Source organism: Tinamus guttatus, unplaced genomic scaffold, assembly GCF_059628265.1.
Source record: "Tinamus guttatus ecotype Peru unplaced genomic scaffold, ASM5962826v1 Tinamus_guttatus_pri_ptg000408l, whole genome shotgun sequence".
NCBI lineage: Eukaryota > Metazoa > Chordata > Aves > Tinamiformes > Tinamidae > Tinamus > Tinamus guttatus.
In genome coordinates, this window is record NW_028288942.1 from 786,201 (window position 1) to 927,876 (window position 141,676).

General features: G+C 41.3%; 3 protein-coding genes across 5 annotated transcripts; 1 reads left to right on the forward strand and 2 right to left on the reverse strand.

The window, feature by feature from the left end:
- Positions 1-17,311: 17,311 nt before the first annotated feature.
- Positions 17,312-18,598, reverse strand: AICDA (activation induced cytidine deaminase). 2 transcript variants are annotated; one of them, XM_088531317.1, is made up of 5 exons: positions 18,455-18,598; positions 17,967-18,237; positions 17,843-17,844; positions 17,670-17,753; positions 17,312-17,365 (listed from the first exon to the last, which is right to left on the reverse strand). In XM_088531317.1, exons 1-5 carry the CDS (start codon positions 18,593-18,595, stop codon positions 17,312-17,314), a joined length of 552 nt encoding a protein of 183 aa, XP_088387443.1. In that variant the 5' UTR covers positions 18,596-18,598. The 2 variants fall into 2 exon arrangements, with proteins under 2 accessions (XP_088387443.1, XP_010225977.2); XM_010227675.2 differs by lacking the exon at positions 17,843-17,844 and having other exon boundaries at positions 17,670-17,785.
- Positions 18,599-32,901: 14,303 nt separating this feature from the next.
- On the reverse strand, positions 32,902-42,986 carry MFAP5 (microfibril associated protein 5). The gene is made up of 9 exons (XM_010227674.2): positions 42,544-42,986; positions 42,081-42,143; positions 39,321-39,368; positions 38,124-38,159; positions 36,729-36,764; positions 35,965-36,000; positions 35,197-35,284; positions 34,682-34,755; positions 32,902-34,100 (listed from the first exon to the last, which is right to left on the reverse strand). The coding sequence occupies exons 2-9, from the start codon at positions 42,139-42,141 to the stop codon at positions 33,979-33,981; spliced, it is 501 nt and encodes a 166-aa protein (XP_010225976.2). The 5' UTR covers positions 42,142-42,143; positions 42,544-42,986; the 3' UTR covers positions 32,902-33,978.
- Positions 42,987-59,776: 16,790 nt separating this feature from the next.
- RIMKLB (ribosomal modification protein rimK like family member B) lies at positions 59,777-102,588 on the forward strand. Of its 2 annotated transcripts, XM_088531337.1 has the most exons (7): positions 59,777-59,800; positions 61,078-61,605; positions 67,705-67,924; positions 96,239-96,469; positions 98,182-98,268; positions 100,301-100,504; positions 101,377-102,588. In XM_088531337.1, exons 3-7 carry the CDS (start codon positions 67,750-67,752, stop codon positions 101,838-101,840), a joined length of 1,161 nt encoding a protein of 386 aa, XP_088387463.1. In that variant the 5' UTR covers positions 59,777-59,800; positions 61,078-61,605; positions 67,705-67,749; the 3' UTR covers positions 101,841-102,588. The 2 variants fall into 2 exon arrangements, with proteins under 2 accessions (XP_088387463.1, XP_010225973.1); XM_010227671.2 differs by lacking the exon at positions 59,777-59,800 and having other exon boundaries at positions 61,060-61,605.
- Positions 102,589-141,676: the final 39,088 nt, after the last annotated feature.

Below are 141,676 nucleotides of genomic sequence, written 5' to 3' on the forward strand. Positions count from 1 at the left end.
ACCTCAGGCTGTCATGAGCATGCAACCAACTGCCATAGAGCCTGGCCCACAGCTGTGCAAGTCCTTGCCCTTATGGCTCCTCTTGGGTGACCTGCTTGGCTTTGGATTCTGATCTCCCCGCAGTGCCAAATCCCAGTCTAATTACATTCTTCTGAGTAAACATCTGAGTGTTTGTTCCTGAGTGGGGCCTCCCTGTACCTCCCATGTGTCCAGGAAAACAATTTCAGCTCAGATCTAGGTCTTCAGTCCCAGTTTGAGCTACGTTCTAGTTGTGCTTGTATCACAGCTATGCCTGTATCTAGCCGTGAGTCCTGTTTATGTAGACACTGACCTACAGATTGACTTCCTGCCTTGAATGTGGTCTTGTCTGATCAGTATAGACGTGATCACTGGACTGGGTCTGACCTTGATTACCATCACAGGACCTGATCCTGAGCTAAGTCTTCATGGCTTCGTCTTGGACTGCCTCATCACCATAGACTTGCCTGAAGATCTGCATCTTAGTTGACACTGTGTGCCATCCCCATGCCTGCCCTCCTTGCCTTCACAGCAGACAGTATCTCTGGAAGAACTGGTCAGTTTACCAAGTTCTGTTTGTCTGTAACATTATGCCCAAGTATTTGTTTTTTAAGCCATTCCATCCAAATTACACTTGCCTATCAACCTGGGGCTAAACTGTAGGCAAGAACTGACCTTTTATTAAGTTAAATTCAGTGGCAGACTTATATAATGGAGGTAAAAAAGGAACAGGGAAATTAAATGCAGTACATTATGGTGCATCTAGTGTAACAGAAAAAAAATAAGATACTAAATGAGACATGATAGGCCAAAGCTCGGTGATGCAGCTAAGCAATAACTTAGAAACCAGAACTTTTGTCTACCTTGAATGGCAGAAACAAAAGCCAAGTCACAAGCACTCTTGTCGCTGCCGCAGCTGAGTAGAGCACTGATGTTTTACAGAGTACAGCACATGCATATGAGGCTGGGGAGAAGATTTGGGAATTGAATGGCCATATTTTGTACTTGGATGCAGTTTCCATGTACAAAGAAACAGAAGGGACTGAAGCTGTGCTAGTTCCTTATGCACTGTAGCCTCTCCTGTTCCATACTTGAAGCATGTGATATTTTTATTTCCTGTGGGCTGAATATGAGTTTAAATTCACTCATTCAGATATTATGGATATTTAGAGCTATACATAGTTACATGTAACATATGTATACAGATATATATACACACACATATACATATATACACATACACATATACACAGGCATATGTCTGACCTCAGAAAGAGGTCAGAGTGAGAGACTCAGCGGAACCCCTTTCCCCTCCCCCCCCCCAAAAAAATTGAAGAGACCATTTGTTCTAAATGATAATTCCACCACACAATTGATTGGTCTCATTTCTCTAAACAGTAGGAGCTGTTGAGAAACATTTCTCCATCTTCCTTGTCCTAAAGAATATCCTTTCAGCAGATTTGCTGCCTGTATAGATGCATACTCTATTGAATTTAGAAACATCCTGGAGGGTAATGGATCCTTACAGCAGGGTATATTATTTCCCAGAACAGTCCTCTGTCACAGGTCAACATTTAGGAAGGAGCATTACAAGCTTCTTCACATCTGCCTGAAGTTTAACTACTGCTATGTTTGCTGGAGTGAAAATCAGGAAGGTAGCGTTGTCAAAGATGCTCATTATATTTTGGGTGCTTGCCTATGTTGCAGGGCAGCCATGTGTAATCTTCCCACAAGCTCGAGAAGGTTTCAGCTCATCTCTCCCACAGGCCCATGTCTTGTCCATTTTGGACTAGCTTTTGCTCATGACTTCATCTGAGACTGTTGGAAATGTTATCCAGAAAAAATGTCCCTGAAATTTGTGCTTTTCCACAGATTTTTCAGGTTGTCCATAGATACGTTTTTCAAGGAAATCTATCTCTTCAGAAATCTCTGAAAAAACTCTTCGGGTTACTCCGTGTCACCTCACGTGACTACATTCTCTGTCAGATGATGGGTGTCATAGGACTGTGGCTCAAGCAGTCTAATGTCACCAGTGCTAGTGATAAACTTCAACTTTATAGTCGTAATTAGCTGTATTGGGCCTCAGGACTTGTCAGACCCAGTCTAGATTTGACCAGGCAAACCCTTAACTCATTTTAACTTAGTTTTAGTTGTAACAGCTAATGTGGTTTAGGAAATGCTTAGCCTGATAATCAGGCTGATAATCAGATGATTATTGCCTAACTATTGCCCAGGATGTTTTTGGCTAATTTTTGGCTTGTTCAGTTGACCACATTTGCTATATCAAATATGTAATATCTTAAAGGCATACCATTTTACTGCTGGTTGCCGAAAGAGACCATGAAACAGTTCCCCCTCACTTTCTTTTGGGCTATGCTGTGTTCTTCTGAAGCACTGAGATTTAGTCTTTGTAAATGGAATGACAGTTGGTTTAGAAGTTATAATTCCTTGCCTCACATTAGACTCACAGGAACAATTATTATTATTTTTTTTTGTCTTTCCACCATCATGTAGTGAATACTCAGCTTCTTAAAGATACCTGGAAACTTTGCCTTGTAATTTCACCACTTACTTACTTATGCTTTTGTTCACTGTATTTTTTTTCTCTCTTTCTTTCCCATGGCACTTTATTGGTTTTACTTCAGGAGCTACTGTTATTGTGCACAGCTAGTCAAGCCATTTCATGGAGGCCGAACTAGGCATCTCAAAATCTAGCTTACAAGTGTTTATATGTAAATATCACAGAAAGAAGGAAGTGCAGAGAATATTGTAATACAAGTGCACACAATTTATGACATTATAGAGCATTAGATTCATGCACTCACAAACACATTGTTCAGACATGTTTTACCTGTTCCATGAAGTCTCTATCTGGTCCCATTCCCTCTTCCTCAGGTGTGAGCAAATCAAACTGCTAGGGAAATGTGTGGTGATCTCGCAACAGAAGACGCCTTGAAGTCAGATGCTGTGTTGTTACTGCCCTTCCCAACCACCTGCTAACACTAGCCTTCTCAGAGGGGCCTTCCAGTGCTTGAATCCTTCCTCCCTCTGTGCTCCAGCACTCCATGCTCACTTGCGTTTGTTCTGTTCTTGCAGAAAACCAACTATTTTTTGGCAATAAAATGTTGAGGGTAGGTCTGGGAGAAAGTAAATAAATAATTCTTTTACATTTTAAATCAAAAGTCAGACTTGGCACTGGAGGAGGCAATGGGTTTGCTACCCCCCCCTCCAGGGGAGGTTTACATTCCTGGACAACGGCTCACTAAAGATCCACTTCAGTATCTTGCATCAGGCCCTTGAAAAATCATGTTACAAGACCAAAGGAAACTGTTTGCATCAGACCCTAGAAAAATCATGTCACAAGACCAAAGGAAACTCTAAGAGATAGAGACTGACTCATCACAGGCATCTCTAACTAAGCCACATAAAGAATCCTTTTCTCATCTCTTTTCTCCACAAGACAATTTTGAGTGTATCAACCAGAAGAAAGTTTCTCACTAGTAACTTCAATTACTACACCTTTTTTTTTTTTTTTTTGGTTTAGGGGGAGCCAGGGAGGGAAGATTAAATGTGTTAGCCATGGAACAGATAAGGAAGGAGCGTTAGGTTCAGTTTATAAACCCAAACATCTGTCTTGGGAAGCTGGACTTTTTCGTTTTTCCCCATTCGAATCTTGTTACATCAGGAAACTGACCTTTCATGACAGTACTTTCTGCTGATGGCTCTGATTCTGCTCTCAGGGAGCCCATGTGAGTGCAGAGGTCTGCTCAGCTTTGAAATTTCATAAATACCTGGGTGCTTCTTCCTCACCAAACACACACACACAAGCTGACTGCTGCTGTAGCTGTCCCAAATGTTGTGCAGCTTGCCTAGAGAGTCCACTTAATATATGACCTGTAGACATATCGTCACACATATCTGCACTCTTCCTTGCTTAAATGTATATGAGTGTGTGAATGGCCCTTGAAACCCCACAGAAAATTTCCATGAAAAGATAAAGTTTTCTTTTCCCCGCTAAGATTTTGTAAGGACCTGATCCAGATTCTGACTGTTTTATTCCTGCTGAAATTTAATTGGACTATGTTTATTTCATAATTCATCATCTTAAAGTACTAAGAACTATGGAAAAGCCCCTTTACTATCTTAATTCTACAGACTTCAGCTCTATTTCCTTTAGTAAAAGTAACTGGAGTGTTCTTCTGTTGCTGTTTGCCATATATGGGCTTCTACAAAAGAAATAGTTTTCTATTTCTAGCTAGTCTTTCTCATCTTGGCCAAGGTTCTCTGGATTATATTCTTGTGATTTCCCTGGCAATTACCATTTTAGTGATCTCTCTGTCTGGCAATTGCCCCCTTTTCTAGATATGTTGCTATTAGTACAGTTTTAGCTCTCCTTTCCACTAACATATTTGTGCAGCTGCAGGTCATTGTTAGCCCCTTGCATGAATACCTATCCACAAACAATATTCTCCTGTCCTTTACTGTCTTCTCACTGAGAAAGAAATGTCTCAATGACATATTCCCCAAGAAAGAACATTCCTTTCTTCAGGAGTGACTGGATATTTCTTTCCTCAGATTACAGTTACTGCTGAAAAAAAATTTTGGATACTAACATGAAGATGATTATTGGCCTTGGAGCTGCTTTACATAAATCATTTTGAATTGGATAGAGCTCTGTCATATCATTTTGGTTAACATACAACTTGAAAATTAAACACACCAACCAACTAACCAACTAACAACAACAACAAAAAAGGAGATTAAGAGCAAAAAATAATGCAAAATCCTAAGAAAGTGAAATTTAGGGGATCCTGACAATGGATCTATTGTAGGAGAAATAAGCATAAGCTTAGTGCTGCATGGAAAGAGAGCCAAGTGGATAACAGACTGACAAGAATTATGCTGCTATATTGTGCCTTTGTGGCCAGGAGAAGAGATTCAGCAGCATTCACAGTTCTTTACTATGGAAAGCTTATTTCAGCTCTTAAAACGGATCAGTGGATCAGCTTCAAGCATGTTAGCCTGCAGCTGACTGGAGGTATTTGATCCTCACACTCCATCAGGATAGTGCCACTGATTTCAATGAGGTTCTGAGCAAATTCACAAGCCCTGCTGAGCGCATTCAGTTTCAGCATCAGAACTTAAGTATAAGATTATCATATGACTGAGATCTATGTTCTTTAATAGCTGCAATCTACAACTGTGAAAGTTATTTGTATGGTCTGATGTCTCACTGTATAGGAAAGGGAAGATGATCCACTGAATAGGACAGAAGATCAGGACAGGAGTTAAGTACTTGGCTCAGCCATGCTTTGTGGGGCAAGACAGTTCTTGCTTAAACTGTTCCCTTTATGTAGAAGGGGGATGGACAGTAGATGATAGAAGATGGGAAGCCTAGAACTACTTAATACAAACTGAAACTTAGCATCTAGAAGGAGGAAAGCTAACCTATTTGTAGCATGCTATACAAATCTTGTTTCATTTCTGACCGGGAGAATTCCCCTCAGCTTCAAGTCTTTATGAATACCCTAATGTCTGAGATTAAATAATATAGGAGATCAAGAGATCAACACATGTTCTAGACAAACATGCAGACTGGTCTATCAAGTTCTGTGCTCCGCAGGACAGAAAGTCATTAAAAAATTGGAGAGTCCAGGGAAAAGCCACTAAAATGATTGGGGGCTGAAGGACTTGCTGTCTGAGGAAGGGCTGAATGAACTGTTTTTGCTGAGCCTGGAGTAGAATAAGTGGGCTCAAGTGATAGTTCCTTGCTACTCAGTCTCTTCTTAAAGTTGTGCAGATAGAAGACAAGAGGCAACAGACGCAAGCTGCCACAGGGGAAATTCCAATTGGACAGAAAGAACAAATTCCCTCTGAGAGAAGTACTTTGCTGGGGTACGTGCTCAGAGACTGTGAAGTCTCCATCTCTGAAGATATTCAGCAATTTTTGAAAAACCCATCTAGCTTTGGAGTTAGCTGTGCTGTGAGCATATTGCTAAACTAGAGGCCTACAGAGGTGTTTTCTAACCCAAGTGATTCTATCTTACTCTAGGACCTAGTTCCACTTCCCCTGGATTCAGCTATGCCATTTGCCGTCTTTGAAGTACTTCTATTTCTGAATGATCTGTCTTTCCAGGAGGGATTTATACTGCATAAATGATAAGGTTTGGAAAGCTGTGTCCCAAGGGAGAACCTTATTCGAAGGTGAATAAAAGTGATCTCTAGGAAAAGATGCAGTATTTTCAAAAGCTGGACAATGCTGAAGTTTGTAGCATATAGTTTTCAATGTTCTTTTTTTTCTTTTGTCTCTCAATGTCTTTTTTTCTCTCTTATGTCTCCATTGTCAGCAAGCTTTGAATGCCTACAAGCATCAGCAGCATACCTTCAAGTTTATTTTATGCATCACAGCCTTATTTGCAACACTGGAAAAGCCAAACTCTGGCAGTCATTCCTCTTACAGACTTGAGCTACAAGTTTCATACTGCTACTAAAAGAGTCACATATCACTTGCTGGACATTGTTAATTATTGGGCAAGCAAAAGGAACATGCAAGAGAAGCTAAGAGGAAGTTTTAATGGTGCAGCCAAGCGTCAAGGCTCTGGTTCTTTAGAAAGCCTTCTGAAAGTCAGATGGGAAAGGGGCCTGGGAAAGGGGTCACAGGATCAAGACTTTTATATCTGCTGTTGTTGCAAACAAATTCTGTGAATAACATCTGGAGAGGCTAGCAAGTAATATTTTTCATGCCCTGATCCATTCTGAAGAATTAATGAGAACAATGCATTATTTTTTTCAGAATTTCATATGAAGATCACATTTATGGATAAGTGTGCATGCTTCAAAAATACTTTACACTATTATTTTATGTTACTATTATATTACTGTTTTGATATATATTAATACTATAGTATACAACTATATTATTGAGATTAATCCTACAGAATTTTAAGATTTTATTCTGAGTATTTTTTATAACTGTGTGGAAAGAACAGAATAAAGGGAAAAGGTCAACTATGTGAAAACACTGCTTTCCTTGCTCAGTTCCTGCTGTCAGTTTCAAGGCTGCACATCCTTCCCATTTAATTTCATACTCTGGAGTCCCAGCTGTTCCTTGCAAACTGGGAGAATATTGGCAGATCTGTAAAAATTTTGGTACTATTGCAAACTACTACTGTAGCAGTGGGAATGCTGAATAGAATGATGGCAGGAGTCACTGAAATCTCTAATGTATCTTAACAAGCAGAAGGCAAAAAAGATACAGGTGTGCCTGGCATAGCTACAGTTTTCGGTTTGCACTGGAAATAGGATATAGCATTTGAACGTTGGAAGCCAGTCTTGGAGCAAAATGGATCATGATTCCCAGTCCCTCTAAGCAGGTAGCTAAGTAGGTGATCTCACTAGCTACCAGAGAATTTGCTGTTGCTGGCCATTCAGGAGTTGCAACCTGACAGATACAAATAATTGTCTAAATAAACCATGTCTATGTCTTCTAACTGATTAATGCTTATAGTATCCTTTGACCATATTAAGGTCCCCAAACATTTAGCAGACAGTTCAGAGAGCCAGAAGTGTTGCAGGCTAAAAAAGCAGCAGCCACTGCTGTCTTCGGCAGTATCTAAAGTTGAGAGCAGCTGCCTCCTGTACAAGCCAAATAAAATTGCTCCAAGTAGTTATTCCTGTCTACAGCACGTCTGAAGTTTTCTACCCCCCTGTCCCCACAGGCCATCTAAGTGCTACCTGTTTGGTTCCTTAGTGAGAAACTTAATTACTCATTCAACATATAGTTGTGTATGTTGCATCTTGTAACCACTCAGCAGCATAAAGCTGCAGTGTTAAATTACTGGTCTGCTGTGTCATATGGCAACTGGCTTGGAGCCTCCTCAAAATATATATTTTCAAATGTCTCCGTTTGTGTCTCACTTTGAAACTTTGTTATGCTAGAGAAGTTAACTGAACCACTCAGGAGAATTAAAAAACCACAATGGTGTAAAATGATGCATTTATGTGCATCATCCCTGGCTGTCATAAAATGGAAATCTTTTACTGAGTAAATTTAAGAAAATCTACAAGATGTGAAGACTCAGCTATGCCTCTTGCTGTGATTATTCAAGCGTCTTACGTTTCCCTCACAGCCTCACAAAGCACTATGGGCTTTACCCATAGCTATGTGAGAATTAAACATTGCCAATTCATAGAATCATAGAATCATTAAGGTTGGAAGGGACCTTTGGAGATCATCTAGTCCATCCCCCTGCACACACAGAGACACCTAGAGCACACAGCACTGGGAGGCATCCAGGCGGGTTTTGAAGATCTCCAGAGAAATCAACTCCACAACCTCTCTGGGCAGCATTTTCCAGTGCTCTGTCACTCTCACTGTTAAGAAAATTTTCCTTAAGTTTCTGTGGAACTTTTGGTGCTTCAATTTGTGGCCATTTCCTCTAGTCCTATTGCTGCCCACCACTGAAAAGAGGCCAGTACCATCCTCCTCCCTGCCTCCCTTGAGGTACGTATAGACACTGATTAGATCCCCTCTCAGCCTTCTCCTCTTCAGGCTGAACAGGCCCAGCTCTCTCGGTCTTTCCTCATAGGCAGATATTCCAGGCCCCTGATCATCCTTGTAGCCCTGTGCTGGACTCTCTCCAGTAGTTCCACCTTCTTCTTGTACTGAGGAGCCCAGAACTGGACACAGTACTCCAGATGTGGCCTCACCAGGGCTGAGTAAACAATCTAAACAGGGCTCATAAACAATCTAAAAATGGGGGAAGGTGTGACTGTGTTTTTGTACCTCAGAATAAACATACATTCAGAATTTGATCTTGGAAAGGTTCTGAGTTCAATGTACTTAAACCTCCAAGTCCCTGGTGGAAGATGGCAAGTTGGATGGTCCAAGTCTTTGCAGTAGAATGATGAAACTGCTTGGAGATGAAATGAGACTTGAATAATCAGGAGAGGAAGGTAGCCTAATTGGGTAGAACTAGCTTGAGAAGACCTAAGCAAGAGATAAGGGACCTTCTTTAAGTACTCTAGCTGAAGGGATGGTCCAGTAGATGGAGCTGTGCTAATAGCGTTGTCCTATGCAGGAAAGGATGAGTAAAAACTTTCCCCACGTTGCCTGCAGCAGAAACATGGTGACCAACTCCAAATTAACTGCTTTTAGCTGCAGTGCTGCCTGAGGATCTGTTTTGAATCTTACAGCTCATTGGAGCTACTATCATGAAATAGCTTTCCTGCAGGCAAACTAGGGAGCCTTTGCTGCTGGACAGAGGGATTGTTTCTAGCACATTGAAATTTGCCCTATTCTCCTCGCAAACTTCAGCTAATAGTCATCTGTTTACATCCAGACCAGAGCCTCAAAAGAGGGTGCGATAAGTGACCAAAGGAGAGGAGCTAGAGTCAGGGAATATAGGAAAACAATACAGGATTAAATGATTACTGAAGGAGGAAGAAAATGAGAGGTCAGGAAGAAGGAGATGCATTTGTAACACTGTTGAGTTTCAGTGGGTATCTGCAGCATTATCCAGTGTGGCTTCTCCAGAGAGCTGGTGTTGTAGTGAAAACACTTTTCAGGCTGTGAGAAATGCCTCTGGGAGGCCAGCACTGGTAAGAATGTGAGGCAGATATGCAGCCTAATGATTCTGGGACACACACCCTGGAAGCAGTTGGGTCTTCCCTCATCTTTTCTCAGTCAGACTACTTTTGAATAGTGTCTATTGACTCCTTGGACATTTCCAGGGAGCAGGGTGTTCTGCACATGGATATGTTGCTGTATCTCCTCTTCCAATTCCATATATTTACATTTTCGACTTACAGACTCTTATCCCCAAAATAAATGTTTTAATTTGTTGTCCTCTATAATTAACTGGTTTTCTACCCAATTTCCTGTTTGCTTGTCCCTCCTTCTTCTGAGAAGGGGCTAATCAGTTTTGTGAGGAAAACTTTCAGAGGGAAAAAACAGTAAGAACAGTTCCTGGAAAGTGAACTACTAGAGAAGAGAAAGAACAGGATGAGAAGTTGGAATGCTTCTTGGCTGACACACTGTGAGGCTCCAGCTCTTTCTTCCTATGCCAAATGTGTTTCTGAGTATTCACTAACTCTTTCTGAAGCATATGCAACTGCACTGCTGTTCTAAGAGAGAAAAGGAACACGAAGCTTGCAACCAATTAAAAGCAGAGAAGGGATTTTAAGGAGGATGTAACAACTGCAGCTGTAATGTGATCAGTTCTGTGGCCTTGCCCTAGAACAAGTGACATTAACCGGGGATAGAGAAGCGAGACAGAGATGTGCTTATTCACTCAGCAATGATCCTAGTCCCTTAGGCAAGAATTTTGCTGTGGTGATAGCCCCATACAACATAGGACTATCACTAAGGGAACAGAAGGACCCATGAGGAGGGCAGAAACAGTGACGAGGGCAGCATGAGAATTAGTGTCGTACACAAAGTGCGACCCAGCCTTCCAAGTGACACTGTCACAATTTGGCATCCCAGCCTCTCAGAATCACTGTTGGCTGGAGTGCGATGGCTCAGGTTGTGATGAAGCAAAGCTTTCTGGCCTCATCCATGCAATGGGTTACAGTTCTGCCACTGCTGGTATTATTTCTGTGGATTACCAAGTCATTCAGTTGTAAAGAAGTGCCTGTATTAATTGCTGTACATGGCCAACTTTTTAATGAATTAGACAGAGTGCACAATCCTTTATGAAAGGCTCAGCACTTTCTGCTGATGGCAAAAAGAGAAAACATCTCTGGCCCAGTTACAAGCCTGTCAGTTCAAAGTAAGAGCTTTATTTGTTAGTGTATATAAATACCTCAAGGGAGGGAGTGAGGAGGATGGGGCCAGCCTCTTTTCAGTGGTGGCCAGTGATAGGACTACAGGAAACGGCCGGAAACTGAAGCACCAAAAGTTCCACAGGAACTTAAGGAAAAATTTCTTAACAGTGAGGGTAACAGAGCACTGGAACAGGCTGCCCATAGAAGTTGTGGAGTCTCCTTCTCTGGAGATCTTCAAAACCCACTTGGACACAGTTCTGTGCCATGTGCTCTAGGTGACCCTGCGGGGGTTGGACTAGATGACCTCTAGAGGTCCCTTCCAACCTTAAACATTCTATGATTCTATGATTTATTTATTTATTTAATGCAAATTTTAGCTTCCGGAGTGAAATTGCAATCTGTTGCATTACTGCTGTGTTCTTTCTGAGATGTTAGGACCCTAAAGTGATCTTACCACCTTCTTAGCCCATAGGTGTAACCACAGAAGGGAGTTGGTTTCCCCTCACCTTCCATTGCTTTGAACAAGTAAAAACATTTTTCTACTCTGCAGTGTAGATGGGAGCTTACTTGTGATTCATAACAAGATAAAAGCATGGAGAGATCAGCATCCTCTCTGGTCTGGAACTTGGTTGCCACCTGCATTTCCTGAAGTGAGGAGATGGTCCTCTTGTAGACAGGAAGATTGCTTTTTTGAAAGTAGTATTAATCCCACATCTTCAATAGTTACAACAGTCCTTCACCTACAGTGCTTAGTAGTCTCAAGAACTACAACAATGGCCTTTTATTATACCATATGATATGGTTATATATGTAATATAATAACTAGAAACTTAGGAGAGTTTAGAAGCCTCAGGGGAAAGCTATCTATCCCAAAAGTGTGCAAGAAATTTAAAAGTCAAAAGCAGCTTTCAAAATCCCTGCCATGCTGTGGTTCCTGCCCTACTTCTCGGGCTTCTGATCTTGCAGCAATCTCCTTTTCCCTTCCCTTCCAGAAGTTCTGCTTCTCTGCCAATATCATCATAACAAATACCATCCCATAACAGAGGAAAAAAGAAACATTTGCTTTGTGAACAAATTTCATTTCCATCAATATGATTACTTTGCACCTACATGGTTACATTGTTATTATTATTTTTTTTGCCTGTAGAGACACCAAGGGGTGAGCACCAGTGGGGGAATAAAAAACTAATTGAACTAAAGATTAATGTTGGCTATGCAACAGCCAGTTGGTTAGCATCTAGACTAAAATCCTGGAAAGGATGAGTAACAAAGGATTGGAATCATTATCCTTTCTGTCCTACTTTCAGTGAACCAGCATGCAAGAGAGGAAAGAGACAAAGCAGGAGAGGCACTACTTTTAACCTCCTCCCCCCCACCTTGTATTGTAAGGACCTGGAATCTGTCTTTGCACTGTTTACTGGTAATCTGTTTCTTATTAATGTGATATGATGTCCAAGGACGCTGTGTGCTGACCTGAAGTAATACTGTGTGCAGCTGTGGGAATGATGTAAGTGTCCTGCTCTTTACATGGACATAATTTAGAGGTTGCTAAGAGCTGGACTCCAGGATCCATTTGCAGCAAGTAACAATATCGCTCAAGATGACATACTGATAAAGGCTGCCATGCATTCCCGTGCTCCAAGAGATGGCAGTCATGTCGGGTTTTACACACTGGGCCAAAATCTTCCCCATTCCCCATTTCCCCTGTTCATTGTGCTGTTGATTCTCCTTCATTATCAAAGACCTATCCTGTATCTATCTGGAGAGTTCGGTGTTTTCTCAGTGGGTACTGTAGCTGAGCCACTTAAGAGATAAAAGCAAATGTCAGTTGTTATAGGGCCATGGATGTGTCACAAGGGCCCAAAACGGCAAAAGGTTGTTCAGGTAATATATATGTGCATGGAGACACAGGCACGTGTTCAGGCACAATAATATCGCTAGCATGCGGGTAATTTGGATAACACCCCAGCAGTGCTGTAGACCTCATGAAGGTGTGCTTACAGTAATGAGATACCTAACTTGAGCATGGAAAAAGCACCCAAAACTACACATCCAGTTACAGAGACAGTTTTCTGAAGGGCAGGCCTATCAAGAGTCCATGTTTGCAGCAGACTTGCTGAGCAGTCTTTTGGATGCTATCACTAATTGTACCTGTAGTAAAGATGAGGATAACAAGAGAACACAGATATGGACACTTTCACAGAAAACAAAATTTTGGGAGGCAGTTATATGATTATTCAGATGCAGCTTGTGCCTTAAACATCATTGCAAGCCATGAACTTCAGACCGAGAGAGGGTTTTAGGGTAGCATTATAGACCCCTTGGTCTATCTTGGAAACATTCTGGACACCATTTCCAAGCACATGAAGGACATGGATTGTGTTGTCATTGATATGGACCTTGACAGACTGGAAAAATGGGTGGAAAGGAACCTCACAAACTTCAAAACAGGGAAATGCAACCTCCTGCACCTAGGTAGAAATAACATCATGCATCAGTACAGGCTGGGAGCAGACCTGCTGGAGAGCAGCTCTGCAGAGAAGGACTTGGAGTCCTGGTGGACAACAACTTGGGCATAAGCCAGCAATATGCCTTCGTGGCAGAGGTGGCCAATGGTATCCTGGGCTGCATTAGGAAAAAATGTTACAGGTAAAGGGAAGTGATTCTTCTCCTCTACATGGCCGTGGTGAACGTGCAACTAGAGTGCTATGTCTAGTTCTGGACTCTGCAGTACAAGAGACGTGGAGCTACTGAAACAAGTCCAGTGAATTGGAGTCATTCCTCTTCTGTCATATGAGGAAAGGCTGAGAGAACAGGGATTTTTTAGCTAGGATAAGTGAAAGCTCGGGGGGTGCTCTTATCAATGCATATAGTAGCAGTGCATATTTCTGAAGGGAGGAAATAAAAATGAGGCAGCCAGACTCTTTCCTTTTCAGTGATGCCCAGTGACAAGAGAAGCAGCAAGGAGCACAAACTGAAACAGGAACTTTTTTTCTGAATATAAGCACTTTTTTTTTTTTTTTTTTTTTTTTTTTTTGTCAGATACAGTCCTGAGCAGCCTGCTGTAGGAGGATTGGGCTAGATGATCTCCAGATCGCCCTTCCAATCTAGAACATTCTGTGATTCTGCAGCCTCTATTGCCATAAGGGGCAAGGTATATGGAGTATAGCAGAAAATAAGCCATAATTAAATATTCCCTATATATGTATCCTAATACACAAGTAGAAAACTATTAATATTACCCTTTCAACCTAATATGTAATAGTCATCTTCCATGGAGATATCTAATGCATTTGAGGCTGGTTTATAATGTCAGTCATTTTTAGAAAATTCTGTTTTTTTCTAGCAGCTTTCCAACAACCTCATTCAGGACAGTGGTATTGGATAACCCAGTACCACAAACTAGAAGACAGAGACCCTTTTTCCATCTCTGCTTTTCTTATTGCCGGAGTCCAGTGCTCTCGGACCAGACTATTTCCAGTATACAAAAAAGGGAAAGTTAAATATAAATATTTATTTTTTTATATTAAGATATTTGAATTTACATGGGATTTTTGATTTAGCAGCATGACTCAGCAATGTACTGAAATCACAAAACAAATGTGTACTGGTACAGTTCAACCACAATACTAATGTTTGCAATTACTGGTCTCTATAATATGCTCACCATCACGATGCTGGGTGCCACCAGTTGCTGGGAAAGAATATGTGGGATGAAGCCAGCTCAAGCCTGTAGCTCTCCAAAATTCCTTTGTTAGTTGCCCAGCTTTTATGCCCTGTGCTGGGCTGAGCCCAACATATAATACACTCCCCCATGCTGGTCTGGCCTGGAATATCTCAGGGAGTTATTCACATTTGTTTGATCATTTATACCAATTAATGCACTGAACAGTTACACCTGCTTATCTAACACACAGATCATCCTCTGGTGTCGAGATAAAGTCAGTTCTCTGTGCAACAGCTGTGGTTAATGAGTTACATCCTACATTATTTCTGAGATTCAGGGTCACCTTGCCATTGCCCATCTCCTCTAAGCCTTCTTTCATTGTAGGGTGTATTCATCACAGGTATTTGTATTGTAATCGATTGACTAAAGTTGAGTCATGAATTTATATAATAGGTTTGTAATCAACACATTAATAATCTTGAACAATTTCTAGCATTAATATAATGATTTTGGTAGTATTTCCAAAGTACTAATGGCCCAAGCGCTTTAACCGTGTCGATCTTCTGGGTGAGACTGTGAACGGCTTCAAAATTATAGGTGATATGAGAAAGACATTTTAATATAATAGTAGCTTCTCTCTCCAGAAATCAGAAAAATTAGATTACGCTTCAGTCTTTTAGGCCAGCTTTTATATACCACACCCAGTTAGTCTGAAAATAATGACAAAACCAGAGGCTTATATGCAAGATCTTTAGTTATATATAAATAATATGCACCATGTCACAGAAGTATACAGCACCATGCTTGCAAATTAATGCTTTGCAAAGAACTAACACTGGTATTCCTGGTCCAGATTCCCTCAGATGACAGTGCCTCAGGAACCTGAAGTTGTAGGAAGCTCGTGATGCGCCCAGCTTTGACCTCTGCTAGCAGGAAGCACTGTGGGAGTAGAGCTTTCCACTATCTTGGTGCTGGTCCATCACCAGAGGAATCACTGCCAGGAGCAAAATGGGAGCCTATAGCCTTACCCAGAAAGAGGAACAGGGTAGACTAGAGAGCTTGCTGCTACCATGAAGGAAATGGCAGAGCATCCCCAGAGTGTGGGATGCTCACAATAGGATCATGGAAAGCCTTGAGAGATTAGATCACAGATAAGAATTTTAGTAGTAAAAAGGTGGAAATAGGGGTATAACTGTCAAACAATGTCTTCAATCTAGTAAAAACTTTGTCTACAAGACCAAGTCTAGCCAATCTAGCAGTGCTAATGGGTTCCCCTGATAAAACAGTGATTGTCAAACAGAAGGATGTTTTGATTTTGCACCCTACAAAAGATGCCAACAGGCTGCGCATCTTCGATTGTGTCAGGTGTTTTGCTGGCAGTTCTAGGTCAGTAACCAACTAGATGCATCTAGCTAGTGTATGGATGGAGAAAAAAACAAGGCTACTAGAGTGCCTTCAGCAGAAGACAGAAACCTACACAGGTAGAATATCTCAAGTCTGATTAAAAGGAACTGCTCAGTGGCTTCCATACCAGTGGAAGTTGTAGTTCTCTGCCCTGTGGTATATCAAGAAACAGACAGTACCTGATCTGGCTGCCAAGGCATCATCTAAAATACTACAGCCTCAACCTACATGATTGAGAAACTAAGTTTAAGAGACATTACAATGTGGGAATGAAGTATTTTTCCACATCCTGAACTAAAAGATATATGATGGGAAAACACTGCAGTGGTGAAGTGCATGGCTAAGTCCTTTCTTAGATGGATGAAAGGTCCACACGCTGATTAGCAATGGCCTAGGGATGTCATGGCTATCAATACAATGAATGGAAACTGAATGGTGTTCCTACTACTACACGAAAAATGTCTTCCTGGACACTCAGAAATGCAGCTCACTCTTGAAAATGTCATCCAGAGAATCTTCTACTAGTTTCAACCTCTCCCAGGGCACGAACTTGGGTATGTAGCTATTGAATCTCAGCCCCTCCTGGATAGAAGATATTATAGGGACTGGGCCTGTACAGAAGGTTTTGTGATTATTTCACAGATATTCTGATTTCAGCCTCTCCTGTAATGATAGCGCTACGGAAAGACAATATGGAAAGACAGTTCAGTTGTGAGGTCTCTCAACAAGCCTTTCATGAGTAGTTATCCTTGGCTGCTGGTCATGAACTGCCTTCAGCCCAGAGTTATCTTACTGAACCTGCTGTCTTCAAGTTAGATTTTCAATTTGAGCTACATGTGCTGTCCAGGATTCAGTCTGATGTTCTCAGCCAAACTGTTCAATTATGGGCTGATTTTGCTGTTATGGCATTGGCTAGACCACTTAAAATGCTGGTGGTCTTAAGAGACTACCTACATCCATAAAGACAGATAAGCTATCTAATAAGGAAGGACACTCATTGTAGTGCAGCTCTAAGAGACATATTCCCCAAAGCATTAATGGTACATGCAGATCAATGCAGTGTCAACGAGAACACAGTGAATAGCTTTTCAGTCTGTCTACTTCTATCTAGGCAAGACTGAACCCAGCGGTCATGGAGGTGGACAAACTGAATTGGCTCTCTATGCAGGGGCAAAGTGGGGGAGAGGGGCAAATCGCTCTCTGGCAATGTCACCACAGTCCTGGCTAATCCCAGATAGCAATGGATAAAGTGTGAATCTAAGGCAATGTGTCTTCAGAAGACCAGCCAAATTTTCATCAGAAATGAAAAAGTAAGGAAGTCTTATCTCTCTGGGCACGGGGCTGGAAGGAGGAGAAATGAAAGGAGGGAAGAAAAGAAACATCTACTGTGAGGAACAGAGATGGAGATGAAGGCTGAGTGTTTATGTAGTCTTTTGATTGTTGACGGCTTTTGCTTCAAAGTCCCAGGGTCTTAAAGGCATCTCGTAAATCGTCTACTTCATAGAGTGGCTAGAGGACAAAATACAAACAATGAGTCAGTTGTCAAGTGAGCAGAAAACTATGGAGATGGGGAAAGAGGAAGGAAAGGATGGAGAGGTGATGACAGGTGGAAGAAGAAGTGGATGAGGAGAGGGCAATATGAAGGAAATGGGGAGAGAAAGGCATGAGAGACATGGACAGTGAAGACCCAGAAAAGGATGAAATGACAGATGGTTCAGATGGACAGCAAGAAGAGAGAGGAACTGTAACAAAGGAAGAGAGGAAAAATTTGAGGGGGAGGGGTACTGGAAGGAGAGGTAGAAATGGTTCTCACCAAGAGAATACGTCGGAGTTGTCTGGACAGACGGACAGAGTTTTCATGCAGCCCCTCCCAGGCTTTGAAGGTCTTTTCTCTGTTCTCCACAAATGTGTTCCAGCAGTAGAAGTAATCTGTGCAAGGCACAGGGGAATTATGGAGTTCACGACTTCCCAAGGAGAGGGCATAACCTCTCCTAGGATCACTAAATCACTGTAATCATCTTTTCTGGCTCCTTTTCCCAGCTTTTCCCACCACCTTCTAAATCTAACCCCCATAGCTTTCAGTCATCTCTTCCCCCTCTTCCCATCTCACCTTTGAAAGTCATGATGGCAATTTGGGCTCCAGCCCTGTGCAGGCGCCTCAGCCCCTCAGGCTCTGCCTTGCGATCCTCACAGAAGTAGAGGCGAGCAGTGAAGATGCGGAGGCTCAGGTTTGGATAAGCCCGCAAGAAGTCAGCCACATGTCGGGCACAGTCATAACATGGGCTCCATGAGGTGAACCATGTGATACGGTAGCAACGGCCTGGGTCCAGGTCCCAGGCTGAGATGTAGCGCAGGAAGAGCACCTCCACATGGCAACCCATCTTCATAAAAGAGGGAAAGGGGCAAAGTGTGAGGCAGGGATGAAGTGCGTTTCAACGGGGAGGAGAAGGGAAGAATGACTTCAGTAGGTTATTGGGGAAGACTAAGTAAAGTGGTGGGTTTGTCTCAGTCCTCAGTACAAGAGGGACATGGAGCTTCTAGAGAGGGTCCAGTGCAGATCTACAGGTCTAAGAACATGAAGTTGAGGTGTTCCCATACCTGATTACGCAGGTATCCAAAGTCTAGGGAGCAAGAAGTGGCACTGTTACGGCGCTTCACAACATAGCAGAGGTAAGTCTCACGGCGGCCCTTAGCCCAGCGCATATTCTTGAAATTGTAGAGGAAGTTCTTCCTCTTCATCAGGAGGCTGCAGGAGAAAACAAGAGAGAATTTGTATCCAGCCCACCCTGGATGCAGAAGTTGGCCATGTCTCTGTTGAGAGCTCAGCTCCAAAAATATCCATGTCATGTCCAGATCTCTCAGTACAAGAAGAGCATCAGTAATTTGCATGTAGTTGACTGGGGAAAGGGTGCAGATGTGAACGTGGGGATGAAGCAGGTGACCTTGTGAGTGGAAACAGTAAGAGATGAATTAGCAGTGATTAATCAAACAGCAACTGCAGCTGGGGCGAGTGTGAAACTACCTTCAAATATCCAAAGGATGGAAACCAAAGAGGGCAAAGGATGAAGCTATCTGAGGAGACAAGATCTGGGAAGATGAGAGGGTCAAGCTAAGTCATCAGGAAATATTCTTTTCATTCTGTGAAATCCTGAAAAGCCTCAGGAGCAATGGAAAGATCAAACTAGAGCCTCTTTAGATAAGATTGGACAGTGTTTCTTAGCCAGAAAAAGAGCGTGGTTGGAAAGGTCAAGGAGACATGGCAGGGATCCATACTGTAGCTAAAAGGATACATAATGGGATAAGCATGTGCCACAAGTGCCATTCCCCCATTAGACAAATAGTGTCTGGCAGGGGTTTGGTCCCATGCCTAGAATGCTCCCATGGCATGCTGGAGAGATGTAGGGAATAGGAGCACTGGGAGGATAAGGAAGCCACGACCTTTCTCTAATAGCCTTTCCCCCAAGTACAGAGGCATCTGAGAACAGCTGTGTTCACTGAGGTGAGATACTCACTGAGGTGAGATACAGCACAGCAATGCAAAACAGAAGTGAATGGGTTAAAAATAATCCCATCCTCTGTCATCTTTTCCCTCTGATAGGCTGGTGTTCATCAGAGAGATGGGGTTAGCTGCAAGTCCTAGGGGGATGGGCTTTGGAGGGTCCTCAGTGAGGTGTAGGAAAAGAGACTTTGGGATGGTTGGGAATTTTCTGATTTAAATTTGAGGATTTGAGGAAAAATTTTATATGCACATGCTCTTCATCTGTTTGCCTTTGTCACCATAAAACCTGAGCACTGCAGATGTTAACCTCCAGATAGCCAAGCCATCCTACCTACTTCTCCAGTGACTCATCTCCATCTCACAAATGACCACCACATCAGAGCTGCTCACGCTCACTCTCTTGCCCTTGATCTAATGCACAGACCCGTGTTTTGCTCTCATGTAGCACTCCCTATTGCAGTCAGGTGCTCCTTATAAAAAACACTGGATTATCAGTGACATAATCTTCCCTTGCACACTTTTGTTACCCTGACTGTCCCACAGATTCACAAGTCGCTTGCACACATCCTCTTTCCTGTCATCCACAGTCTGCAGTGCAAATACAGTGTCTTGCTTACACAGAAAGAATAAATTTGTGCCTAGTCATTTATGACACTGTTTATAAGCTCCTAGAGAAGGAGATCACATGGGAGTTGTGACATGCCTTCTGCTAAGAGAAAGTCCATTGAGGAGACAAGGCTTTGTAGAGTCCTGTGTACACTCAGTAGCCAGAATATCCCTACTAAGCAGCTAATTCAGCCCTTCAGCAGTTTCAGGCAGTTCTTGGAGGTCAGTCACCTAAGCACTGTCCCAGTCCTGCTCTGCTGAGCTTGCAGGTTGTGTCAGGAGTTGCACAAACTGATCTCACTACACTTCAACATCACTCTGGCATTCCTATTGTGTGTGTTGCCTCTTCAAGGTTTTCTCTTGCAGAGTATGTTCCTCATCACTAGTTCTGATTTATTTCCTGCAGGCACATCTCATTCTTGGAGCAGCCCTAGTCCTCCATACCTGCTACCATGTATTCAAATACGTATGTGCACATGTATATATACACTAACATACATGAACACATTTCTCCACCTGGGCTCACAAAGCTGTTGATCAATGGCGCATCAAAATTTTCTGCCTTTCAGATAGGTGTAATTGCAGGAATGGGAAAGAAGACTCTCCTTAATACTGAGAGGTGTAGAGAAGGGACCTTCTCTAAGTATGACAGTTCTCAGGGTCTTCAGAGAAGACAGCCCAGAAATTATGCATAAAACGAGCTGGTATGATAAGCCAGATGAATAGGAAAACTTGGCAAGACTGTGTCACAAAAGGAGAAAACAGATGTCCATTTCTTCCCTTCTTCTCATTTTTCTATATTCAATGTTTTTGACCATGTAGAGCAGTGTTTACTTGCAAAAAAATATTAAAAAGGGGTGAATGAGAAATGACCCAACCACAAAACAAAACAAAGCAAAACAAAACAAAAAATAATGATCACTTTAGCTATTTATAAATATCAGAACGAAGTGAAGACAATCTCACCAAGTAAAAATGTATGAAGCCACTACTTAAATCGGAGTATAGGCCTCTGGTTATGGAAAGGATATACAGTTGCAGAGAGTGATTAGTTATAACTAGGTAAGTGTAATGCAAGAGTAAGTGTAATGCAAGTAGAGATACCAGCAGTTGGAATGGTCTATGCCTAAGAGCTAGGATGAGAGCAGCAGAATCAAAATGATGCAGAAATCTGATGCAAGAATTAAGAGTGGAAAGGCACCAAAATACTTAAGCAAAACAAAGCATCTGAATGTTCATCTTTCTGTCATCTTTCTTTCTTTCTAGAAAGGAAGAATGAAAAGGATCAGAGAATAATCTTGAGAAAGAGAAATGACACAGAGGGAAAAGAAAACAGGGTGACAGACAGTCAAAGAGAGAAAGGGTGACAGAAACACAGAACTGGAAGATGTGAGAGCAGGACAGGGTTACAGAGTTAGAAAAGTGAGTCAGATGGAGAAAGGGAGAGGAACAGTGAACACCAGATGCAGAAGAGGTTAATTCTAAGAGAAAAACTCTGAAATCTGATTTGAACAAGTAGCTGCAGACACCTGTTTTACCTGTCCATGATGCCAGGATCTCTCAGGTGATGGGATTGCAGGGAAGCTGTCTCACAGGCTCCGTCGAAACAGCTCTCTGAGTTGATGTACAGAAATGTGGACTGTGCTGTGTCTCTTCCCATTCACCACTATCTACCCTTCCCTCCCCAAATTGGGTTTCAGCTGGGTGTAGTTAGGGGAGGAGTCAGAAAGATTCTGGAGGTGCAAGAACTAAAGAACAAGGGTTAAAATGTAAAGGGACATTAGTTCTGAAAGATGCTCAGCTCTTATTGGTCACCTCCCCTCTACAGTACTTTTCATTGGGTCCTCTCATTCTGACAGATAATTCTGAATTAATATCAATAACATAATGAGGCAGGAAGCATTGTCTAGTGGTTAGCAGAGGGCCTGGGAGCTTGTGTACCACTAACATGAATGTGGGCAAAACCACACTATCCCTCTGGGCCTCTCTTCATGCAGCTGTGTGGAGGAGATGATGACACTGACCTACCTTACTGAGGAAGGGGCAAAGGGAGCCTGTCTAGTAGAGGCAGGGCCAATTACACATCCAGCTAGGAAGAACACAGGGAACATAAAATTGCTGAGGTGCTGTCACCCCCGCCCCCGCCCTGCCGCCCAGTTCCTCTGAAGGGCCTGGCTTTTTGGTGGTGTGTGGCAAACACCACAGGTGAAGAGAGGAGAAGAGCGACACCCATTTCGAGAGAGAGGCCAGACTGCAATGAGGAGAAATGGAATTCTTGGCCCCAATCCGACATCTAAATACCATAGTGGCTGAGCTATGTCAATACAAAAAGAGCAGTAACAAGACCAGAATCATAAAGCTGTATGCAAAAAGACCAGTGGAGAATGACTCAGCCCCTGATCCTGCTGTTTACAGCCAAAACCGACACTTTACTCTGCAAACTGCAGAATGGGGTGCCAGGACTCTTTGTCTGATGTCTCATGAGAGAGGTGCTTGCACTCAGCAGGCTTGTGGTTATATGCAGTCATGCCCATGTGCAGGATGTACAGTCTGCTTCGCCAACAGAGCTCTGTGCCTCACAGCCTTCCATCCTCTCCTCCACAGCAGCCCTGAAGCACATGCTAGGGTGACTGTGGCCTCTGAAGGAGGAGCAGCTTCAGCCAGGGATGGTGCTGAGGAGAGAGTCAGTGGATACTATTCCATTTCTCCTGCAAATGGAACCTGCTTAATGCCAGGGATGAGGCACAGGGCTTTTGTTTACCTTGCACTACAGCAGTTCTTTTTTTCTCTGCTTGATTTACTTTTCTTATTAATTTAAATGGCTTTCAGCATGCTATAGATGTGTGAAACTAGCATATGCAAAAACGTGAAAAGAAGATATGAGTTGCCAGACCAGAGCAGAGTACTCTAATCCAGTACCCTTGACTCTGACAGCAGCCAGAAACACATGCTTCAGAAAAAGGAGTAAGAACTCCCAGAAGATCTAGGGAGAGAATGTCCTATTTCCTGAGGAAATTTTTTCTTGCTTCGCATGAAGTGGGGAGATGCTCAATGAATACACGTTTTGTTAGCTACAAATTTTGCAATTTTGGTTCAAGAGCTGTTGCATTTAGCCTTTTGGAGGACCTCGTGTTTTACTGCAGCCATAAGAGTTTGTACCTTGTATGAATCTGTGTCTCATGTAACGGAGTCACAGAGGACATTCCTGATAATGAAACTGATGTCCCTTTTTACCTACGGACAAGTCCTTCAGGGGCAGTCCAAGAGTCCTTCTGTGCCCTTTCATGTTGTTGTTATTATTATTATTAATTATTATAACTACCAAAAAAATAATTATATTATGTTATTAATTAATTAATAATAATAATACAATGCATGAAGGACACAGGACATAGAAAACAGCAACACACCTTGGAAATACGCTTATTAAGATCACAACTGTTGGCAATTCCTCAGAAAAAAATAAGACAGCTTTAGCAATATTCTTGTTCTGATTCTTCATTTCTGTGGCCAGGCACCGAGCACTTTTGCACAAGTTTTTTACATAGAACCTCCCCCACTTAATGGAGTCAAAAAAAAGAATCTTCACAGGCAGCTTCATCTCTGTTACAAATGAAAGTTGTAAGCTCTTATTTTTTCAAAGATTTAATAGATGTCATCTTCTGTAAGATGTTTATCTAGATCCTCTTTCTGCCCTGCCTGTGAGTGGAATTCATCCCTTCAGATTTAAAATGTTCCTTAATTGTTGATCTTTTTGCTCTGCAAGGAGGTAAGAAGGAAAGAAAAAAAAAAAGAAACAAAACAAACAACTAGAAGAACTATATTTATGTCACTCTTTGTCATGGCTTTCAAGTCTAAATACCTATGTAGGCTTTCTAATGCCCTTTATTCAGACCAGTATCTTTCCCCATGCTGGAGGTGATAATGCACTGAGTCAGTAGCAGCACTGCCTTTTTCAAACTGCATCTTTAATCTCAAGACCAGAAATGCATTGGTTTAAGTCAGCAGGTAGATATGCTTTTAGAGGCTCATAGGAGGCCTAGCGTGACATTTTGGGAGAGATTCTCGGCTCCTATGTTCCACCCACAGCAGGAGCTGCAGCCTTTTGCCAAGACAAAAACTTGCTCATTAGCAATATCACCTCTGCTTCCAGAAAATAAAATAATATAAAGTTTGCCAAAACATCATGGAAAGATTGCTGATACCTGATCTAACTGTTCGTTCAGATTCCTCCCTGGCTCTGAATTGCTAAATTTTCAATATATGGTGGAGCCCTTTTCCATGGGAGATAATAAACATGAGCAGAATTTTTGATCACTCTGGGTTTTCCTTCCTTCATGCTCAGTGCAGAGATATTTGAAGAAGGGACGGGGCGGGGAGGTAAGGACAATTTTACTGAAGAAGATTTCACTTCTATTTCTGACTGAAGCCCATGCCAGTTAAAGAAAGCAGATACTGCAATAAGGCTATTGTGGAAAGTTGGGGAGGGTCACTGTGTTGGCATATATGGAGTGTTGTTTAGCAAGGCACATTACTAACAGTGATAGTGCTACATTTCCCCACACATTCACACAGTCCTCAGCCTGTTGCTCTTTTTCTGCTGTTCTCATTTGAAGACAGAGCAAATGTAAGAAATATGAAGGGATGGTGGACCATTCTTCTTTGATCCTGATAAACTGGAGTAAAGATTCAGAAAGCAAAGAGCTAAGAAATCAGAGAGTCACAATGCGAGTAATTAAAAGTAATTACCTAGCCCCAGGGCAAAGGAAAGGTTGCTTGTTTAGTCAACAGGAAGTTGTGTGCTGGTGTGTACTGATATAAATATGTATTTATTTTTTCCATTCACCCTTTGCTCAGAAATCACATTTCGAAACAAGAGTCAATATCACCATTTGGTTATTTTGTATACTGAGCGCAAGAAATGCAGCCACCTGCTTCCCGTCGCCTCAAGCGAAAACCTCAAGCTGAAAAACTTTCTCTGCACAGCAAGTGCTGACACACCATAGCCACAGACCTGCAGAGAGACCTCAGACAGGGAAACAGTAGAGAGAGTCCCTTGCAGTTGTCCACAGACAAATAAATAAATTTATCTGTAGTAATATTATACTGTGTGTTCTTTCTACAACGACTCATCACCTTATTTTGAATGATAGACCCAACACAAAGATAATGCAATTCCTCATGCAGCTCTCCCAATGTTCCAGTCTTGGAAGGGAAACAGAACCCCCTAAATCTGCTTGCCCTCTAAAACATGACACAAAGGCTTTGTCCCTAGACCTGCCAGTTTTTCTTGTGATGCATCTAGGGATGCCATGCCTGGGGAGAAGGTTCTGGAAGCGGCATAGCTAAGCGCTGCCTTTCATGGTGTGGGCTATACAGCATCAAGGAGACATACAAAAGTTCTAAGAATGTGTGTGACTCCCACATTATGCACTACTACATGCTGCAGGATTGTCGGTGATGCCACTGATGATACCTAACTGAGGGCATCTGGTTGCTTTTTGTGCATTAAAATAATACATTATGCATTTTACTAGTAATTTGGCTTTTCAGGCTTGCACTGCAAAATCTTTACCTGGAGGCTCAAGTTGCGGTTTATTTTTGTTCCACTGTTGAGCTTGTTTTGGCATTGGGGGACGAGGCAAATTAGGGTGAAACTATTGAATTGAGTACACATTTTTCAACCGCAATCCTCTCAGTGCCTCTCATCCCTGCTCTTCAGTCCCCTGCTAGTCCAGCCCTGGGCTTGTTCCTGGAGCTAATGACCCTTAATCCTGCTTCTGTGACCATACAGCTTTCTTTTCTCCCTTCCTGTATTAATTGATCCCACCATATCCACAGGCAGGAGGATGTCTATCCCCTGCAACTAGTGACTCATATGTGCCATTTGAAGGAAAAAACGGGGTTATGGTGAGCTGGGGAGTTTGAGAGCTAGTGGCTTCCCCATCATACATGCAGGTAAGAAATATGATGAGTCCAAGCACTTTCACAGACTCTCTTCAGGTGTCTTTGCTAGCTCAAGGCTGTGACATGCTTGGCAGTTTGTCTCATTTACAGTAAGAAAAACACAGAGTCAGTTATCAAAGCAAAATGCAGCTTCCCCATGCTGGGAGCTAGGGGTGGGTAAGTACCTGACAAAGCTGCACGCATCTTGCTGCTTTTTATAGCAGTGCATGCAGCTCCAGCCTCCAGCACACCCTGCCCATCTCACTTGGCTCCTAAATTCATGTTGAACAGACTCAGATAACATTCTCTTTTTGCACAGGGAATTGCAGGCTGCATTACAGTGTTCTTCTATTGTCCTAGAGGTCCTGATCCTGGTACCCCAGGTCTTGCTCCCAATTATATCTTCCACCTCCTTAGTGGAAGTCACCATCTCTGTGTCTCTGCAATCATATGCTACCCATAGGGAGAAACTCTGCTTTGCACCACAGTTTTTCACAATGAGATTCACCTCCTAACTGTGGCTGTGGTTTCAGAGACCTGAGTTGCTTCCTATTAGCTTCTCTTTCAACAGTTGCTGCAGCTCATACTACTCTGCAAAAAGAACTTGCACCTGGGGCCTGGGTAGTGAATTCTGATTTCAATTTGCTTGTTCTTCTTGGAGTGATCCTTTTGTGAGAGATACTGGGGCATAAGTGCTTGGGAGCTCACTACAGAGCAACACATTGCATGGTCCCTGCCTAACCATCATATGTTGAGCATTCCCTGCAGTTGTACAAGCTCTTTACCCGGAGGTCCTTATGAGCAGTGCAGAGCAGAGCAGAGTCTAACAAAGTTTTGTTATCAACGAAACAAGCATCTTCGGTAGATTCAAGATAGCTTTGTGGTTCTCGCCTCCTTCCTTCCCAGCATGCAGAGTTGCTTCTGTGCTGTTGTCACTGGTGGCATCCAGAGGGTGGGATGCCATTTCTAAACTCTACTTTCTAATATCAGACTGGAGATGGTCAAACAGTGAAATTAGGGTCTCCCGCTTACACTCTGCTCCTCTTTCTGGGAACCAGGTGAATACAGCAATTCATTTCCCTTTGTCTAGTCTGCACTCCCTGAGGGACCTCTGTGTCTATTCATCTCTTCCATCATTTCTGTGCAGACATTTTACACTCTGTGAGATCATGTGAGCTCTGGATGTCTGACTACTTTCTCATGGATGAACCCTCTGGAAGGAGGGAAAACAGGAAGGTGGGGTAAGCAGGAGCCCACATAATAGGAGCAGATTGGGAGTCTCCTGAGGGGAACATGGAGCTGAGCCCAAACCAGGCCTCCGAGGTGACAGAGATCAGACTTCCCAAGAAAATAGAGGGGGCTGATTAGTTTGTTTTCAAATCCTATACTTTGAAGGCCTATTCCAGTGGAACTGCATTACTTTCTTTTAAGAGACACCTTCTCTAGTTTGTATTGCAGTAGAATCTAACCTTTTTTTTTTCATTTTTATGGAGTGAAAAACAATGATATCAGTAATAAAAATTTCCCACATGTATGCTTGAATGGAGGTACCAGAAGGCAGCTCTTCCAAGCAAACCGCAAGCATGCTAGGAACTAAATGAGAAGTAGAGAAAGGTGTTTCAGTTATCTGGTTTTAGTGGAAGGGATTGAGGTGGGAGTTGAAGCAGATCACTGTCCCTGTGAAGGTCATGAAATTCCAACAAGTGCATCTGTGGGACAATTTGAAGTTTGGGAGACTGATCACTGCTCCACAAAGGGCTGCAGAAAAATAATGATCAAATCTGAAAGCCATGGTCAGAGATTTAAACAGTGACACCAATAGCCATCCTCACTTTATAACTGAAAAGACAGACAGTATAGAAGCATGGAGACACAAGAAAAGCATAAGAACTTCTGGGTAGCATAAACCATAAGCTCATCTGTGTGTGTGTTTCTGTAGAGGATGGAAACAATAGAAAATGTCATCTGGTGTTTAGCTCAAGTAATATGTCTGGTTGGAGAGACTCGGAGTCCTTTTGGGAGTTAGAGGCTGCCCACTTTTAGTGTAAGCATAAGGACATTCACCCTGAAGTGGCTATCTTGGTTCCATGTCAGTTTGGAAGAACGCTGACAAGACCAAAAGAGATTACAGACTAGAGAGGTAAAAATCCACCCTGACTCTGGGGACTCTCAGGGAACAGAAGAGGCAAAGGGGCTTACTGAGGCTATGAAGGGTTCAGATGCTTTTCCCAATGGATCAAAGATAAATGGTGCATTGATGATGCTTGGTTCAAACTCACCTGATGAGAAAAGTGCAAGGAGTCAGGGACATTCACTCTTCTAGCAGGTAGAAAAGAACATCTTTTGAACCCTTTTTCTGCAGAAAGGAGCAGGTTGGAGGCTACCACCACATTGTGTTTGCAACTGAAGAAAACATTTCATTTGTCTTAGTGTTAATCTATAATAATGGTCCATGCTGCTTGCCCCAGTTGCTCTCTGACATTTGGGTGCCAGACAAGAGATATAGCAAGGTGTGAGCATTTTCACTTTGCTGCTGCCAAGGGAAGGTTAGAGCAGTTGGGTCTCACAGGAATGCCTTGAGCATGGAAATGTTTTGTAGGTGCAAGAGGTCCATTACAAGAAGCAGCATGCTCATATTGCTAGGCTGTGTTGGCCAACACATCTGAAACAACTCCTCTGCTGCACCTGCCACCACTGCCTCTGCCTCTAAGGAGCCTAATAAGAGGCCAAATAAGTTGAGAAGAGGATCCAAAGCGCAAGCCCCCAGGCATCAGGGTGGCTAAGGTGATTATGAAGGCAATGACTGACTCCAAGGAGCACAGAATAACTCTCTCAACTCTGAAAAAGAAGTGGAATATGTGGAATAGAGAAGAAAATAACTGCATCGACCTGGAGCTCTGTGGCCCCGTGGAGAAGGTCAGCACAAGAGGAGCTTCTTGCTCCTTTAGGCTCAGGAAAAAGCCAAGGGGAAGGTGCCACAAAAGCAGTAAAGATGAAGGATGATATGCCCTATGACTAGCACTGGCAGTAAGTCCAGGATAGTTGTGGTTGTGACGATTACAAGGAAAGACAAGAAAATGAAAGCCACGTTGGCCAAGAAAGCACTCAAGAGTCTGAAGAAGATTAAAGCTGGCAGATTCCAAAAGATAGCAAAGAGCCCAGCAGTGAAACTCAAGGCTGCCACAATCAAGGCATAGAAATGCAAAGTGATTAAGGCTATTCAGGTAGTACAAAAGAAGTAGAAGAAAAATCTTAAATGAGCAAATGCAGGGACATCCCTGCATCCAGGGACACTGTGTGTACATTCATGGATTGAATAATTGATTTTCACTATTTTTTTCCCTCCAAAGGAAAAAAAAAATCAATTAATAATTTTTGAAATTTCCTTGATTTCCAGTTAAACATCATATGAACTGTGATGTTCCTTTTTGCTATTTTCTTCCATTATCTATAGCAGGATCGCAAAAAAGATGGAGCCAGACTCTCCTCAGAGGTGCAAAGCAAAAGGAGAAGAGGCATTAGACACAAGCTACAAAACAGGAATTTCTAATTTGACATAAGGAAATTACAGAATATGATGCAGCACTGTAACAGGCAATTAGAGAGGTTGCAGACCTGGAGATTTTTCAGAACTCAATTGGATAAGGTCCTGATTAAGTTCAAAGTTATCCTTGCCTGCTAACTTCCACATAATGTTAATTATGATCCTAACTGGGAAGGTATTCTATCTCCATTTGGACATTTATTTCAAAAAATGTACAGTTCCATGTACAGGTGAAGTTCAAAGCTGGACACATATGGAGAAATTTACACTGTCAAACAATGTCAGACTGTGTGAAGCAGGAGTAAATGTTATGGAATCATTCACCTTAAAATTTAAAATCCTTTTTTGATTTCAATACAGGTATTCTTTATGCATTGGTAGTTTTCTTCTTGGATGCATTGCAAACATCTCTTCCCTCTGTAAAGGACAAGCACATAGCCTAATCAGCAGCATGCTCTTTAGGAATCCCTCCAAGATGAAAGACCTGATGACACCACACTTTGTCCACATCCTGGATTCTTGTGCATGAGATCCTGGATTCTTGTGCATGAGATCTATGCAACATGATGCTTCCACGTGATAGCTGTCCTCTTCACCTTGTTTCTTGCTGTGAGAGGAACATGTGAACAAAGAAGAAAGACTGAGAAGAGAATGAGAGAAATAAAGGCAGAGAGCAAAGAAGAGAAGAAATGGGAGAGTGAAACTCCCCTTGCTTTCTAGGCACAGTGCCTGTCTGTGTGATTGACTCCCCTTGAAGGGGAATTCCATCTCCTCAGACTGAGGGTTAGGCACTAGAGCACTGGCCACAGCAGCTTTGAAGCTGACAACACTGATCAGTAACCAGGAAGGGTGACAGCAAAATGAGCAAAAACAGTCCTTGTGTGGGAAGTGACTACAGGCCATGTAACTTCAGCTCCAGGTTAGAACAGTTTATGAAAATCAGCCATGAACTCTTGGTCACACTTCTAAAATGGGACTTTAGCACCATTCTTTGTGGCCAAAGGTGATAAGAAACAGACCTAGCTAGAACTGTGTTTAAAACCATTTCCCCAATTTACAAGAGAAGGCACCAGAAGGAGGGTGTGGGAATCGGAAATGACCAGAGAAAGGCAACTAAGAACTAAAACTATTGAGGTTGTAATGGCAAGGGATATAAATCAATCTATGGCATAAATGCTAGCGAAGATGAGGAAGACTGTCTGTGGACTGTCTGTGGTACTCTGTTCACACAGACTGTGGAATGTGCTGATATCAAGACGTTAAAAAAACTCGTAAGACAAAGCAGTGCCAGGAATATATGGATGTGAGCAACATTTATTGCCACTCTGGCTGACATAGTTATTACTGTAGTATTTTGAGACAGGAAAGCAGCAGCATTAGCCAGGAAGAAACATGGACTGTAAGAGACAGTATTGTGCAATGAGGTCCATTGCATGCTCCAATCCTGAAGAATTATGGGCCACTGTTAGAAGCACTTTAATGGGTAATTTGGGCCACAGCCACTTTTGTTCTAGAAATGCCAGCTAAATGCAGCTCAGCCCCCTTGACCGCACAGAAACAAAAGCTCCCTGGAATCTCCTGCGCTCTGGGTGCTACAGCTTTGTGGCTGATCTATAACATACATGGAGTAAGTTTTGAATCTTGGGAAAGACAGAGATTCAATGAAAGAGAATTTTGCATAATCCTCTTGACCTAAATGTATATTTTTAGTCAACAGATCTTTCAGTTGTTGCTATTTTGTGCTCTAATTAACACGTTCTTCGTTTACGAGATGATATATCAGAGCTTTTGTTTTACTTCAACCATCTTATCATCTTACTTGGAGATGGTAACTCTCCATCAGAAATGCGGGGCACATCCTTAGTGGGAACATGTCTCCTTAGCATGAATCTCATGGACTGGGAGGAATTGTTGCTCCAACTGTCAGCAGCTACCAACTGCTTGGAAAAACTAGCACAACCATCCATGAAGAAGCTGCTGCTGAGGACAATTATCTGTAACTCTAGAAAAAAAATAATAGTCTCTCAGAAAGACCCATGATTCAGGAGAGAACCAGGAGACTGGCATATCAAAACTGGGCTAATGAGGAGTACAGGTTCAGGCTGGAGTCAAACCCGCGCACAAAATTACAGGAAATCTACAGCTAGCGACAAATAAACCCAAACACATGAAACTTGCCAATAACAACAGGAAATAAATTTTATTTTAATATTTTTCGGTGCATTATGCATTATATGGACACTAACATTAAAACATTATTCTCCTGAGAAGGAGTGCCTCTTGCTATCACTGCTGGAAGCAAGTAGCAGAAAAATTTCTAATCATTTTCCAAACTGTACGAAAGATAAAATTTCTATATACTGTACAATAGCTATGTTATACAGCTATACATATATATCTATATAGGCTTATATTTAACTCTAACTGTGGAGTGGAGACTTGGTCTAATCCAATTCCCAAGAGCTCCTAACATTTTATCTCCACCCAGGCTTAGTCCACACAGACAAAATCCACAAGCCTCTCACTATATAAGTCAGTGGCTGCTGGTGACTTGAACGGCTTTGAGATCAAGCTTGAATTGCCCTCCTCTTTATAGAGATGTGCATATTCTCAATAAAGAGAAATTCCTCCTCCATCCCTAGTCTCGTGAGTTTCAAGTACTCAAGAGCAGCACCATCTTCTGTGTAGGAGCACTATGCCCCTATGTAAAGGACAGAATTCCAGAATTGCGTAACTTGGAATTCTTTCTCCTATATAATAGATTGATATAGAGAGACTTGGCCTATCTATGGCCAATCTTGTCTTTACATAGAACCAACCCGCTTCTGCACAGGGGTATCTTTCTCTACACAGAGGATGTAACACAGCCTTTTGCTGAATATAGCAAAAATCTGACTCTGATGGAGAAGCCCTTACTTTTAACTTTTTTGCTAAAAAAAAAAAAAAAAAAAGACTGAATTTTGCATAGCAAACTGTCCCTTACACTCCTTACACTGTGTTACTCTGGCTCTGTGTAGGAGACCACTGTTTCTATGAAGCTGAATGGCAAGCAGTTCTGCAGCAAGTTGCATTACATGAAGTAGCTAGATGCATGTTCTAGCAAACTGGTTTTCCGTCAGAGCTAAGAAAAATTTGTCAGAGATCCTACAGACAGGGTCCAGCCTCACTTCTGCAGTAGTGAGCTAATAAGCTGCTCCGCTGCGGTGCCCCACAGAATGGGTGATCATGCCACTGTAGGTCATAGAGTGATGAAAAAACTTCAGATAACTCGGTTCCTCCGGTCTTACCCTATCAAATCTCTCCCTATTAAAAATGCATGTATAACTGAAAAACAAAGTTCTCCACTAGACCAGATATCCAATAACAGAACACCGAACTCTTTTCCCAAGGTCGCCCTGTGTTTATTCTCTATGACCTGCAGATACTCTCACCTCTCTACAACCACCTGGCTCTGTGCAGTACAGCCACAGAATCTGCAAGAAAACCCAAGGGCCTCAGACAATTATTTTTCTCCCACATTCTCTCCCAATTTTCTGCTCTTTTCTGTCCTGTCCTTCAGCCCAGAAGAACCAAGATCCTAGTTCTGCCAGGACACACATTTTTTTTGAGCTCTCTTGGGCTTAGGAGTTGAGACAGCCATATTTCCTTCCTGGAATGCCTGGAATGGTTATCAAGGAATGTCATTAGGAAGGAGAGATTGGAGTAGAGGAAAGGAGGGAGGAGAGGAAGCATTTTCTTCAATATAATCTTTTTTTTCACATTGAGAAAAAAAATATATAATGCCATATTAATTCCAGTATTCCTCTTTTTGTTAACATTTGTGTGTGAGGGAGTCAATTGGTTTCAGTCAAAGAACTTCCCAGAGGTAGTTAAAAATGATCTGCAGCTGTACAGGGACAATGGAGTTTGTCTTGGATTGAAGACAGCTCAGCTCCAGTCCTGTCACTTCTCTGAGGCCAGCAGATACAAGGGGAAGCTACCATTGCACTACCACACCACAAACTCAAGTTGCTCAGGAGGACTGGAGAGGCTAAGAATGATCAAGCATATTAGAACTCATGCTGAGACCATGCAAGATACAAAGGCCAAGAGGTCTAGGCCTAGGCCAAGGACATAAAGGCATGTGCTTCTTCACATGAGACTCAACTTAGGGCATCTGCACCATGGGATAAGACTACATCCTGTCTCCATTCTGGTCTCTCTGCAGGGGCACAGCAAGAGGAGATGCAGCACAGTTAAAGGATGCCTGGGAGTTGAGTCGATCATGGCCAGGAAGATAGTTTGGGAGAAAAGAAGTGAGCATCACATATTGTCAGCAGATTTAGTGCATCACAGCAGCCACTATGACAGAATAGGAGAGAGGGGACTCTATGCACTGCAGTACCTGAAGATGTGAGGGAAGGCAGAGCAGCAAGAAAATGGTGGGAAAACAAAAAAGGCAAGCAGGTCTTGTCTTGGTTATACACAGTGGATTTTCTGAGTGGAAGATGGTTTGTCTTCTCTCCCTTCTCTTCTACTGTTGGTATTTTAGAGAGCATCAGGCCTTTTGCGTTGCTGGTCCAGCAGCTGTCTGCAAGGGAGGCTCAGGGGCCGCCCAGAGCGGCGCAGACGTCGAGAAGGAAGGCCAGCCAGCTGGCGACAGATCTCATCTGAAGACATAGCAGATAAATACATGGTGACAGAAAGTCAAACCTTCCTTCAAGCTCCTCATCACCAGAACAATTAGGAGTACATCCTTCATTCTATCTACAGAGCTGTCAAATTGCTGAATGCTCATATACGAGGGAGGTGAACAAATCCTTAGGTCTTTATGCAGGTTCTTATGGTTTTATAAATGTACAACACATATTAAAATTACATATTGCTGCAGCAAGGGCTGCATAAGAAATCTGAACTGGATCCATGGTTTTATTCATGAACAGAAATACGAGATTCACTCTTTAACCTCAAAGGAATGTAATTTTGAATACGGATATGTTCAGAATTAGTGGAACATGAGTCATTAATTGATCAAGACAAGGCAATACCAATGCAGAATTAAGCTCTCAAACCTCTTGATATTGCAAATCTACCTCCCAGTGCTTCTAATGGCATGTATATGTGATGCAAGGCTACACTGTATTACAGGTCCCCCAAAAAATTCTAAAGGAATCTACAGCATATGGATTGGGAGTGGATGGATGTGTCTATTCTTCTAACCTGTTCTAGGCTAGCTTTTTCTATCACTCACCTTGCATGACCTCATTCTCCTTGCAGACAATGCGAGAGCACACCTCCTTGTTTATTATGTACATGCGACGCACACTGAGAGGATCACAAGAAGCACGCCAAAATCAAGATAAGGTGTTGCAGGTACCCAAGGAGACAAAGAAGAGGATACAGGCAATAAACGTGAATAATTATTTATGAGGTGGCAAAACTTGACTTCTGTAATTAGTCCAGGAAAAGGCTGTTGTCAATAGAAAGGTAGCCTTTGTCAAGACCACATGATATAGTCAAATGCATTAAATGACAACAATAATGATAATTAATATAGGATTCATTACAAAAACTTAGTGCTGCACAGATGCTGCATTATTATGCTGCATTAATTAATCACCTTAAAAGGACACTCCGAGGATGGGATTCATCTCACCATCTGGTTTCCTGAGAGAACCTCTAGTCTCCAAAGGAAACAATTGCAGAACTGGACATATTGTTTCTGAAGCACATTATAGCTTTTCTGAGAGACTGCAGATTTCTTACCTGGTAACACAGAGGTAGCTGATACACTGCTTCACTGGTTTATGAACAGAATAGAGGCGTGTACAAGGGAACTGCTCTTCCCGACAATCTGAGAACACACACGAAGGTACAATCAAGCAACATTGTCAGGTGTACCCAACCTGACAACAAATAGAAGCCTTGAGTAGAAGCCTGGAGGGCAGTACTTTGCTTCTATTTTCCATTTCCTTGTGAGAGATGGGGATATTTTAGAGAAAAGAAGGGAGAAATTCCTGAGCCCCTTGCTTCGTAAGAAAAAAAAAGAGGACCTTAAGTAAAGTGCAAAACCAGCCTGGGGAAAATCCTTAATATAGGAGAAGCATGCTTTAAAGGGATAGATACAAATAATCCAAATGCAAATTGTAGTCATATATTTAAACACATGTTCTAATGGTTCTGCAATCTCATGCTTCAGGACACAAATCCAGTTCTCTTCTTTTGCTGGCAATCAAACTCAAGGATCTATGTCAGGGTTTCTTGCATTTCCCTCAGAAATGCTGCCTCTTGGCCACTGACAGTGACTGGACTTTGACCAGGTGTGTCTGGTCTGGTGGTCTGCCAATTCCTCTCACCCTAGACATGTCATTTTTTGGAAGACTTCAGTTTCCACTACTCTCATTCTCCCCTTCTAATTCAAGGATGGGATGAAGTGAATTTTCCAGTGAGCCTCGGAGGGCACCAGACTACAGAAGTAACAGGGTAGGTGAAAGGGCAGTTGGGAAGCAGCTGTGAGCAGAAACTTAAATGTACCTGATGCAGCTGTTGTAGCTTCCGTGTCAGATTGAACTGGAAGACACAGAATAGCAAAGTTAGGATGATTTGCCTTCATTCTTTCTTATACATCGATTTATTTGAAACAAATAACTGGAAAGCTCTTTCAAGAGCCCTCCATTGTAATTTCTAATATGGAAACACTGTTAACCTGAAACAGTCTTTCACTGTTTCATGGTACTTTCACTGTTTCAGGTACAAACCCAGTATGACTCTGGTGATAGTTATCTAGCCAACAATGCTAAAAATCTAGCAAGCTTTGCTATAAAGTGTTACCACATCTGTTCAGCATTACACTCCCCTTGTAAGTGAATCTTTAGTTAGAAAGCAAAAGGCTGGATAATCGTAGTTAGCTGCCGTAACTCCCAACTAGACAAGGAGGGAAGGAGCCTGACTCTTTCTTCTTTAGTGCCCATGATAGTGGGACAAAAGGAAGTTGATTCATTGTTCCCGCTGGTAAAGCAACCCATCTGTACCAAAGTAAAATCGTTATGTTTTATTACTTACCTGCCAGACACAAGTTTTCATCAACTTTAAACAGACTTTACTCCTCTTGTTCATGTATTATGGTGTTAACCAGAGTCACAGAGAAAACATATGAACATAGAGAAAGAGAGTATTTGGGGATTCAAGGTTTCAGCTGGGGGCAATTGGGGAAGGTAGGATTCAAACTTGCAAGAGACCAGGTGAGGAGAAAGAAGGAGAACCCAAGTTATTTGGGTATGGACTGAGAATAAACTCACCAGGGCTAAGAAGGACAAGTGGTGTTACAACTGCAGCTGGAGAAAGAAGATTTTTGAAAGATCTTGATTTGTGTTTTCAGGCTCTTCCCCCTCCCACAGCTTTGCCATTTGATCTTCATTCCTGATCTGCAGCTATCACATATGTTGTTCAAAACATCATTAGAATCTGTGGTGTTTGACTTGTCCGAGTAATGGTAAGCTTTCCCTATGAATATCCTGGATGTCCTCAAGCTGGGAGTTGCTGTAGGACGGATATGGGTCTCATAGTATATGCTCAAGATGAGGAGTTTCTTCTTGACCATTCTACAAAATGATCAAAAAGCCTGAGTCTGCTGTCAAGGCTTCACATTGAACCAGGTTCTATTTTTTTTTTCTTCCCATTTTTCAGATTTAGATGAAAGTCATCCATAGTCAGTTTGGTCAGGACACAAAAAGGCCTTTAGCTATCCTTTTATAGACTGGCAGGCCACACACACTGAAAAGAGACTCACATAGTTTGCTGTCACTTTCTTTCAAGAAGATCACACCTATGTGTATACATTAAGATTCCTATTATGGATTTTCTACTCCAGTACCAGTAACCCCATGCACCTGTGACAGTTAGTGGTTGATTGACAATCATCCAACTAGCTGATGAGCACACAGGGCAGAAGAGAGGTCATGGAACTGTACTGTCCTGGAGAATAGGACATCCCTCTCAGACCTCCTAACACAGCACACTTCCCAGCAACAGCCTAGTATTGCTTCGTTTCCTTTGTCTTTTGAACTAATGCAGGACTCTCCAAAGCAAATGACTGGAGCTATTTTCCCCTCTCCTTGCTCTGCCTGATCTCTGCACCTCATAGCCCCAATAGACAGAGAAACAATCACAGAAGTCAGCAGTGGGGGACTCCAAACAAGAGTCATGAAGAAAAAGAGGAGAGGCTCCTTTTTGTGTCTCTGGCCACCTCCTGCATTATCCACTGTGAGCCTAGCAGGATAAGTCCACCTTGTAAAAGCATATGCTCTATCAACTCCTGCAATGTGTCCCCGTAAGATATGAACCCATGCATTTTTTGCCCCTTGTCTTTAGTTTCTTCCTTCAGCCTCCTCTGGAAGCTAAGAATGTATAATCTTCACATTTCATACTTTTCTACAATGCAAGCATCTTCAGAGAACCTGGTGAGACTGGCATTTCCTTGGAGAACATATCGTTATACACCCATAATTCATCTCCCTCTGTGGAGCACAGACAGGAACTCCAAATAGCTATGGATGCTGCAAGAGTACTGTTAGATTTCAGAGGAAGGAAAGAGGGCTTTCTGAGCATAATGAGTATTTCCTGGGACTATATAGGTGAGAGTAAAGGTGAACAGGAGGAAAAAAAAGCCTGAAGTTGCTGACATATGAACTTACCTGAGGTGCTGATGAGCAAGTCAGCGTTAGGATCATCTAGAAAAGAGAGAATGTCCTGAAAGAGCATGCTATGAGTTTGCGTCCTTTGCACAGCTAACCATACATAGCCTGAATTATCTTGGCAGCCATGCTAGGCTTATGTGACACTGTGATCCAACCCAGATAATGTATAAATAGGTAGTGCCCCGCTCTCACCCTTATTTATCACCTTCATCAATGACTGCTCTGGGATTGGATTTCTTTACTGATGCATATTGCGTTATTGAACTATGGATTCATATTCTGACTTATTGGACATGGCCACAGTGGTCAGCTTGCTAAGAAAGAAAACTTCTGAAAGCAAGGCACTGATGCCTCCTGCAGCATGAAGGCAGACAGCTGACACTGTAGAGAAGAAAGAAAACTCCAGAACCTAGCCATGACTGCAACGACACGTTGTCAGTATTTCCTCTGAAAAGTAACAGATAGCAAAACTGCTCTGTGTGTGATAGAGGGCTAAAGTGTGAAGGAAAGGGATGGTTTGTGGATACATTTTTGACCGGCTGCAGCTGCTGAATAATTTTCCACGGAGTCCCATGCATTTTTGTGTATCAGGAGTATCAGGAGTGCCAAATATCTCAGAATACCTGAGATATTTGATGGCTAAGCCAATAGCTTCAGTGTGAATTAAAAGCAGGCCCTTGTGGTTTCTTTAGGTGCTGAAGCTGATGCAAAAACATATTTATGTTATCATGTCACAGAAATGGGAAAAAAAAAAGCCCCACAGGGATAAAGTGATTTACTCTCAACAGTACAGTTAAGGAAGTTCTCAAAACATCCTTTGTCAGCAGCAATCCTGCTACTAGTGCACCCTAGCATTTGTACACTCTTTTGCTCAGGATTTTCCTGAGCAGCAGAAAAGTTGCCCTGACTTCTCACAGCTAATGAATTATCAGCCCTCATGGATCTCCCACAAACCTTTGCTGTGAATACAACTTTATGAAAATCTGCTAAGTCCTCTGGACTCCAATACCAGTGAGTACTGGAGTAACCAGCTTACAATACTTAGCAGGTTGTTTTAAAGGGCTGAAAGATAATCTCACAGTGGCAGAGGCAAAGCAGCAAATCGCAGCATTTGCAATGACCAAGCCTGTAATTACAAGGGACACCTGGATCATATGAGAAAGTGTTCAGGACTAACCCTCCTGCAACACCTACCAGTTACGGACTCTGGATCTTGCCCGTGTACTCCCCATGGATACCAGTCTGCAAGAGAAGAGAAATAGAAAGGAGTGATGAAAAGACATAGAGATGGATTTCTATGGGCTGGAAGGTTTGTGAAAGCGCTGTGAGACGCTTGTCTTTCCAGGAGACACCACTGCCCTCTGCTGAAGGGAGAGACACTCTCCTCTTTGCTTCACCCTCCATCGTCAGCAGGACTTCTTTACAGGCTTTTGGATACAGTGGCTCAAGACTCTATCCCTGCTGCTTCTGCCAAGGTCCAAAGTCAGGCACAGGCACGAGAGTTTAGTATCTCCAAGTAGGCTTCCAGAATTTCCCTTTGTGCAACACCATTTGATACATTTTAAAAAACATTTACACCTTGTCTCCCTGCTCTGGAGATTCATCAAAATCCCTAGCTCTATTTTATAAAAGAGGAAATTGAATCATGGAAATTGTTTACTTAAGGTCACAGTTACTGGCACAGTAAGAAACAGATTGCAGATTTTGTAGCTCCTTACACAACTAATCAGCTATTCCACCGTCCTCCTTGGGTATAGGGCACAGCACGGAGGAGCTGTCTCTTTCCAGACCCTAGGTTCAATAGGAAAGGGAGAATGATGAAGTTTTGCTGTCCATTCTGTGCGAAAAAGGGGGAATTGAAACTGAGACAGACTGTTCATTTGTCCAAATATGAAGACTGTTCCTCCAGCAGCCAGGAATAATAAAATATTTCCTGCTAGCCACAGGGAAGGGAAATGTCTACATAACTGGAGGTGGGATAAAGGAAAGAGCTGGCAGCAAAGGCTGGTGATCTGGAATTCTGCAGAGCTGTGTGCAGGACCAGCTCAAAGCACAGTACACGCTGCTGTGTCTTATGAACTTAGCCTTTAGCTTTCTACTCTTAGAAGAAACACTGTAAGAGTAAAGATTACAAGAGTTTTAAGGCCTTAGTTTTTCCTCATTCCAAGAGCAGATACTTGCAGGCAGCAGAAATACACCTGGGATCCCTATACAGTTCCATTCTGCAGCATTACAGCACCTTCCTCACCCAGCTGCCAGCAAGGGCTCAGCTGCTGGCCAGGGAGAGCCAGACATGCCTAATAACTTAAGCACACACTGTAGTGCAGTCCCAGACTTTTCCTGTTCCAGCTGATCTCTTAATGGTAATGTTCAAAGAGTAAAAATGAGAATGTTCTCGGTTTGTTTCTGATACAAGAGGAAGGACTCAAATTCTAACTTAGAAACCTTTTCTAACATTGAAAAGCTATGTCTTACTAGCCTTTTTCATGTCTAGGAGACTATTAGAAAACTAGTCCAATTATTAAAAGACAGGCCACAAAGAAGTGCAACCTCTGCATGTGAGAAGAGGAAACAAACAAAAGAAAAAGGTGAATTTCTTATTGGACTTTGAATCACTTCAATTTGTATTTACTCGAGTACTCAATTCTTATATTTTATAAACACTTTGGAGGAAAGATTTTACTATCCAAACTGCACTAACTTCACCCTTGTCTAAAAAAGCTATCACCCTAATTCATCAAACCTATATCTGGACAGATAGCAAAAGAGATGATGAGAGACCAATTGGTGATTTCTATTATTTTGCTGTCATTTTTATGTTAAAACAAAAATAACAAACCAAAAAAAAACCACACACACAAACAAGAAATCTTCCTTTCAGGCCTTCTTTATGCATCAGGAAGACCACAACCTTTTTTTCCCCTATAACTTTGTAGATCACCTACAAACTCATCTCTTGGATGGCTCCTATCCCTGCTTCACAGTCACAAACTCTTTGTGGTAATTACTATGTGTGTTTATGGGAAAAAAAAATAGTGCTATTGGGAATACGAACAGGTTTCAGTTAAATCTCAGATCCAAGCAGTCACTGAAGAACAAGAGAGGTCCATCTGAAGCCATATTTCAGTATAGGGAAGGACTGAGAAGAGTAGATTCACATACTCTGGTTTGAACGTAATGGGTGCAGTCATCTGTTTCTTATAGCCTTCTCTGGGTGAAACTTTCTCCGTTCATTGAAATAAATCCTCTTTTGTTCTTTGTCCTGACCAATATGATTCTAATGTCTGACGCTATCCTCTCATTTTGTTTTCTTCTGCCAATTTGAACGCTCCTAAATTTTCAATGAATAAATTTCAAGAAAAGATGTGAAGCAATAAAACAAAACAATAACAAGAAAAGCAAAGAAAGGTCTAGACTCCTGAGCTTAAGTTTGTCCAAACAACTAAACAAGGTACTACAAAATCCTTTGGCAACTAAATGACCTGGAATTGGAAGCATCTCAGCAGGAACCATTAGTGACAGCAGGTGTTTTCACAACTATTACAGAAAAAGTTATGTGAAGCACTGGGAAGTGTTCCTCACATCACAGAAGCATAGGCTGTCAGCCACATGAAGTACAGCACAATCTCTAATAATCACAAACCATAGCTAACCCACTTTCTAAAATCTGTCTCTGGCTATTTTGCTTACCTAATCTCTGCTGTACAAACCCTAGACCTCTGTCTGCTGTGACCTCTGCTACTTATTGCATATGTGTAGGTACATATGGGAATCAGTCCCTGTTTCCCAAACTTTTCCATATAGCCCTATCTTCACTATTATTTTCCTGATCAGTTTTTCATCTCCATCTACATGTATGTGTCTTTCTCCTTAGGTTATTGCACTTTAGCCTCTGCAGAGAATTCCAAGGGGCCAGGATGAGGAAGAAATCCTCTCCTTGAAGTAAGAACTCACCAGCTGGGGACAAAGAAAGTGATAAGAGACACAGCAGTATACAGGTTCCAGAGGTCTTCATCCCTGTGGAGTGGAGGACAGAAGTCAGAGGAAAGTTAAGGCACGGGGCTGTAGCCCAAAACCACTTTTTGCCCGCTGCCTTCATTTCCCTCCTAGGACATTTTGCTCTTCCCAGATTCCCTCCCACCTAGCTTTCTTGTGATCTTGCCAGTTTTCCAGCTGCTGCTAAAACATTTTAGACTGAACACAGAACTCCAAATGCCTTGTTTCTCTTAGCACCTCCTTTCTTTAGACATTTTGTTTCCCTGTCTCCATCCTTTTTCTCATCCATGTGGCTAAAGACTCCCCAATCCCCCTCCAGAATACAAAGAAAAATTCCCCCTTGTTATCTTCCTCCACTCTCTTCTCTTTTTAGCTTATTCTGAGGAATGACAAGAGAATGGATAGATTCCCAATCACTTACTGCAGCCCTCAGTCTTTGCTCCTTTCAGCAGCAGACGCTCTGTCTTCCCCCTTCAGCTGTTCTCCTCACTTTGGCCACCGGGTATATCATATACAGCCACTCCCAGAAAACGTTCTTTTGGTTGTCTTCAAAATACAATTTGAGGGAAAAAAAAAAAAAGAAAAAAAAAAGAAAGAAAAGAAAAAGGAAAAGGCAATGAAGTGGTGGGATGTTGTGTCATCACGTAAATGGAATGAGGGGGGAGGGGGTGAGGAACAGCTGCCCACACCCTCATTCCAGAGTTTATTATAATCCAAAAGGAGCCTGCTCCTCCCACTCCCTCAGGATGGCCCAGGACCAGGGATGGATTCCTCTGTCTGTTATATATTTGCCTCCTATTTTATTTTGTCTTCCTTGCACAGCGCTGTCTTTCTCCCTCCTCTCCTTACATCACTACGGCTGCCCTTCTTTTTCCACTTAGCCCCTAATCGCACCCCATTCCTTTGGCTCTCTTTTATCCCTGTGTTTCTGTTTCTCTTACACACTGAAAATCTGCAGAGCTTGTACCATTTCTTTCCTAAAGAATATTAACTTTTCCAATAGTATGCATTTGAGAACAGCCTTCCCACCACCAGTCCAGAGATCTTGCAGCACTTTTCTGAGTAACACCTTTAAAAAACATTTGTGCCCCTAAAAAAAAAAAGAAAAAAAAGCTCTCTCCTACCTAAAAAGAAGTGTTACAGCTAGACCAGTTGCAGCACTTCAAGTTAATAACCTTGCCATTATCAGTCTGAGACATTTCATGGGGAATGTCATACAAATGTCTTCCTATCTCTCAGTTTCTCTGAAGAGAAGGTACCATGCTGAGCCCTATGACTTTACACTTCATATTTCTACCGATGAACCTTACGCCGGCAACTCTTTCAGACCAAGACTTCATAGTTTAGAAAAGTATAAAATGCCCAGATTTCCCATGTCTAGAGCACTCTACAGCTTGGCCATAGCAGCATGTGCTTGTATGCGAACCACACGGGTGACTGACAAGTCCGGGCTTGAAATACACTTAATCTTTATTCCTCCCATCTAGCTACTTTTTCTCTGTCTTGCATTCTATCTTTTTTTCCCTACTGTCTCTGCTTTCTTCTCTATAAATCTTCTTGCATCTTTTTCTGCTGCTGTCCCCTTCATTTTTCTTTGTCCTTGCCCCTAGCACTTTCCTTGATCCTGCCAAATGCAAAATCTGTTTTATTTCCAGAAATACTTTAGGGCTTGGGCACATCATAATTTGATTCAGTTTGCCATGGTGACGGAATGAATTCTGGCCTTTCCCCTAAAATTCTATCAGATTGTATAACTCCAGACACATAGCCTAGTCCGGTATGTACTGCAAATGATGCCGCCCAGGAGGAATTCAAAATCATCCATGGAATAGGATTTAATGCCAGAACAATGGGTGGGGACAGTATATTTAATGAACAGTGAGAATGGACATGCCCCACCACCCTTTACTCCAACGGGATTATTTTGTACTTCTTGTTGGGGTCCCTGTTATACAAATAGTCAGAACTCAGGTTTTCAGAGTGAGAAGGACAGTCCCTGTGACTGCTATGATATTTCAGCTAAGCGAGAGGTGCAAAGCAAGTTGAAGTCCTAAGTGGTAACAGATGTATCACAAGCTGAGAGTAAAAGAACAGAGAGAATAGGATGGGATAAATAAAGGGAAAAAAAAAAAAAAAAAAAGCACAGGAGGAAGACACAAGCTTTCCATGGATCGCAGGCAGACAGAGGGCTGGGCAGACAGCTCATCAGCTGGCAGCAGAGGTGATGACTTCACCCTGCAGGAGGAGGCTGCTGAGCGTCCTCCCTCCCTGTGAGGCCTTGGCCTGAGCAAGGTCCTGGAGGGCTGTGGGAGGGGCTCACCCTGGGGTGAGGGTCATGTCAATGCAGGCACCAAACAGGGATTGGAACACGGGGCGATTTCTGCAAAAGGGGAAGGACATAAACTGAGAAAGGGAAAAGACAGATGAAGATCAAAATCCGACCATAATTTATGCTGGCCTTCAAACTCCCTTGAGCTCCTCCAAGCACTCTCCATTTTATGAATGAGGGAGTGGCAGGTCCATGAGCCTTACTTACTCTCTGATATAACTCTTCTTCCAGGAGCCCCTAGGATCTCCATTTCCAGTCTCTTTCTAAGTGTTCTTTTTTTCTCTCCTTGTTGCTCCTGGTTCTCTCGGTCTCTGGAAACACTAGTTGGACCCTGCCCCTTCTTTGAGCTTCAAGCCACAATCTCAGGGCTGAAGACAAGGCTATTGGAGGAGGAAGCTAGAAAATGACCGAATCTCCCTCCCTCATGCAGCAAGGAAAGACAGAAAATCTGCAAGGGAAAGCTATGACACATACTGGCCTTATGCCAGTAGCTAGGTAACCCTCATTTGTTCTCAAGAAACAGCAGGGTAGGAATAAAACCCAATAATTTTTAGTATAAAGTTACTCAGGAAATCTTTACCATGTCTTGGCTGCCATGAGAAACCTTGGAAAATGTTACCTGTGTGTGACATAACTATAACCAGCATTTCTTACTTAATAGTAGATGGTAATGGCAATGCTCAAGAGAAGACAAAATGACTATCTGATCATTCTCATTTCTGATCCTCCAAAATCTCAGAGGGAAAAACCTAGTGCTGAGAGGCAGCAAGAGATGAGTAGAGGGAAAAGAAAATGCTAGGCACTTCCCTGTTCTCCAGAGCAGTGACCAGAACTGAAGCACCATCGACCACCATGCACACTTCCAGGGATTGCCTAAAACTTAACCCAGGGAAGATAATCAGAAGGTGATTAGGCAAACAAAAGAACTGACAGAAATTGTAACTGCTCCCAGTTCGCAAAATCCTTTCAGATTCTTGGCTTTTTATTGATGTTCAGGGTGTATACATGTATAGTCAGGGCTACATCTTTCCACGCAGCTTGGTTTTGGTTTTGTTTTCCTCTGTGCCTCTGTCTTGTCATTCAAACCATTGTTACTGTTTAACTGGCTAACTATGACACGGCAGATGAAGACCATCCTGAAGTGCATTTATTTGGGAACTTTCATTGATGCCATACATTTTGCCCTCGTAGCATATCACCATCTCACATAGACAGCAAGATTCACCTCTGGTCCTGAGCAAGATTCCTTCAGATTGCTTTTGAACTTGAAATCTTTTTTTTTTTTTTCCTTAAGCTGGAAGTGTGTGTTTTCCCCAGGCTGTCCCATGCAAACTTATTCTAACAACATACCTCTCATTTGGACAGCTTGGTGCAGATGGGAAGCTCTTGGTGAGGGAATCTCGGCCAGGGGCAGTTCAGTGTTTTATTAATACCAGACAAACCGCAGTTAAATAAATAGCAGCATCGTGCTGCTCCTGCTCTCTGCGGACACCAGAGGGAGCTGCAGCACATCGGCATTTGAAACCTCATCTAAGTGAATCGTTCAAGAGCCTTGTGCGGCGCTGGGTCTGAAGGCCCCAATCTGACATAAAGGCTCTCCTACCTGGCCTATTTGTCAGTATCCCGGATCCATTCTTTTCTAGTCAGCTTGCTTTTTTGGGAAGAGAAATAATCTTATTTTTCTGCCATCCCAATCGCATGACATTCACAAAGATTGAGGGAGGGCCCTCACTGCTGACAGATTTCAATATTTAATGTTATTCTACACCTTTCCTTCTCATTCACTTTGCTGTCTTCTCCTTTACATTCAGTCTCCAGGAAAAGGGAACTTGGGGACATACACAGCAATCCAGCAGATAATTCAAGGTAAAGCATTCTTCTTTCTGAAAAGGCCAGTATCAGCGCCATAGTATGGTGTGAAGAACTCTCCAATAGTAAACAGCACGGGTGACTTGTAAGGGAAACACTTCCATACATATATACCCTAAACTACACAGACCCTGCACCTCTAGGTGTTTATAGATCAGAAGTTCAGAATGTGACTCAGCAAAAATTTGGTACTGATCGCTGAATGCTGTCAGGGGTCACTACTACAGCAGGGAATGATGCCGTAGTAATGGTATTGTGATATTTTGGATGAGACACAAAATCAGCATTCCTGGAAATTAAGATCTCCTGGTGCATTTCACCCCAGCCACAGCTGCAGCTCAGCAGACTAAGTCAGTCATCCCAGTGTATTTCATCTGCAAATGTCTAGGAGAAGGATTTGAAAGCCATCTGATTTCTCTTCCTCTAACTCACCGGTCTTTACATGTGCTCTCAGTAACTGGGCATTAAACTGCATCAGAGTGGTGGAAAATTAATGAACTGTTGTAAGATGTTTGAATACATCATTCCAATAATGTAGCACTGGGTGTTCATTAGAACTGGCGCTGTGAACTGAGTTTTCTTCGGACCCCCACTGATGACTTCTCACTGCCAATGGGTTCCATTAGCACCTAAGGTTTGTCTGAGGTTGCCAAAGGAAGGAACATGAGTTCAAGACCTGATCTACCTTTCCCTCCGAAGAACCTGATGAGTCAATTAAACAAGGATGGCATTCAACTTAGGATGACCTATAGCTCATTAAAGCTAATTAACATATTAACTTGCACTCCCCTATCCAAATAATGAGATGATAATATTATGATATTAGGGTTCTTGCTTCCCCTCCACTCTCTATGATAATTAGGCAAGGCATTATAATGCAAGTACAAAACTGTTACATGATAGAATCAGAATGTAACCAGTGAAAAGTATTTCCAGAAAGCCTGTTAATGAATACCAAAAGACTATCACAAAAGGTGTGCTAGCTTTGTGGAGTTACCACACAGCACCCATCTCTGCACAGAAATGAAATATATATCTCTGCTCTGTGTGTCGACTGTCTCCCTACATACTGGTTTAAGAACCCACTTTGGGACAACTAGGTCTAACTTTGTATCAGGAGCCTGGATGTGACCCACCTCTATTCAAAAAGTGACCATGCCTTTTTTTGTCTTATCTGTAGCAACAAGGAATTCTTCATCTCTTTATTTGTGAATCAGCAAACAAGGAAGGCAGCCTTACAGCCACAAAATGCCCTCAGGGAGTGTATGAAATTAATTAATTCATAGTCAACACCATCAAATCAGTTCAATATTTGTGAAGAACTGAATATGCGTACAGAGAATCGAGTATTCTTTGCTGTCGTGTTGAAATATTTGGCCACGTGATTCTAGCTTCCCAAGGCCAAGAAGCCTGCAGTGAGAAATTGTCAGGATTTTGCTTCTTCTGCACCACTCTGCTTTAAAGTTACCTTCACTCTTCTTTCTCCAGTTCTGAATACCACAATTATCTTTCATTCCTGGTCCCCCATGCTGCTAGGGTCATTCCTCCTGGCTGTTTCACACATTCTGTGTCATCTCGCTTTCTCTAAACAGCTGAACTGAAACTGTAGCATGGCTTTTCTCGAGACCTTTTTTTCAAGCTTGCTCTCTCAAGGACAGAGGTAGCACTTTAAGCTCAACAAATACATAAATTCTCTCTGTGGTTCCAGGTAAGTGTGCCCATGTAGAGTTCAGACCAAAAGGAAACAACATCTTTAGTTAAAACTAGCTCAAGTTTAATATACGAACAAGGCTCAGGCCACACGTTGAATACCAGTAGCAGTGTAAGACATAACTGGTCCTACTCCCCTTCCCCTTTGTCTTCCGGACATCGTAACTCCTGTAGCTGCCGATCTTAGTGTAGTGATTTTATGGTAGACTATTAAACATAGGTGGCTAAAGAGGGTACTGCTCCAAGCTGTCTGTGGCACATCTTACCCATAAAATGCTGCCTCAACAGATTCAAAAGAACCTTCTCCTGAACTGCAGTTTGTCACCTGAACTACTAAACTGGCATGTAATCCTATTTAGTTCTCCAGACTATAAACAGAATCATCCAGGTTCCGCCAAAGAACTGGTTTGAAAGTTCCAGTTTCAAAACCATGACCTCTGAGGAGTGAGACAGACATCAGGGGGCAGTGATGTCTTAAACGTGCTCAAATAGGTTCATCAGAGCTGATACGAGAGAGAATTAGCCAGATCTGAGACCTTCCATAATTTCAGTACCTGCCTTGTTTGAGTTTCAGTCCTTTGTGCCATTTTATTTCCTGTTAATACTCCAAGATTTTGGTAGATTTGCCAGACCTAGCATTCCAAAATGAGTCATGCCTCCCGCTTCCTTCCCCAATAGAGCAGTTTCAAAAATCACCTTCTGAACAGGCTATTCTGACATGATAATTCTGAATTTCTGAAGTGTACTTAGTTCTGTAATTCTCACAAAGCCTAACAATTCTAATAGTGGGGATTTCAGGGAAGTACAAGGTGTGATCAACTCATGACAGCTAGCAATACCTGAACAAGGCACACTCTTTTAGTTAAAGATTGCACTAGGAGGAGGTAGATGCATGCATAAGGAGAATGGGGATGGATGGTAACATTGTAGGATCTGTTCCAGACAACAGTAACGAGAAAAAAAAAAAAAAAAAAAAAAAAAAAAAAAAAAAGGAGGATATTCCTATAAGCTTCTAAATAACAAACAGGGAACTTCCAACACTTCTAAAATACGCAAACTGCTGAAGTCCTTGATATCAACACTGACAATTGTTATCTTGCTTCTAAAAATATAAGAAAGGAGAAGGACAATTGTACTGAGCAGCTCTCTACAAAGAAATGCTGATGATGTTGTGTGTTAAGAGACAGACTGATAAGAGTTTATATTTTGGGGAAGAAAAAAAAAAACTAAAAAGCACTACCTTTTAGCTTTTCATCCCTCTATTTCCTATCCCTCCACAGGGACTTATCTTTTAAATCTTCAGTGACGTTTTCTACAGTTGACATTACAGGAATCTGAACAAAGATTTCAGGCATTATTGCAACTACATTGGTATAAATCTCTGCCTATCCTGTAGGTACAATCGACTTTGACCAGATTACTTTAATTTTCTTCCGCTCTTCCCCATGCACAGTCACTTCCTATTCTGATTTGATAGCAGACTGAAACCAGGGCAAATTATATCAATGAAAATCAGTCCTAATGTGATATGCATGTATTTAAAGGGTCTACACTGATTTAACTCATCACATTTTGAAAGAGATGAAAACAGCACCAAATGCAGATCATTCTGCACCAAGATAAACAGTACCTTTGCAGAGCGTCTGTAAAAGGGTGATAATACTTGGTAGCTAAAATACCTACTTTGATATTATTCTGGTAATTTCTTGGCTTTATCTACCAATGCATCTGCCCTGCTAAGCTCACAGAAATGCAGAGAAGGGAGAAAGCAGATATCTTTTTATAAACAATAACTTAGCAGTTCACTCACAATTTCCTGATTTGTAACTGTTCTTAGAATAAAAAGGCACTGGAGCTTCATTTCCATGTAGCTGCATAGAGTGTCTGCATCCAGATTAAAACATGCTAGCTTTGCTTGTTAAAACATGTAAACATTATTTTTTTTCCTTATCAATCTCTTTAGCCAGTCTGCTTTAGCTATGTATCGCAATCATCTTCAGTTCTCCCTTTTCCCATCTGCCATCTCTGGTATTCCTCCCTCTTTCATTCTTTTTTTTTCTTTTTTCCATACAGTCTGTTTTTATCTGCAACTGTTCTCCCCCACCCCCTTTATTTCTGCATTTCTTCCTCTGTATCTCTTCTCTTCTGTACATGTATTCCCCCCTTGTGCTTTTCTTTCTCCTGGTTTCTCTTTCTGTATAAGCTTCTGTGTCTCTGGCTTTCTCTCCGTCTCCCTGGTTTCCTCTCAGTCACCTTCACTGGAATGTTGGCAGAAACATTTTTTCTTTGAAAACAAAGAGACTAAATAACTAAATGAACAAATAAAGTAGCTAAAAGCAGACAGAAGGTTTCAATTCCAGAAGAGTCTGTATTCCGAGAGCTTTTCTTACTTCCCAGCGAAGTAGACGGTTACACTCCCTGACAACGCCCCCACCTCACAGAGAGCCAGGCTTCCCTCTCCCCTTTCACGAAGACCTTGGCTGAGAGTGATGGATTGCACTGCAGTGAGGGCTGGGAGCACCGCAGGGAGAGGAGTGGGGAGGGATGGAGAAAGGAGGAGACACATTGCCAGCGTCAGGACAGGAAGGATTTAGTGTGGCCTGATCAAAAGAGAAGGAGGAGTAGAAAACAGGGAAGTGTGGGGGGGGGATGTCTGGGAGGGTGCATCTTTATGCATCATTCCGATTCTAACTGAACAGACTGGAGAGCCAGGCTCTGAGAGAGACGACGCCAAAAAAAAAAACCAACAGCTCAAGCAGTACAAGCAAGGCTGTCACAGGGGCATGGGGGAGACAGAGAAAATGGAGAAGCAATCAGAAAAGAGAGAGAGGGAGGGAGAGAGGGAGAAAAATAACAAAAAAAAAATCTTAGGTGGTATACGAATGATAAAAGAAGACATGACAAATTTTATAATCTGAATATCCTTCTGGAGCTACACAAAGGAAGCCAGTCTCAGAGACGCAGAAACATGCGAATGGTCAAACAAGGATACTTCAGAGTTTCACTGTACTCTGAAGGGTGACAACAGTATGACCTATGGACAGAAGGGAAGTGCATCAGTATCTCTGATGCTACGGGTGACAGTAGGGAAGTTGGCAGCGTCTGCCTGCGGCGGCTCTACTGCCTTGTTAATTTCACCAAGGAGGATGTGCCCCTTCTCTTTTGAGGAATATACATCACCTTCTCCCCACAGCACCAATTACAAGTCTGAAACATCACTTGCCTTTGTTGCCTTCAATACTGGTCGTCTTCTTTCTGTATTTCTTGTTTTCTCTCCATCTCCCCATCTGTTTCTTCTTCATTATCCTTACTTTTCTTCATTTTTTTCTATTTCCATCTAGGTTCCTTTCTCCTTCTCCTCTTAATCATTTTTCTCTCAATCTTTCAGATGTCCACCCTTCCTTCCTTTGCAGCTCATTTTGCAGATTTCCCCCATCAGGCTTAACCTTCCACCATGTAAATTATATGACAGCACATAGTAGACCACCCCTCCTCACATGCCTGTTGCTTAGATCAAGAGGACAAAGGCCATAGGGAAGCAGGCCCTGCACATCTTTTGCTTGATGGTGAGAGGGAGGTGCCTTACAAAGGCACTGATGGTGAAGAGGGTGGAGTGGAGGATGAGCAGAGGTGTGTGCCTGGCAGCCACGCCACGCTAATAGCTTACAAGAGGTTGCCCAACCCCTGCAACCTTTCAGAGCGACTTCCTCACTTCTCCCCTCCTCCTCCTTCCCACAACAGTCTGAGGCTTCACTCTCCCTCCCTCCGGCTATTGCTTCCTCCCTGCTCCCCCCATCCCATCCTGCCATTGCAACTGCACCAATTTCCAGCGGCGCTGGACTAGTTCTCTCTGCAAGGCACCTCAGCCCCTCTCCTTTCACCCCTGTGCTCACCACAGAAGGAGGAGTGTGTGGTTAGCTTGCACTCCAAAGAGTGTTCTACCATAACGGGGACAATCCCTGCAAACAGAGGGGAGAATTTGAGCTGCATTCATCTGCAGCTTTATCTCCTCGATCTGTTTAATACGGGCAGGTGGACAAGGGCAGCGGATATATAACTAGACTTGTGTGTAAGTGACAAGTGTAAGATAATTCGATGGAGAAACTCTGCACAGAAAAAAAAAAAAAAAAAAAAAAAAAAAAAAAAAAAAAGAAGCCTTAAGAACATACTCATATTCCCTGGAAGAGCATCCCATGAGTTCTGGTCCCATTGTCAGACACAGATGTAAAACACCAGAACAACTGGGAGAAACTCAGTGATGCTTTAACCTACCCCATGAAGCTCTTTAGCTTGAAAGGCAGATGGTTATCAATCTCTTTCCAATGCAGGAAAGCAGTGCCTGTGAAGTACAGCCACCCTGTGGTTGCATCAGAGTCTCCTGACATGCAGGGAGATCTTACGGCATCACTGCAACAGCATTAATCAGCAGCCACTAAGGAAAGAGCAAAAAAAAGGCAAAGAGAGAGAAACGATCAGAAAATAGGAATAAACAAACAAGCAAAAAGAAAACGGAACTCTTGGAAAGACAGAAGAGACAGATTGAAAGACTGTGAAAAGCAAATGGGGAAGACAAGGGCCCAGGCACACCAAGAGAGGCAGACGGAACATACACAAAGAAGCCAAATTATTCTTTTCCTCAAAGGTCACCTTTCCCTTTTGCTTTAGCTCTTCAGTATTACTGCATTTCCCAATGAACTATAACACTTCCTTCTTCTGGAACTGGGAGCTGATGGTTATATACCAGGCTTTGAAGCCCACCAACTGCCGTTCATCCATCTCTTTGTTTCCATTTGTAACTGCTGGCCTGGGCTTCTTTGTGCTTTTTGTTTTGTTTTTCTGTTCTCAAACTGTGCCCAGAGTAAGGACGGCAGAACCCCCTGACCTTCTTCAAAGTTAAGTCAATGAGATGCATGCTCTCATCCCTTAAGCTCACAAACAATTGATACCTGGCTGGAGAAAAAAAAAAAAATGCTGTGGTTCTGCTAGCCCATTCCTTGGAGCAGGATTCTTCCCTGGGGCTCCCTCTCCGGGGATTTTCCAGTCTTCATTTCAACTGCCAGGAACAACGAGTCTCCCACTCCTTCCTTGGGTGAGATCTGCTCAACGACTGAGCAGATTTTCTCCTCTGTGTAGTTAAATAAAAATAATAAAAATAAAAATCCTGGAAGACATGCTTGCTCGGTTCCTACCGTGAAGCATAGGAAATGGATGGTCGCACCCTTCCTAGGCCGATTAGTTAAGCTCTACCCCCATCCCTACAGAAAGACTGATTTCCATTTCAGGGTGGGGAAGCACCACGCGCAATAACGGGCGTGCGTGTGTGTGAATGAACCTCTTTCAGCAGCGATAAATTAGCACCATCTTCCCCCCAGGTCCTCCCAAGCCGCTCGGCAGGCGCCCCCGCGCCGCGTGAGCAGCTTGTGACCCAGGCTGGCGCTGCAGCCGGACACGGCAGGCGGCGGGGGCCGCCGCCGCTCCCGCTGCGGAGCCCTCGCTGCAGCGCCAGGCCGGTTCCAGCCGGCTGGCACCGGGGCGCCAGCGGCGCCGGCCGCCACCGCCGCCGCACGGACGGGCGCCGCCCCCCGGGGGTGGGGGGAGCATGCGCGTGCGCGCTGCGCTGCGGCCGGGGGCGCGCGCGGTCACGTGCCCCCGGCTTGTGCGGCAGCGTTGCGTGACTGGAGGCGGGTGCGTTAACGGTTCGCAGCGCGCGCGGACAAACCGCCCATTCGCGGCGCCTGCTGCGTGAAAAGGCACCCTTTGCGTCTGTCTCCGTCTAAACCTTCTTCTTCCCATGCCCGCTCTGTTGGGAGACCTCCCTTCTGCAGGTCTCGCTCCTTCCTTGGTAGTTTGCTGACTGTGTGAGAACACAGCTGGCTTAGAATCACCGAACTGTAGAATCATTATGGTTGGAAAAGACCTTCAAGATCGAGTCCAACTGTAACACCATCACCACCATGCCTGCTAAACCATGTCCCTAAGAGCCTCATCTGCACATTCCTTAAACACTGCCAGATACAGTGGCTCCATCACTTTTCCTGGGCAGACTGTTCCAAGGCTACACCACTCTCTTCATGCTGAAATTCTTCCTAATGTCTAACGTGAAGCTCTCCAGCACAACTTGAGGCTTGTCCTGAAGAGATTGACCCCTGCCTCAATGCAACCTCCTTCCAAGTAGTTGCAGAGAGCATCTCCTAATTCAAAGCTGATTCTGCAAGTGAACACCTCATAGATAGAAGCAGATTTGTCTGTTGTATATGAAATTGCAGTGTGAATAATTCAGCACTAGTTAGTGCTACAGGAAAGTGTACAGCTGTAAACAGGGACAGGAGGCACGGGAAGACCTTGCCTTGGGTATGTGTGTTGAATAGGTCTTACTCAAAATCAGTGAGGAGTTAGGTGTGATAGTATTTTTAAGATGGGTAGGTTTAATGTATTATGGATGGGTGTGGAAAATTTGGATATTATGTTCTTGAAGGAGGATGTATGGTGTCTACTCTTGGAGATAGGAGCCTGGAGCAGCTTTCTGAGATCAGAGATATGCATGGTGGTGCTGTGCTGGAATAGTTTTTGGGTTGAGTCAGTGAATCCTACAACCATTTGCAGACTCCTTTAGCTGGGAGACCTTGGTGTTAGTAATTTCTGCATTTTCTATTACCTGGCGGCAGTTTATTGAAAACTAGAATTAGTTCTCAGAACTAGAATTGGATCAGTCAGAACTGATCAGAAATGGAGGATATATCTAATTCAAGATGATTTTGCCCCATTTTGTATAGCCCTTATTTTCCTCTGTGTGAAAAAAAGAGGCCATTTCTCACCGTAAACAATCAAGAACTAATTTCCCTTAATGGAAGCACCAGTTTTCATATGTGAACCCAAGTATTCATGAGTGAACAAGGGCATCTATATTCCCATATTTTTTTCTTATTCATGTGCAAACATTGCTGTGTGAATTAGCTGACCAAATGAATGCTATTGCAGACAGAGGCAGCCCACAGATCTAAGTCAATTGGTATAAATAATTAGGCTTAGCAACATTTGCTGATGAGACTTTCATTATTTCTTGCCACCGCCTAATATACCCGACCAAAGAGCTGTGAAATGTTCTGATGGGAAAGTAATATCCTGCAGAATAGAGACTTCAACTAACCTGTTTTCTGTTTGTAGTGAACTTGATGCTAAGAGAGGTTTCATAGAGTCAGCTGTGAAATCTGATTTTGCATACATTAAGGCCTCAGTATAGGTTTATAGGTAATGGGAAAGACCTTATCTACAGTAAGAGGTCTTCAAAAGGGTCTTGCCTCATTCCAGAGAAGTATAGCATCTACATACAACTCAGTTATATTGGCAGTTTTTAGAAAGAACTCTGAAAAACTCTTCCAGTAGTGGGTATGTCCTGAGCAACAATTTGATATAATCTGTTCTAACTATATAAGAAATAGCAAAACACTTTCAGGACTCTTCCCAGACTTGAAATTTGAAGACAATGGGAAGTTGTTCTAGAGGTAACCTGTGTGACCTGCTCTTTCATTGACTCTAGCATTCAACATTATTTTCAGCTCAATATTCCAAGTTTGTTTGTGTTCAAGTCCAAGCGTAATTCCTGCAGCCCAACAAATGGTAATAAGATAAAAGTCAAGATTCCATTTTACACACAAGAGAGCTGAAAAGGTAAATTATATCCATTTGAATAGATTAAATTGTTACTGAGAGTCATAAGACCTGGCCTAAAAATCCCGAGTTTGAGACATAGATCAAATGTCTTATCTTCTCTATGCTGAGTTGCTTTCTTGTTCTTATGGAATGACTTCCTCTCAAGTTTCTCCTAACTAGACTCTTATTTTTATGGACCAAAATCTACATTTCAGGATTTCCCAACTGTTCCATCCCTTTTTTTATTTTTTATTTTTCTGTAAACTGTTAACCATGTTTGTGATGTAAGTGTAGTAATTTCTGTTGATGGGCACTTTCCAACAAGATTTAGCTGTATTAACAGCTGGTACAATCCAGTTTCTTCAGTTGCTCAGAGTAGTGCTTTTTTTCTGCTTCATTATATGGCAAGAGGAGGTGGCCTTAAGTTGCTTTAGGGAAGGTTCAGGTTGAATATTTGGAAAAACTTCTCCATGGAGAGAGTGGTGAAGCACTGGAACAGGTTGCCCAGGGAAGTGGTGGAGTCACCATCCCTGGCAGTGTTCAAGAAACGTGTAGATGAGGCACTTAGGGATGTGGTTTAGCAGGCCTGGTGGTGATAGGTTTACAGTTGGACTCGATGATCTTGAGGGTCTTTTCCAACCATAACGTTTCTATGATTCTGTGATTCTATGTAGAGGTACTTGCTTTAGATCTTGTCTACTTATGGAAGTGTAACAGAAAAAAAATCTGGTATTGTTACACTGTAGTCACAGCTATGCAAATCCTTATGTGGACATCCTTTCCACTTTGCTTCATACTATTTTTGAAGCAACACAGAGTAATCTAAAAAAAAAGTTTTATTCTGAAATAATTTTCTGCACTAGCTGGCATATAATGGTTACACGTATCTTCAGAGGAGTAGAGATACTGCAATAATTTTGTGTTAGTAAATTCCTTGTGTGTGGAAAGCCTTGAACTCAACAGTGAAATTACACCTCTCAGAAGTGTGAACTTAATGTGCTTGTGTTTCTTCTAGAAGGCTTAGAATTCGGTAATTGTGTCAAACTTCACTGTAGTCGAAATTTCAAAAATACTGTCCACCATATTTTGGTGTGGTGTGTTTGTGTGTGTGTGTGTTTTTTTTTTTTTTTTGATTTACCTTCTTGGCTGCAACCTGCCTATTATCTCTTGCTCCTAGGTCGTGACCTTTTTTTATAGAGTCAGGCAGTTGGGAATCTGCAAGCCAGAAGTGTCTGGCTTGCAGCCGTGGACTAATGAGAACCCAGAGGTACTGACAAGCCATCTAAACAGACAGAAGAACGCTGCCTCGGATGAGGTGTAGGTAAATGGGCATTTTGGCCACTAACATAATCTGTAAGGTGGCCTTTTCTATGGCATATTCAGTAAGTAAAAAGTTTTGAGAGGAGCTGCCTGAGGTTTGAGGAGCAAAAGTAGGATATTTGGGGAACCAAATAAACACTCATATCCTCACGAATGAGTCTTAGAAATGCTCAACATTGCTTGCATTGATGAGTATTTTAACTATCAGCTGTAATTGTGCAGGAAGTATGCCAAAGTAGGAGCTATATTAAAAGTACTATATATTATATAGTAGGATTATATGTTCTAGTATAAATGAATAAACATTGCTCAGATCTTAGGAGATTTTATAAAGGATTTACTACTACTGAGGAATGCAATCCCATCAACCCAGTTAAATATAGAGGGTGCTGCATAAAAGACTTGGATGGCATATCTTTATCCTGCAACTGGAGATTTCATGATTTGTCTGTAATGACTCTGGGTCTGACATGTGTAGATGAACTAGATGTGGGAGGTATGGAATATGTAAAGTGTCTTTCAGGCGGGAGAAAAGGATGGTTAGGATGGAACCACCACATGCTTAAAAGGCAGAGGAGAGCAGGCTGAATTTGCTATATTTGTGATAGAGTTGGTGTTTGGGAGTATCGCATGTGAGCAAATATTGCATGTAGGCCAATATGTGTGCTGTTTCTTCAGGACACTCATTGAGTGTGCTGTATCTAAAGGTTGTGAAGGTTGGTGAATGAGGTTTGGTGTGTGTGGTGAGACCTGGTGAGACCCAATCTGATGAAAAGCTATGGGCTTCCCAATACAAGATGGAGAGCAAGTCTGCTTACTCTCCCTGCTGGGGAGTCCACTGAAGAGCCATAAAGGCTAAATGACTTGAGTATCTGTCAAATGAGATGAGAGAGCTGGGGTCCTTTTGTCTGGAGGGAAGGAAGGGAAGGGAGGTTTGAGGTCGGCTCTAAACATGTATGTAAATATCTGAAGGGAGGGTGTAAAGAAGATAAGGGCAGACTCTTCTCAGGGATGCTTTTACAGGACAGGGGGCAACGGGTACAAACTGTAATAGAAGAAATTCCATTTAAACATAAGAAAACTATGAGAGTGGTCAGACAGTGGTTGCCCAGAAAGGTTGTGGAGATAATACTGAAGCCAGACTGGTGATGTACTGAGCAACCTGCCTACCTGCAATAGTTGATGCTGCTTTGAGCTGGGGGGGTTGGACAGGGTGATTGCCAGGGCTCCCTTCCAACTTCTTCAGTTCTGTGGTAAGGGATAGTTCTGTGGTAAGGATGTTACATACATGAATGACAATTCGTGTCCCACCGTCTGTGGGGATTTTCAAGATGTGTTGTTTGGTAAATAGTCATATGTTATAACTGTAAATTCAAACCATACATGTAAGCCTAGGAAACAGGAAGGATAAAAGATCAGTAATGCATCAGGTATTTGGTGTCAAAAGTACCTGGCATGTGTTTTAGGGCAATCTGCTTTGAACACTGAATATATAGCTAATGTAAAATAGTGAATAAAAAGAGTGCGTCTTTGTGTATGGACTGAGCAGTAGAAGTGTAGCACACACAGATCAACAAGGTGCTGGCTGGTGTGCTAGATGTGTCACAATCATTTGTTGCCTATCGCTCTTTAGACAAATTATGGTGAACGATGATGCAGCTCAGGTGTATATCAGGTATGTCAGACCTGTGATGGTACATAGCAGGCAGCGTGTAGGCTGTCACACACTGATCCGTCACACACAGGAAGAAGGTGCTTGGCTTTGGGGGCCACGTGCCAGAGAAGTAAGGTGGGTGTCATACGTTTGTGTTGTCGCACCAGACTGGAAGGCTGGGCACATCTCATCCTGCAACTGCTGGCTTGCCACAGCAACAGGGTGGGTTTCTACCTGCCTTCGGAGAACAACAGGAGGATGGATGTGTGACACAGAAAGCATGGCAAGTTCGAGCGCTAGTTCATCTGTCTGTAAAGCAGCCAGGTTTATGGCCAGGCTGCTGTTGCCTGAGCCATTTTTGTCTCAGGCCTGAACTTTGAGTTATCGTAGGTGGTTGGTTGGACCGAATCGCTGGCGTGGGTCAGGCGGTGGAAGAGAGGATGTCGGCACACCTGAGCGGCGAAGCTGCTGCCCCTCCGTCACGAGACCAACTTCTCGCGCGTGTGTCGCGAGCGATGTCGCGGCGCGGGGCCGGGCTGGGCACGGCGTCCCTGCCGGCAGTAACATGGCGCCAAGGCGTTTGAAGGAGGGGGCGCGGCGGCTCCCCCTCCCCGCCCCTTCCCCTCGTCACCTCGCGGCCCGCGGGCGCTGCTCGGGCCGGGGCAGCGGCGGGGGGCGCCTTTTGTGCGCGCGCGGGGGCCTCCCCCAACGGTCACGCTATCGCGGAGCTCCGCGGCCGCCTCCCCGCCGCGGTGTCTCGGTGGCGGCCGGCGCTCCTTGCGCTGCCGCTTCAGGGCGAGCGCGGGAGGCGGCGGCGGCAGCTCTGCGGCTGGAGCGGCGGCCGCGGGGGGCGGGGGTCTCAGTGCAGGGAACAGCCGCGCTGTGCGCTCTCCGCAGCCGCGGGGAGGAGGGGGAGAGGAGGCGTCCGCGTGGACGCGTAGCCCGCTGCCCTTCTCGCAGTGCTGCCGAGCGCCTGCAGCCCGCGGGGAGAAAGGGGCGAGTCTCCGCGCGGCCCTCCTCGTCCCCGCTGCCGCCTTTGATCCGCCCGGCCCCGCGGGCGGTGCCGGAGGGGGGCGTCGGCCGGTGGCGCAGCCGCCCGCGGGTCCTTGGCGGTGCCCGGGGTGGGTGAGATGCCGGCTTGAGCGGGTACGGCCCGGGGGTGGGTTCCTCCGTGTGCCGCGAGGGGGGAGCGGCGGGGGTGGGGGGCGGCGGGACCGTCCCCTTAAGCCGTCACGCCCCGCGACCGCAGCCTCGCGTAGCGCCCGTGGTGACTGCGCATCCCTGCGCGCCGAGACGGGGCAGCGCGCAGAGCCGCCAGCGCCTTCGCGGGCGCGGGCACGGGCACGGGCACGCGAGGCCACAGAGCCAGGTTGGTGATTTCCTCAGTCACCGCGGGGGGAAGGGCTGGGCTGGGGGGCTCTTTTTTGTGTGTACCCTTCCCCCCGCCGGGCGCGGAGGCGTCGGATGGCGATGCGCTGCCCTTGCTGCGTGCCCCCGCTGCTGTCTGGCGCTCCGCACGTCGCCGTGGCGTTCGTACGGGCTGGGCAGTAGCGTTTATTTACGCCCCTCCTCGGTGCCTGCGCTTGCACGCGCGCGTTTGTGCGCCCTGCGCGTGTTGCTCGCGCGTGTCCGCGTGTGTAAACAGCCACAACGGAGCGCAACGGAAAAGGGCTGCGCGCGCGTGAGTGTAAAAACGTGCGTGTGCGGGGAGCAGCGCCTCACGTGATCGCGGGTGCGCGAGCGCGCGCGGCTGTGGCTGGGTCTTGCAACGAAGTCCTTACAACCAGGTTTCTTTCCTCCTTTTGTTTTCTAACGTTTGAGGAGATAATTGCATATTGCTGACTTAGCTTCTTGGGATCTTCCATGGGCTGCGCTTCCAAAGTGAGCGAGTGTTCATCTTTAATCATTCAAACGAGCATCTTCTGGAGCTCTTGGACGCATTATTCTTTTTTTTTTTTTCTCCTTTATAGATGATTCTGTTTTTGGGGAACAGGGGGTTCATTCATATAAATAGGCTTCTTACCTGAATCCTACTTCTATTCAGTCTCCTCACGTGAATTCCATTTTTTTTTCCTGGAGGAGGGATTTAAAGAAGCACACAAATAGGAATACAGCTTTGTTCATTTTTTAAAACCTAAATTGTTTTGTTCACTTATAGTTACAGGCTTATTTTTCCTTTGAACAAATGCTTATCTGTAAATAAACACACTAAACGGCCTAGTTTCTGTTTTAAAAATGCGTTTATATGTGAGAAAATTCCTAAAGACACACTATTTCCCTCCTTGTGTTCATCTGCTCCATTTCTTCTGTTTTCTTCTTATTGTCTTGCCTATCACTTTTTTTTTTCTGTAGAAATGTAATTTTTTAGATACCTTAATGTGTTTGTTTATGTCTAACATGTATGTTTCTCTCTTTCTCCCCAGGTGTTGGTGATTTCAGCCTCATTTAGGGGATTAGTTCTCAGGAAGTAGAGACACAAGAGGCTTGCTGGATTTACTCTATTTCACACTGAAAAGTACAGCTTTATCCTAGTGTTGTTTTTGCCCTTTTCGCATCTCTCCATTCCAGTAGGAGAGGACAATTTGAGAGTTATAATAGCACTCATCTACTCCTCTTTTTGTCTTTTCCACCCCCAGAAATCTACGTTGGCCCCTGAGGCTTTAGCTAGACATTGCCCGTATAGTACCAGGAGGACGTTGTCCTCATCGCCCCTTGCTTTGGGAGCTGCAGCGTTACATTTCCATCTTTTGGATTGCAGTGTAGGGAGGTGTCCAGAAGACTTCAGTGCCACCCTCTTTGGGTCGTAGGGGATCTGGGAAAAGGGGTACGTAACAGGACACGCGACCTCGCTGAGGAAGCCAGAATTGAAGCAGCACTTAACTTGGCACCCTAAAAGAAGCATCCGTCTTTGGCATCTTTTTGTTTTCTAGCCCTTCTTCACCAAATTTCTGGTAAGTCACGTTAGTTCATTCATTCAGTGCTTGTTTCCCTTCCCCCATTCCAGACGCTAAGAGAGAGGCAGGCTCGGAGACTGGGAGTGTGATGGGGGAAGGGAGAAGGGAAAACTGCCTGTGCACACACGTATAGGAAAGAGAGGGGTGTATTAAACCCCGTTGCAGAGGAACCTGGGCAGGAGTGAGACCACCCTGGATGGATATGGGAAGAAACGATGTTTAATTTGCACAGCCACGCACACGGGTGGAAAACATGAGAGCCTATTGTGGGAAAAAAATCTTAAAGTAGGAGAGCGGCTGTTAACCAGTATCAGCCTTGAGTGGCCGAGAGGGAAGAGGATAGATTATTCAGTGGAGATTAGGAACTGGAGGGGTGTGAATGAGGAATATTATCACCTACTTGCAAACATGAAAACAGATGAATGAGAACTCGGGGTGTGGATGCCTGTGTTTGAGAGGCAATTGTGTGGGCAGGATTGCTATTGGGATCTTCAGCCTTACTCAGTGTAAGGATGGGAGAGAGCAGGTGAAAGCCATAGGAGGGAATGCAGTTGCCTGTCTGGGAGTGTGTGTGTGGGGGGGGAATTGTACTGGAAATGGGAGAATTGTAGGAATTTTCTGCTTTACTATTACACAGTCTTTTTAAGACCTATTGTACTTAATATATTCTCTTATCCTTTGATTGCTGCAGTCTCTACAAATTTCACAGGGAAAGGGAAGGGGGTTGGATACCATGCTATGATTTAAAAGAGGCGTGCTTGGGAGTCACCTGCCTGCAGTGACTTTCTGTAGTGCATGTACAGAGAGCAGATGATATGCAGCAATACTGGACAGATTGTGCTGCTGCTGAATATGCTATGTAAAATGTGTTTAAATATATATATTCTTTTTTCTTTGAGGATCTTTGTTACGTGGCAGTTTTATGAAAAAATATTATTTTATTTCCGTTATTTTTTTTTCTTGAGGTTGACCCTAAGCGTAAACATGGAGCGGCAGTGTCAGCAATAATACTGATTTGCTTAGTTTATTTTTTTAAAACAATTTTAATAAAAGATTCAAGATATGCAAAGATAACAACAACAACAAAAAGATATCTTACCCGTAATCTTTTTTTTTATTATTATTTTTTAATTTTCTTAGGTGATTATCATTCCAGTATCTGTATGGGGAACACAGAACTAATTGTTCTTTTTACTAAGAACAGCTGCAAACTTTTCAGATCTGCTCTCCCTATGGCAGAAAAGTTTTATTTCTGGGATGTTTCAACTACTGTTCTATTCTTCTCCCTGAAGTGAGGCCGAGACATTCATTCCTTGACCATGTATGATGGCTCATATGCTGGACAGCACTTTGTTAACCAATCTAATCCATACTGTCGCCATTACAAATCAAATATACCTTGAGCTATCATCTCTTTTTTTAATTTGTGAATATGTTCTAATTATTCTTATACCTTCAGTGTCTTGAGGTGTGGCCTCTAAAACAGCATTCTGGAAATTGCCATAATGGTAAAGACAATTGGTTGACTGGGATTACATACTCATTTTTTAAACCTTTAACTAATTTATGATAAAAAAAATGCAGAATACCTTTTCCCAACCCAAATAACACTGTACTTAGAGAAAAGTACTAAAGGGGTATGCATTTTATTAAGAATGATAAATAAGAATGCAATTCTATTCATGCTAAAGTAGTGCTTGGAGGTGCTTTTTTTTTTTTTTTTTTTCTTCTCCTAGTTCTGCATTTCCTATGGCAATCATGGATGTTACCCTCATAGCTCCTGTGAGATTTTAATTATCGTTACCTGAGCTAAGGGATTAAACATTCCTAGAGGTATGGTAAACCTAACATTAGGTTTTACCTCCCTACTAATTGCTGACATTCAAGGAGCTAAGTTAGCTGCACTTAGCTGCACAATGCTGCAACTGAATCTGAGTCAAGGACTAAAAAACAAGTGATTCTGGGAGGGGCACATGTTGTAATTGTTCCAATAACTTGTATCTCAGGTCTCACTACGGTCAATAGTAGGCTGCAATATCAGGTGACAAGTCAAATGGTTGAAATATCTAGACTGTGCTGTTTCCTAATGCTGCAAAACTCCCAGAATATAGTTTTTCAGTCCCATAGGAAAGAAACAGACTAGTCTTTTTAATGTGCAGTTGGGCAGTTGTGTTTTGAGTGGAAAGGATATAGAACCATCTATATGAATTAGGTACATTTCAACTCACACGTTTCAGTAATATGTAAATGGCTTTGTATCTTGTACATTTATATATATACATATATATATATATATAGCTTTTAGCTTGGAGGAAAATACATTAGGATAAAAAAGAGACTAATCAAATTTTTCTCTCTGCTGTTGGGTGATGCAGACAGGACAAGAAATAAATGGGCATGGACAATGGAAACCAGTCTCCCCTTATTGGAGTCAGGTCTCTGAAACTCTCTCTGTAGGGGATACATGGAAGATCTTGCTTAAGGAAGTGGTCTTCAGATTTCAAGTTCTGTCTAGACAGCTGATCTGATTGGCTGAATTCCCTCTTATATTCATAAAAGATATTCCTACATGAATTGAGGTAGAACGGTAGCATAGTGAATACTTTTGTGAGAACGTCTGCAAGAGGTGTATTACAGCTTCAAGGCATGAAGAAATGAAATACAAACGTATGTGATGTAGAGGAGGAATATGAATATTGAAGTGAAATCCATCTCAGTGCAGAGATGCTACAGTTTAAAGTTGAGGATTCTATTCTCTATAAATTATATAAATTGCTGAGAATTTGTTCCACAGAGCATCTTTCCTGAAGCAGATGTAGCAGTGATTGCTTGGCTAGTCTGACACAGTTGATTTGACCTTTTTTACAGAGCTTTTGCTTTGACTCCACCCTCTTACATTTCTTGTTCTGTTTTGTGCAGGTATTTTTTTTTCTTTTGTTGTTGATTTCATAAGTCTCTTGTTTTTTGAAATATTGTACTTGAATTGATTGTAGTAGCTTTGAGTGAAAACTTGATTTTAACTAATTTCACTTTGAAGACATATAATGATCTCCCGCTCTTTTCCTTACAGAGACACATATTACAAGTGATAGATATTCACACTGACTGGGAAGTATTTTGTGCACACCTAGCATTGTCCTAAACTGTATCTTTTCTAGATTACAATGGGTAGATTTGGTTTGAAGGGAAAAATTCTGGAAATCATATTCAACTTGAAATCTTAATGCTTATGTGCATCTGACTGCTAGGCAGGCTTTCCCCCTACAGACCCTTTTCTAGAGAATATGGGAAGGATTGTTAAGATTTTGGGTTAATAGGTAAATTGTAGGATCTGTTTAGTGAGGTTCCTTACACAACCAAAATACATCTTATAAGGAGAGGCTGAAGCTTGACAAGTGGATCCTGTTTTTAGGAACAGAATGTTAGGGTTGAGGGGGATACTTCTCCTGGTGGAAAAAAATGAGTAGTGGATATCAGGTCAAGGGATTGATAGTTAGGATTATTAGTTTCTGCTTTTATCTCTGACAGTGACTTATGCCTTGGTCTGAAGTGAATTTATTTATTTTTGTGTCCAGACTTGAGGATGCTTCCTGCCTGCTTCACGATGAGGTGTGAGCCTTAGTACGTGTAATATCTATAAAATATCTAATGTTTAGAGGGAAGAAGACAAAGTAGTAGGAAGACTAATGTATATCCAAGGTATTTTTCATATGCTTAGTGATTTAGTATGATAGTTGGGGTATCTAGATAGCTCTTCCTGATGATCTATGCTTTAGCTCCTTACAAAAATAAGAGAGGAGGAAAAAGAATGGTTTTCAACTTTCTTCCCTCCCCCCCAGAAAGGAAGTTTTGAAATGGCAGTCAGGGAGAGATGGCATAATCTCTTCAGATACAAGGGAGTGGAGGTGGGGCTATACAGAAAAAGAGATTTAAGAAAAATGCGAGCAGATCCCAGTTGGCAAAAAAAAAAAAAAAGGAAGGGTTAATAGCAACCAGAAATGGAGAAAAGGCTGGAGGAGAGAAAATACTTGTTCCTTTGTACCAATTTTAAAACCGTTACTGAGAGAGGAGGCTGAAGATCTGGAATGGCTTCTGATTGTCAGTCTAAGAAGTCTTACATAAAAATGAGAGAGCTTTATCTACGATATTTTTATGTGTTCAGTGTTCTTTAGCTCTATTTGGTATGTGGAGGACTAATCTTCGTTTTGGGCAGAGCCTGGATTTCAAAGAATGGACAGTAGGTGAGGCTGGTTGGTCGCCCAAATGATTTGTGTAAGTAGCAGATAGATGGGTAAAGTGACCAGAAGCCTTCTGAGCTGTGCTGTGGCAGTGCCCTTTCTGAATAGGATGGCCTGTCACAATTGTTAGCGAAGTATATTGCCCAAGAAAGTTTTCTGTAAACCATCACCTAGAGAAATCCCTTGCTGAGGATATGAAAACCAAAAAGGCTGGTAGGACCTGGAAGTTGTCAACCACTGAAGCCCAACCTTGTCTTTCTGTTGTTTTAAAGGAAAGAAAAGAGCTCTTAGGTACAAAGTGAAGGATATTCTTCACAACTTATTTCCTTCCTTCATTCCCTCACCTATTTCCCCCTCTCCCAGGGAGCAAACACTCCTTATCCTGCATTCCCTAGAGCATCCTGGCTGCTGTCATGAGCTGGTCTGCATCTGTGATTTCTTTTCCACAGCTTATGTTTTCTTTTGACCTGCAATTATGATAATATGAAGATCTGTAGTCCCTGTCATTCTTGTTGCTGCTAATTGCCAAAGCATTAGAAACAAAGTCATGAATTCTGTAGGGTTTGCTTGTTGCCATCAGGGTTCTCAATATCAGGAGTAAAAATTACCATATCTTGTTGATGCTTAATAAATCTTTATGGGTAGCAAAAACTTTATTTTTAATTACAGAAATATGCAGCTTGTTTTTCTGGTGGTAGCAGAACAATTCTTTCACCCCAATACTTACTGTGGACATCTTAATCCAGAACAAATGAAAAAACCTGCAAGAATTCTTCCAAAAGTGAACGAAGTTGTTACAGATCTATGGTCTTACCTGCACTTAGCTTTTCTGCTGACTCCAGGTCCGGTCATTAGGATTGTCGGACAAAACTCTGCTTGAACCTCATGCAGATCCTATTGGTGAAAATAATGATTTCTACCTGTTAATTTTAGGCTCTTAACATAGGTGGCAAACAGCTCTTTTTTTTTTTTTTTTTTTTTTGGTAGTTTTTTCCCTATACTGTGCTGCTTCTCCTTTTTACTTAAGTATAAATGATGAATGTATTTTAGGCTGTTAACATATCTGTAATGGTTTTGCAGCTTTTAAAATATGTTAGAAAACAGTAAAAAATGATCCAAGTTTTCTGTATTCCGAATAAGGGGAATGGTACTTTACTTATGTGCAAAGGTGATTGGAGGTGGGCTAATACTTGTATTCAAATCTTGATTCTACCTCAGGCTATGTGTATTAATGTTGGGTATTCATGTCAATGCTTATGTTCCACTGGCTTTCCATTTATATCTTTTAGATAATACTAAATATCTTCCAAGTAGGTAAGAGTTCATCAGAGCAAATCATTGTCTTAAAATCCTTTCAGGAAAAGTGTTTTTTAATACTTTCTATTTTAATGTCTTCTTCCCCCCCACCCCTTCTTCTTCTGAACTGCTTTTTTAACATAAAGAATTTGACACAACCTGTCTTTGGTAAAAAGAGGGACATCATGTCTGTCATAAGTGTTTTAGCAGTATGTAGGAAGGGTCTGAGCTCTCAGTCAATAGTATACTTCCTAATATGAACCAAAAGGGGATGCCACTATCCATATCAATAGTTTCATCCAGTCATGATTAAATAAGGATCAAAATCTATTTTTGAAGTTCAGTAGGTAGCTACTGATTGTAAATGAATTTGTTCTTGTTAGTTCTGTTATAGGTAGGCACAGATGTTATTCTCCCACATGGGGGTTTTAAGTTGTATCCCCTTGGAAAGGGCAGGCCTGTGTAAACGGGGCAGGACGAAGGGAGTGGAACTCAGGACAATGGGGAATATAAAGATAGGAGCCTTTGCACTCTAACAGTTTTCCTCATCTTCATCATTTAGAAGTTCCATTGAACGGAAAAGTTGAAGGTTGCAAGAAAGTCCAAGATGTGCAGTTCAGTTGCCCCCAGACTGTGGTTCTTAACAGACCGTCGCATCAGAGATGATTACCCTCAGCAGGAGATCCTGAGAGCACTGAAAGCCAAATGCTGTGAAGAGGAGCTGGATTTTCGGGCCTTGGTGATGGATGAAGTGGTGCTGACCATCGAGGATGGAAATCTTGGTAAGGATCAGCTGCGGTTGGGAATTAGCTGGAAGTATGTGTAAAAAGATTATAAAATGGAGCCTTTATACTCTTTGATAATGAATTTATGTGTGACAGGCAGCCATATCTAATCCAGATCACACAGGTGTGCACGGTAGCGTGTTCTTTAGCATTTACTATGATCATAAAATGTAATTAACTATGCCAGTAGAGAGAGGAGGGTTGCTTTAGTTTCTTGATTTCAGGACTACAAGGAATACACATGATCTGAGTTAAGAAATTTCTTAGTTTCATTTTTGCATAGACATTTTTTAAGTTTATGGATCATATTTGAGAGTTTCAGTAGGACTTTTCTTCGTTGTGTTCTGACCCCAAATAGCAAACATATTTGAAATGAACTGAAAAGAATTTTCAGTAGAGAGTACAAATTTGAGCTAGTGGTAACAAATGAAAGAATGCTTCTATACATGTGTCATTCATAACTAAAGCATGCTTCTATACATATGTGTAATTATGTGCATGCTGAAAAGAGAGAAATCTAAAATACAAAGTATATGCATCATAATATTTTGAACTATTACTACAAACTCTTATGCTTTAAACAAAATGATAACAGTTTATTCTGTTTTTCTTTTAGTTCTTTTTTTTCCTATGGTGCTTAGAAATGAAAAGCAAGACGTAAAGGTGTGTTTGAAGTAAAGAGTGAAATAATTATGCAGATACTTTGCTCGTTATAGGAAGAATACTAACACCACTGATGTTAAATTGTTTAACACTTGCTATTATGTCTTTCCAAATTCTTTTTATTTGGACTTATTTGAATTTCTTAAAGAAAGGAGGCAGACGCAGTTGTGTTTTGTGCCTGACTCTTTCTTGCACTTCTCTTCCGCATGTATCACTTAAAAAAAAAAACAACCCAAAACACCTCTGAATATCTTGAAAAGAATAAAATCCCTTCAAGCTGTGTTAGAATAAATCTGTATGGGAAGAGAATATATAAGTACCCTCAGCTCTGAAGAAGTTGCCACACGAGCTTATACCTTGTTCCGTACTGGGAAACCCATGCAGGAAGAATATCTTCAACTGTCTGTATGTTATGGAGGAACTTTGGTCAACATTTGTACCTTTTTACAATATAGTCGTTAATTCTGAAGTGTCTGTGACTTTCATCAGAGACCTGAAACTCTTTAGAAGGATGTTATTTAATTGGGGAAATGTCAAAAATTGAACACTTTTTTTGTCCTGTATGTGCTGTCCAGTGCACAATGAGTTCTGCCAAGGCAACCATCGAGAACTCTATAACCTCCATGGTCCATAACTGTTTTTTCAGCATTTCAGTATTTTACTTTAACCTTTATTTCCTGGTGATTTTTGTTTTCCCTGTCCCCTCTTCGCTGTCTATATTTGGGGAATTAAAAGTGACCAGAATCATTTGTGGGCTTTAGGCACCTAATTTCTACTCTTCTCTGTTTATTGTTTCCCAGTGCTCCATCTGGTAAAAGCAGAAAAGCAAAGATAAAACATTATTTGACTCAGAATATTCACTCTGAGAGATTTGTAGTACAAGAATGGGTTAAAATTAAGAAATTGACTGAGAGAAGAACAGAAAAAAAAATCATAAAGTCTGGACTGTATATTTGTGGAGTGTTTGTTTTGTTTTTTCTCCTTTCCTGGACAAAATTCTTTCTCTTGGAAAGATATAAGGAGTCTTCCTTCTTTTAGTTTTCTTTTTCCCTGTGTTTGCACCCATGTATTGATTTAGACGTCTGTTGAGGACACAGGCAAGATTATTTATCCATGCTTCTTTCTCCTCACTAAAGTACTCGCTCTGCCTAGAAAAAGGTGTCTTGGGACAAAATGGAGGAGGTAACACATTTGATACCTTTACTGTTAGCTGCTGTTGTGGGAGAGTTCCAGAGTGATTAAAACTTTGTACAACAGAGGAGTTTATGCAGCGAATGTGTGCCACTTACGTGAATGCATGTGTGGTCTGCAGTATGCGGTGTGGGCAGCGCATCCTTCCAGCCCGTGTACACACCTATGGTAAAAGCACATTGATGTCAGACCACTGAAGCCTCGAAGCAGAGAGGCATGGACAACTTCTGTCATTTAGACTCTTCCAAATCTGTATAGATCTAAGAATTACATGATGTACCATGCACCTGACATGGCTGAATGGAGAGGGAATAAGCTTATTTTTGTAACGAGTCGGTAGGAGTGGCTCCTTAATGTCTTACTGCTATAGTGCAGTTGGACTGGAGATGTGGCTTGATTCGCAGGCAAGCCAACACTATATGCTCATGGAGGGCCTGCTGATCAGTTTTCTCCCTGAGCTGAAAGTTTGGATTATTCAGCATCCTTAGCACCTGCGCAGCTCCAGTATCACTAGTCACATGATGATTTGTCAGCAGAACCACTCTGATCTGCTGAAGAACTGTATTCAACTTAAAAATCGCAAGTTAGTTTCCTCAACAGAGCATGATTCCAGAAGGAGTTGTAAATGCAAGTTAAAAAAAAATGCAGAATTAAAGGTTTTCCCTTAAATTTAAAAAGAAAGAAAAATGTCTACTTTTAGTGCATAAGCCATAGGCTAAGATAGTTTTAAGCTGTTTTGAAAATAAACTGTTGCTCCATATCTGCTTACCCAGGCCATGCATTCTTGCCTCCTTCTCTGTACACAGATAATAGTCCTCCATAGATCTCTGGGGCAAAAGCTGGATTAAAATCAGCAGAAAGCTGTTGCAAAAAGAGTTAATATTTTTCTGCTGCTTTAGTGGGCTGAACCCCCTGAAATGGTTCTTGAATCAGACATGCACAGTGTTGGCACACTGGAGCAGACAAAAATGCATGTCTGGAAGAAAGTGGAGGCGGCTGTTGCAGTTGATCTTGTTTAAGCTGGCTCCAACTATGGTGCCTATGTAGCCTAAGATTCTTACAGCTACATTCTCGAAGCTAAGCAGTCTGATGGTCAGCTGCTGAAAGGAGCAGCCCCATTCCTGTCATCTTTTTCTGAGCTTGCCTACTTGATATGTATGAGGACTTTGCTGCTTGCTGTGTGTGAGGTCTTTCTGTTCCTTTGGGTTTGCTGCAAATGTTGCTGCAAATCTAATCATTTCAAAAGTTTGATCACATTCCCTGCTTTCTTGATAAGATACCTACTTTACTGCAAATGGATAAAGAACTGCCAAATTGGATCTGGTGTTTGTAGTTGAGTTGAGTTGGCTCTACTGCTGGAAAGCTAACCCCACCCAAATAATTAACTTTTTTTTTTTGTTGTTGGAATAAGCTGCTACACCAACTCATCTTGTGTTCATACAATAAATATATATATAGTCAAAAAGAGTAGGGGAGAATGGGACTCCTCCTTTTACTTTAAAGCGGAGGAGTTTGCTTATGGACATCATACATGATTGTGTCCGTTTTAGGTGTGCACGCATGTTTGGGTGGTAGTGCCTTAGGTACCTATGTAAGATATTTTCAGACATACATCTTAACATGGAGAGTCCTGCTTAAGTACATAATTAAAAAAAAGTCTTGTGTTTTCTGAACTCAGTGGTGTAACAGCCTTGGGAGCCTTATGGGAGATGAGTGTCGCCTTTGGGGAATGAGTATGCTATTTGAGTAAGTGAGAAAGAGAGACAAAGCATAATTGTTTGCTTATCTTCTCTTTCTCAATAGAATTGATTACTTTTTATCTTCTCACCAGCGGAAAGGGCTTAGTAATGACCATCACACCAGAATACTGTGCCCTGCCTAACAGAGAAACAGAGTTCAAGTTTTTACTGGTGAGAGATTCTCTCAGGGGAATTTTCCTTCAGTAGTTTTTATTAGTATTCATTATTTCTAAGAATGTCTTCCATAAGATTTTTTTGTTTTCTAACTAGCAGAATTTTGAGATAGCTGAACTGGGGACTTTCTACTTACTATGTTGTAAGTTTTTAGTTTTTCCATATTTCTAATGCTGTTCAGGGAAGGAAATTAATTTTGAGCAAGGTTGCTTTCTGGAACTTTTAATGTTTAGAGGTGCTAGACTGAGTGAGATTGGAATGTCCTAAAACATAACACAGAAGTGTGCCTTTTTTTTTTTTTTTTTTTTTCCCTCTCCCACTACTTCCTTGGCTTTTGAGTTAGGAATGTAAAAGCAAGTGTTTGACCTAAGTGAGAAATAAAAAAGGAAGCAATAATAATTACACACATCTGTGTTTTAGCAGTAATACTTTGTGCATGATGGGCTTTTTTTTTTTTTTTCTCCCCCGCTTGTCAGGTGGATGACATCTGTGAACTAATCACTTGTCTTTATTCTGTTTTGCAAAGGAGATATTTAGAATTTTCTTTCATTTTATACTTGGTAAAAGTTACTGGTATAAACTTCTGGGGTTTTTGTGTGGGCCTGTCGTCTGCAACACTAGTTGACTATTTAGCTTAAGCTCCGAACTGTCTCTCTGATCTTCAGAAAAACTTGATTTTGTTTCATGTGATTTATCCATAATTTGTAAGCTGGTCTGAACTAGTAAGGAGTAGATGTGGCCCTTTCTCAGTCTGGGTCATATGGGATTGGGAACAAGAATGGAGAAATTGTCATATTTTGAAGATTTCTGTATAGCGAGCTAAGGAAAAAAGAGTGAAGTTGGACTGTTTCAGCTTTTTCCCTGGCACTTGCTAGTCCAGTAGGGTACCGTATTGTGAGAGCTTTTCCTGCAGTGTGCAGCAAATTGTTCTGGGCGTGATAGTACCTTGCCCAGCATTGCAGAGCTGGCTTGTTCTGTACTGCTCAGGAAAGTAGCAGAAGCCATTACTTCCTCTGCAGGGTTGGGAAATTGTAACTCAATAGTAAGAGCTAGAAAAGGAATTGCAGTGTGTGCAAATGATTAGCAAGTGATTAGATACGAAGTGAATTGGGTGTTCAAAGTGTTTGGTGGTCAAACTGCTGGGCTCCGAACCCCTCAAAATCACTGAGACAAACAAAAGCCCAAGTTAGTCTGGAATAACATCTTGCTCTTTGCTGTTAAGACTGTGTGTTTCTGCTTTGTTTTTATCTATGCTCCAAGATCTGTCATCAGAATTCTACTACCGGAGTAGTACTTCTTATTTTTATTTTGCAAGTGCAAGTAATTACTGGCTTAAGTCTGACAGATTAAGTGTACTTATTCACTTACAACTAGTAAATGGAGTTTGTCTCATTACCTTTGATGCTTTCCATTGTGACAATCTATACCTTGCCAGTATGATTTGTGTTAAATCTTACTACGCCATAAACATTGTTAGTAGGAGAATAGGGAACATAGAGAGGTGGAATGGTACTTGTATTTAGAAATACATGGCTAATTGTCCCAACATTAGGATACCTCAGACAAATGTCCTTTTTAAGAACTAGTGGTTTGAATGAGAAACAGCGTTTTGAAGATCTCCTTTACTGTCTTAGAAAAGTACTTTACTACCATTGCATTTCAGAAGTAGCCACATGTATTGGGAAGAGCTGCTGTTTTCTTATGCATGTATGAAGAACAGTTTTATTCCCTGTCCGTCTGGGTGTCCTTGTGCTTTTCTTCCTTATCTTCAGGAATTTCTGGTCTTAAGTGACCTCTTGTTAAGATAATGTTCATCATCTTAAGCTGATGTTGACAAATGAAGGCTAAAAATGAATTTGATTTTCTGAAAGTTGTTCAGTGTTTTGGGTAAAAGTCAGTGTACTGTCAGTGGTAGGTTTGGGTTCAGTCCAATACACAACCTTTATACCGCAGAGATATAGGAATGTTTCTTAGGACTGTTTTATTTTAGTCATTTTGGATGGATATGTGAACGACAGTGTTTTCATTTGCACGTGCTATAGAACACTCAGGAGAACTAGTCTTGTGTGGTACGTCATCTTGAACGTATGTGCCTGTCATATCTAAAAATGCTAGAGAATTTTGCCACATTTGGAATTATTGTGAAGATTCTAAGAAACAACCACCTGGGGGAAGAATAGCGTCAAAAAAAGGACAAAAGTAGTATTAGAGGTGTTTCTACATCACAGCTGAAATTTAGCCTGTTTCATGAGATGTTTTTCAGCAACAGTATTAGCTGAAGTGTCTGTCTCTTTTTTTCAGCAATCTCTGTTCCTGTGTGCATGCTAAGCAAGATCTAGGAACTGGTCTAGTTTTAAGTCAGATCATCCTCCCTCTGATGTCGGATGTTTTTTAAAGATGACTGAGTTCTTCAAGTTGAATCACAATTGCACAAACAGTAGCGTGCCACAGAAGCTTCAGTTAAAGGGGAGAGTATGCAATTGAGGTTGAGGGATTAGGAGATACTACAATTTGCTATTGGTCTGAAAGACTCCATCTCACAAAAGTGCCAATTGTGGTAGACTTCCTAGATTTGGGATTAGGAATCTACGCTCTTATCTGTTCTTCAAGCAATGGCAGTAGCTTAGGTTTCTTTCTACTTTTATGTCAAATTGTCTTCTGCTTTTCAATGAGTGACATTGCCCCTTACTGGTTGTGGCTGTGACAGAGAGCATGGTACTGCACAGTTTTGTGGTGTTGGAATAGATCAACAATATGCAGACTTGCGTTTCTTAACTGGTCTGCCTGTAGCTTAAACACTATCTATAAAATGTAGTGAAACTACCCGTTTACGTCCGAGATCTGAATATTAGATATGATCACTTTAACCAAAAGTTTTAAAAAATGTTGTTAAATTAACAATTCAAGAACTATTTTCCATTGTGGCCTATTGCCCTTAATTACACATTTTTTTTCTTTCCGGAATTACACTTTTTATATCTGCCCACTACTGCAGGAAAAGACTAGAGTGAATAGTAGAACCAGAAATAAAAGGTGTCACTAGTGAAACTATCACTCTTATTTTTTACTTCTTTTTTTGTTGTAATGTAAACAGTGCTTACAAAGTGGTCACACAAATGTGTGATGTGGAAACGTTACTCATTTGGTGCTTAAAAGAATGATGGCCTTTCATATTTTGTTAGTTTTTTTCAAACAAATGATCCCAGCACAGTTTTAATATTTTATAAAGTGACAATGCCAAATATTAAGATGAAACATGGATTTATATACTGCTTCAGTACAAAAGATTCCAAGCTACCAATAGTAGGTATGTGACTGGATAGTAGATAAATAACTCTCAGAGACTGAGGTCATAGATGTTTTCAGCTGTATAGCTATCAGGTTCAGTAGTTGCCACATAATTTTCATCTGAAGATTTGAATGCTTTTTGGAAACATTGATTAAAGTCTTCTCAGATTCTTACAATGCAAGTGCTGTGGTTTGCCATATTTACCAAAGCAGAGAAGATATATGGGTAACCAACAGACCAATCAAGCAGAAGGCTTGATTTATTTCTGTGACTTGATTGCTACCAGCTCTCTTGCTTCTATATGCTAAGATCAGTGTTTCTATTTCAAGATACAGTTTTAATGTGTTGTCATCTGAATGATTGATCTGGCTTTTGAAACTGCTGGCATAGTGTCATTATGTTTACTTCCCGTGAAACTGTGGGTATTTACTTAGAAGTTTAATTTCAAATATCCAGGATGGTAAAATGAAGAAATATCCGAATTTGTAGGGCCTTTTCCTCTGCTTTTTAGTAAGAAAAGCACATTTCTCCCTTTTTCTCTTATGTCTGAAACAGAAGTTTTGTTTGTTGGTCAGGGAGGTGGCACTCATAAAGCAGGTACTTTGCTTGATGTGAATCAAAACAAAATGTTGTTAATGGTTCTGTACTTAGTGATACACTTTGTCTTGTGGCGTGTTGTCTGAGATATTCTTGTGACATTGCAGTTGGGTCTGTTATCACCACCGATCTTAAGATTAAAATCGTCTGAAACTTCCTATTATAGTTACAGTGTTTTGTTGCTTATAATCCTTCCCTTCCTCCCCCTTTTATGCTGGGGTGTCATGTGGGGAGAGTTTTGGAAGCTTTCAGCAAAATGTTGCCGTTGAAGGAGAGTGTTTCATTTCAAGGGGAAAATTGCTAAACTTTCCTGAAACTGTAAGGATACCCCAAATGATTACTTTTTAAAAAGAGTATGTTAGGCATCCTTGAGAGGCTTGTCAAAGCTTTGCATCCAAAACTTCTGAAATGTACGCCTGCCCTATGCGGAAAAGGATTTCCTGTGGATGTGCCGTTGTCTGCTATGGGATGGGCTACTATTTGGTCTAAGTCTTACATTCTTTGTACTTCCTTCCACTGACACACAAACCCTAGGAAAGAGTAAATTGCTCCGTTTAAATGTGGAGGAAACGAGGAGTGAAATTCTTCAGAGATTCGGGGGATGAAGAAGAGATTGGAGACTCTGGTGTCAGTGGGGGAAGAATCTGGTGGTGTGAAGGCAGGGTCCTTTGCAAACATACTGGGACAAGAAATGGGGTAGCAGGAAATGGTTGCAGTGAGTCTGGATAAGGAATTGCCTCTCCCCTTCCCTCAAGATGTAAACTGGAGCTGGAAACAAGTGGAAACGTGTTTTGCATTGAAACTTCTTCAGGAAGAGATGCAAACAGGAAAAAAAAAAGAAACCTCAAAGGAAAAGCAATTTGTAAGGCAGGAAACTGAATGGTTAGGGTGTTATTCCAAATTTTAGGGGGAAAAAACAAACAAACAAATAAACACACCCCAATACAGACAGTGGAAGAAAGCTGAAACTTGGAAATGAACCGGATAGGTAAGGAGAATAGAATGAAGGTGGGAGGGATAAGAAATGGAAGCATGGGGATTGTGTTTGATAGGGGAGGGGAGTTGAGATTGATCCTATGACGTTGCATAGAGAGTAAGAAACTTGAGCAAAGTAAGATACATGAAGTAATAACATTTCTTCCAAAGCCTGGAATAGAATCCAGATTTCCAGAGCTTTTCTCTCCAGTAGGGAAACATTCCTGTGCAAGTGGATTTCACTGGTATTTACTGACAGAAGAGCATCCCCTTCACTTTCGGTGCTGGCCCACATAGAGGCTGTAGTGTTTTGACCCTTCGCTTTCTCTGCATAAGTTTCAAAGGTCTGCGTGATAAGTTCAAACGTTACAAGCCTAATGCGCTGTTCTAACGCAGTGGAATGCATGCTATTAAATGCTACGTGCTGAAGTCAGGTTTTCATTAGCTGCCAGTATAAACTATTAGAATAGCAACATTAAATCGACAATTAGTTATTAAATCAATTACTATATTGTAAATTATAATTATTCTATTATAAATATTATTAAATCAATTGTTAAATCAATTTTTTGTTATCTATTTTTTTCTATAGCCTCTTGTACAGGTCTGGTCTGGGAATGAAACTTGTTACATAGCTAAAGAAAAGGCCGTTTGTAGGATCCCTTTGTGGTAGTTGTAGTATCCCTGATTACAGGCATTGGTGGTGACTGAAACAGACCATTGGTAGAGAAGAAGGGCTAGTTTGGTAATTTGGACCGGACTATTCTTATATTGCCTTTAAAGATATGTTCTTCCATTTTTTAAGTGCTTAAAGTTTGGATTCGAGGAGCAACTTTATGAAATGCTGAATACTTATATTGATAAGTAACATCAGTTTGAACCATGTTGGAAATTGATAAATCAGTCTCACATTTGGCATCCAGACTTCCTTTTAATATTGAGTTTTTCCTTTCCATATGGGAAATCAGTATAATGCCCACTGATTGCATAGGGTGTCATGAAAATATACTAGGGATGTGGAATACTCAAATGCTATTTAAAAACACAACAGAGAAATCTCCTGCAGAAATTAATAGTTCTGCGGATTTCAGTACACCAGTAATCCATGGACTACACACTTTAAAAATATAATGAATGCAGTGCTGAATAGGTGCTTGTTGAATGAGTGCTGTACCTCCTGTGCACTGCATTGGTTAAGTCCTGTAGGGTGAAAAATACTGTTAATGTAGTTGAAGGTAGTATATGGATGGGTTGGCAAATAAATGCTCAAATCATATCCTTGGCACCTTTTCTAACATTCATGAATACTGTATACACGCATGTATTTTGTGAATGTATGCGCAGTCCCATAGGGATGACCTTGAAATGTTTCCATGTGCTTGATATAGCAACACTGTCTACTACAGTCCCTTCATGGGAAAATGTAAATGTGGGGAAAATAGTAGTGATACAATGACAATCTATTATTTGGATCCTTGGATATATTTATATTCAAGATACAAGTGAACCGTGCACTGAAACTGAGGAGTTTTCATACATTGAAATATTTGGATAGGTTGTGCTTGTACCTTGTTCTCCCTCATACTTATTATATGAATCTGTAAGCTGGAATGTCCCCATTGTTACTGTAATTCTCATCTGCTTTGGGAAATGGTGTTGTATTTGTGTTTGTTTGTTTGTTTGGGCTGTTTGTCAGTGCTGTTTTCAGTGCTTATCTTTTTTAATGAGATGCCTTGCAGGCATTTTTCATAGTTGAGAACATCCTCAGATTAGGTATATGTTATATATTTTATATATATATCTTTAATTTGTGTATCAACAGGAATTATTAGACCTTTTGTGATGATGAATGGACCCACAGATTGGGCTACACTCTTTGATACTGTCCTTTCGAGATAAGGATTGACTGCGCATATATATATATGTATATACATTTTTTTTTCTTAAAATTGATTTGAGTTTCACTGTGATCAGGGATAGGGTGTTTTTTTTTTTTGCATTTTGTTGTTTTTTTCCCATTTTTCTCTTCAACTCTGAAACCTCAGTAGACACTTTCCACTTCAGCTAGGTCAGTTTGCTGAGTACGTATGTAGTTGTGTTCTGAACACAAGGATGAAAACCCCACAGCCTCTCTGGGCAACCTGTTCCAGTGTTTGATTATCCTCGGGTTGTCAGGAAAAAAAGTCCTGATACATAGTCGCAAGTGTGTTCGCAAGTTGCATCTATTGCCCCCTTTCGTTTTCCTGATCCACATCTCTCCACCCCTACACACACTGATTTTAGGTAGTGGAGGACTGGAGTTGGATTTACAATCCATTCCCCCTCAAATTTTGTTGAGTGGCAGCCCTGTCCTCCAGTGTATCAGTGACTTTCATCATTTTAGAGTAATTCACAACCTCGCAAATGGTATATTTCTTCCTGTTGTTCAGGCTGTTAATGAGGACATGGCACAGTATCAACCCTGATTATTAACCTATGTGGAGCACTATCAGCAATACAAAATCCAACTGGCAGCCAGTTACTAAGAATAATCCTAGAGGATAAGCGTGGTATTTGCCTTGTCATCCCTTGATTGTCATGGCTCTTCTAAGATGACAGAGACACAATCTTGTAGTGTTGTCAGGCAGCTCCATCAGCACCCTTGGATACATCCCATTTAGTCCCAAGGATTTGTGTAAGTCCAGTTCGCTCCAGTGTTCTCTAACCTGGTCTTTCTGTACTACCCTCTCTGGGTAGTAGCCCACTCTCCCAGACTGCGGGCAGGGTTCAGGACCAAATGCAGACACAGACCTTACCAGTAGAGAACAAGGCAAAGATGAATAACTGAACTCTTTGCCCTTTCTGCGGCTTTTGGAACTAGGTCTCCTGCCCAGCTGAGCAGCAGACTTGAGTTTTCTTCAGTCTTTCTTTTGGTCCCTTTCTAACTGTTGAAATTCTTCTGTTCCCCTTCACATCCCCCACTAATTTCAATTCCATCTGACCTCTGACTTTCTTAGTACTATACCTAAATGCTTCATGGTGCCCTAGTTTTACCCTTGGTTAGTTTGTTCCTGCCACTGTCTACTCTATCCTTCTTTTTACATTTTAATCTCAATCTGGAATTGCCTTTTCAGACAAGCCACAGGATCCCTCCAGACATTTCCCCAAACAAGCAGTAATCTGCTCTCCTGATGTCCAGGGCTATAACCTGCTATTAGTTTCACTTGTGCCTCCCAGCTGAAGCTGCCATTAACCTTAACAATTTTGACCAGTTCTTCCCGATTTGTGAGCAGTGGGTCAAGCAGAGCAGCCCCCCTACTCAGCTTTTCAGTCAAGTGATTGTCCTCAGCGTGTTTTTTTTTTTTTTTTTTTTTTTTTTGTCGTTTCTCTCCAGAAATCATTTGCATTGTCTGTGCTATGCTAGATGTTGCAATGGTTAAAGATCCCCATTGTGTGTTATGAGATGCTGCAATTATGAGGCCTCTTTCATTTCTTTAAGGAAGGCTTCATCTGTCTCTTCTACTTCATTAGAGAGTCAGTAGATGTCCATGATAGCGTTACCCATTTTGGCCACTTCTCTGATCCAGGCCTGTAAGCTCTTGACTAGTTCATTAACTATTCCAAAGCAAAATCACACGTATGTGATCTGCTCCTTTATGGGGAGCCTAAATACTACTCCCCTCACAGTCTGTTTTTCTGAAAGGGCCTTTATCCATTCCCCGCAGCATTCCAGACGTGCAAGCCATGCAACATGTTTCTGTGTTTCCCAGTGAAATCATAAGACTCTTGATTGCAGGTGTTCTCCCACTTCCTTCCCAGTCATGGTGTCTCCAGAATGTTCTTTCAGTGCTCTTTGCTCACCACTTCTAATCAAAATGGTTGCCACGAACCTAGTTTAAAGCCCTCCTTGCTAGCTTAGCATACCTAGATGCTCTTTCCCTACTTGTTTCTTCTCAGCAGTCCCCATTCTTCAAACAGCATCCTGTGATGATAAAATCCAAAGCCTCGCCTGTGGCACCAATTGTGCAACCAACTGTTGGCCAACAGGACACTCGTGCTCCTGCCAAACCTTTATCCTTCACTGAGGGGATCAAGGAATATGACCCCTCAGCTTCCCTACGCTCCCTAAAGTCCTACAGTAGCTTTAGATATGTTCTGATTCTCCCTGTCATTGGTGCGCACCTGAATATGCAACAACGTCTAATAGCTCAAGGTTGGACTTACCTCAGGAGTATCTTTGTAATATCACACATCAAAACCCCTTAGTTTGCAAACAGCAAACCTTGTGAGATCGGAAGTTTGATTTGCAGAAAGATGTAACTTTTCATCTGCTGTTCTCTCTTGGTGCTATTGTGTGAATAGGACTCAGCTGACTTTGTGACTGTTCCTAAGGAGTTTATTTTTCTTCATATTTTACTGAGAGGTGCTGTTAGATCTGCTGATAGCCTTCTGTAAGTCAGGCTGTCTTCTTCAGGTGTGATATGATTGCACATGCAAATAAGATTGTTGCAGGATTTGGTAGAGCAATCACTACTTCCGTGAAGGATTTGGAGACTGGTCTCCAGAGAGTTGTCAATGAGTAGAGAATATGGGTTAGTCACAGTGTAAATATGAGTTTAAAAAATAGAAATTACTTATGGTGACTGGAGGTTTCTGAGATATGCGTGCTCATATCCTGCTTCCTTTTGTTTTCTCTTAGTCTTCTCAGGATCATTCTGGCCTAAGAACTGGTTCTTTGTGCACTCCCCCTTACATTCTTTGGACTAAAGGTGAGGCAGGATTTTGAAAGTGCATGCATTTGTGGATGCATTGAGGTTAATAAGTTATGTGGCTTCAAATCATAAGGATGCCATACATAGAAATTGCATGTTTTAATGCTTGTTACTGTTTATTATGCTAGAATGAGCCTGGCAACTGGGCGTTTATAACAATTTCACAATTTCTTATCTAGCAGCCTGGGAGCCACAGCGAGAATGTGCTCCCTGCCTAGGAGAAGAGAGAAAGAGTGACACTGGAGAAAGAGATACCTGTCTGACGGGCATGTACCTACAAAATTGGAAGCTCAGCTAGGGTAGTGACCATAGATCTGTACATATAGGTGAATAAAATCCCAGCACAGAGAATTCTGTGGTCTCAGAACGCACTATCACACACAACAATTTAAACAGTTCATGATCCTGCCTGCTCAATTGTGCTGACACCTGGTTGCATCTGATTCTATTGTGAGCTGATTCAGCTTGCAGTACTTGCAGAAATATAGTCCAACGAAAGAACAAGCAGAATTCTGCTGCTGCTCCCTTACTCACCAGGGAGTTGCATGAGCGCTACTACGAGTGTTAGGGAATGGCACTGCCAGGAAGGAGTAGGACTATGTGGGGTTGGAGAGTAGAATGGCCACAGCAGCAGTATAGATTAACTTAACTTGTTTAGAACTATCGCATTAAGTTTAGTCTAGCATCATTTCACCTGGGAGTGGTTTTGTCCAGCATCATTTCACATGGGAATTCTCAGAAGGTGCTTATTTCTCTCGATTTCTGGCTTGGGTTTTCCAAGGTGCATTATGTGAAATTGAACCCTTATTCTAACAGTTCATCATTTTAAGTTTGGAGGCAGAATGTAGGAGTGAATGTAAATTACAATTCCCTTGCTGGGAATGGATCAAGAGCAGCATTTTCTAATGGGATTTTGGTGACCATGACTTTTTTGGTGACTGAGTTAAATGAGTTAAAGAAAATTTTTATAGCTAATGCTTGTTAAAAGCTTCAGTTCGCATCTCTGCAACTGCTTTGTCATCAGATGAGATGATCAGATGTGCCTCAGAACAGATTAAGGGAAACGGGCAGACAAAGCGCAGACAAAATGCAGATGACAATACAGATGGTAATTTGTAGGAATTTCTAAACTCAGGACTGCACTTCAGAGGATGCTGGTAAACTTGAATAAGTTTTCTTCAAGGGTCAAAACAAAGTGACTGTGGAGGTTGTCTCTGGTACTTACTTTAATTTGCTGTCTGTGAATAGAATACTACCGCTACATTGTTTTGTTTATTTTTTTACTTATCTGTTTGGAAGGACTGTATGCCTGTGTAATTCCTTGTACTCTTAAAAGAAGATAGTTAGGGATTGTGTGGAGGACAATTCTGGACTATCCTAAGCAAATGTCTTAATTAGCTAACATTTGGCATTAGCTGGAAGCTCCTGTGTCCAAAACAGGTGACAAACAGTGCCGTGGGGTTATAGTTATGTTTTCATTACAGCAGTGACATGGAGGTTGTGCAGCTACAGCAGTGTAGTTTTAATGCTGTAAACTGAGAAGAGGGAACAACCCCATTGTGCTTATAAGGGTGGGAATAATGGAAGTCTTCCTTCTCTGGCTTTCCTTGGGATCTGTTCTTACATTGCGTCTTGTCAAAATTAAGAAAATTTAGTTAATATCTTTTGGTCTAGAACATTTTTCCTTTTCTATTGGTCCAGGAAAATACCGTATTCATCAAAAGGACTCAAGCTGCTATTTAGCACATAGCTAAGTAAGCTAACTACTTTTCTGCCACACCAAAAAATAAGTGAGATAGAGAATCTGGAACGAGAAAAGTTGATGTGTCTCTGTAAGCTGTAGGGTCAGTCTTTACCCCTTCCCCCCGCCTTCCCCTCTAAAATATCTATTACATTTCTATCTTAAAGAAGCCTATGTTTGTCTCCAAAACAAATGCCTGCACTTCACTAATTTAATGCAAGCTCATTTAATTTGTCCTTATACCAAAGGGACAAGTCAAAACAGTAAGATAGGGAACCTCTCCATTTCCCAAAATGCAGGGGAATGAAATATGTTAAGGAATGTTTGGGAAGGCAGTAGTTGAATATTATTTATTGGAAGTTTCTAACAATGTAGAAATGCTTTTAGATGTTTTTCTGATATGGGAGATGGGTATGAAGGATAAATGTCTCTGTTAGAAATGGGGAAGTCCCATAGGAAGCTTCCATGCAACAATTTGCTCAAGTAATATAAAGATGAAAGAAGAGTTTTGGATGGTAGAGATACATTGTCTAAGTTATGCATTTTATATGTTATTTAGGAGATTTTTAGCACTGCAGAGTTTTGGATTCATTTAATTGGAGGAAAAAAAAACCTCTTCAGGTGTAATCTTTTTTTCCATATCCTGCTTAAAATTAATAGAAATTAGACATTTGGTAAGATAACACATATATAGTCTCTGCTCTTTTTCTATAGCATTTATAGTATTCAAGACCTGCATGTTAGGATGGAACTAATTAAGGTTTTGGCTTTCCCAGTATTCATTATTTTTAAGGCTTTCTGGGTTGATGGGTTCTGGATAGATGGTATGAAAGGACAGAGATCTGGCACAAATGGGGTTTCTGTCAGTTCAGCATGTTTTTGTAGCTTCAGAACATGCCTTCTAGACCCAGGAGTGTTCTGAGATACCTCTTAGGGAAAGCCATTGTGTGTGTGTGTTTTTTTTTTTTAAAGTTATATTAGATACTGGAGATCTCCCCTACAGCCATGTGGAAACCAAGCAATCGTGGCTGGATTATAGTACAGAAGTGTGTCTTTGATTCCTTACAAAGCACACACTGTGTTGAGCAGTTGTTTTAGAGAGTGGTTTTTATCAAAAGTCTCTCTGGCACCTGGCTTCTAAAAGAGGGGAGTACTTATTTCCTTCTCTTCTTCCCTTCCTTATCTTCATTTCCAGCTATATGATCCTTTCTCCCATGCTCGGGTTATCCATTGCTCTTCTAATTATAAATCATTGAAAGTTGTGGTTCCCCCCCACCCCGGGTCAGTTTTCTGCCATTCTGTCAGTTTTCTGCCGTGAGTTGAACTGGCCACGGTGCAATCAGGTGAGTGCCAAAAAGGGCTCAAAATGCAAGCAATAGGGAACAGGAATGTTTTCCTTTGATGACAGGAAAGCTGTTTATTATTTCTAGCCCCTTTGAGAAACCATGCCCTACAGCTGCTGTTTGCAGGAAGCTGAGCTACTGCTCTCAAGGCAAGCATGTTCCTCCAGGTTTTTGACTTGCTTTAGCTCTGCGATTAGAAAGCCACTTTAACTCACTGCTGCAGGGGGACAACCCTGTGTTGGCTGGGTTAAATCTCTGCAGCGTTTGGACAGGTGATGGGAACACATTGCTGATAGTGTGGACAAAGACAAGACTCTGCCTGTCTGTGGCAGCTCTGGCTTGGATTATCTCAAGCTCATTATGAAACCTATTTTGGGGGGTCTTTACATTACAAGAAAAGCATCTGGCATGTAATTGCTAGAAATACGTTTTTAAAGGCACAAAGAATGAGGACTGGATAAGTAAATTCTGTCTTATGAAGACTGAGCTTCTTTCAATTAGGAGAATTGTTTTCTTCATTAAGGGGGTTTGGAAAATCTGGTAGACAATGAGAAATATAGCAATCGTTAGTTCAGTGAGCATATAGCATGCACACACACACACACCCACACCCACAGAGGCATATATAGGTGTAAGAATTTGGGGATCTTTTTGTAGCATTCAAAGTCAAAAACAGTTTGTGTGCACTCAAAGCTCTGACTTCTCTGACCTAACAGTTTAAAGTCTTGATCAACAGCTACATTCAATTTATTTGAAGAAATAATTTCAATAAATTCATATTTAATTCTACGATTTTTTTCTTATGAACTTAGTAAAATACAGAAAATATTTTAAATTCTGTTAACTTTGCCCAGGAGCAAATTATAAAAACAATTGTGATATGAATTTAAAATCTCATGAGAAAAAATAGGAACTGGCTTTACAAAAAGGTTGAAATTTCATCTTTTCCAACACTGCTGTGGTCCTATGTTTTGCTATTATTATTAATTTAGTTATTGTTGGTGTAAAAGTCCTTTATCATGTGTTATATATGCTTAATAACTCTTAAGATTTTTACATTATTTCAGAGCAGTTCTCATGCTTATATAGCTACCAAAGAATGAATGCTTTGGGCATAATAGTGGTCTAGAAATAGCTTGTATTGATGCTATTTATTTAAAGCATGTTTTCATAAGTCTGTTTTCATAAAGCATGTTTTCTAAGTCCATTTGCTTTGCATTTGTGCTTGACTCTCAAGAAATACTTTTAGTTTGAGATTATGTGCAATCTATGTATTGTGTTTAAAATCGTAGCATAGAAACACAGATTTGGCTATAATCTGTCTTGTCTAGGATTGATTTTATTTGGTATATATGGGGACATGCAATTCCCTTCCCCTCCTTGCATTTGAAAAGAGCCTCTTGCCCAGAAATGTCCACAGTCACCCTACGAGTCTTTCTTCTTCCCAAGATTTTCACTTATCTCAGTAGCCTGTGTGTTTCTTTGAATGCTTCTGTGTGTTGATTTCTAGAGAAGGGAATGCATAAGAGGTTCTCAAATCAAGGAAAGGGAAATAAAAAATAACTGGTTTTATTCATGTGCCTGCTGGTTTTATTCTGTTTGGAGCTGTAATAGTGGCCTTCTGTCAAAGTTTTCACAGTATGTAAATCAAGTAACTTAAAAATAGAAAGTGAACTCTGTTTCTCTGATTCAGAAGACTGGTGTAGGTAGGGTTCCAGGGAAATGTTTTGTCTCTTTACTGCCCATAATTTTCTGAGCTGTAGAAGTGCACCTTAACGCAAAAGATTTTATTTTGTTATTTCATGTGGAGAGGGCAAAAGAGGCTGTCATAAACTGATAGGGTAAAATTACATTATTTCTTATATGCGGAAAATCTCGCTGTCAAGAACCGAATGTCCAAAAAGGAGACAGAGGAGTCCTAAAACTTTATTTGAATAAAGGGAGAGTCCACCGGGCATATCTCTGTGGGGTCTCTCAAATTGCTGGGGGACGCAGCCCCTCTTTTATCCTAATTTCCCGACCGAGGGACGCCCTCTCCTTTTCCCCATTGGCCAAGGTACTCAGAAGTTACAGCCTTCCCGGCCCGCCTACACCGAACTCCTGCCTCCTGCCATCTGTTTTCAGCTAAGGTCACCTGACTCCTTTGTCCCCCTTCCTGAAGAATGTGAGGGAATTCCCTTATTTCCCTTATTTGTAAAGGCCCCCCAACTCTTGGCATCTGGTCTTTTGTGCCACTCGCTCATGGCTCTGCTCAGTCTCCCCCATCCCTTTGTCCTGCTCTTCAGCCAAACTGTGGGGGAATACCCTTATTGGTAAATACACAAACTTGTGTATTCCACTCAATCTCTCCTCTTTTTTTTTTTTTTTTTGACAATATTTGTTTTTACAAACCTCTACACCCATCTCTAGAAGCATAGTGGACTCTGCATAGGTTATTAACTAACAACCTGCGTTTGATAGGTCTAGTACCCATGAGTAGTCTTCATATCCCCCTGGACTCCCACAGACCCAACAACCCAGCATTTATTCTCCAGACCCACTCCCAGTCAGCAGTACAGATCTATGGAGAGTTAGCCAGGGCTTTCCATTCTCTTCCTTCAACTGAGAAGTCCAGATTTCTGGAGTCTTGGAAATCTTAACTCTGGTGTGATGAGTCCATCCATGCTCAGCTGTCTTGATTGATGGTTAGTAACACCTGATAAGGTCCATGCTGCTTTGCTAGCAGTGGTGCTTCTTTCCATATTTTGACCAAGACCTAATCCCCTGGTTGGATATCATGGACTGCACAATCCAAGGGGAGAGTCTGTGCAAGCTGGGCTTCCTGTTGGAGAGACTTCACAAGAGGAAGTGTTCTGGCCACGTATTGCTTTAAATATATATCACTTATCTCCACCTCCCTGCCCCGTTGGGTGTTAGTAGGATAGGGAATCCCAAACATTATTTCAAAGGGAGCACAGCTGAATGTCTCCCCTTGGTTTTGCTCTTGTTCTTGCTCAAGCTAATGATAGAAGTCGTGTCCACAGCATCTTAAGTTTCTGACACCAATTTGAAAAGATGCTTTTTAATGTTCCCATTCACCCTTTCCACTCTTCCAGAACTCTGAGGATGCCAAGGGATATGCAAGTCCCGTTGAATCCCCAGGGCAGTCATGACACCTTGAAGGACCTTTCCTGTAAAATGAGTACCTCTGTCTGAATCTTATCACCTCTTCCAACCCATATCCTGGAATTATTTGTTCTAAGAACACCTTAATTATAGATCCAGTTGTTGCCGAGACAGTTGGAATTGCCTTGGGACATCCTGTCAACTGACATACTGTTACCAGAAGATACTTAAGCCTGCCTATACGGGGCATCTCAGTAAAGTCTACTTGGCATCGTTGGAATGGGCATACAGCCCAGGGTTGTCCTCCCCTTGCAACTTCTCTTGCGGCTTTACCATTGGGCTTAGCACACATCAGACACTTTGCACAAGGTTACAGTATTGCTAACTTCTTTATCATCCCCCACAATATCAATTGACATTCCCAATCTAGCCATCAACTCCAACTCCTCAGCAGATTGCAATCACAATTTAGGACAAAAATAAAATCATGCATCTCAAATTTATTATCCACATCCACTACTAGGGCAGGATAAGATGCACTTGCTTGTCTTTTCCACTTACCCCTTTGATAACCAAGGAGCCTTTTGACAATTGCCCTCCTTTTTGCATAAAGTTCAAAGTGGATTGAGAGGCCCCTGTGTCCATCCAGAAACATAATTCCTCTTGGTCTGGAACCACCCTACATGTTATCAAGGGCTCCTGCATAGTGGGTCCCTGCTATAATGGAAGCCCCCCACCCCACCCCTAACAATCCATTTAAAACCCAGTCAGTGAATTTCCTTTTCCTGAGGATCTACTGGCCTCTGTGGGCATTCCCTCCCCCAGTGTCCTTCCTCTCTCCAGAGGGCAGGCTAAACTGCATTTTGGCCTGCCTGTGTGTGCTCGTCCTCCCATAATTGACAAGCTTTTTGCAAGATTATCCTCTTTCCCTGTGATCCAGAAAGGATTCCTAAAAGAAAATCCCAATCCTTCCAAGTGTAATCTGCATTTCTTAGATATTCATCCATCTTTTCCCCCACCCCTATAGGATCATATAAATAAGTTCTTTAATCACCTTATATCTTGTGTGATCAGGGGCACAAGCACAACCACAAATCCAAACTGCACCCCCACCCCATCCTGGCCTCGCAGTGGAATCTGGTACAGAGGCATTTGGCTTTGGGGGCTTTGGCACCTTGTACTACTGGCTTCCTTTTCTTGTTTAGAAAGGGACAAAATGTCCCATTCCTCCTCCTCTTCACTGTCGCTAGAAGCAGGAGATGCAGAGGGGACAGGAGCTGTGGTTCCTGATGGATTTTGATGCTAAGGCGGCAGAAGGTATTGGAGGACATCCCACACCTCCCCATCTGTTTTCTTTTCCCCTTCTTCAGATTCCTGTTTCCCTTTTTCTCCTCTCTTTTGTTACGAAGATTCCTCTAAATGTTGACCGTAACCATATTGACGCACATTCTTTCTCGATGAGACCCCTTCTCAGTATCACAGAGATACAGGCACAAAACCTGACAAAGACCAGGATTGTTATCCTATAGGGGGCCATCTAAATCCCTCTGGTAACTTATATTCTGGTCAAACAAAATAACAATTTTATCATTAATTCCTTGGTTATTTCTGGGGGAATGCACAGGTCATCCCAAACCCTCAAAAGTCTCCCAAAGGGACTATATGGGGATAAATTGAGGTCGTCATTCCTTTTCCCAGCATCCTCTTCTTTTGGCTTCCCTTTGCTGCCCTCTCTGGGTGTCCATGTCGGGCTCGCCACGCCTTTTGTTCCCCACTGTCCCATAGTACTCACCAGTGAGATTTCAATGGTCCTTTCCGTCAGACCTGGTCCTTTCCATCAGACTTAGCACTACCCAGAAGTCCTTTCCTTTGGACCTAGACCTTTCCGTTGGATTTAATAGTCCTTTCCATGAGACTACTTGAGCACCTTCCTCGTCCTACCTATGGATCCCCCTGATCCATTGCTTCTAGCGGTCCTTTCTGTTGGATCTAGTCCTTTCCGTCAGACTACTTGAGGACCCCCTTCCTGGTCCTGCCTACAGATCCCCCGATCGGCTTCTTGTCTGTCTCCGGACAGTCTCGGAAACCCAGCCAGTCATCCGGTGCCGGCCGCCGTCGAAGGGAGTTGATCACCAAAAGCTTTGGTGAGGCGCGCCGTCGACCCCGATCACCATCTACTGTTCCCAGAAGGTGGAAGGATCTTAGCTGAGCCCCCAGTTGTGCGGAAAATAAGGGGGAATCCCCTTATTGGTGAATACACAAACTTGAGCATTCCGCTCACTTGGTTTGGATTTAAAACCTAGAAGGTAAGGTGGAAAGGGAAATAATATGAACTTAAAACACCCAGCATGAAACTATTGTAAAAGTCAGTTTCTGTGTACACTAGAGCCAAAAAGAGCTTAGCTATGCTAGATATCAAAGTGTATACAAGATACTGAAGGAGCTCTTATATGCCAGCAGAATTTTGGTAAAAACTGAGACAGCTTATTAACTTGAACATGAAACTGTTGTTGTCAGGTGGTAGGAATCGTCTCCTGTGCAACTCCAAGGGGGAACTTGTTTGGTGTTAAGAAGCGCACAAATTTTTCAGAATTTTCTTTTTTTTCAATGTTGGAGTTTAAATAAAACTGCATTTAAAGTGCTAACCTCACTTTATATGCCCAAATTTATGGTCATACAAATGGCTTCGCTTGCAGTCATTTTGAAAGATAGATGTGTAAATTTAAAGGAATATATTATAGAAGCCTTGGTTCTTTGGATGTATATAATTGTATTTTGTTAATATATTCTGCTTTTGTTAATTGTTCCTAAATTCTGCCACTGTCTTGGCAGAATGTGTGTTGAAAGAAGGCTGATTTTTCAAAATATCTCAGAGATTTAGTTGCTTTTGAGGTTGATGTGACAATATAATCTTGAATTTAGTACTCTGCTACCACTGGTAACCTGCAGTTAGAGATGAAGTTTTGATATTTCCCTTTTGCTCTTCGGTCTTGTTTTTGTATGGCAATTAAGATAAAACACATTAAATTCTCTGCAAGTAAACTGTTAGAGATTATTAAACATTTCAGAAGTTTAGTATTAGTATTTAGTAGTACCACAGTATCTTGTGGTTGACAGATACTGGGAGATGAATGAATCAGAAATCATAATACACTATAGCCATGGTGTTTTGAGAATGTGGGTGAAGCTAGGTCTGTAGGAAAAGCCAGGGTTTTTTGTTAGAACAGATTAATTAAAAAAAAAAAAAACAGTACTCATTTTTTTCAGAATATGAGAAAGAGTTTGTGTACTGGAAGGCTAGTCTGTTTTTCCCAGTTGGTTAAGTTGATTTTGAAGTAACCTTCTTGCTGAATGACTGTTCATTTGGGAAGCATTAGAAACTCCATGGATGGATGGATAAATAACTTGGTATAATGAAGCTGAGAGAGCTGGAGGCTTTCAGGATAGCATACAGATCTCCGAGGAGAAAAAATAGATATTTTTAAGGGGGGAGAAGGAGGAGGAAGGAAGTTCTCAGTCCCTGTTAGCTCCTGCTTGAAACATGATGGCAGCTAGTGTATGTGTATTTAGTTACTTTGAAAATTTGACTCAAATTTCATTTTTAGAACACTCTATGGCATAATAACCATGCATTATTCCTTCTCTGTGCTACTGGTTAGAAATATATTCCACATATTGGATTTGTTTGAATACTGAAAATAAAACACTTTTTCCTGCTTCCTTTTACTTGCATATTTTAGAGCATCTGGCCTTTATTGATAGTCTTACCAAATACAGAGGTAAACACTGAAGTTTAATTTACATCAAGTTAATGAAGTTTAATTTAAGCTTAAATCATGTTGCATTTGGGCACCTTGTAGCCACTTAGCTCCAAGATAAATTTTGTAAGATACATATATTTGGAGGCCAGTTCAAAAGAAAAAGGCTTAATGACTGGAATGTCTTAATTGTGAGATTCATAGCAGTGTGCAGAATAAAGAAATTCTATAGGCCCACCTTTTGTGTGCCCTTCCAGTTCTTTTGATCCATTTGGTCAAAAACATGGTATGATCCATTGGAACTTCCATGGGTGTCTTTATTTGTATGCATATATTTTTTAAACAAGGCATTTTTTATCAGTTGGCTTTGGGGCACAGAATCAAAGACTTGACAGTTTTGATCATGGAAATTTCTTTTATAGATGCTCTTTTTTAAGAACATAAAACTACAAGTAAATGTAGTGTTTTTCCTTGAAGTTTCTCCTTTGTTTTGTTATATTAATGTGTTTTGGATTTCTTCTGTAAGCCTTAGCTTTTCCTTAGCTTTTTCTTTAGCCTAAGCTAAGAAGCACTTAGCTTAGGGCATCTCCAACTGCACTAGTCTTCTCATCTATCACAGTCTATACAGTGTACCAGTTGATGATTTGAATTGCATATAAAGGGAGGTTTGATATCAGTACTTTTAAGTTATATAAAAGTCTGGCCCATGTTCTTGTGCTTGTGTATTAATTATTTTAAACATTTAGCTTTGTGTAATACCGTTTTATTAAAGAGCTTGACTGTGGTTTGCATGTTCAGTTGCTTGAAGACTTAAATAGGAGTGTTAGATATTTTATGGTCTTTGTGAGTCAGTTTGCCTTAGTGAGTCGTTTTCCACAATTGCAACTTCAGTCAAGTTATGTGATATTACTATGAACATTTTGTTTAAAATGTGGATTTGATGAGAAGTGTAAAACCTCTGTAATTATTTGATGTCCCTAACAAATCTTAAGGATTTTAGACCTCATCTCCTAAAAAATTATTCTTTCTGTAAGATGTGTTTTTAGTTGAAACAGTAGCATGCATAACCTAAAACATGGTAAATGAGAGATTGCTTTGCAGTAGCCATTGATCTACTAATGAAGTTATTCTTGTAGAGATTACAAAGGAGATGTGTATACTACAAGACTGGATAGAATAGGTTTTAGAAATATTTAACAATTTAAAGTGCTGTTTAGGTGTGACTTTAAATATTCAGAAACTGAGCACAATTTCTTGAAATCCTGATCCCTTTTTAGCCATTCATAATGCTGTAAGTGCCAAACTGCATCATAGAGAGTCTAAAGCACAGGCAAGAAGGGCAGGTGGATTGTGCCCTTCATCATCATCACTGCTTGCAGCTTGTAGTAGGAGCAAGCCTTCAGTTTAAGGCTGCAAGTACTTGGGCTGTGGCTGTGATGGACTTGCAGAAGTATGTTTGCTTTACAGGTCCTACAGGTTATTACTGTAATTGCCTGTAACTGTGCACTTAGCTTGTCCCAGTCAGGTAGTGAGATCCATCGTTATAAATCTCTTCATCGAGGCTTCAGGTCTAGCATTTTCTTGTATGTTTTGCTGTATACTGAGAAACCTTGATCATGATCTACAATTGTAGGGAAGAAGACAAAATGTGATGAAGAAAAGTATGTGGAAATGAAGGATGTTGGGGTAATGAAGGGGTCCAGAAGCTTTTGTGTGTTTATGTATGCACATCATAAAATAGTATGATTTTAAAGGGAGGAAACAGTCATTCACTGTATCTTGGCCTCCAAATAGGCTCTGACATGTTGGATGTTGCCATCTGGGGGACTTTCTTAGGCTACAGTGTGTCTTCTGTTCTCACTGATAACAGCTGAAAAAGTTACTGTCCAAGTTGATTTGACCCATTAGGATGTCTTTGTTAGGCGTTAATGCTGCCTCTCTTTTATATGGGCTTCCAAGGGCTCTTGTAATTTCTTTTAATCTCTTTGTGTCAAAATAAGTCTGTGTAAGGAAGACTGGCTACTTAGTATTTTAAGCTTACTTGGTATTCTTTGGAGATGACGAGCAGCAGGATCATTTGGGCCAGCTGATGATCCGTGTATTTATCTACACAGTTATTATGACCTACTTTGAGCTTTTACATGAGATAAACTTGATGCTCCTCAGCTTTATCTGAAGGATATGCTATAACCTAGCAAAATTCTATCCCAAGGGATTATGGTCTGCATTGCTAGAATTCCTTTTCCACTTTCAGGTGAATATTGCCATATTCACTGCATATCTAAAATGACTATGTAATGATAAGAGTCTGCCAGATTCCATTTTAAAGGCTTCTTTATCTTGCAGAGGGAAAACAAAGAAAGTTCGTAGTGAATGAAAGAACAGGTCGTGTGCAGGTGTCCGTTTTTTTTTTATATATATATATATACACATATGCATATATTTTCAAACCCTAGAGTTCAAACTCTAGGAGTCTGCATTCTCAGGAGGCCAAAGAATGCCCAGGTGCTTTATAGACTAAAAAGAGCTTCCCTGGGCGTTGGTATGATGAGTGTTTGTTTAGTAAAAGGCCTTAGCTTTGGAGAGATGATGAAAACTCCTTTTGGCCCTTGATGCTGGAAGAGAAAGGACTGCATAACTGCATAACCTCTCAATACTGAGTATTTGAAAGGGTTGTCTAAGTGCCTGTTACTTCTATGTCTGTGATACCGCAGGCATCCACTGGGAATGCCAGTGGATTGGCCAACTTAGTATTTGTCCAGGTACTTTTTTATGACCTGAACATCTTTTTTCTCCTTGTTAGGGCAGTTAGCTCCTTATGCACAGGCAGCCATGGGTAGAACTTGCTACTGGGACTGGCTACTTGTTCTGGAATCAGAATGGTACTATTCCTATCGAGAGAATCCATGTCCATTTTAAGAAAAGCATTGATTTTCCTCTTAACCACACTGTATTCTTTTTTTTCCCCCTCTTTGTATTCATGAATGAAATATTTGGAGAAGTTAGTTGTATGCATTAATGAATAAATATCATTTTATCACTCCATTCAACAACAATGAACATTATGCTGACTATTAACTGCTCACTCTCAGATTGAATGCTGAATACAAGCTGATTTTTCAAAATGGCAGGATCTGGCTGTCACTTTTACTGTAGCAAAGCTGCTTCTGTTTGCAGCACTGTGTAGCTGGGAAGCTGCAGCTCACTTGTATGGCACATCAGTAGTGGTGACTCAAATTATGTATTTCATTGAGTACCTCCTTGTTCACAAACTCTCTTCCATGAGAGGAAAGGAAAAAAAAATCATTCGGGGAGAATAGTATCCAGACCAGAGAAACTGTTTTGATCTGAAGCAAAAAGTCAGATTATTCTGTTGATCACACGAATGTACTTCCAGAGTCATCCCAGGGTTGCTGGTGGCCTGACTGAATTTATTCTATTGCAATAGTGAAGTCTAATCCAGATACTCAGGAGAAGTCTGGATGAAACATACACTTCTCTTCAAACTGCCATTTTTCTTTTTCAAACTCCACAATACAAAACTTCAGCATGTGGTACGACTTCATTTAAAGAAAAATATCAAAACAGAAGACTGAGACTATGAATTAGAACTAACTCTATAGTCTTGGCTCACAGCAGAGAAGAACAATGGCTACTTTGGGGCTTTGTAGAAAATGTAGTCCTTTTTAAAATGTATTGTTACACAACTTGCGTGTGGATTAGGACATATGCAATTTTGGTGACAAAAAAGTGGGTGTCAAAGGGCACACACACCTAAATAAGATATGTGTAAGAGAGAAAAATTTTGCTTGCTAAAATTTCTTGACTAACTAAAGATGATGGTAGTCTATTTCCTGATGTTCACATTCCACTCTGTTTTTTAGCAGTGTCATGCTTTTTATCTTGCTTGAGATAATTCTATAAAATGGTGTGTGTCTGTGTGTCTGAAGCATCCTTGCTTAAACACACAAGTCATGTCAGCTGCAATGCGGCAGTGCTTGGTGCTAATGAGATAAGCAGCCAGAGCACTTGTCTGTTTATGTTTGCTCATTCTCTGTACAATTATGGCAATGGAAATTGGAAAAAGCATTTGTTTGGATATGGCTATTTTGCTTTTTTAGAGAGCGCTTCTATGTCCTCATGAAGGCTGGGACACACATTTTAACTTTTATTTGGAAATTTAAGGGGTTGCCCTGTTGTATTAAAGGCAAGGGCTGAGATATGTCCTGAGTGGGAGGAAAAGAGAAAGGAAGTACAGAGAACCCCCCCGTTTCCTGATTAATTAAAAGTGAAATGCAGCTAAAAGGAAAATACATTCCTTGACGGCATATCTGCAGATCAAGTAGCTGCAAGTCTGCATTTAAAACTAAGATCTTTGGAACAGAGCTGATCAGGTAATTACTTTAGGCTCTATCTGGAGAATAATAGCTGGAATTTGAGAGGCACAGGAATCCAGATGCACTATGATCTTATCAGCCCACCTTCTTTCTCACCTTTAACGTGTTAGGCGCTGGCAGCAGTATGAACTGTTTTATTTTGCATTGCAGTTGGGAGTTTTTTGAACATGATAAGATAGGTCAGTGCGTATCAGATACTTGTCTGTTTCCATCTTCACTTGCTACACTGTCTTCTTACAGCTTTATGCCTTCCCAAACAGTCCTGTCATACTCTCCTTCTTACAGCTTAAGAATTTTCATCCCATCCCTGTTTTCTCAGAGGCATACACTGAAAGAGTGCAGGTCATGGCTAAGTAGTGCATTGGTCTTGATGCAAACCAATTTTTTCTTTTTATTCTTGCTTCTGCGTCTCGGGATGATAAGGCAAAATTTTAGTGAGAATTATGTGTTGCTTCAAGTGTTGCTGTTGAAGTCCAGTATCTCTCTTATGATCCAGGATCTCTTCTATGAGTGCTATATCTCTTTGCATGTTTACCTTCTACTGAAAACCTTGTAGTTGATTGGAATGGTTTTCCCTTCCTTCTGTAGGTCTCCGGGTGAACGGGGAGCTCATTACTGCTTACCCACAGGTGGTGGTTGTGCGTGTGCCAACGCCTTGGGTCCAGAGTGACAGCGATATCACAGTGCTTCGCCATCTAGAGAAGATGGGCTGTCGGTTGATGAATCGCCCCCAAGCCATCCTCAACTGCGTCAACAAGTTCTGGACTTTCCAAGAGCTTGCTGGTCACGGTGTGCCTCTTCCAGACACCTTTTCATATGGTAAGGTTTTGCATGGAAAGGACAGTATAGTTGCCTACGATAATTTATGCTTTTGCAATACAAAATATATAAGTCTAGTGTTAGGATAGTACCACAGTAAGTGTTGAGTATCCAGAGATAGAAAGTAAAGTGAGGACATTCAAGTTCTGTTTTTCGCTTTATTGGTTAGCTGTGATGCTTTGGGAAGAGTGCTTTAAAACGCACCTGAGCTTCCCAGGAACTACTTTTTCCTGGTACTGACACAGTTTGAATTCTTTAAATAAACCACTTTTCCAATTGCTCGAACAAACAGACAAGAACTTGGGGAACTAGATTCCCTAGAGTACTATTAAATGCAAGACTTCAGTAAAATCTGAAACTAACAAATGAATAAAAATATCTGCAGATAAATTAGTTGCTACAAAAGGATAGAAAGAATGCAGGCTCTCATGTTTAACAACTAGTAATCGTTTGCAATTTGGAGTAAAATTTCCTTCTTGAAAAGTTAATAATTAAAATTGTTTCTTGTTCATGCCTCTGAGGTGTCTGGTCTCTAACACAGTGTGAGAGGAATCATTTGTCCGTTCTGGCCTTCAACTTTATGTCTTATAATCACAATATATTAGAGAACTGAAGATACCTGTCATCCTTCCATTCCTTATTGGGGAAATACCATTTCATCCCCTTTATGTACTTACAGCTCTAGGATTTTGTCATGAGAACTTGACTGAAACATGTGTCATGGATAAAATGTTTCCATGAATTACTATGAAAATTAATTTGACAAGTAACATATGCTTTCTTTAGAAATATAGTGGCTCTAGTTCTTTGAGAAGGGAATTCTGCAGGGAAAGAGAATTAAATCTCTAATTAAATATTTTAATCTTTGTTCCCTTCCTATTTGTGAGCCGGCTTTGTCAAGAAAAACAGGATATGCTGAAACTCCATGTTACTCTAGCTTTAAAATCCATGGCAGGTAAAGGTAGATACTTGTTGGCTTTCTGACCAGTGTCATGGCTTGATTTCTGTGTTTCACTGCACATAATCTAGAGGAATCTCATTCCTTTCTCACTTGGCTTTCTCTTTCTTATTGCTCATGCTTCAAGTCCTTCATGAATTGAACTGTCCTCAGAAAACCTTTAAAACACCAATCATAATCAAGTGAATGGTGATTAAGAGCTACTTTCTTTAAGGCACTTACGAATGCATTATGACAGAGACAAAAGTACTAGTTCAGAGGGAGAATGAATTACAGGAAACTTTTAAGCCTTGAAAAGTGGGAAAGTGGAGTGACAAGATTTGCATAGTTGCAGCTTCCTCGGTTATATCTTGTCTTAGTTTTCCATGTTGCCTTCCTGGTTAGTAGTTTGGATGGTAGTAGCTCATGCTACTCTTCTGCTACCTTTGCAAAGTTAGGAGTTGATAAAAGGGATAAACTGGAATATGGTGGATGATGGTAGAACTGGGGCATTCAAATTTGGAAAATTGGAATGAACCTTTTGAGGACTTGTCAATTTGTGTCTTCCATTCCTAAAGAAGTAAGAAATAATACCCCAGAGATTACAAATACCTTCAAAGTCTGACTGTGCTCCATGATCCAATTCCTCTTCCTCTTAACTGCCAGCTTCTTCTGCAAGGAGAAGGCAAAGTAGGAGGAATATGTGGCAATTACACCCCCAGTTTGGCCACAGAAGATTGTTGGCACATAATGTTGTTGGTTTTCTTTTTGCCAGGTGGTCATGAGAATTTTGCCAAAATGATTGATGAGGCGGAAGTGCTGGAGTTTCCAATGGTGGTGAAGAACACACGGGGTCACCGAGGTGGGTGTTAAGTCAGAGGGGAGAGCAAGGTGTATATGCTTGTGAGCAGCCCTCTGGAGATTTGAAGATGCAAAGGAATAATAGTTAAGAAGGTCTTGTGTTAGGTGTTGGACTTTTCTGTGCATCTACATTCTACCAGACCACTACTTCTGGATGTTGAATAGGCACTGAGCAGTGATTTTAATAGAACTCAGAAACTCAGTTAAAGGGTCCTGCAAAAGCAGGGGAGTAGAAATTCAAAATAACAGTGCATTGGTGACTTTTGTGAGGAGAGATCTGAATTGGAGTAATGGAATGTAGCAGTGAGCCCACATGGATTTTAGGGATGTTTCTAAATAGGCGTAAGAGTGGAAAGCTCAATTTAGTAAATCTTAATTTGTTTTTTCTTTCTACTTGGCTTTAACAAACAGTATATGAGAATTTATTTAAATCAGAATCCTAACTAGAGACAAACTGGATCTCTGTTTTTTGGAAAAATCTCTGGCATTGTTGGTGACAATGCAGTAACTTCAGATTACATTTTTGTAATGCCAGTCTTGATTTCAGTGTTGAATGTAAAATACTTGATTGATTTATTTTACTGTTTGAGAGTGATATACTAAACAAAACCAGGTTTAAAATCAATTTCAGATGTTAGTTTCACAGGGGGCCATACTTGATTTAATTTGCTTTAAAACCGATTCAGTTGATGCTTTAAGCTAAAAGTGCCTTAAACCGAAGTTCCAAGAGCACATAAACAAGCACCTAAAAAGAGCATTTCTGCCTTTTTCACTGTCTCAGTCTGTTCCTACTCTGTGCTGTCTCTTCTCTTCTGCGGGTACAAGTGTCTTTGGAGCCATCTAGTAAATGGATTCAGGAACTGATCTAGACTAAATCAAATCTGGTTATTTAAACTTGGTTAATTTCCTGGTTATGTTCCTCTAGCAGGTGGGGTTTTTTTTTTGTGTGCGTTCTGCAGACCTTAAATCCTGACAAAGTAGAGCCTGGTGAAGTTTGGAGCACTTGTTGGAATTTCTCCTGGCACATTGTTTCTCTTAATTCTGTTATTGTTGCATTTTTGTTCCCTTAGTTAAGCTAACATGAAAATCAGTTCATAGGCTGCCTCTGTTAACATTACAGCATAATTTAGTGACAACTCTGCCACAGAAATTTATTGCAGATGTACTGCAAAACATAAATCTAATATGACACGTTTCTTTTCTTAAGCGTCCTTAACAAAAGGGAAAAGCAGTTGAGCTAAAGAAGAAGTGCCTTGGTGTGAGACTACAAAAGAGGTGGAAAATGGTAGAGTCTGTTTCAGAAATGCCTTTTCATTAATATTGATAAAATTGAAAATGGGCAGGAAGGAAATCTTTGGTGGTGGAGGATGAAAGTGACAGGTTTAAGGTTAAACTCAAGAAGTCCCTGGGATGTTTGCTCGCAGAAAAGTCAGTGATATCTAGAAGTTTTTTTTTTTTTTTAAGCTGAAGTGCATTCCATTCATCTATGTATGTGTTTAGCGAAATATTCAGCTGTATTTACCTCATACCAGATATTTGTAATCTCTTTGTATAGCCTCATCTAGAACTGTGAACTGCTGCAGATGTTGGGAAGAACTGCTCTCATTCATTTTTGCATAGTAAAGCAGTTTTGCAGTGGCACACTAGTAACTTAAGTGACTATGATTCCCAGTCTTGAATGAATAAACTGTGTGATTTAATTTCTGCTGCTCTTCTAGTATTTCTTTTGTTTTTTCTCATTAGGGACCTTTCAACAGGTTGAAATTACAAGTAACTTCCTATATTCAAGAGCTGTGTTTGTTTGTATTTTAATACTTACTGGCTCCTCAACAATTTCAGTACTTGAACACTGAGAAGCACTGAAACAGTGGAACACTGATCTCTACCCAGGAATGTGTATATAGGTATAAAATGCAGATGAAGTCTGTGAAAATGGGCAGCATACTGGTCAGAGTTTTTTACTTGGACTGAATCAGCAACACAAGTTGAACTGGCAGGTTCTTCCAGTCTCACAATGTTCTCTCTTCCTACAGGGAAAGCTGTGTTCCTGGCACGAGACAAGCACCATTTGGCAGACCTGAGCCATTTGATCCGTCACGATGCCCCTTATTTATTTCAAAAATATGTTAAAGAGTCACATGGCAAGGATGTTCGTGTTATCGTAGTTGGAGGCCGCGTGGTGGGCACCATGCTCCGCTGCTCAACAGATGGGAGGATGCAAAGTAACTGCTCGCTTGGTAGGAAAAATATTGTTCATGGTTTTGATCAGAACTTGTGAATGCAGTGGGACTGGAATGACAAACCCAACTGATAAAAGCTGCAGGATTTATTTTGTATTTGTTGTGTGTATCGTAGGAGGTTTGCAGAGAAAAAAAATGAGAGTGAGGGTTGAGTGAGAGGAGCACTATATAAACATGGAATGAGAAATAATCTCTGCCCCAAAGAGGGCAGACCCTACAGGATAGGCAATAGGGAGGGGAAACTGAACACAGAAATGGAGCAGATGTTATGGTAGTGGCAGTGTCACACCAATGCCATGTTAGTGTTGGTTTAATCCTCTTAGAAGGAAGACGGAAAAAGAGACTTGGGAGGTAAAGGAGAGAGTCAGTTGGCAGATGACAATGTTGAGAGAGAAAATTGTTGAAGGAATCCCTTTCAAGTAGGAGGCCTTTCTTGATTGCAGCTGCTGTGCTAGCTTCGATCTATCTTGTTCCTCCCTGCAACCTTTTTCCCCAAGACCATGTCTGGGAGGGAGAGAAAATTACTGCATGGAACAGAGCTTCTGAATAGCTTTGAGTGTAGGAGAGAGGGTTTTCTCGGGGCAGGAGGAGATAAGGAAGGTTGGGCTTGCTTGGCTGGTAACCTAACTGAAGCTGTACTGGCCGTGAGCAGGTATGGGCTAAACTGTGTTCATGCGTGGTAGAATTTTGGTTACACAAAGATACTGGCAGTCCATGTCAGTCCCTTTCTAGTCATCTGCAGTATGTTTGCAAGTTTTTGGATTGCTTTGGGGCTTCACAACCAAAAAGCACCAGCCCATAAGGAATGAGTTCACCTGTGACTAGTTCATAGACTGAGGGGTTTGGTTTTTCTTTTTACTTTTTTTCAGGTGGTGTTGGTATGATGTGCTCCCTGAGTGAACAAGGCAAACAATTGGCAGTCCAGGTGTCAAACATATTGGGCATGGACGTGTGCGGCATTGACCTGCTGATGAAGGACGATGGCTCATTCTACGTCTGCGAGGCCAATGCCAATGTAGGTTTCATTGCCTTTGACAAGGCCTGTAATCTAGATGTAGCTGGTATCATAGCGGACTACGCCGCTTCTCTGCTTGCCCCCGGTCGCTTGACGCGGCGCATGTCCTTGCTCTCCGTGGTGTCCACGGCAAGCGAGACTAGCGAGCCAGAGCTGGGCCCTCCAGCTAGTGCCGCTGTCGACAATATGAGTGCTAGCTCCAGCTCTGTCGACAGCGACCCTGAGACCACGGAGAGAGAGTTGCTCACCAAGCTCCCGGGGGCTCTATTCAACATGAACCAGCTATTAGCCAATGAGATCAAACTGCTTGTGGAGTGATGCCACATGTAAATACACGACCAACAAACTCTCTCTTGTAAATCTTTTTTTTTTTTTTTTTTTTTACTTTTTTAACCAACTTGCAATGCTGTTTATCGGAGAAGCTCAGAGAAATGGAGAAGGGGGGCTTTCAATCAAGGGAGCAAGATTAAAAGGCATGTGTTCTGTGGCTGCCCCTACTTTATTGTCTCGCATAAAATTGTTTTAATTCTTCAGCATCGGTATTTTTTTTATTGAAGATGCTCAGTTCGTAGCTTGAATGGAAAATTTATTTTGAAGCTGCTTTGGCCCACAAATACAGTGTAGTGCATGTGCATTCACAGAAAGCATTGAAGTATGATTCACACAAGAGTTTTAGAAAGCCATGTGGCAGCTGTCTAGAAAAATTGGTGAATTAAGGCACCGGTTAAGCCTCTTCTATCTCTTCAAGGCTTGATCCTGTAAGTTGTTGAGTGCCTCTTAATTTCAGAGAGAGTTCAAAGTGCTTAATCCCAGTTGTTTCAAAGTTCCTGGACAACTACTCTTCTCACTGTAGTAAGTGAGAGATGCAAGTTCAGCATCCTTTTAAAGTCATCCCTTTTCTGACTTTGTGGGAAATGGCCCCACAAATGGTAAGGCAGAGAGAAGTGTCAGCTCACTGAACTTCAGCTTTCAGTACAGTTTGTTAACTTCTGCAATCTTGGTATCAATTGGAAGCTTTGTGTATGTATTTTGTTTATAAGGCTTTTGATGGAGGAATTTTAATATTTGTGTTTTTCTCATTTCAAATCCTAACTTTGCAAGTTATGTAGGGGAATTGGTCATATTCCGTTTGTGGTGAAAGTGGCACGTTTTGACTTTTTTTTTTTTTTGCATGATTGGAGAAGATAAACAGCACTGTAATGTTTGGTGTACAAAATAATGTTTAATCCAATGTGAAAAAATTACACTAGTTTGAAACAAACGTGCATTGACTTGTATTTGTTAGTGTTTTAGTCTTTTTGAGAGAGATCTGTTATGTTAATGTTTCTTTTTTTAATACATGCTAGTCCAACACTCCCTTCTCTATGCCTGCATCTTTAACACTGGCCAAAGTGAAAACACTGCAGACTGTTTGGTAACAAATCACTGACTTAAGCCTGTATTTTTTTGTTTGTTTGTTTTAGTTTTTGCTTTTGGGAGGGAAATGTGGTAGGGTGTGGAGGAGGGAAAAGTTGATTGAAAGTGATTAGACACCTAGAGATACTTAGGATGACGCTGCAGTTCATGCAATACCAGTATTGCTGAGCTTATGTTTTCCCCACTAAAAATATTTAAAAGCTGATATTGGCAGAAATCCAAAGAGTATATCCTCGGGAAAAATACTCATTTCTTAGTTTTGGGAAACATGGAGGAGATTGGAGAGGGAAAAAAGAAGTTTGGCCAGAATAAAAAAAATATATATATCTATAACCTAGGTCCACAAGCAATTAAAAAATTGATTCTGGACCCTTATGTGTGTTTGTGGTGTGTGTGTACACACTTGTGTGTGTTCTTGTGGGTGTGCTTGCTCTGTTTCTTTATAGGTTTTGCTGTTTAGCTCCTATTTTTTTTCCAGACTGCCTGATTTTCATCAATCCATCTGGCTGCACATTTTCTCATTAGCTTGATTTGTTTTGGAAAACAGAAATCCAAAACAGAGATAACCAAGTCCATTTTTAAGTTGCTGTCTTCCCCCTCCTCTTCCTCCTCACCCCTTCTCATTCTTTTCCCATATTTTGGGTTCATAAAGCCCTGGAACTATATATATATATATATATATATATATAAATACAAGCCTCTTTTAAAAAAAAAACAAACAAACATGTCTACAGCTGAAAAACAGTCTTGTGAAAACAGGGTTTGTTTGAAGGGGGGGTTTTCTGTGTGCAATGCTGCTGTGGTCTGGATCCTTTAATGGAGCGTGTCCCATGCACCCTGTGAGGCACTGTGCGCCTCCATGGCCCCTCCTCACACTCTGCTGCTCTGCTGTTTTATCTTCACTTGGACCTTAAACACAGTTCACGGACACTATGCAGAGAGTCTTCAAGAGGCAATAAACAGGACAGAATTAACCTGCTTTCATGGAGGTTTGATCATGCTTCTATGTACAGTTTGTTTTTTCTTTATTTTAAAAGGAATGTAATAAAATGATTTTTTTTTTGTAGAATTAAATATTATTATTAAAATCAAGTGAAAGGTTGACTGTTGGTGTTAACCAGGTGAAGTGGACCAGCAGGTCCAGCAACCAAAGGAGCTTCAGCAGCCAGAGTATTTTAAATGCTTTACTCCCTGAGCCTTCCAAGTGCACGCACTGTAACAGAAAATTACAGAGGTCTCTAGCCTGCGTGAAGAACTGCAAGCATACACAACAGGAAAGCAGCCTGGGTATCTAGTTGCTGAGAATAAGCTGTCTCTTCAGGGGCTCTTCTATTCCTCCTCTCTCTCTTTAATTTTATACCTGGTGATTGCCTCTACTCCTTGAGACCCTGCTAGGGTTATCCTTCTCTTCACTTACAGCACACATGGAATAACAGCAGGAAGTAAACTTATGCTAGTTAGCACTGTAGAAAGACTATTTCTATCACAGGAAATGTCTTTTAGAGAAAGGAGCTGATAGCTGAACATTCTGGACTGTTTTTTGAGTCCCCTTATTATTTTGTGGAGAAATGCTGTTGCAGGCAGGAACTTCAAAATTCTAACACCCTTTCAGAATATCCTACTTGTACTAATATTTCCCAAAGAATACATACACATAGACTGTTTTGAAGGGTGAACAGTGGATTAAAGGACTTAAGAGTTTGACTGCCTTGTGTTCAGATGCTCCTGTGTGGATGGTCTTTCCTGGTTTGGAGAAGAGTATGTGTAGGAGTCAGGGAGGAAGAGAAAGGGTTTGAAACATTGCTAATGTGCGTTTGGATATTAGGTGTTAGGAATGCTTAGGAGCCTTACTTGAGGATTCATTGATACAGATGGACACACTGCTTAATATATTTACTCCCTTATTCATTGCTCCTGAAATAGTAAGATGTGTAGAGGTTGTGTTGGGGAAAAAGTTTCTTATTTGTATTAAAAAGAAAAAGAAAAGAAAAAAAAATGCTGTGGTAACTAGGAAATGTTTCCCACTGAATGTGAACTTTACAGACATCAGCTTTATGTGCTGTATTTCCTTTAGTTCCATATGCTGAAAAACACATGCTATACTTTTAGACACTTACATTGTATTAGGATTTGGAAGCCTTTGTTGAAAAAGTAGTTGACATAACACTGGATTAAAATAGTGCCAATGATGGTGATAAAACATTTTTTTTTGTACTTTTTGATATTTGAGAGCCATTTAGAAACTTGTTTACAGAAATAAGCTGCTTAAACTAAATCTGATGGAATATTGGTGTTTGTAACAGTGGAGTTCTCTTTTGTTCAATTTAATATGTTTACAATTTAAAGTCTTATTGTATCAATGTATAGATTGTATCTTAAGCTCTGTATTTAATACTTTAATGTATTATAAAATCTTTTCTTGGAATGCTGCAGCATCTCATCCTTAACAAAATGGAAGGCCAGCGTTTGATGCATATGTGGACAATAATATTTTTCCTAAGCTAATGATTGCTCTTGGAGGGTTCTCTTCAATTCACATACTATATTTCCTGTGTGATGCTCAGGAAATCACCTCTGGAACTTCTACATATGTCAGACACAAAGGAGATGCTTCTTCAGATGTTATACTGGACTTTAAAATCCTACAGATGAAACCAGTGATGTTTGCTAAATTGTTTCTCCCCCTAATTGCTAAAAAAAACCTTTCATTTAAATATGTAAGGGCTTAGAGAGACTTTGTGAAAGCAAATTGCATGTACAATGTCTTTCTCATAGCTCACTCTTTTTGAGAAGGTTTATGGGCTATATGGCTGGTGTGAGACAAACGACCCACTCCTCTCAATGGAATTGTAGGTGCTCGGACAGGTAACCTCTGTTGCTACTGTTTTTTATTTGGTGGTTATTGTTTCTTTCCTTCATTTTTGGTTCTTTTTCACTGTTCTAGGAACTGTTTTAAACTGTAGCACTGCAGGATTTATAATTAGGTATTTGCTGCCTTTTCCTTTGGTTTATTTGAGAATGACTTTTAGAGCACTCTGATGGAGGAGCTTGGCCTGCTGTTGGAAATTTCAAGGCCTATTGTATTTCTGCTTTGAGTTGAAAAGTTTTGTTTTGTTTATTTGTTCAAACTGATGTCACAAATTTGATGCGTGGATTTTGGGTGGGTATTGTTATTGCCCTATTTTGTGTGACTTCTCTCCATTTCTTTTTTTTACAGAAATGTGTTCTAACAGTTCACACTTTCTTGCTGTTCTTTGCAAAACTTTTCAGGAGCCAAAAAAGTCAAACAATCCAGAGAAAACCTTCCCTTCTCCCCTTTCTGATGGCGAGAGTGAGAACTTATGAAAAGTCCTTGAGAATGTTCCTTCCTAAACTTTTCCCCCCAGTAATGCAAGCGGGTAAAATGGTAAACGCAGCAGTTTGGTGACATCTAAAACCGACCTGTTGTCAGGTAAATTGACTCTTTTCTGAACTTATAGTAGCCTTCATAAGTTTGCTAACTTCTCTGCTTTCTTTTCTTCCCGTTTTCCCCATCAGTTCATTCTGGTGAAACTTCTCAAGTGATTTCTTTAACAATGCTGTTTGGAAAAAAAAAATCCTACTTTTTTTCTTTATTTCCCATCTTTGTACATGTTGACCTTTTAAGAAGTCTCTCACTGTCCTTTACTTTGCTCAGTTGAAACAATATTGAGAGTAGATTAAAAGGCAGCTCGTAGATACATGAGACATAGTTTTCTAATACGTTGGTTCATTCTCTTTGTTGTAATTTTTAAATTAATTTTCCTTTCAGTGTGCTGTTTTAGCTTAGGTTTTTGAGAGATCTGATGCTTCCAGTTGCAAAGTGAGCACAAAATTTAACTGCATCTATGAGGAGCTGGCAAGTATCAAAAACCAGCACCAAAATTAAATTAAATCTTAATAAAATTTGGTATAGGAGAATTCTGTAAGGAGGACAGATAGGAGAATATCTCTGCTAAAGAAAACAGCTCTGGGGCTGATTGCACCTTTAAGGGGACATTTAATGTTCATGTCACAGCAGTATCTGAATACTTGCATACTTTGACCTTCTCTAGTATCTCCCTCCCTTGATTTCAAACCATTTAAAAGGTATTGGGTACTTACGTTTTCTACTTCCTTTAAGGAGGAGAAACTGTATTTTACACGCAGAACCTGAGGCAGACAGAGGTAAATATCAGATGATTGGAATATCATTCAAATATGAAAGAATACGAAACTTCACACAGACTTTCAAGTTCTGCAGCATTTTGTTTCTCTATACACCTATAAAGAATTAGTTCCAGTTTCAGATTTTTTTTCTGTGTATGTTAATCAAAAAATACTTTTCCTGTTCATAATTTCTATTTTCCTGGAATGCAGTAAATTTGCCAGTAGTGCCACAAAATGCAAAATAGAGTGGAACAGATTTTAGAGCCAAATTTTGCTCTCAATTACACTGAAATAAGCATGGAATCACTCCATGAAAGTACATGAAAGACTGATTTCAAATTTCACTAGTCTAATTGAGTGTGTAATTTGTGTCTAATTTTACTTGCAAGATAATTTTACAGACCTGTTAAACTTACATTTCCAATGCTTTTTCCTTTCAGACACACTCACTACTTGCGTCTCAGCACTGGGCAGGCCTATACCTTTATTTCTGTATATATTTGTGCATCAGCTGCTATATGACACGGGTGTAACATTTTCAGGCATGTGGTTGGGTGTCTTTTGCCAGGGAGATTTGTGGGGTTTTAGTAACAGTTTAAAAAGGAAGTTCTTTTCCTTGGATACATAGAACAGATTCATGTTAGCTCACAGCTTTGTATCTCGTATCTGATTTCATATGTGTTACTTCAAAATTTTACTGAAGGGAATAAAACACTAGTGCTCTGCAGTGTCTGCAGGCAAGCCTTGGTGGGGAAAGTAGTTGAAAATTTATTGCAATATGCAGAAATTCTTGTCTTATTCTTCTTTAATATTGTTTGAAAGATGGCTTTACAGATCATGCTCCTCCTTCTTTCCTGGAATGTCTTTCAAAGCTGAGTATTGATCTTGATTGTGCCCAGTTGCATAATGTGTGGGGAAACATTTGTGTCATCTTAGACAAAGGATGATGATTATGTGACTGCTGAACAAGACCTTCTTCTATATGCCCTTCTGCTGCAACAGAAAAGTAAATCTGGTAGGTGGCAGCATAGCTGAAGAAACTCGTGTGACTGACCTAAGAAACCTACAGTGCGGAGAGAAACGGATTGCAAAATGGTAACTGAAGTAAGGGGGACAGAGGAGAGAGGCAGAGTCCCTGAACTTTACCTTTGAATGGTGAGTCTAATTTCCTGAACTCTGACCATCAAAAGGATAGCTGTAATATAGTAGATATATTGATCTGTATGATTTAGTGTCTGGTTATTTTATGCCCTATTTCTGATTTTGGCTGGAACATTCCAGTTTCCCCACTGCCTCTATTAAGGCACAGTACACCTTAGAAAGTTCTCAAAAGTAACCAAATCTTAGACTAGTGGTAAGTAGGAAAGGCTGGAAGGAATTTATCTTGTCCATCCATCTCTCTGCACCACAGGAAGATAAGTCCTAGTTATGCTATTTGTAACATGTTTCAGCCTTTTTAGAAAAAAAAAAAAAAACACACACGCACAAGGAAAAAATGAGGAGGATTATGCAGTCTGCTTAGGCTGTCCTTTTCTATACTTGTAATGAAATTTTATTTTGTGAGGAGGAAAAAAAATGTCCTTATTTCCAGACAGTGGTCAAGTTTATGTGCTGGGCTGAGAGGCTGTCTGCTGCATATTTTTTGTCTTTGGGGCCATATTCATAGGTATTCTGTTGTTTGGAATGTTCTTGAGTAATTTATCGCTATACTACTTGGTACCAACTGATATATACCATGGATATAATTGCATAGATTTAACATTTCATCTCAAGTGCAGTTTCCTTTGCATCTAAAGCTGATTACCCTTTGAATGTGAATTATCCTAGTATTATGAACGTTAATTCTTTCTGTGCATAGAGCATAGATTATAAATTCATTTAGTAAGCAGTCGGTTTTGTGCTCTTGTGGCACTTCAGGAAATCAAAATTTTCACATGGTACCTGGTGCTCTCTTGAGATTTTGGTACAACATCAGGAATCACCTGAAATGAATAGGCTTTCCGTAAGATAAAATTTCAATAAAAGATGAAAAAAAAAAAGATAAAAAAATCACCTCAGTAATATCGGGAACCATTTTAATTTTGTCCAGTAGGGTGCAGCAATGCACTTTTATATAAACGAATCTTTTTTTTTTTTAAGTCTCTCTGAGACTTTCTCTCTGCATTTCTGAATCCTGGCTACTTTTTGATTTATGTCATGTTAATTTAACCAGTCATTTCAGTGACTGCTAAGTACAGAAGGTAGATTTCTTTTTAAGTTTGTACCAGTTGTGAGGCCATTATAACATAATGAAAAGGATTTAAGAACTCTTTTAATTAGTTGAGGTGTTTAAGTTGAGATGCTTTACAAAACATTGCATAGAAGTAAAATTTTTAAAAAGATAGCATTTTTGTTGAAAAAGGTGGGTAATTAGTACAAGTACAAAGGAAGAATGAAAAATGTGTGCAGGTAATACCAATGTGGTCAGTCACAAATCTGATCATTTTATATAAAACCTCTAAACTGGGAAAAGAAAAAGGCAGATCCATTTTCCTTGTGTGGTTTTTATGCAGGTTCCACTTACTGTTTTAGAATATTTACAGAGGACCATATAGATTATATGGTAGTTACTTTAGAAATGCAGTGACAATAATGGACAGTCTTCTTTATAGAGATCTCAAATCTCTCAAGAAATGTTCAAATTACCAATAATCAGAACTGTGTTTGAAAATGGAGAGAAGTGCATATGCGCATAGTCTTTCTGGCTTATGCCTAACAGTCAGTAATTTCATCTACCACTTCAGTTGTCTGGACATAAAATTGTTACTCTAGTGATTAGAACATTCGATAAGAATGATGTCTCCATTTTAAGTCCACTTCTTCCTTCTAGAGATTAAAATGCTGACATTAGGACAGTTTATTTTTATGAAAAGAGGAGAAAGTGGGAGAGAAGAGCAGGATACAGAACCCGTGATGAGCAGTCTGGCATGGTGGGTTTGAATCTGAAACAGTTTTAAATGCAGAGAAATACAGTAGTGTTGATTGGGGAAGAAGTTATGTATTTGTAGTCACAATATATACCAATACATGAAACAGCATGGTGGCTTTTGTCCTTTCATATAAACATTTCTGGTTGACTTTATAGGTGATTATTAGTTGCTTAATTAAAAATTCTGTTTCTTTTAGTTATCTCGTAGTCATCTTAAACTCTGTAAGAACACTTAAATATCCCAACTAAGCAGAATTAGAAATTTTGATGTTCAGGCCACTAAATCTTCTCTATGTTGCATTTTGGACTACAGAAAACTGTTTTACTTTTTTTAGTTACTCTTCAATTTTCATACAGCCTTTAAAAGTTATGTCTTGGCCACAGAGACTGAAAATGCCTGACCTGAGCTATTGCAATGTGAAAGGAGCTCAAATGTGTGAAGTGAAAAGTGTTTTGAGCAGAGAAAGACTTGAAAAGAGTCCTGTTAAATAGAACAATGGGCAAAGACTACATGGGCAGTGAGGCCTGTATAGAAAGTTTTTAAATGTATTCCCTGTGAAGTGAAAGAAAGCAAGCAGCTTGTGATCATAGAAGCAAAGGAATTTAAACATATGCCTGTCTGCCAGCAGAGACGGAGATGAGGCAGGAAAACAACACTTGCTGATCTTGAGTATTTCCTGCTTTCTGCTGCAGAGCAAAAATCACTAGACTTTCTGTACATAATATATGCTAGTCATGCTAGCTGCAGGGACAAGATTTCAAGGAAAACAGCAGAATATTGGCATAGAAATGGGATAGAGAAGAGTATGGAAACTAGTTCTGTTATTTACCGACAGGAATGGATAGCCATGTGGATTAAAATGTTGCTTGTGCTTAGCTTAGATGAAGACTGTGATGAAGAAAAGTTAGTTATCTAGCCCCAAACACCATCCTCTTTTTAATCATTTGCTTCTCATCATGTTTTGGAAGTCGTACTAGGGTGGAAAGACATAGAAATGTTTGTAAACCTTTTTGATGCGGAAGGGAGCCAATTCAGGTGACTCTAACTGTTCTAGAAAGCCTTGCCTGAGAGTCAGGTAAACAGGGTTTATTAGAGAACTCTGTCAGTTCCTCCATACTTCTACATGTGATTGTCAATACAGAATGTTACTACTTTTCTGCTAGATATGACATAGCAAAGTATTGTGTTTACTGAAACTCTGCTCTGTTGTAGAGTTTCAGAATAAGTGTGTAGAATATTTTCCTTTCTTTTCAATAGACTTCCAAGTAAGGGCAAGGGCTATGTACGCGAAAGGAGGGATAGGTTTCAACTCCTCACTCTCTGATGAACAAGCAGATTATGAACTACCCGTTTAGATATAGATTCCATTTAGAAATTGTTCCATTTGTTCAATTCAATTTGTTCAATTGTTCCATTAGGAATCTTCTCAGCTCAGAGAGTCGCGATAAATGGGGCCGGATCTAGTTGGAGGCCTGTGGCCAGTGGTGTCCCACAGAGATCAGTACTGGGCCCAGTGCTGTTCAACTTGTTCATCAGTGACTTGGGCGAGGGCGCAGAGGGCACCCTCAGCAAGTTTGCAGATGACACCAAACTGGGAGGAGTGGCCGACACTCCTGAGGGCTGTGCTGCCATTCAGAGGGATCTGGACAGGTTGGAGAGTTGGGCAGAGAGGAACCTCATGATGTGCAACAAGGACAAGTGCAGGATCCTGCACCTGGGGAGGAATAACCCCAGGCACTAGTACAGATTAGGGGTTGACCTGCTGGAAGGCAGCTCTGCAGAGGGGGATTTGGGAGTCCCGGCTGACAACAAGTTACACATGAGACAGCAGTGTGCCCTTGTGGCCAAGAAGGCCAACAGGATCCTGGCCTGCATCAGGAAGAGCGTTGCCAGCAGGTTGAGGAAGGGGATCCTGCCTCTTTCCTCAGCTCTGGTGAGGCCGCACCTGAAGTACTGGGTGCAGTTCTGGGCTCCTCAGTACAAGAGGGACATGGAGCTTCTAGAGAGGGTCTAGCATAGAGCGAAGAAGAAAATTAACGGTTTGAAGCATCTGTCTTATGAGGAAAGACTGAGCGAGCTGGGCCTGTTTATCCTGTAGAAAAGAAGATTGAGAGGGGGTCTTGTCAACATGTACCTGAGAGGAGAATGTAAAGAGGATGGGGCCAAACTCTTCTTCGTGGTGGTCAGTGATAGGACAAGGGCTAATGGGTACAAGTTGAAACACAGGAAATTTCATCTCCATGTGAGGAAGAACTTCTTTTCTCTGAGGGTGACAGAGCCCTGGAACAGGCTGTTCCAGAGAGGTTGTGGAGTCTCCTTCTCTAGAGATCTTCCAAACCTGCCTGGGTGCCACCCTGTGCCACATGCTCTGGGTGTCCCTGCTGGAGCAGGGGGGATGATCTCTAGAGGTCCCTTCCAACCTCAACCAATCTGTGATTCTTTTCTAGAACCTCAGGTGTAATGTGTATCTGCCATAAGGAAGAAAAGATGGATGAAAGTATCTGGTTCCTGAGGCAGAAGTCAGCTATAGAGGAGGAATAGGCTTAGGTTGCCGAACTGACAGCTGACAGTTTGCTAACCCAAACTCTGCCTGGGTGACGATAGATGGTTTTGATCCATCATAAATTTTTGCTGGTATGTATATTCTTATTGTTATATGCACTTTTTTGCGGGGGCGAGAGGGGTTAACTAGCATACTGTAGACCTATCAGTAAAAAGTGTGGTTGCTTTTGCTCAGCATTGGACTTGTCTGTTTCTCCTGTAGTGCTGTGTGTGTTTGTCTCCAAGTGCAGGTATAATATTGTACTAAATAATGCATAGATTACCACAATACAGCTATATAAGGACTGCATTTTGTCCAGATCAGATTGCATTATAACTGAGGTATCCTGTTAACATAGGATTAGAACAAAAATGGAATGTGGTTAAACTTGGTTGGATTTTTTTGAATGAAGTATTATAATCTGAAAATGATAATTTATCACATTCATGAACTTTCAGGGGTATATATATTAGTTTTTTTCTTGATTTTTCAGGGGTATATTTTTAATATATTTTTAATATTTTTAGATATATATTACGTATTTATTATTAAATTGATCAGTAAACCAACTGTTGCCACCTCTTTTGCCCATTGCTTATTTGGTTCTGCAAGCTTCCTGTTTTGGTAGATGTTATGATACTCTGCTTCCTTGATGCTTAGTTTATTAGGGCTGAGAACTACTTATATTCTCAATAGGAAAGAGCTAGAGAGATAAATACAGTGTACAACATTAAATGGATAAAACAGAAAGGTGGTATGAAAAAGGGAGAAGTTGCTGAGCAGTAACTGTGTATACTTTAAGCTCCAGTCAAAATGATGGTTTTGGTTATCTCATGGTGGGGAATGGGAATGCCATGTTCATTCTTTATGCAGCTCTAAAGACTTTGTATCTGGTGTTTACAAGAGGTGTGGTTTGTCCAAGGACATGTATATGGAGTTCCTTGTCTTCATTCCTACTGTGCAATGCACTGTCACTACCATTCTTTGATGGATTCTGTCTGTTCAGTGGTATTGTTTAATATGAACTGCTATGATATTTTAGGAGATGCAGGAAGAAATTTGGACTGCTTGCGTTTTATTTTTCCCATCTATTTAATAAACACAAAGATAACAGAAGCAGCACATATTCTAGTTACTCCTTCAACCAACCTCTACAGCAATGTGTGGGAGAAGTAGCCCAAATATAATCTGAATTCCCAAAATGCTTGCTTTCCAAGTGGCAGATACTGAAGTTTTGTCAAAGAGAAAACAAAGCAGAAAGGTTGTGGTTTGAGTTTGCAAAACTTGTACACAAATTTTCCTTTGTATGAAATATTTCCGCAGGAATGTAATGCATGTTGAAAGATGCTGGATCAACAGTTGCAGAGATTGAACTCTACACACAGGAAAGGTAACAGAAACTAAGTTTCACCTTTAGAATACACTGTATCTCATTCCTTGACTTGGAAAGCCATTTTCCACAATCGGAAGAGGAGTTTGGTATCCATGGCTTAGTGCTTGGTGCATCTGTAATAATACAGCTATCAAGGAAGCCAGAAAGATGCCATTTAGAGAATTATTTTTCTCATGATGTCTGCTTGGATTTTTGATATTACTGTTTTCAGGATAAAGAGTGACTTTTTCGATGGTTTGTTTCTCTAGGATTTTCTACATCAGTGAGAAATCTTCCCTTCCCTCTTAACGGGAGCACTTCTCTTCTGATATTGCCTTTTCACAATGAAGGGGAAGAAAGGATGGAGCAGCAGCAATATGAAGTGAGCTGATGTCCAGTGTTATTAAGTCTTAAGCAGTCATAATAAGTAGTGTCTTACTAACATGGAGAACCAAATAAAAGAATTGTGAATTCTAATTCATGCGAGTGTGAGGTTCTTTTTGCTATATTTCAATGCAACTAAGCCATTAAAGCCTGCTTGATTGTCTCCGTCTTATTATTGTTTTTTTTCTTCAGCAATTTCATTCCAAACAATTCCGAAGTGTTTTATATTTTCATCAGTAATTTACCCAAATGCTTTGGTGATTAGTTATCAGGCCTTTGGTTTTATTAGAGTGGTATTATTAGTTAACCTAAGGTATGCAGAAAACAAGTCTTTCTTTCAAAAGTTTTAAAAGGAAAAGTATGGGACACTGTAGTGTGACAACATAGCTTGTAGTATTTGTGCTTGCAGCTTTTCTTACTGCTACAAACAGAACTGCACCTTTTTAGCTACCAGAGAATTTTTTAAACTATTAGGTAACGTACATTTGGATTTTGGAGTCATAGTGGAAGGCTAGTTACAGGTGTGTTCATGCCAATTATTATGAAACATATTTTTTTCTGAACAAAGCTGATCTTCAAAATTAGGGTGTCGATTCTGTATATACTTCATGTATCTCTTTGGTTTGTTATTAGTAATATACTATATATATGAAGAGTTCAAAATTACCAAAAATAATTTTATATTGTGGTAGGTTGAAATTTGTATGATAAATGTGAAACTAAATAAATTAGAGAAGCAAGATATTGAATTGATGAATTATTAAACAGCTCTTATTCTTGACAAGTGGAATGCTCAGCATTGTCGAAATCCCTTCCATGTATCCTTGAAAACCTGGCTATAAGAGGCCTGTGGTTAATATATATGAAGCTTGACAGAATTAAAGTTTAAAACAAAGAGTGAATCATCTTTGTTGAAATTGAAGTGGACAAAATAGAGCAAAGGTAAAACCTGATTTTTAGATTAGATCTAAATTTAGATCTAAAATTTCAGACATCACACCTGTCTGAAAACAAGCACAGCTAAGGGAATAGTATTGTAACACAATTCATGTAGGAAGTTCCCATGAAGTGAAGGCCCATGAATGAAGAAATTTCAGGTTCCAAGATGTTCTTTAGGCCAAGATCTCAGCAAGGGTCAGGAATTCAGTTTATCTTTGTAAGAATTTACACAGTTGTGTCACCTACATGATATAACCACCAGGAATGAAAAAAGCAAACCATTTAATGTTCACGTTTCCAGAGAGGTGTTCCAATCCCAATTTTGGTTGCTCAAATTTGAAATGGAATTCCTCACAGTGGAGCATGTCCTGTGGGCTAATAGGTACTATATACTTAGTAATATAGGAAACATTACAGGAGCTTGTTTTCTGAAATCTATCACAGTGTGAAGGATGCTACTAAAGAAGATTTAATGTGGTAGTATTAGTATTTTTTCTGCTTTCTATAGGCTTGGTCTAGCTGTTTACATGTCAGCAGAATCTAAAAATGAGATTGCTACTGTTTGCCTTTGCTCTAATATCTGCAGTTTGTTGTTAGTTGTGTTGCAAATGTGTACCACAAACCACACTTCCAATAGAGCATGGCAAGCAGCTAAAATGCTTGCCTCTGTGGACTTGTGGCCGTTGTATCTGTTATAGTTCAGTAATTAAGAGTATGCTAATGTATATGCTTATGCTTCCATGTGTGCTTTTTAATCATTTTCCATAATATTTAATGAATGAAAATGGGATGAGAACCTTTTAAATTATTTCTTATGTACCCTCTTTCTAAAATGGTTCTAGGTCTTTATCTGTAGCTCATTTTTTGTTTGTTTTGTTTTGTTTTTGTTTTTTTCCTCAGCTTGCAGATCTTCAGCAACATCCTCTCTGTTCTACTGCCTAAATTTCATGGATTTCCTCCTCCTACCTTCCTGTTCAAGAATGCCCTTGTTTCTTCAAAATGCATCTGCCTACTTTGTCACTGGAAAAGACCCGCTGTCGTTTCTACTTTCAGCAGTACTTTCTCTCATCCCTAGTCCTACTTGTCTGCCTTTATATCTTGTTCCTATTGGTATTGTTCAGTATCTATTATAGACTACCATTCTTTGATATTTGTGTGAATTACCCCAAAAGTCATCCTTGCTTTTGGGGGTGGGAGGAAGAAATCACATTTTGTTATTGCACATTTCCTTTTGTAATTCACAGCCTAAAATGTAATAGCAGTTAAACAAATGTTAAAAGAAGTGAGTAAAAATAGGTATGTCTAGTTTCACAGCCATGCCTCAGCAAATGAGTCAGTGAACTGGTGCATCCCAGGCTCTTGCACTCCGTCAGGTGTCCCTATCCAAACTGAAAGATATGCTTCCCAGCTTTCAGAAGTTGTTTCTAAATGTCCTGGCTGTGGATCACATTTTGCCAAGGTTACTTAGGATCTATCCTGTAGAATAGGAAGCAATTAAAACCTCTGCAAAAAAAAGTCAAGTCTGAGATGCCTTAGGTATGATTAACAAATACAACCCAAAGCAGAGATGAGTGTTACATATTATTCCTGTCAGCTCAGCATTCATGATAGTACAGCATACCGGACAACACAGATTGTAGAATCTCAATGAGTCACATTTATCCTTGGTAAATCAGTCACTTCCAGTGAATGCGACAGGTAAACAGTCTCCATAAAAGAGTATACCACTGTTATTGTGTTGTTGTTGTTTTTGTTGTTTTCTTTTAAGCCAGGCTGGGTTTTTTTAGTGACCAAATACAGAGTATTAATCAAAATATATTTTTTAAAAAATTATGCTAACCAGTAAAATAAATTAATACTTCAAAACTGTCTTTAAATACAAATTTGAAGTTCTAGTTCCTTTGTGGGTTTTAAGATTAAAGAAATCTTTTTTTTTGAAATAATAAAAACTGTATTCCAGAAGTAGAATTGATGTAATTATTGATTGGACTTTTTTTTTTTCTTTTCTGTCTTTTTTTTTTTTCCTAGATTATGTTAAGGCAATGTTTTAGGATTGAGAAGTTTTTAGCCCAAAGTTGCAACTAGGGAAATTCGAGCTGGATATAGGAGGAAATTCTTCACCATGATGTGGTGGAGCATTGGAATGCATGCCTAAAGAGATTGTGGAATCTCAATCCTTGGGAGGTTTTGGAGATTTGACAGAACAGGGTCATGAGTGACCTGGTACTGATATAAAGCTGTCCCTGCTTTGAACAGAGTATTGGGCTACAATGATGATGCGACCTTGTTGTTTCTGAGGATGATACATACAGTAATATATTTTTAGAGGAAGAACAGGGGAGGAGTTAGGTGAAACGACAGAATTTTCAGTCTCCTACTTTTATTCCCACAGGGTGACATTAACCATAGTCTCTCTCCAACCAATAAAATAATACTTGTAAAAATACTGGCTGGCATGATTAGGTGATCTAAGTTAATTAAAAGCTTTACCAGTTATGGGAGCTTAGCAGTTTTATAAATTCTTACAAAGGCCTTTAGACCCTAGGACACACTAGTGTATCCTGTACCCTTTTCTTGACACTTGTTAAGTATCTCCCTGCAGAGATTTGAGTTAATAGCAAAGCTATTTTCATGGGAGATTTCTTTTGCCTTTTTATCAGACGATGTTCTCAAGCTATCTATTGCTAGTTGACAATAGCAAATGCAGCCATAGAAAGTATTCTAAATTAAGAACAAGGAAATGAAATCAGATATTAGAAATGTTACATGTTCCTTAGATGAACTACATTACTTGGATGAGCAACCTCTATGTGGTTTTTCTTATCATCTGTGCTCTAGGAATTTCTCTATATTCAATTTCAGTTTCTCTGGAGTGTTTTTCATTGTTAAAAGAGGTGAAACTTTTTTCAAAGTGGGAGAGAGACATTTATCAGTAATGTTTGCCTGTCATAGATACTGTATGATTACAGTTTCTCAGATCAAACAGATTTCTCACCTTTATTGTCTAGCCAGGAGAACTTTTTCACTGTGGGACTTCAATTCTTTCAGTAGATATGATATCACTGTTTGAATTGTTATCTGTCTCCTCTACTTATCAATGAAGCTGACTTTTTAGTGGCTATTCTTCCAGCTTTCAAAGACAACCTGTACCTCAGAACTCTTCAGTCAGAGCAATGAAACCTCATCTTCATTAAAAAAAAAGTGTTAGACTTTCGTGATGATCAAGACTTAAGCATGTCTTTGTTTATTTATTTGCTTATTTTTACTTTTTTCCCTAAGAGTCTAATCATCTGGAAATTAAGCAAAACTCTGTCCTCTATATGTAAAAACACACAGAACTCAAACAGAATGAGATTCTTTATAAATTCCCTTGATTATACTTTCTTTTGACCTGAGAAAATTTGGATCAGAGGCTAATAAAATAGGTTGTACATCCACCTGGAACAGCACATGTTATAATCAGGCTAAATCCTCCCTAGCATGTCCTCCAAAGTAGCTGTTTAAAGAGCTGCTAACAACTTTTACCCACTGGTGGTAGAGAAGGCAAGATTCAGGTGAAATTCTCACGCAATCCACATGCAAGATCAGGCTGAAAGCACATTACTGTACACCAGATTTCCACTTAGAGCTATAAAAAAGCACATTCTTTATTTTCAATGCCTATTGACACTTTTCAGTAAGCAAAAATCTCATGACCCATGCGTCTTCTCTACAGCCTATTATTTTACCTTTGGGATTTTAGAAGAAACTAGGTGTGGACATGTAGAGTCATTCTTTTTATTCCTTCGGGATATCCCTTTTATCCCATACAAGAGCATGTTGGATATGTATGTTACCCTTCATGCAGACTGCTGCAGAAATCTTTCCAAGCTGCTTTGTGGGGGATTAATTTGCATCTTCAGATGTTCAGAAAGTAGTAACTGAGCATATCAGCTCTTATCACAGAAGTCCGTTTTCTGTTCCTCCTGGTTTCCGGTGTTAATGCTCACCCATTTGACCAGGAGATCTGAAATATGGCCAGAGGAAAAAGAAAGGGGAAATACAAAGAATGGTAAGGGTGAAACAGAGTAGGGAATGATAAAAACGAGAATGAGGGATGAATCACGGGGAAAAAGATGCAGAGACCTAAGTATGTAGGTTATGCTGTAAGCAAGATGTCCCTATTCAGTGCTGTAGGTACGACACTTATGGTGCTCTACTTGGGCCTGCTGTAAGTTATCTGTGGCATTGCTCATGGACTTGCAATTAGCCAAATACATAATAAATCCATGCCTACCTGATGCATTGCCTTCCCAGCTGATGATAGGCTGTGTGTTGCATACAATATGATTCTAGGCATGGAGGTGTCTTTTTTTTATGATCCTATGATCTATCCTATTGCAACTTGCAGTGGACTGAGCCCTCACTAAGTAATTCCCTATGCTGGTAAGGTGAAGTACCTTTAATGAAATAGACAAGTGTGGCAGAAATCTTGTAAATGCTTTAATAGCTATTTTTATGGCTCACTCCTTGGTTTCTCCAAGGATTCATCTTGTCCCAACTTTAAAAGCCCATTTCTGGATTTTTCTCCTTCCAGAGATATTTTACCTACTAGTATTGCGAAGCAGTCCTATTGTTAGCTAGGATTTCCTGGTATTCAGCTTGAAATTTGGCACCATACCTCAGTTTTACCTACTGTTCCTATCCATCCCTCTACACCATGTTCCTGCTGCCTTGACCTTAACAACCTTCATACAGTTCATAGGTTGTGATCGCAGAATCACAGATTAGTTGAGGTTGGAAGGGACCTCTAGAGATCATCTAGTCCAGCCCCTCTGCTCCAGCAGGGACACCTAGAGCATGTGGCACAGGGTGGCATCAGGCGGGTTTGGAAGATCTCCAGAGAAGGAGACTCCACAACCTCTCTGGGCAGCCTGTTCCAGGGCTCTGTCACCCTCACTTCTTGCTTCTTGTTTCCTGCTTCCTTTCTTAAAATCCATGCTCTTTACAGGAAGGTGAAATTTTGTCAAGGCAGATGAAAGTCTTGCAAGTGTTGCAAATGGGCCATATGTATGTTCAGATGTCCGCCATTCCTCCTCTCTGGCCTTGCAAAACTTCCAGTCCTGAGTTTCTTTACCAGTGTTATTTACTGTCCTGCCCCACCCAAACCCAGGAATCCTGGAACAAGTAACATTTCTCAAGTTATGTTCTTAAGCTATGGTCATATGTCGCAGAATGGAGAACTTGTTTTGCAGGCTCAAGGTATCTTTTCTTTAAGGCTTTGATAGATTAAAAATAATAATATAAAACTTTCATCTATCAGACTTCATGCCTAATCAGATGTCGTTTGCACTGCCACAGCTCATGGAAGCATCTAGCTGTATTCAACAGAATTGCCACTGTCTGAGCAACCTGTCTGTGCTCCAAACTGGTACTAATATGCTATGGAACTATGATTTTAGCTAAACTTTATAATGAAGCCATACATCCTCTCAAGAAGGGAAACTTTGGATTTCTAGTTCCAAAGGGGAGAGAAAGTAGAAGAAAGTGAGATGGGAGTAAAGGGATGGGAGGAAGCAGAGTATGCAACACTCTAAGCTGAATGCAGGGCCTCCAGAAGAATTATTGCTGTGCTTTAGAACTCTGCTAACAGCAGCAGTGCCACTCACATTATGATTTGGACCTACTTAACTCCCAAGTGAATTTTGGAGCCAGAAGCCAGGGTGCTGCACTGGGTCAAATATGCAGGTGCAATGGATCTATGCACTAGCAGCGAGATGTGCAGCTTATATGGAGACAGAATGCAGCAGGGCAATCACTTTTCCATCTGTTTGGCAGCCTTTGCATGAAAACGGTTATTCATGGCCCATAGCATTAAGGTTGGCAGAGCTGATGTGTTATAATCTAGAGCTCTTCAGGCAGCAGGTGCATATGCAGGCAACTCTTGGTTCTTCATCTAGGCTTGCAGAAAGAACGTGCACTGTGGTTACCTCATGAGTTAGTATAAGAGCCTTTCTTCAAGCTGAGCCTTTCTTCATAGGCTTGTCTACAAGAAGAAGGAGGAAGAGATGATAGTAGGTTAGTGTGTTTTCCAGCACAAGGAGAGGAGGAATAATTGTTTCAAAATTAGTGTTTTCACAAGATCAGATATTACTTCCTTCAAGTGAGCCCATACAACAGGCGAGAGGGACTTCAGGCAATTGTGTGGCCATGAGGCTAACGTCTTTTTTGAGCTCTTCTTATAGTGCAAAGGATATTTCCTTCAAATCACCCTCCCTATCAGCAAGGGCAGGAAAAAGGCATGCATATTGGTATGGGCTAACCAAGACTTAGGAGCAGAGCACTATTCCTGAAAATTTGGTTTCTTATCTGGTTTATTAGCAGTAGGTAAGTGTGGGTTGAAGGAAGAGCTTCCTGGTGACTAAGTTAAAAATTGCTCATAGATGCAGTGCTGTGGAAACATGCAAAGAATCCTCAGAAGAAACATCATAGTTCTAGAGATAAATGTATATTCAACATGCAAAGCAGGGGACTTGAATAGAATTTTTACTGGTATCTTGGAACTTCCAGGATACCTGCTATCACATAAATGAAAAAGAATCAATACATCATACATTACATCATTGATACAAGAGAATTAACCTGTATGCATCCAAAAAATGATAATGCAATCAGTAAAATGATGATGCAATGTATGCATCATCAAAATAAAAAAAAACAATTTTACTCCCTTTATCTTGACAAACAGAAGATCCTTGTAAATATTAGTCTGTAGATATGCATGCTTCAGAATGTTACTCAGAGCAGTGGAGAACTGTTTCTCTTGTTCTTAACTCACTGTGAGTTCTTTCACAGTCTCCCCTTTCAACTGCATCATTCCAGTAACTATTTTTCTTTGAAAAGTGAAAACACTTGTTCATCCAGCTGATAAATTACATATCACAGTGTTTTTCTTCTCTATTATACTGCACTCTTTGTTAAAGTGATGAATATCTGAAAAGATCTTACTCCCTTTCATAAGTATGCAGGACATGCCCATTGCTAGCAAAAAAGACAAACTGTCTCCTAACTTAACAAAGCTCAAACTGATTTGCTTGAAAAGCTGCAACTGTGAGTTGCAGTGATTTCCAGCATTGATTTCCTTTGACAATCTGATTTCCTCAAATTAATGGTACATGGGAAATCCCACCACATTCTGCCGTGTAAGCCTTGTAACTGTGGGATTTATTTTCTATTTGAGGCACAGCATTTACAAGCTCTCTCATATATTTTGCATAAGCTGGCTAGCAAACTTCCTAGTGTGAATCTCTGCTAGAACAGTCCACCAGGAATGGTACTGACTGTACAGAGACTGTGATTTGTGCCCTGGTAGATTTTGTTTTGAGTCTACGGTGCTCAGCACAATTTGGATAGTGAGTGAAAACCTGACAGTTCTATAAAAAGCAACTTGTACTTTTATTGGACTTATTTCAGCACAAAGAATATTGCCTGGTTTGGCAAAAATTGGAAGTAGGATTTCTTTTTAGACTTTTTTTTTCTTTTGATTTGCTTCAGTCTTGTTTTCTGCAGATTATGTGGTTTTCCAAGCATACTCGCTTGCATGCATACTAGACAAACTAAGGCGTGCAGTGATTTTATATATTTTATATTGTGTGAACATTTGGTCCTGTCCAAATTGCAAGAATTAAAGTAGCTTTTCCAGCCTTCCAGGGCTTTCCCTGGGCTCTGTTCCAGAGGTCTCTTCAGATCATCCTGGTTTTCTTTCTTTCTCACTTGATGAGTAGCCCTGATTGGAGGACTGAGTCCCATTGGTAGCTGGGCAAAGGAATTGTGATGCTGACAGGCTACAAAGCTGGTACTGCAGAACCTGCGGTAAAGTAGCTTAGTCTCCTCTGTCCTTTAGGTCCTTGCAAAAAGGCTTTTTGGCAGCTGTGCCAAGTGCAGCAACCTCATGGACATGTGGCTGTTTCTTCTCAACATCTTGGCCTTGCTTCTTCAGTAAATCCCAGCCTGTGTTTCTGTACTGTGAGTCACTGTGGAACTGGTTCCAGCCTTTTAGAAAAGGTGAGGAAGACAGCATATGCATGGGAGAGAGGTCTCATGTCTGTGGGACCTAAAGCACCCTTAGTACTTTACCTAAGAGATATTCAGAGATAAAGAGATGGTATTGTGGAGGACATGGGACTAGAAGAAGGCATTGCTGGGCACCAAGGGTCTGAGGGTACTAGGCAGAGGCAGAGCCACACGAATTAATGTAAGGAAAGGGGGCAAGCAGATGAATTTGAGTGACTGTACATTGTCCTTGGTGGGGAATGAGGAAGCTGGAGATGGCACAGGTGCCTGGCTGCTGTAGGGATGTGGTTACACTGTGGTAAGGGAACCTGAAAGACCAATTCTGAGGTTTCCCATGAAGAGTGAGGCAAAAGTGAATACGGGAGGGAGAGTCTGGTCATCTTTCGTAATTTAATATGGCCTTTAGGAGGAGTTTAATAAGGGCTTGGGAAAACCAGCAGTAGTGTTTTTCTGAGAACTTCTTGATGAAACTAGTTTAGAAAACTACATGTTTTTTTTCAATTTCACCCTCTTTCCTGTTCTTTATAGAACAGAAATAGAGGAGAAATATTCATTATCAAAGCTTCCTCCTCTTGTTCTGCTTTGCATTGATTTTCCTCTTAAAGTGGTAACTAGTAATTGTTAGCAAGTTGCACAAGACCAAGGACCATAGAGGGAGTGAACAAGTGAAATATTAGGATGCTTGTTTTCGTAGCACATGGCTTTCCATCTGTCCTATTGTTCATAGACCCCGTGATGGTTCAAAGATGGCAGCACAAACAGGAAGATAATACAGATGTGGTACATCTATGAGAAATTTGCTTCTGCTGCATCATTACTGGATACCAGGGAAACAACTCTTATGTCACAGGAGAAACTAGAGAGAATTGAACTTCAGAGGCAACAACAAGTCCTCTTTCCTTTGAGATATAATGAATTTCAAGTACTTGTTTCTGCTATGGTGGGCTGGGTGTACCTCTGTATGGAAGTTATTTAGGTACTTTTTGCTTCAGTTTCTCTAGTTCTCTGGGCTACTTTCTCTAATTTCCCAAATACTAGGATTGTACCTTCTGAACCTCATTGAGTCCCTTTGACATCTGGGAAGTTAAGGCAGGAAGATAAAGGAGAAATAGGAAACCATGTGTTCCAACTGCCAGACAGCCTGCATCAAGGAGCCATGAAAGCTAGCTGCTTCCCAAAGGAGAGGGGCCTTCAGCTGAACATGGTAACATGGCTTGTGTGTTAGGAGTCCAGGCCCTGCCTTACGGTACCTGAGTGAGGCAAGCAAGGCAGACCAAGAGATGCTAGCCATATTCAACCAAGAGTCCGGATCATTAGACAAGTTTATGGTGATGAGGCAGACTCTAGGTCAAGCCACGTTTGCAAGTCAGCAAATCAAAATTGTGTCCAGTGTTAGTGAGCATGGTGAGCCACCGCTCTGTGAACGCCAAGGAACTCTGTGCTGATGAGGGAGAACTGAGGTCTAACTAGAGAATACAGGTTTGGGGTTCAAATCAGGCCTAGTGAAGGCAGCCATGGCCAGACACGGCCCAATGATAGCCAGGCAGGTCCACCGTAGTGGTGCAGATCTGAAGCCAGGCTGGGCAGTTGGTGTGCTGGTAGAATCTTGATCAGGCCTGGTGAAGGCAACTGGGATCAGACATAGCCCCACAATGGCTGGGTAGGTCCATGGAGACAGGACTGGGATGACACTAGGCTGGGCAGTCAACCTTTGGGACAGAGCGGGGCCTACGGCCAGGGAAGGGCACAGCTATGGCAGAGCTGGAGATTGGCATTTGTATGGTACTGCAGGGACTGGGACTGACAGCCCTGGGCTGTGCTGAAAGTGGGGTCCTGGGCCATGAGCAGAGGTGGGGGTAGGTCCCTGGGAAGGCTGGCTGGGGCAGTAAGGCTTTTTAGTGCCCTCAGGGCCCTGACAGGCTGCTGCAATCACATTATCAGCCTACTATTTAATCAGAGGAGTCGGTTCCTTCTTGATTTTTCTTCTTCCTTTTAAACATAGATACTAATATTTTTAAAACGTAGATGCTTTTAAATCTGTCTCCCAGTTTTCTTTTTTTCTTTCTAGGACCTATGGGATGGTGCTGTCAGCATAGCTGAGCTATCCTACAGAGAAGGCCTGTGTGGGCCTGGGGGATGCCTAGCAGCCCCTGCTGCTCACCCTTACATTGGAGTCTTAAAGCAAGAACCACACTACTAGGTGGCTTTCTCTGGAATCAGACTTTATTAAACTGTCATTCATACTTGATCAATATATTATTATTAATGGTTCCATTATTAATAGTTACATTAACACCTATATTGCTTATATGTTATATATGGATTCATTCATGGGGCTCCACGCATGGTCAAGAACCTCACAGCACAGCATAAAGAATATTTGAAATCAGATGTTTCAGCATTTTGTCCTGTAGGGACGCATCTGTGGCCTGGCAATTCTTTTCTCATTCTGCCCAGAAAGTGGTGAAATCCACTTGCTTCTAATTGTTATGACTTGCCAGAGTCCCAACTGAGGTTCTAATTTTGGTAATAAACAACATTCAGCCCATTCCAACATGGTGTACTGAAGTTTGTCTTCTACTGCTGTCTCCTTCTCAGTGCTTCCAGTGTCCTTGTACTACAGATATCTGTAAAAATTTGTACAAATCTTATATGCACTTGAAGAACTGTTTCTTCTGTATCACCTATGAAATAACTTGTGTACCAGTAAGTATAGTTCTATGTCCTTTGTTTCCTCTGCAGACTAGCCAGTGGTCAGATTATGTGTGCTCAGCTGGTTTGTCCAGTCCCTCCCTTGAGAACTGCTCAGGAGCTACCCAGGGTATTTTCCCGCACTCCACATATCCCTGCCCTGTAAGCAGCAATAAGGAAGTTGTGATTGTTCAGCTTTCTGTAGGCAAAGACACAATAGTTGAGAAGATCTTTGTCCAGAACACTGACAACAGCACTTTAGTGCAAACTGCTATCAATTTATGTGCCAGGACAACAAGGTAAACCTATATAGGTAAGCTGTGGGGAGGGTTGAGAAGGTGTTCCTGCTGGTGTTGCAAATCCTTACTATGTCAACATAGAGACTTGTGACTTGGATTTTCCAGCTGATATATTAACTGCCCAGTTGTCTCAGCCCTGGATTTTAGTAAAGAAATCATTCTTGATTGTCAGTACATACTTCACTGATACTAAAAATTTGTACCAACCCAGTCTACAGTTTCCCCAATGCAGACTTGCTAGGTTTATAAACACCGATCTTAAGTGGACTCCTGGAAATATCGTACTGGGTATCCACACAAATTCCATCAAGGAATGGTCAAGAACCTTAATGAACTCACTACCTTTGTTGCCCTAGATTTCAAAGACATGGTGCAGTGACCTTTTTTATAGATCCTGGAAACCTACCTGACAACTGCATATCGGAAGACCTTCATCTTATGTATTCAAGCACCCTAAATCATTTTGTCAAAGAGTATCTTCCTTGTTATATCACAGAATCACAGAGTGATTGAGGTTGGAAGGGATCTCTGGAGATCATCTAGTTCAATTCCCCTGCACAAGCAGGACCACCTAGAGCACATTTCACAGGACAGCATCCAGGCAGGCTTTGAATACATCAGATCCAGGAAATTCAATTTGTAGTGGATGTATCTTTTTATACATATGTATATATGTATATACACACATATATTTACATATATGTGTGTGTATACATGTATATTTCCTAGTACTTCAATGCTTCAGTAATGTATGGCCTATCCAGAGTTACCTGGACATCCAGCATCCGAACTACACTTAATGCATGCAGTCTAATTATAATTATTGGAAAACTACACTCATTCTCTCCCATGAAGGTCCTGTTACCATTATTTTTTGAATCATTACCAGGGCTTTGAAAGATAGATAACCTGTAATAAAAGATATTTCAGATGGTTCCGTTTTCACTCTGCGCTTCCACTAGATGGACCTTCGGAAAATCTGAGCAAGAGTAAAGAGTGCCCAATCAACTTAAAAAATCATTTTATCAGGACTAATTTTGTGTACAGAACTGTGCCTAATTATAGTTTTTTTCCATATGCACCTGTGGGCTTGTCCACCTTGGTATGTACATGCATGTATTTACAAGTGCATCTACGTGTATGTGCACAGACTTAAGATAGCTAATCAGTATCTATACATGATTTTGTAAAGATGACTGCACAAATAGATATGGGCTACATCTTTGGAAGTGTATACAACCTTATTTTTATGCATTTTATTGGTCAATATACAGGAGCTATTTAAAGTCTGATTTATTTGCAACAGTGTTTTCCCAGCTAAGTATTTGGGAGAGCCTTTAGAGTCTATTCAAAGCAAGTGGTTCTCCTTACATGGTTCTGGGCAACAAACCAGTTTTCATAGCACTGATTTAGCACCTGCCTTACAATGTGGCAATCCAATCTCTCAGCTCTTTCAAATGCTAGTTAGTTCATTTCCTAAGGATCACATGCAGTAGAGTGGGAGATCTCAGCACTCCGTTTCTCCTTCAGAGTCTCTCTCAGGTTCATATTCTTCTTTCTCTACATTTTTTCTGATGCTCTCAAGGAACATGCTCTCAAGATTTATGTGAAATAAGGCTGAATGCCTAATGGAATATCATGAAAAGATATCTCAATTTTGGAATATGTTCTGGATGAGGGTGGAAAAGCTGATTCAGTGCCTGTTACGCTCAAAAATATTTGCTTCCTCTCATTGCAGTACAGTTTGGAATTGTCACTGTGAATAGCAATTCTGTCCTGTTTAATGATGAGGTGAGGAATGAAAAGGAGAAAGGGTGGAGAGGGTAATGATGAGGAGTAAACAGGAGGCTTGAGTTGGTTTTGCATACCATGGCCTGTTAAGGATGCAGCTCTCTGCTTTTGATCTCTGGCAGGACATTTTATTCCTTAGGAACCACAAATCCAGCCTTCCTGAGTGGCAGCAGGAATTCATAATCAAAGCTAAGTAAAGTTTCAGATCTCTTCTGTGAACTTATCCCTCATATAACCCACCTCAGAACAGATTCTAAACCAGAAGCATATGGCTTGCAAGAACTGCCAGTCCCTGACCTTATGCAATTGCACCCCTCCTTCCTTTTTGACCCTAAAGAGCCACTCCAGGGTATCAAGTGAGTTCGTAGGAAACAGTTTGAGATTTCTTTGCATAAAATAACATAGAGTGCCTGCCAGCAAAATAGAATAAAGCAATTTGAGCTAGCTTTGTAGACAGGCCCTGTGGAGGCCAGGTGTCCTCTGCAGGCTAGTGAAAGATAAAGAATGATGGTGGAAAATTTTAAGGAAATGTTTCTTAACCAGATTTTTTTTTATCCTCCTTAGATGAAGATTTTGTTGAATCAGCATAACTGTGAGGATTTGATTGTAACAGTAAGTACATCTGGATCCTCATATCACACTGTATTATATAAAAAGGTTTCAATGAGCCAATAAAAAAGCTTTATCTTTTATTTCTAGTACCTGCCGGTGGAGCTGAGGGTGAGTAGCTATGAGTTCCCTTTATTTTTCATTATTCCTATTCCAGGTTAGAGTATGATATAGCTGTTTTGCATGTCTATGGTGGGAAGTGGCTCATCTATTTAGGATGGCAAGCCATCTCCTGGAAACTAGGATATTTTGAAGTGTAAAGCAGTAGTCTTCTGCAAGGTCACCCGGAGGTCTCATCCTTCTGCTGCTTTGGAGCACAATGGGCTAGGGAAAAGAAAATATCTTCCATGTAGCAGACGAGCCTGCAGGAATACTGCTTCTGCAAATCTCTGCTGCCCAGAGGGTGGGCTAATGTCCTTAATGTCCCTAGTCTTCTTTTTTCTTTTTTCTCTTTTCTCTTTTCTTTTTTCTCTTTTCTCTTTTCTTTTTTTCTTTTCTTTTCTTTTCTTTTCTTTTCTTTTCTTTTCTTTTCTTTTCTTTTCTTTTCTTTTCTTTTCTTTTCTTTTCTTTTCTTTTCTTTTCTTTTCTCTTTTCTTCTTTTTTCTCTTCTCTCTCTTCTCTTCTCTTCTCTTCTCTTCTCTTCTCTTCTCTTCTCTTCTCTTCTCTTCTCTTCTCTTCTCTTCTCTTCTCTTCTCTTCTCTTCTCTTCTCTTCTCTTCCTCTTCTCTTCCTCTTCTCTTCTCTTCTCTTAACTTCAGAGAGAAACATTTGCCCTTGTGCGTGAGGAGGAATAAAGCAGAATTCAGTCCTTTCTGATCCCTGAGAAAGGATAGGGCAGTGTCACAGGTGCTCCATGTGATAGTCACTGGTATGTTCTTCGCGTCCCAGGTCTGAGAGAGGCTAGTAATATGATGGAAACCAGCTCTCCTCTCCAGTGGGAAGGCTGAATTCATCCCTGGGCATACTGGTTCCCCTGGGGCAGTTCTGCTGCAAGAGACAGGTCCTGCCACTTTGCTCAAGTGTATGGTATTGTAGAGAGCCAGCCTGTAAAGCACCGCCTGTCTTCTCTAGGAGCAGGACAGTGGCAGTGAGCAAGATGGGAAATGAGTTAGGACTGGAAGTATGGTCACTGATTCTGTCTATGGAAGCAAGATCATGAAGGACACTGGATTGGCCAGTGACTTACTTAATGTGAAACTGGAACAAGGCACTGCCCAGCTGTCCTTCAAGCAAGCAGCTGAACTAGCTCTGAGAATATATATATTATCAGCATAGTCAGCAGGGATACCTAAAACACATTCAGCCTGGATGAAAACACTATGAAAAATGAGTGTGGGTGCACAACACAGAGGAAACTCACTTCTACATGGTGCTGCAACAAAAACCCTAGCATGAGAGAAACTTTTCCGTGTTGGTGCAGATTCTGTGAGCTAATGTGAGACTCAGGAGATGTCTACAGTCCTTGTATCCTTTTCTACACACAGACATATGTGGTTAGTGGGGTGATAGTCACTGAATTATTGCTGTGTATAACTTCACCTATTATGCCACTTTGTCCGGCGTTGTCTACTTCAGTAACTGTTACCGAAGTAAGGCAGAACTTCACACAGGATGCAGGTTTTTTTCACTGAGGATCTGTGGCAGGTATGTTTTGAATAAGCCTTGTTTAGGCTTGAAGTATAGTAGGAGTGGGAGAGTTCATCAGCAAATATTTCTCTCCTTAAAGGGGAGGTGGTTTAGGCTGTGGTTTGTGGGAACCTGAATTGCTGTGGAGGTTTTTAGGAGACTACTAGAACATTCTTAGGTGCTTAGCTCCTTGTGAATGATGGTCTATTCTGAAACTTCCCAGCAGTGGTAAGTGCCTTCCATATTTATAGTGCGTAGTAAAAATGCTGTGTTGCATTGCAGGGCAATTGGCTACATGGGCAGCTAAGGGCTAGGCTAACTGGGCAACTATGGGGCAGAGTTGAAGGGTGTTGGCAGAGCTATGAAAGCAATATATCAGCGTTCACACCATGCTCTCTCTAGTCTATTCCCTTATTTTCACATGTCTTATTTTTGTTCTTCCTTCTCTACCAGCTATATATATATGAAAGACTTGTCCAGAGGTCCCTGTGTCAGAAAAACAGTGTTTAGTACATGAAGTGATAGGGTTGAATCACACAGATATCTGCCAGAAATACATAGGCAAGGTGAGAAGAAGACAGGGAACACTTAGTGAAGAGGTGTAAGCATCTGAGAGAAGTGAAACAGATGTCAGGGGAACTAACGGGAGTACTAACAGGAATACTTGGCTCTTTCAGAAATGCCCTGGTATGCAGCACTATCTGGGATCTGTGCAGGGGAAGAAAGGCTTCTCCTGAGAAAGGAACTTCAGAGATCATATGTCCTGGTCCTGATTGTGCTGTGCCCTGACTGGGCCACAGTCCAGCTGTCACTTTTTCCTCTTGGTTGCTGGATATGAGCTCATCTCTCAACTCTGCTCCCATTACCCGCTTTCCATACCAATATATAGACTGGTTGTTTCTCCAGGTACATTGTTCTTCAACAACTGTCAGTATTGCTGTAGCCTAGATGTGGTAGCCACACTGGTGGAAGCTGGTGTAGGTAAGTGCTCAGGCCTATGCTATACTGAAAATGTATCTGAATGAAGAGTTACTGGAGTGGGGGGGAGATGTTCTGTTGGATCTGTGAGTGATTTTGCTGAATGAGGAGTTTTCTTTTGTAACATATCTTCTTGCCACAGGGCAGTCCACTTTGATTTTTCTTAGAGATATTCATACATGTCCTGATGTTCTCCCAACCTCCCACTGCCATTTTCTTTTTAGGAAGATCTCAAAAATGTCTTATTTGGAATGGACCTAGTGCAGTTTTTTGTGCCCCATGAAGGAAGTCTGTCACTGTGTGGTTTCTATGACTTGTATTTTTTGTAGTCCCTGCAGTTAAAAACTGTTTTTGTTTTCCTTCCTTTTTTTCCTTAGTGTCTCTTTACCAGTCCATGGTGAGATTGTTTTTTGGTTTTCTTTTGTTTTGCAATTTGTGTGTGTGTGTGTGTGTGTGTGTGTGATGAACCATGGGTAAACTAAGACCCATATCACAGATTTTTTTTTCTGGATTTCTTCAGTCGAGTGATTTAGTTTCTTCCATATGCACAGGTACTGCTGAACTTTTATCAGAAAATAATTGCCTTTGCATTGCTGAAAAGGCAGGTTTTGTTGAACTCCAGACTATCTATGTATCTGTTTTTCAGGCTGTGGGCATTTCAAAAGAAATGGTTTATAGAATCATAGAATCATTATGGTTGAAAACGAATTTCAAGATAATTGAGTCTAATCGTAACCTCTTCAACGCCATTCCTGCTAAACCATGGCCCCAAGTGCCTCATCTACATGTTTCTTGAACACTGCCAGGGACAGTGACTCCACCACTTCCCTGGGCAGCTTGTTCCAATGCTTGACTACTCTTTCTATGCAGAATTTTTTCCTAACGTCTTACCTGAACCTGCCCAGCACAACTTAAGGCCATTTCCCCTATTTTCAGCACTAATTTTGGAGAAGAGACCGATCCCCACCTCACTACGACCTCCTTCCAGGTAGTTGCGGAGAGCGATAAGGTCTCCCTTGAGCCTCCTCCAGACTAAATAACTGCAGCTCCCTCAGCTGCTCCTTGTAAGGTCTGTGCTCCAGCCCCTTCACCATGGCCCCAGCTTCATGGCCCTTCTTTGGACATGGTCGAGCACCTCCATGTCCCTCCTGTAGTGAGGGGCCCAAAACACAGTATTTGAGGTGCGGCCTCAGCAGTGCTGAGTACAGAAGGATGATCACTTCCCTGGTCCTCTTGGCTACACTGTTCCTGACACAAGCCAGGAGGCCCTTGGCCTTCTTGGCCCCCTGGGCACACTGCTGGCTCATGTTCAGCTGCTTGTCGACCAACACCCCAGATCCTTTTCTGCCAGGCAGCTCTCCCAGCCTTTCTGCTGTAAGCTGGTAGTGCAGCCTGGGGTTGTTGTGACTGAAGTGCATGCACAAACCTCTCTGATAACACTCAATAGAAAGCATGCATATCTCATCTGAAACCATAACATGTTGTGGAAATAGCTATGTTTCTGCCTTTATTTCTCTTTTAGGGGAAGTTTGTTAATGAGGAACCTGTGTACAAGTTGGGGACAAACAAGCAGCCTGTTTTATTGGAAGGGTTGTTTACACCTGCTGAAGTACTACAGCAGCACCAGAAGTTATTTCAAAATGAGGGGACTAGATGGGATGCTGGTCTATGCCCAGGAGCTGGAAGTCTAGGTGGATTGCAGTACTGATCCTGTGTATAGGTAAGGGATGAAGAAATCCTGTTCTCCTTTTTTGTGAGTACCTTGTGGGCATAGTGGGTGGAGTATGTGTGTGTGTTGGAGTGAGGCAGTGGTGGCGGAAGTCCAGCCATTGTTGAGCAGTGGTAAAAAAAGGTCTTGATTGAAACTTTTATGGTCTGTTCTTCACAGACAATCACTAGGTATAGTCAACTCCTCTGTGGTTTTGCTGCATCCCTCTACCTCACTCCCACTCTTGATTCTGCTTTTCTCCTATCCATAGTAACTTGATGTGACCTTTGAACCAATTTTGTAAATATCCAAAGATGTTTTTTTCCCTGCTGCTTCAGTTTATGTTGCCTGATTTCACTGAATCTTGTCCAACACTAGGAGAGTGTGAAGCGATATGGAAGAGTTTGAGAGAGGAGGTTTCAACTGAGCACCTCCTGTGCTACATTTCTAAGTGCTGGGGAATGGCAGGCTCATTGTGGGTGGTCAAAACTGTGTTGATATCAAGAAGGACATTGGTATGTCCTAAAATTTACTTCCAAAGTAGAGAAGAGTGGGCCCTTTGAATGCAGGGAGCAATTTAGAATTAAAGGAGATAACTGAGAAAGGCATGTTTCAGTAGCTGATGGGAGGGATTAGTGTTAGATGTCACTGATAGACACTCACTCACTCTTTCCTTTTTCTGGGTCTGAAGGGCTCTTTTTCCAGTCATCATGCCTTCTCCTCCCACTCTGCTCCCTACCCCTCACTGATGGTTTACACCATGTGCCTTGATAAAGGAGGGCAATATTACACTGAAGCGGATAGAGGAGGGCAATATTACACTGAAGCGGGTTGGGGAGTAAGGATATAGAAAGGAGGGGGAAGAAAGGCACAGACATTTTATCACTGGCATAGTACAGGCAGCTCAGCTTAAAGCACGAAAGGAGCTACAGCCAGATATTACCTTTCTCTCACTGCTTTCTCTTTCTAATACATTCTCTTTTTTTCCCCTCCAATCTGTTTCTTCTCGGGCCGCTGACTGTCTTTTTCCCTGTTGTAATCTGCTGCCATAGGTCACCGTGGCTTTCTCCCAACAGCAAGATCTTCCAAGGGCAACTTTTCCAGATGAAAGTAGCTCCCCACTCTCTCTGTGCTGTGCATGCTGTGGGCCAAACCTTGCTGCTCCCAAGGCCAGAAATGAGTTCTCTACCAGCAGTGTGAGTGAGTGAGTGTGAGTGGCAGTGAAACAGCAGTATAGGGAGAAAAGATAGAAAAACTGCATGAAGTTGTAGAAGGGGCTAAGCTGATTAATGAACATCAGGTGTCTGGGCTGAGCAAAAAAGCCAGGACTGGAACTGCAATATCTCTAAACTGATGCAATTTGAAATACGGTAAATTATTTTTGAATATATTTGGAATTAATAACTAAGAAGCCTTTATTTAAACTATTTCACATTATTTTGGGCTAGTAACCAGTATAGTAATTTTGGGTAAATATAGTTTACATTGCATTTTGTACTATTTTTACTATTCAGCTGTGTTATGGCTGTGTGCATTTCATCAACTGGGTTAATATTTTGTTTAGAATTGTTACTTTTGTCACTTTCTCATGATGCGAAGTGTCACTTTTTATTTCTCTATGCATTCCAGCTATTTCTCTAGCTTAATTAAAGCTAGGATTCAGTTAATACACAAATCCCTCAGTGTTTAAATTTTGTCATTTAATAAAGTTACCTTAGATGTGTTGCATTCATAAAATACAAGCTTGTCTAAATGTACTTGACATTTACAGGATTCAATTTAAGCAAAGCAATATTTATCTCTGATTTTTTTTTCTTTTTCTGCTTAGTGTGTTCCTCACTGCTTCAGAAATCATGTAGCTTATCTCTTCACCACTAATTCCTATTTCCAGATGTGGATAGGAAAAGCAGTTTTCCTGCTTTTGCAGTCCCCAGGTCTCTTTCAGTTCGAATAAGCTTGGACTTTGTGCATGATGCTGCAGGTATATGGTATGTTCTTCCCTCAAAATGAGGGTTATTCCTTTGAAAGTGATGAGAATATTGACTGCTCTGTATCAGGAATGAGGTCATTTCCACTACTTGTCATTGATTCTCTGCCCTTAGACACAGAAGTTATCGTATTGTATAGTTTAAACAGGGGAGGTTCAGGTTAGATATTAGGAAAAATTTCTACAGGGAAAGAGTAGTCAAGCATTGGAACAGGCTGCCCAAGGAAGTGGTGCAGTCACCATCCCTGGCAGTGTTCATGAAACACTTTCTCCAGCTGAAGTGCTGGAGAGCCTATTCTTCAGATAATCTCTAGTAACATTGCCTCAGTCATTCCATATTCACTGTGGTTAAACCAAAATTGAGTTCCACTGGCTCATGGTTTGCTGCCAGACAGATCTCTCAAACAGATTTTGTCTTGCATATCTGGAGCAAATTAATCTCTAAAACAATTCCAATGAACATATCAGAGTAACCCTTAGGATTGAATTTGAGCCTGCAAGTTTGCATACTGAGTCTTGAGTCCTGAAGTAGCAAGAAGAGCTAGGAATGTTTTTTTTTTTTTTTTTCTTCCAGGTTAAGAAAAAAATGCAATTAAAACTATTGAGTTATCTAGATCTGAAGAAAATTGAAGAGTTCAGCTCTCAGTTTAGAATCAACCCTGGAACGTAACGTTGTGCCTTGCAATAGCATGCAGCTAATGCAGGGTGCTGTTATGGGTTAGTCAATCAAACTAGTTCTTGGGTTGTCTGCTGAGTACATGGATGACAGCAAATGGACAGTCAGTCACAATGTGGAGTCATTGTTCTTGCTCTAACTTCTGTGATCTGTATGAAAAGACCTCAGGAAACATGGGAGGAAGGAGAAGAGCAGAGCTGAACGCTGGCTAGAAAATCGAGGGAACTGGAACAGCTGTATTGATGTACCAAGCAGAGATCTTTTATGGAAATGTAGGATTCTTCCTCTGTTATATTGTTTTTGTTTTGTGGGGTTTTTTTAAGGAAAAATACAGAACATAGGATTGAAAATTCTCTCATGTGGCAAAACAAAGAAGACAGTGGATTGCATATTTAATGCTCCCTGTTTTCTTTTTACTTTTTCTTTACTTTCTCTTAAGAACTTTGACTGTTCTCATCTATAAAATTTCTTTCTACTCTATTAAATGTTTTAATCTGTCTAATGGCTATCTCTGACAAGGGGGTGGTCCACTATGACCTCGTTTTTCACTTTGCATGTCCTCTAAGAGCTGAGCTACCTAACATTGGATATTAACTTGTGTTCAGTTCTAGGAGTATCCATATATTTACTTCTCCTCAGAGAATCCACGAAGAGCGAGTGAGTCTCAAGTCTGTCAGTTTTTCCCAGAAATTGCATCTAGGACCTCTTGCCCACTGATTAAGTCCAGTTTAAATTGTTATGGGTGACTTTGGGGGCTGCTTCCTACACCCCCAGTGTATGAGAGGTTAGTATTTCTGGAGGAAATATTCGCTTAACCTTGAGCATGGAGGTTGTTCCCATTTATGAGTCACTGTGCAGCTCTAAATCTCTTCCCTTTCTGTGACTTGGATTCCTAGAGAGGTATGTCATTTGTTTGTCTTCTCTTGCACATTAAAATCTTATGACCTTGAAAAAGCACCTTTTAAAGACAGAAGTGCTACAGTTAATCTAAGTTTTAGTATTTATCCTTGGGAATATTTTTATGGGCTCCCTCTGCATTAGGATCTGTTTTTTTTTCAGGGGCCTGGGAGAGGAAGGAGTTCAGTGGTGCCACATCCCTGATCCCATAACAGAATGGGAAGCCAACATGTTCTGTGTCTCAGACAGTGATGGCTTTGGGGTGTCCCCCACAGTAGAGCCGACTGCCTTTGAAACTTTATTTGTGGATCTGACCTGACCATATTCTGTTATTCAGGGAGAGTTTCTCGTACTTTGAAAGCCAAATCTTCAACTATTTGAAACAGTACATTTGGGCAAGGTGTAGCTCAAGTTTTCTTCCTTTTTTCCTATAAATCATTCTTCAGGCCCCTGAAAATCTGGAGCTGGTTTAAAAAAAATCTAATGATTTTTTACCCCTGCATGTTTCCCACAGGCTAGGAACAAAGCTTACAGCAGCCAGCAAAGACTTTGCTCCCCTTTCTATGTATCAAGACACTGCTTAGATCCGTAATAGGCCTGAATGTGCAGCTTGCTCCTAATCCAGCATCTGGTAAATTTCAATATGTTTAAATCTTGCCTTTCAAATTGTCACTTGATGTGTTTAGTTGTAGGTTATTAGTCATGAGGGAGGCTGTACCTGGGGCATAACTCAACAGGCTCTTTCTGACATGGAGAGATCATGGGCCTTCAGAATGTAAAAGCTGATCTAGATTGTTTCTTGTTGATATATGACAGAGTCCTCCAGCTAAAAAAATCCAAGTATATAGACAAAAGTCTTTGGAATATCTTCCCAAAAAATCAGGAAAAAACCCTATTCCTATTGCCTGTTGCAGTCCAATCTGCACTGTTACTTTTAATCTCCTCTTCAAGGCATCATTGAAAGAACAAGAACAAAAAACCTGTGTGGCAATTCTTTAAACAAAACAAAAGCTAGAACCATAGGAATGGTGAAGGGTGTTCCAGCCAGCTCACATTGGAGACAAATACCAGAGTAACTGCTTCCTAAGAAATATCCATAAATAAATGCTTCTAAAAGCTGAGATTTGAGTCATGCTGCTTTCTCAACAGTCAAATCTGTCTGCCTTTGCAGAGCAAATGAAGTCAAAACGCATGTGATACAGGGATTGTAACAGTGGGGCATGCTGGTAGTGTCTCAACAACCACTAGATGCTGCAGAATCTGCAGCCCTGCGGAACCCAGAAGTGAAATAACACATATGTAAAGTCACATGCTGAAAGTCACGTGTAAATTAATCTTAGTGTCCTTTCAGAGCTGTGTTCTGTATCTCTGGCCTTTATGCTTTCTCCTCCCCAGCTGAGCAAGCAGGCTCAGATAGATGACTCACCATAATCCAGGATGTTCCAGTAAAGAACCTGAAGTCATCAGTGGTCAGAGTCTGTGATTACAGTAGAGTTATGGCTCAATACATGTCAGACAACAGCTGTTTGAAATTCCCAGTGTCAAATTTTACTAATTTATTTTCTGGGGACTTAAGAATTTTACTTCTTGAGTTGAGGAATATAGAGAATTCATCATCATTCCTCTGAAAGGCCCCATGCTTCAAGGGCCAAATTCATAGAATCATAGAATGCTTAAGGTTGGAAGGGACCTTTAGAGGTCATCTAGTCCAACCCCCCTGCACACGTAGGGTCACCTAGAGCACGTGGCACAGGGCTGCGTCCAAGTGGGTTTTGAAGATCTCCAGAGAAGGAGACTCCACAACCTCTCTGGGCAGCCTGTTCCAGTGCTCTGTCAACCTCACCGTTAAGAATTTTTTCCTTAAGTTCCTGTGAAACTTTTGATGCTTCAGTTTCTGGCCATTTCCTCTAGTTCTGTCAGTGGCCACCACTCAAAAGAGTCCAGCACCATCCTCTTCCCTGCCTCCCTTGAGGTACTTATAGACACAGATCAGGTCTCCTTTCAGCCTTCTCTTCTCCAGGCTGAACAGGCTCAGCTCTTTCAGTCTTTCCTCACAGGGCAGATGTTCCAGGCCCCTGATCATCCTTGTAGCCCTGCACTGGACTCTCTCCAGCAGCTCCACATCCCTCTTGTACTGTGGAGCCCAGAACTGGACACAATACTGCCAATGTGGCCTCACCAGGGCTGAGTAGAGGGGCAGGATCACCTCCCTTGACCTGCTGGAGGCACTCTTCATAACGCACCCCAGGATCTCAGTGGCCTTCTTGTCCACGAGGGCACACTGCTGCCTCAACTTGTCATCCACCATGACGCCCAGGTCTTTCTCTGCAGAGCTGCCCTCCAGAAGATCGGTCCCCAGCCTGTACTGGTGTCTGGGGTTATTAATCCCCAGGTGGAGGATCTTGCACTTAGCCTTGTTGAATTTCATGAGGTTTTTCACCACCCAGTTGTCCAGTCTGTCCAGGTCCCTCTGGATGGCAGCGCAGCCCTCTGGGGTATCAGCTACTCCTCCCAGTTTCGTGTCATCAGCAAACTTGCTGAGGGAGCACTCTGTGCCCTCATCCAGGTCATTGATGAATAAATTGAACAGGACTGGACCAAGGACTGACCCCTGGGAGACACCGCTAGCTACAGGCCTCCAACTAGACTCTGCACCGCTGATCACCACCCTCTGAACTCTATCATCCAGCCAATTCCTAATCCACCTCACTGTCCACTCATCTATCCCACACTTCCGGCTTGTCCAGGAGGATGTTGTGAGGGACGGTGTCAAAAGCCTTGGTGAAGTCGAGATAGACGACATCCACCACTCTCCCCTCATCTATCCAGCTAGTCATTCCACCATAGAAGGCTATCAGGTTAGTCAAGCATGATTTCCCCTTGGTGAATCCATGCTGACTACTCTTGAGCACCTTTTTGTCCTCCATGTGCCTGGAGACAACAGCCAATATGAGCCGTTCCATCACTTTTCCAGGGATGGAGGTGAGGCTCACTGGCCTGTAGTTGCCTGGGTCCTCTTTCTTGCCTTTTTTGAAGACTGGCGTGACATTGGCTTTCTTAGCCTATCCCTTTCATGGGGATGAAAGGAAAACTAGCTCATCAATAAAATAAAAATTAAAAAAAAAATCTGTGTGATAAACTAGAGGCAAGTACAGTGAATCTGAACATGGCTGTCAATCTGGGTGATGAGAGGTACTGCCTAGGATGGGTATCTCAGCTGATGTTTAGTGCTGAATGTCATGGTCTCTTTTTTTGTAGTGTAGGTGAGCAGTTGATGCTCGCAGACCCCTGCTGCTGTGGTGAGCAGGACGTACAGGTTTCCTGAGAGGAGGATATGCTTTCATACCTTCTTGTTTTAGCTTATTTCCCTCAATGGCAGTGGTCAGTGCCAAGGATGGTGCTGACATCACAGTGCAGAAAGCAATGAGGTAAATAAACCTTAAAACAAATTAAATAAAGGGAAAATAAAATAAATAATGGGAAAAAGCTAGGATCAACCTACACCTACAGCCTGATATGAAGGGCTCCTGTGTGGTGGGAGATGTGTCATTTGGACTGAAATGGAAGGAGGGGAAGCTCAGCAGTCTGCACTACTGAATTGTACTGTGAATCTTGCTTCCGGAATGTGATTTCCCTTCCCCATTTGGTGTGCTATTTCAGTTAAAGAAATGACAACTCTTTTTAGTGGTGACCCCAGCATTTTCTGATGTAGAGCCTCCATCAGAATGAAAGCAGAGGACAGAAATATATGAACTCTATTTTTTTTCTCTTTCAGGATATGAAATGAGAAGAAAACAGCATGTCCCAGGTTTAATTCACAAATAATTCCTAGTTTTTCCATTGTATGGACCTCTTAGATCAAAGGGAAAGAGAATTACCATATTTGAACAGGTCCTATGCTTGTCTGGATTGAGGGACTAATGCTTTCTTGCTTGACAGTTAAGAGGAAAGGGAAGGATTAAGAAGACCCCCTTTGACCCCTATATAGAAAAGAAAGAGCCTGTGAACTGTGGGTGGGATCTTGAGTAATTTGGGGTCCGGATGAGCCCTTTAGATGTTACTTTTCAAGAGCGGTGGGTATTTTGAAGAAATGAATGTATGCATGTACACAGCGTGTGGGGAAAAACAAAATAGTTCAGATGCAATATGCTTGCTGAGTCTGACTTGGGGAATGCCCTTGAGAATTATCCTGAGGGAGTGAGAAGGAGTAGGTGCAGGGGTAGAATTCAGCAAGGGATATGTTGATCCAGTGGCATTGTGCATTGTGCGTTCAATATCTATTTTACAATGATACTTGATGATGTGCATTTTATTTTTAGACTTTTGGACCTTTTTTAGTAATCATAGGAATGTACTCCAGATGGAAATGGCATAGTAACAAAAAATTTAGAAAATATCTTTACTTTGGGTATAGTCTGCTGCCAATGTTTGACATTATTCAAGGTACTCCAATAAATACCAATTCTACCAAGCTACCACAGTGTCTCAGATTAGTTTACTAGAACTGTTTCCCTACATAATGACCTTTGATATGTGTGCCATCAAAAAGGAACTCCTTGGGTGTAAATGGTCTAGGATGCCACTTAACCAAGTAAGTATATAACTTTTACAAAACAAAGGATCTCACGTAACATCTGAGAAATATATTAGAGATTGTGACTGCAAGGCAGGCAAGAGAGGGCCAGATACTGTCACTCAAGGTTCACAAGGGGTTAAGCTGTGTAGATTTAGTAAAATCTTTTACAATCCGAGCTGTGTGGGAAGCCTCGGGAGCTGTGCGGACAGTTGCTGAAGGGAGGCTGCTCAACTCGCAAGTTGGACACATGGGTTACACGTCTAGGTGGGACTTGACTTGTATCCTAGAGGCCCCTTAAATCTATTAGAACCATTTCCTTATCTCAGCCACAGTAACCTTGAGTAGCTAATATGCGGGAAGCAGCTAGGCATTGTTAGCAAAAAGGAATTTGCATGCTTGGTCCTACTTGGAATTCAGTCAGTGTGTAGTTTCATAAGCCATGGAGGTCTTTAGGGGTTTCTAAATCCTGTGTTTTT

What these genes read in the sequence shown, in the direction of transcription:
- AICDA (XM_010227675.2), bottom strand. Translation starts at nt 18,595, where the DNA reads ATGAAGAGGAAGAACTTCCTCTACAATTTCAAGAATATGCGCTGGGCT. An exon ending in TTGGATACCTGCGTAATCAG is followed by an intron (nt 18,238 to 18,454) that starts GTATGGGAACAC and finishes TCTTTTATGAAG; the next exon opens with ATGGGTTGCCATGTGGAGGT. An exon ending in AACTCCGACGTATTCTCTTG is followed by an intron (nt 17,366 to 17,669) that starts GTGAGAACCATT and finishes TTTGTCCTCTAG; the next exon opens with CCACTCTATGAAGTAGACGA.
- MFAP5 (XM_010227674.2), bottom strand. Translation starts at nt 42,141, where the DNA reads ATGAAGACCTCTGGAACCTGTATACTGCTGTGTCTCTTATCACTTTCT. An exon ending in AGATCCAGAGTCCGTAACTG is followed by an intron (nt 38,160 to 39,320) that starts GTAGGTGTTGCA and finishes TCTCTTTTCTAG; the next exon opens with ATGATCCTAACGCTGACTTG. An exon ending in AGCTACAACAGCTGCATCAG is followed by an intron (nt 35,285 to 35,964) that starts GTACATTTAAGT and finishes GTGTGTTCTCAG; the next exon opens with ATTGTCGGGAAGAGCAGTTC.
- RIMKLB (XM_088531337.1), top strand. Translation starts at nt 67,750, where the DNA reads ATGTGCAGTTCAGTTGCCCCCAGACTGTGGTTCTTAACAGACCGTCGC. An exon ending in CATCGAGGATGGAAATCTTG is followed by an intron (nt 67,925 to 96,238) that starts GTAAGGATCAGC and finishes TTCCTTCTGTAG; the next exon opens with GTCTCCGGGTGAACGGGGAG. An exon ending in GCAAAGTAACTGCTCGCTTG is followed by an intron (nt 100,505 to 101,376) that starts GTAGGAAAAATA and finishes ACTTTTTTTCAG; the next exon opens with GTGGTGTTGGTATGATGTGC.